The following is a 144,179-nucleotide window of genomic DNA, read 5'->3' as shown; positions in this document are numbered from 1 at the left end:
ACTTTTTGGCAGATAATAACCTCAGTTAGGCCTCTACTGATGCTTGGCTGTCCTTCTATTCACGGGATCACAGAGTCAGAGTTAGAAGGGCCAATAAAGGCCATCATGTTGGATCCTCTCGTTTTGTTGATGAGAAATCCGAGTCTGAGAAGAGGTTAAATGATTTCCTCCAGGTTGCACAATTAGTACTTGTGTAAGGCAGTACTCATCTTCCTGACCCCAAGGTTAGCAGTACCCTTAGCCACTGTACCACCCAGCTGCCCTTTATATTTTCCCAAATTGACTGTGCCAAACCTTTTCCTCCCTCATTACTTTTCCCACTCCCTCCCCTATAGAATCACAGCAGATTACAGAACCTCCTACTGTAATGAGAAAGTTGAGGCCATCTGATAAGAATGCTCTAAAATCTTCTTATTCCCATTCTCTCTGCCTTCCTTGCAGTCTCAGAGGAAAAGGTTTCTGTAAGGCAATCCTTCCACCTATGCTTTTGATCCCATCTCCCCCTACTTCCTCCAATACTTTATTCCATCCCTCATCTCTTTTTTATTTGTTGTTGTCCAGTTGTTTCTCTTGTGTCTGACTCTCTGTGACCCCATGTGGGGTTTTCTTGGCAAAGAGACTGCAGTGATTTGCCATTTCATTTTCCAGATGAGGAACTGAGGCAAACAGGATTAAGTGATTTGCCCAGGGTCAGCTATTAAATGTATGAGGCCAGATCTGAACTCAGGATGAGTCTTCCTGACTCTAGGACCAGCACTCTATGCACTGCACCACCCACCTGCCCCTCTTACCTGGTTAACAAGTGTCTATGGCATGACTGGAACATAGGTCTTCCTAAGTCTAGAATCAGTTCTACCACCATATGCCTTTCTGTACAACCGCTCCAATTCTTTCTTTGTTTGTTTTGGCTAGGCAACGGGGTTAAGTGACTTGCCCAGAGTCGCACAGCTAGTAAGTGTTATGTATCTGAGGCCGGATTTGAACTCAGGTCCTCCTGAATCCAGGGCCGGCGCTCTATCAACTGCGCCACCTAGCTGCCCCTTCCACTCCAATTCTTGATAAATATCATGAAACAATCCATTCTCTGCTTACAATTTAGTACTAGGTAGGAATGATGACCCAGATCTGTGCAAACCTTCAAATGGCCCCATTACCCATGGGACAAAGCCTAATCTCTTAAACTTGGTATGAAAAGCTTTTCACACTGGAACTCAAACTGTTTTGTTTCTATCTTATCTTCCACATCTACCCTACAGGTCTATCCAGGCTGGTCACTCACTTCTGACCATGCCATGTGTATTCCTTTATTTATGCCTGTCCCTGGAAGGCATCTGGCCCCTTACCTATGAAAAATTTCCCCATTCTTTAAGGTTGTAAACCCAGCTCAAATCCCACTTCTCTCATGACCCCATACCTGCCCAATCTCCCCCTTCTTTTTGACTCTGTAGATCTTATTGTCTACACTATTCATCCGTCATTTAATCATTTACAGACAGCCCCTGACCTTAAAAATCGTGTGTCATGGATATCTCTTACAACCTGATTGTTACCCAGCCAAGGCCTTATAGAAGGAATTCTCTCCACACAGTCGCTGGGGATTTCCTTTCCCTTCTCTTTCCCTTTTCCTGTTCTCTTTTCACCCCTTCCTAACCACCTTCACTCATAGAACGCAACAGTCTGTCTCATATTGACCCTACTCCTCCTCACTCCATTTCCTTACTGTTGGCCGCAGAGCCCTGAGTGGGGATGGCTGCAGCAGGAAGAAAGAAAGTCAGGGAGGGATAATGTATTCTGTTTCAGAGACACCTCTCTTAGCTTTTCAGTGCCTTGCCCACCTTCCCCAGCTCTGCCTGCTTGCAGTGAGGGAAAGGACAATTCTCTACTGTTCCTGACACAACAACGGACCTCTGCTGCTCTTTCTCTTCCCCAGCCACCGTCCTTGAGTCTTGCCCTGACCCAGGATCAGATAGGCCACTGTGTGCTTGAACCAGAGGTTAGGAAGACCTGAGTTCAAGGCTTTCTGCTAACACATTGCCTCTAACACTGTGATCATGTGGCAGACCCTTAAAAACCTTCAGTCTCTGCTTCCTCATCTTTAAAATCAGAATAATAATGCCTGTAATACCTGCCTTATGGGGCTATAGAGAAGAAACCATTCTGTTGCTGCTGTCTGATCTTCAAGTCAGGGTGAGTCTTCTCATTGGTCCCTCTAACTTTTGAACTGGCTTCTTAACCAGCCCTAGAATTACCAGGTCAATAGTATTGAGGGGAGATGTGATATAGGAGTGAAGGGAAAACTACATCCTGACTGTTATTTCTCACTACTGTCACTCACTCCTTCTTCCCCAGCTCAGGACACCACTCCTTTACCCCCCACCCCCCTAGCTCCGTAATGCTCCCAATGTCTGTTCTCATTCCTTAGTCCCCGGCATTGGAGCACCTACCCCTTCCCCATACCTATCCCCAATTTGTTCTTCTCCACTGCACCACTTAGCTTCTCTTTGTTGTTTTTCAGTCATCACCCCATTTGGGGGTATTTTTGGCAAAGATACTGGAGTGGTTTGCCATCCTTCTCCAGCTCATTTTATGGATGAGGAAACTGAGGCAAACAGAGTTAAGTGACTCGCCTAGGGTCACACAGCTAGTCAGTGTCTGAGGCCAGATTTTGAACTCAGGAAGATGAGTCTTTCTGAGTCTAGGCCTTGCACTCTATCTACTGCATCACCTAGCTGCTCCACTGTTTTCCTCTATAATTTCTCAAATCCACTATTCCAGACCTTTTCCTCCCTCATCAACCTTCCCTCACTACACAGATCCAATGCTCTATCCACTATACCATACTCTCTCTGTATCACCACCCCTATTGTTGATAGATATCATGAGACAATCTCATTCTCTACTTACATTCAGTACTAGATAGGAATGATGACCCAGATCTCGGATAACCTTCAAAAGGCCCCCATTGCCCATGGAATAAAACCTATCCATGGTGCTTAGGTTTTTCAGTTTGTTTCTCTGTGCTGGTCTTCGAACTTAGTGTACATCATTGTTCCTATGGCCCAGCATGCTCCAAGTTCCTAATAACTGATTCATAAAAATGGAATTTTGGGCCAGAACCCAAGCTGGGTTTGTAAGTTGGGGTCAGCCTGTACTGACTGATGACATCTCTTCGATTTAAGTCTTTAGCCATTTAATCTTCCTCATAATATTCTTTAAAGTCATGAATGAGTAACCCTTCATATGAATGCTGTCCCTAAGAGAACAAAGTTTAGGGTTGTAATCAAATAAGCTTACAATCAACTCAACTTTAGGGGCAGCTAGCTGGCACAATGGATAGAGCTCTGGCCTTGGAGTCAGGAGGATCTGAGTTCAAATCTGTACTCAGACACTTGACACTTATTAGCTGTGTGACTCTGGGCAAGTCACTTAACACCAGAAAGTAAAAAAAATAAACTCGATTTTATACACATTTAGCAAAATGGCCATTATGCTAGGTGGGAGACAATAAAGCACACTTAATATACAGATATAGCATTGCATTTACTCAGTCAAACCAGGAATTTCTGGGATCAGGTAGCAGAAACAGAGAGGGGAAATTGAATAGACTAGGAAGCTGTTCAAGACTTTCTCAAGGGGTAGCTAGGTGGCGCAGAGGATAGGTCACAGGCCCTGGAGTCAGGAGGACCTGAGTTCAAGGCCAGCCTCAGACACTTGACACTAGCTGTGCGACCCTGTGCAAGTCACTTAACCCCGATTGCCTCACCAAATAAAAAAAAAGATCTCAAGACCCCTGAATCCTTAAAACAGGAGGAATCAAATCACCCTGCTTCTTCATCAGAGGACATTTACAGTCTGTTTGTCCCAGGAACTGCTCCAGGCCAGCTACAAGCTCTTGCCCTCCTTGGTGCCAGAACCTCTTCCATATCCAGGTATAAGGATTAGGTGAGAATGAACTTTAACGGAAGGCCAGGTGAGCCCCAGTCAGAATGCCTCTTACCTCAGTGTAAATGTCTGTTGAATTACATTAGTGTAGATGAGTTTAATTAGATTGCTCTCCTAATTCCTAAGGCATCTGATCCCTCCCAAACCCTTCCAGGGATGCTTTGACATTGGTGGGTTTTACCACCTTCTGTCTTCTATAGGAAACTGGTGTCATGTTAATTAGAAAGAGTGAAATGAAGGTTCTGGTTGTTAAATGATAGCTGGCAAAATGCTGAATGAAGTTTGATTTTGGTGTCCTTTCACCTCTCTTTCTGCCTGCTTTTCCTTTATTTGAGGCCTCTTTCCCTCCTCCCCTCCAAACCCAGTGTCTTCTGCCTGTTCAAAGAACTCTCTCTCCCCTGCCCCTCCCCCCCACTTCAGAATACCTTTGGTTTCCTCTTCCCCTCAATAAAAACTTCCAATAATGTAAACTAGACATAGTAAGTTAGTGAAAAGAGCTCTGGACTCCAGTTCAGGAGGCTAGAGTTTGAGTCCCAGCTCTGACACTGAGTTTCCAAATCTATAAAATGAGAATTATAATTCTACTACATATCTCAAAGGGTGATTGTGAACAAAGCTCTATATAAATGTTACATAATGTTGTCAGTTGATGTGTTTGTTAGTTTTACTGAGCTGCATTTTCCTCTTTATCTTTTTTATTTTTATTTTTGTCAAACTGGATGGCTCACTAGGTAGGGGAGGGATGAACTATTAAAACTTAAAACTGCACTTAGAGTTTTGGGACAGTCTATATTCAGGAATGAAGGTAATGAAGGAAAACAAAGGGGACATCAATAAATTGAGGAAAATTAAGAATTATGTATAAATGTAATTCATTATTATTATTGCAGGCTTTCAGTGATCTCAGATATGTTTTAAAAGTCACCTCAATAGATTAATCCCCAATACTGTAGTATGGTATCAGGGAAAACAAAGAGAGGGAGGAACTGGCTTCACATCCTTCTCCTACTTTTCCCAGCAAGAAGACAAAGCTGGAGATCAGGGAAGCTGTAATTGGGAATCTTTCTACTAGAGTTCTGGTATCTCATCAATACCTGCTACTGCCAATGCTACACCACGCGTATTAGAACCGTAGCTATAGAGCTCAAAGGGACTCTGTAAGTCATTTAGTACAACTTTTCCCTTAGGGAAACTGAGGGCTACAGAGACTTAATGACCTATCAGAGTTGAACTGTCAGTCAGGATTCAAATCCAGGTCTTCTGCCTCCAAATTCAGGGCCCTTGCATATAGTAAGTAGTCAATAAATATTTGTTTAAACAAACAGATGGATAGATGGATTATTGCCAAATGTGACCACTGAGACACAGCAAATGAAATCCTTTCTGGGTGTGGTATTATAAATGCCAACTTTTTGACCATATCTTTGGTATTCTCATCTTGGTATCTTTCTCAGTCCCTATGGGGCACACAAGAGCATGTCAGCAGAGTTTCTGATGAAAGCATGTTTGGAATATTGAAAATGCCTCTTCAGTGCCTAGACATAACAACTGGTCCCTGGCATGGCCTGGGAAGTGAGAGTGGCATGTGCCGTCCCCTTGCTTTGCAGAGGAGAACTTAGGAAATGGAGGAGAACCAGCCTCCGTGTATGTGTATTTGCTCCGTGTGTTTGTTTAAATGAATGCCTCCCTGTCTTCTGGATATTATATGTCAAACCTCATCTTCTCACACTGGATGGGAAGAAGGGTGTTCCTTAATTTACTGGAGTTTGGGAGATAAAGGTTATGACTTCTGTTCTGCCCTACTGTAAGAACTGTATGTGTTTGGCTGATAATCCTGGTGTCTCTTTCTGTTGGCTGCCAGTGATTTGTAGGGGCAGAAGCTGATGATTTTGAAGGCCCGTTACTACAGAAGAATGCCTAAGGAATGTCGTGGTTACTCCAACTTCTGAGAAATGCAGGATCAAGGATTCTCACTTAGGTCAATGTAACTGCAAACACACAACTCCCCAGGCTACAATGTTCATGCTGCTGCCAGTAAATTTTAGAACTGGTGTTAACATACAAGCCACTGAATAGCTCTGGAGTCCCTTACATTGATAGCACACACTGTAACGTAAGAATCTAGGATGGTTGGGTTTGGACTGTCTTTTGGTTTCTGTCCATGTCAGCTCAGAACAGAGCAAGCACTTGTTACTATATGTTCTCAACTTTGGTTTTGTTTCTTTGGGCCACAATAGAATGTGACATTCTCTTCTTCCATATGGATTTGATCTTGCTGCTTTTTTCTCATTTCTCCTCCCTGCCCCTGGTCTTTTATTTTTTAACTAGATATTGAGATTTCAAATGCTTACATGTAGTATAGTCAGAGAAGTGTGAATGTTATTGTGTTAGAAAGTAAAAGAACTTTGAAGATTCTGAGATTATTATGCTGTCAGAAGAAACGCAGAGGAGCTGGTTAATGACTGATGTATTTTGAATAACTCTATCCTTGAAGATGGTTATTAATATACCCAAAATTTTCCTTCTATAATAGAATATAAGCTCCTTGAGGACAGAAACTATTTCACTTTCTTACTTTTAGAATTTATATTCCTAGCACCCATCACAGTATCCAGCACATAGCCAGAAATTAATACATCATTGTTGATTGGTTGATTCCTTTTTTAAAAAAATTAAATTTTTAAAATTTATGAAATAGAACAAGTATTTCCATAACACAGTATAATAAAAAAGATGATTGCACACAAAACTGCAAATCTATTAAGTAAAACTTGCTGTTCATTTTAAATATATAATAAAATTATCATTTATGTTTCTTTTTTTTTCCTTTTCTCCTCCCCCCAACCCCCTGACACAGTGGCTACCATTAGAAACAAATATGTTTCTAGGAGGCCTACTCAAGCATCCTGGTGAAGTGAAAGAATTCTAGATTTGTAGTTCAACAAAAGCTGGCTCATATCTTGCCTCTGACGCTTATTAGCTATGTGATCATATGGAAGTCATTTATCCTTTTGGAGTCTCAGTCTTCTCAACTGTAAAATGGGGATAAGAATATCTGTAGCGACTCTTGCATGGAGTTATTGTGAAGATCCCATGCGAATTATCTTGGGGTTGGAATAGAAATAACAAAAGCAGCTCATGGGAAGTTTAAATTCGAGGTAAGGAATTGAGCTCAGAAGAGAACAACTAGCTGGCCTTAATGAGTTTACATCTCTAGTCATGGATGAAATATAACTCAGAGCCTTGGAAGAACTGGCCAATGTGACTGAGTCATTGTTACAATTGTTGCAAGCTCATGGAGAATGGGAGAGGTATCCCAGAATTAGAGATGGGCAAAACCTCTACCAACTTTTTTCTTTTTTAAAATTAAATTTAAAATTTTTTATTATATTTTAAGTTCTGAACTATATCCCTCCTTTCCTCCCCACACTACGCTAGAGAAGGCCATCATTTGACACAGATATATATGTACATATTTATGTATATGTAAAACTTATCTGTGTACATCTATACCTATTTCATGCTATTTATTCTATATGTCAGTTCTTTCTGTGGAGGTGGATAACATCTTCCTTTATAGGTCCTTTGTAGTCAATCTGAGTATTTATAATACTCAGAATAACTTAGTCATTCACAGTTATTCTTCAAAAAATATTGCTGTTACTGTATGTGGGATTCTCTTGGTTCTGTTCATTTCAGTCTCCATTATTTGATGCAATTCTTTCCATGCTTTTCTAAAATCAACCTGCTCATCATTTCTTATATCACAATAGTATTCTGTCACAATCATGTGCCACAACTTGTTTGACCATTCCCCAATTGATGGGCATCCCCTCAATTTCCAGTTCTTTTCACCACTAAGAGAGTGACTCTAAATATTTTGGAACATATAGGTTCTTTTCCGTTTTCCCTGATCACCTTGGGAAACAGACCTAATAGTGGCATTGCTGGATCAAAAGTATATACAGTTTTACAACTCTTTCCAGATTGTTCTTCAGAATGATTGGATCAGTTCACAGTTCTATCAATAGTGTATTAGTGTCCAATTTTTCCACAGTCCCGCCACCATTTGTCATTTTCCTTTTAGCCAATCTGATAGGTAGGAAATTATATCTCAAAGTTTCTTTTATTTTCTTTTTGCTTTTTGGTGAGGCAATCAGGGTTAAGTGACTTGCCCAGGGTCACACAGCTAGTAAGTGTCATGTGTCTGAGGCTGGATTTGAACTCAGGTCTGCCTTACTCCAAGGCCAGAGCTCTATCCACTGTGCCACCTAGCTGCCTCTCAAAGTTGTTTTAATTTGCGTTTCTCTAATCAGTAAAGATTTAGAGCATTTTTAATATGACTAGTTTTGACTTCTTCATCAAAAAACTGCCTGTTCATATCTTTTGACCATTTATCAATTGTGGAAATCTCCTAATTTTCAAAACAGGGAAGAAGGCTGAGTCTGCAAACTATGAGCTAGTGAGTATGATTCTGATTCTTGGAAAAATTGTAGAACATATTATTAAAGTTAGTGAAAATCCAAAAAAGGGAACAGCTACCACAGAGTCAGCACAGCTCCATGAAGAATAAGTCATGACAGACCCTTTACATCCTTTTTCTTTGAGCAGAGTTAGTAGAATGATAGATAGATCAGGGGAACGTATGGATAGTAGGTTAACTACTTTTAGCTAGGTATTTGACAGTCTCTCATGCTATTAGTGAAAAAGATGAAGATGGGAAAAAAAGATGAAGATGGATATGGGCTAGATGATAGCATAATTATATGGATTTGGGACTGATTAAATGACTGGATCCAAAGAGTAGTCATTAAATGTTAGATGTGGTATTTGAAAGTTTTCTAGTTCCAACTCTGGGCTTTTTGGATTTTTGTCAATGACTTGAATAAAGGTATAGATGTTGTACTGAATAGAGCTGTGACTGACATAAAGGCAGAAGGAAATTAGCATGTTGGACAACAGACTCGGAATTCCAAAAAATCCTTGCAAGGCTAAAAGGTTGTGCAAAACCTAACTAGATAAGGAGGTTCTTAAACTGGGATTTATGGACCTTTGTGGTCTATGAATAGATTTTAGAGGGTACATGAATCGGGATTGAAAAAAATTACGTCTTTCTTTTCACTAATCTCTAATTGAAATTTAGAATTTCCTTCAATTGCGATTTTTTAAAAAATGTAATTCTGATGAGTCCATAGTTTTCACTAGTCTTCTATATAGGGGCATGACACAAAGAAGGTTGAGAACTGAATTAGATAATTTTTAAAAATGACACATGTAGGTGGCAAAGTGGATAGAGAGAGCCCTAGCCCTGGAGTCAGGAGAACCTGAATTCAAATCCGGCCTCAGAAACTTGCTAGCTGTGGGACCCTGGGCAAGTCACTTAACTTTGATTGCCTCCCAAAAAATGACATGTGTGATTTCCTTGATCTTGAGCTCTCTCTGAGATATTCTCTCTATCAGTGCATAGGAGCTCCTATTCTAAAATGTACAATCATTGAGAATTGCTGGAATAACTCAGAGGCGAAGTGACTTGCCCAGGATCACACAGCCAGCATACATCAGAGGCAGGATCTGAACTTGCTCTTCCTGACTCTACAGCTGGCTTTCTATTCACAGCAGCATGCTGCCTGAAGACAAAATTTACTATGCATCAATGTAAAGTCTTATATTTAGCTTCAAAAAATAAATTTCTTGAGTAAAAGAACATAAAATATGTTTAGATAAGTGTTTTGTTTCATTTTTAAAGATCTGGGAATTGTAGTGGACCACAGGCTCAATCAATAGGACTGAAACAAGGCATCCACCCCACCTGCCAGTGCTATTTTAGGGTATATTGAAAGATTCATTCTCTGAGATTCAGAGGTTAAATGACTTGCTCATGATCAGAGGCAGCTGGTAGCACAGTGGATAGAATTCCAGTCCTAGAGTCAGGAAGACCTGAGTTCAAATCTGCCTTCAGACACTTACTAGCTGTGACTCTGGGCAAGTCACTTAACTCTGCCTCAGTTTCCTCATCTGTAAAATGAACAGGAGAAGGAAATGACAAACCATTCCAGTATCTTTGCCAAGAAAACCCCAAATGGGGTTGCAAAGAGTTGGACATGACTGAACAGCAACAACAATAAAAAGATTCATGGTACCCAGGAATAGGTAGTTAATAGTTTCATTGTTCTCTGGACAGAACACACCTCCTCTGGAATATGTCATTCCATCCATGTGGGCACCACATCTTAACAAGGACATTGGCTAAATTAGAGAGCATTAAGAGGAGGATGAGGATTAACTAGATGGATGGAATGGGTAGTCCAGAGAAAAGAAGATTTGGGGCAGAGGCATCAGAACTGCCTTCAAGTATTTGAAAGAGGGATTAATTAGATTTAGATCACTAATTGATATAGAGGCAGAAGCAATCTTGGAGGTCATCTAGTCCAGCCCACTCATGTTACAAATGAAGAAACTGAGGCCCATAGAGGTTAAGTGATTTACTCAAAGTAACATGGGTAGTCAGTAGAAGAACTGGACCTCTGACTTTGAATCCAGTGCTCTACCCATTGTAACCATGCTGCTTGGCTTGGTCCCAGAAGCAGAACGAGGAGTAATCTCTGGAACCTGCAGAGAGGAAGGTGTATTTAAGGACAAACGTTGAAACAATTATAGCTATCCAGAAGTAAAATGTTGTGCCCTGAGAGGTAGTGGGTTTCCACTTCTTACAGGTTTTCAAGCAAAGATTGTGTGATCATTTTTTGGCTGTGTTGTAGAGCGGATTCCTGTAAAGGTTTGTGTTGGGTTCTGCTATCCTTCCCAATTCTGACATTTTATGATTTTCTTTCTTTCTTTTCTTTTTTTTTTTTTAAAGGCAATTGGGGTTAAATAACTTGCCCATGGTCACACAGCTAGTAAGTGTCAAGTGTTTGGTCTGAGGCTGGATTTGAACTCAGGTCCTCCTGACTTCAGGGCTGGTGCTCTATCCACTGCACCACCTATCTGCCCCTATGATTTTTACCTTAGCAATTTCATGGGGTCCATAGGGGTTAGACACAATTATCGTAAGGTACTCTGACAATGGATTATGTGGAATAGGGGATCAAGTAGTCACTTGGAGTAAGATAGGCCTGGCTGTCATTTAGTTGTGTAACCTGCTAGGTCAGTTGGATTAGATGATCTCTACAGTCCTTTTGATACTATGATTTCATTGCCTTGGATAAGTCAGTTTCTAAGATTGTTTCCTCATCTATAAAACGGAATAATAATACTTATACCAGCAGTATACTACCTGCCATGAGAAGCAGCGTGTTATAGTGAATAGAATGCTGGATTTGGAGTTAAGAATCCTAAAGTCAAATCACACTTCTGATTCTATCAGTTGTGTGACCATGGAGCAAGTCACTTAACCTCTGACTTTCAATTCTTTAAAACTATAATAAGTTTATATACTAGTTGTGATCTGCTGGTGGGAATCGCTACCACCAAAGATGGCTTTGGATTTTAGGGTTCTTGCAAAGATTAACTGAGGGATGATATTCATGAATGCCCTTTGTAAATTCAAAGAGCTATCTATATATTGTAAAAATAATTGCCAAATGTATCTGCCAATGGGAAGATCTATAAGCATTTTTTACCTGACACAAAATGCTTTAGATAACTGTGCAGTTTTTCTCCAAAGTTCTTTTTTGGTTTCCTTTCAAGTCTTTTAGCTACATCTGAGAAAAAGTCTCAATTAGCTACATAAAATCCCCAAAACCCACTGATCTCCCCTTTAATAAGGAAGTTTCCCCCCAGTCTCAGCAGTGTACAAGCAGCAGGAGAAACTAGGAATAAGAAGTAGGGACAGGGAATCAGGGCTGCAGTTGTACCTAGGAGCAAGAAGCCATTGATGCATTGTCAGGGTTGACAGGGAACAGTAAAGATTTTGCATCCTGAATCTGTTAATCTTTTACAATGTTTATTATGCCAATGATAATAATTCCCAAGTAACGTGTTTGATCTTTTATTTGTTTATGACAGTGATGATACTTTGCTGACTTAAGTTGGATTTTGCCTTGGATTGATCTTTTTCTGCTGTGCTCACTCAGAACTCTCCAGGCTCCATCTTGCAATGAAGGGCCTATTGATTATTCCCCAGATTCCAGAGAATGTAAAGGCATTCTATGCCCAGTGGGCTCCTTTGTTCAGAAAGGACACTGCTTGGGACTCCCAGATGCCTCAGGAGGAGGAAAAGCTATTTGTAAGAATAGGAAATGTTGACAATTGACACATTTCCTTTTGTCTACTTACTCCCCCCCTTCCTCCCCCCCCCCCCACAATGACCCACAAAAAGCCTTTGCAAACCTTAGGCTTTCTCATCAAGGCTACTGTTGCTGATAATCAATGTCTTTCTTTGGAAAAATCTGGGAATAGGAAATGACTTGAAGTAGGCCATAAACATGGAGAATGGGAGTGTAAGAAGTGTTAGGAGCGGTTTTTATCACTCGCCTGAAGTCAGTTCCTATTCCTGACCTTTCCCAAAGAAATTTATTCATTGGAAACATCAGTCATGATAAGGAATGGATTGAGGATTGTTGTAACTTGTTTTAAAGAGAACCACAGTAATTCCAGGAAAACAATTTATCAGGTGACTTGTGTTTTTAGGGATGATGACTGCAAGAGACCTCCCAGTTAGGTGCACGTAGAGACATAGAAAATGGAATGAGGGTGCCAGTGGTCTGGAATTTCTGTGGCTCAAGTAACAGGTAATAATAGCTCTAGGCCCCAGATTTATGATGATAAGAAACTGTGATTGTAAGGCCCTGGAAGGTACCTATAAGATTTGAGAACTGGTTTGAAAGGCTTCAAATTGTAGCTTTTCTCATCTTCAACCTTGTCCTCTTGCTGGGAAGAGTAAGGGAATGAATAAATGAAAAAGCATTTATTAAGTATTTACTATGTGCCAAGTGCTAGGGATACAAATAGGAAAAAAAAATAAGACAGTCCCTGCTCTCAAGGACCTTCCACTCTGACTGGATGAGACAACACACACAAAAGAGTTCGGCTGCAGGCTCTCAAGGGCACAGTGTCATTGGGATGGTGAGGCTTAGCACTCTCTACAATGCATCAGCAGGTCAGATGATGGTGCCAGGGGGTCTAGGAGGCATAGTGGTAGGGAAGGCGTACAAATCACCTCATTTGAAATTCGCAACAACTGAGTGAAGTAAAACCACGGAAGTCAGACCAGGGCAATGGGAAACTCTAAGAATGAAATTTTGAAGAAAAAATAGAAGCAATTCTTATGAGAAGGAAAAGAGGAAGTTGTCTGAAAAGACTGATGTTGGTGCATTGGGAACCTGCCAACTTAGATTTACAAATACCATGCACACAAAATGGAAGCAGGGGCAGATAACACAGGATAAATCACAAAAATGTGGCACTGTGCTCTATGAATAATGTCAGGAGGCTGGAAGTTCAGAGTGAGTCATGACTGGGGGGAAGGCTACGGACAACAAAATGCTTTTCAAAAATAATTATTTGTTTTTAACTGTATTGGGGAAGAGAAGAGGGTGAAAGAACAAAAGGGACCTCTGTTCAGGAGGATGGGATAACCAATAAAAGAGAGAAGGCAGAGCTGCTCATTTATATTTTGATTGTTTCCTGTGCCAGAGAGAATGATATTTTGACTCTAGAGATCAGAATAAAAGAAGCTACTATGGACAAGAAACTGGGCTTGTTGTCAGGAATACAGTGTCAAAAAATGAGCCTCTGTCCTCAATAAGCTGGTGTTCTATTGAAGGGATACAATCTGTGCACACATAAATATGGTACAGGGTGAATTGAGAAGGGAGGGAGTACATAGCTGAGAGGACTATGGAAGACTTTGTGGAACAGGTGAGGCCTGAACTGAGCCTTGAATGAAGAGAAGGATTTGAGAGGTAGAGATAAGGAAAAAGTGCATTCCAGATATGTGGGGTAGCTCATGTAAATGCATGAAGGTAGGAGATGGTACTTTGGATTCAGAGAACAGCTAGTAGGCTAATTTGAATGGACCATGGGCTGTGCCAACAGGAACATGAAGTAAGGCTAGAAAGATGATTGGAACCAGACAGAGATAAGTCCTAAATGTCAGAAGAGTCTGGAGGCAACAGGGAGCAACATAAGGCTTTCAAGCAGGGGAGTGGCTCAGTAAGACCAATGCCTTAGGAAGATTATGTTAGCAGCTGTGTGGGGTATAAATTAGAGGGGGTAAGACTAGAAGAAGAGACACCAATTAGGGGCCTCGTAGAATCATCCAAACAGGAGATCATGAGGTGCTGAACCAGAATTATACCGGAGTCAGCTCTAACTGGCTCATAAGAAGCAATTGTTAAAATTTCAGTGCATTAACACTTCAGAAATCTATAAATTGTACAAATGAGGGCTTGGTTTACTATTTTGTTGATTATCTAGACCTAACAAAGTGTTAATAATGCAGATTAAACCTAAAAGTGTGTCCTGAGAACATTTTTTTTTTTTCCTGGGGTAAGGGGTGAGGGCTGGTGGTTAAACACATACATGGTCTGAACTGAAGGTCATGGTCATCTGAGTGACTAGAAGAGGACAGAAGTAAAAGATAGTGTGGAGGTAGTATCTAATAGATGAGGCAACTGATATATAGGAGAGGTGATGGAGAGCATGAGTCAAGGAAGACAGATATTATAAACTTGATAGTGGAGAAGAACCTTACATATAAGTAGAACCTAGAGGTAATAGGGAGAAATTGAAAATTTCTGAGCAAGTAATTGTGAGGATGAATACCCTCCAAAAAATAAAGTTTGGAAGAGGTGAGTCTTAGATAATGTGGAGTTCATGGAGGGCAAGCCAATGTGGTCTGATATGAATGTGTTGAATTGAAATGCCCAAAAGTTTTCCAGGTAGAGATCTCTGGCACCTAATTGGTGATGCTGGAGTGGGACTTAAGGGAGAGATTAGTAGTTTTGTGTGTAATCTAGTGAGAGATGATAGATGGAGGAGATGAGATCACTAAGGGAGGTAGCGTAAAGAGGGAAAAGAAGGTGGCCCTGGACAAAATCTTTGGACATAGTCACAGTTGGTGGAAGATGGATGATTAGCCAGCAAAGGAAAATGAGAAGGCAAGGTCAGATAGCTAGGAAAACTAGTAGACATTAGTGTGAGGCAATCCAAGGGATGATAGAATATTCAGGAGAAGGGGGTGGGTGGTTCACAGTGTTGATAGCTACATAGGGATCCAAAGGGTTGAGAACTGAGATGAAACTATTAGAATTAGAAGTTAAGAGGCAATTGGTAAACTTGGAGAGAATATCTGGTTTTTGTAGTTTCATGTCATGGAGGGTCTGAAACATAGGCTTTTTTTTGATGACAGGGCAATCGTAGGGCCAAATGGGCTCCTTACATACAGAAAGTGAAGAAGGCACATGACCAAGAAGGATGAGGAACACCAAGGAAAACTCCAATATCAGTGTGATACAATAGCACTTTTAGAATGACTTTAATTGATCAAAAATACCCAATAAATATTAAATAGAGCAATGCTGTATTTTTTTGTTTTAGTAATTAAGCCTTTGGAATTCTGGGTTCCAGATCTCCTAAATATTCATAATGGCCTGTCTTTAGCATCCCCCATCCCCAAAGAATCTTACAGACTTAAGAAGTATTGAGCATGAATTCATTGAGAGTGATCATAGAGTATTCATATGTTTTACCAATAACATTTTTGGATCAGGAGATGTCAAAATGATCTTGAAAGGAGTAGATAAAGGATTCATCAATAACATATCCATGAAAAATATACTGCAGTATATATAGAAGTCCTGGAGAAAATGGAGGCTAGTTTAATATAAAGCATATCCCAAACCTAAATGTCAACAAACAAATATGGATGAATGGAACAGCTACCAATGGAACAATGGAACTATTATTCCATACCCAAGAATGAGAACAACCTCAGGTACACAATTGGATTTCATCTTTCTAGACCAATAGGAATAGAGGTGGCATGTATATATAATCATTGTCTAATTTGGATGACAACACTTCCATACCATTTAACATTTATGTCATGAACAGAGATTCTTGCTTATGACAGGCTTAAAAATAGTGTATTCTAATGCATGATTAAAGTTTCTGAAACATACAATAAATTGGTACAATTCTATATTGGTATTGAATTCTGTAAAGAAACTAAGAAAATTTCAACACCTGATCTGATAATAGGATAATAGTTTTACCTTTGTATCTATTCTGAAAGTACTAATATTTCTGGTGTGTTTGCAAAACAATGGCACCATTGAGTTTAAAACTTCCTCAGTGATTTTGGCAAGAATTCAGCCTATCTTAACTTCATCATTAAATGCAGCAACAAAGGTAACTTTTTATTACAAGTGAAGGGAATAGTTAATGTTTTTTATTATGCCAGTCATAATCTAAATATGTTCCATTATTGGTCATATGATCTTAGTAATGTGATAGTAATAATTGCTCATATTTTATAGATATGAAAATTGATGCTCATGCAGGTTAAATGACATGACAAAGGTCACATGAGTTTAAAATACAAGAGATAGGTTTTGAACTTAGGAATTTCTGCTCATTTCAGGTCTAGCACTCTTTCCACTATAACTTGTTGTCTCTCTCATTCATATATACATATATATAACATTTATATATATACATTATATATACACATGTTTATGTGTCTCTCTATATGTTTCTTTGCTACTATATGCATATTACTGAACAATATTAAACTTTCATTTCATAAAAGTTTTTAAAATTATGCCTCATAAACAACATATAAAGGAGGTGACAGGTATTTTGCTTCATTTTATAATAGAGGAAACTGAGGTATAGTCAGTTTGAATGAATCAATTAATTAGGACTAGATTGGGAAATAAATTCTAGGTTTCTCCCAGTTCTTCTCCCATTGAATGAGATTGTTTCTGTCTTTGTAAGTGAATGAACCACTGCTGAACTCAACAGATACATTTCAAATGTCCATTATGTATTTATGTGCTTATTTACTCTTTCCTCTATAGGCTTCTCTAGACTTCACTAGTTTGCTTGCAACCCTTTTTTTTTTAACTTAATATGGGTTTGAAGTCCAAAAGAGTAAATAAGATACTAAAATGAGGAAGGAGTGCAATTATTGACTGAGTCATCAAATAGTTTTATTTTATGGTGAAGTATACACATCATTTCCAATGTTTGCAGACAATGATTTCTGATGCAAAATGTCCTGTACCTATTGAAATGTCAAGGTTAAGTAGAATCACAAGGTGAGAGAGTATCTCATATTAATCTCCTTTGCACAGTCATTTTATAGATTAAGAAACAGAAGCCTAGATGAATTAAAAGACTTGTCTAAGATCACACAACTAATTAGTAGAACCAGGATCAGGACTGGTTCTTAACGCTTTCAGTCCAGTGCTTTTCTGTGTTGATTCTCTTTGTCTGAAAATACTTTGAAAATGTTCATTTGGAGCTTGAATGATCCAGATACTTGTCTCAATTCTCTAACTCACTTTATATGTGTAGATAAAGCTTTGATCTAATACAAAGGCTTAAGAGATATGTTTTGGATAGAAGACTCTGGGAATGGTTCATGGTGGAAGTATCATTTAAGTTGAGCCTTGAAGATTACATAGGATTTCAACAGTCAAGTGAAAGCCCTCCAGGCCTAGGAATTGACAATAAATGAAGGTGTAGAAGTAGGGAAGCATAGGATGTGTTTGAGGACATGTTTGAGCAGTGACTAATTGTACAATTTGGTTGGAATATAAGGTATATAAAGGAAATAGTGTGAGATAAGGCTGGAAAGGACAGTTGGGCCAATGGAGGGACTAGAATGTGAAGTTGAGTAGTCTGGCCTTGATCTTGTCTCAGATGGTAGAGGCAAAGGCAGAGGCAGAGACAATGGGGAGCTATCAGAAATTTGTGAGCAAGGAGTAACATGATCTCTATGCATTAGGGATATACATCTTGCAGCAATGTATAATGCAATTTGTAGAGCACTGAAACTAGAAGATCCCTTGGTACGAGGCTAATTTCTAGTACTGAACAAATATGAATTTTAGAATTTATTAGCACAGAATGTGGGCTTGGGTATAAGTTTGAGTATGACACCATTACGCAGCTGACATGTTAACTTGGTGGACAACTCATGTTATTGTAGTGCTTTGCAGTTTAAAAAACACATTCCTTGAATAATCCTATGAAGTAATGTTAGTTTGGCTATCCCCATTTTACAGAAGATGAAACCTAGGCTTACATAAATAAAGTGGCTTGTTCATTGCTCACTCAGCACGGAAGAGGCAGAGGCTGGATTTAAATAAACCAAGGTCTCTTGATTCCAGTGGGTCCATGGCTCTTTATGTACGGGCCTGATCGTATAACTCTCCTGTTCGAAAACTTTCAGCATCTCCCCTGTTGCCTCTTAGAAAACACACAACCTCCTTGGTTCTTCATAATTTGCTTCCAATTTTCCTCTTGAGACTTACCTTTTTTTTTTTTTTTGAGGCAATCAGGGTTAAGTGACTTGCCCAGGATGCTGGTACTCTTGAGCCTTATCTTACAACTCACCTTTATGTACTCTTCATATTCCCCAGACTCAATATTCCATTTCCAACTTCCATGAATTTTCATAGTCATTCTTCACACCTGAGTTGTATTCCCTCCTTATCTCTACCTCTCAGAATCCTTATCTTCCTTTGAGGCTCAATTCAGGTACAATCTCCTCCATGAAACCTTCCTTGGTTCCTTCTTCCACATTGTTTTGCTCTCTCCTTTCTCAAATTACTTCTTATTTAGTTCTATACCCCCAGTAGAAAGCAAGTTCCTTGGGAGCAGGAATTGTTTCATTTTTGTCTTTCTATCAATAATTGGGGGAAAATTGGGAAAAGAAATGAGTGATGAGAGAAAATTATGAAAAAAGAATTGTTTGATAAAAGCACAAAAAATCTAAAGAAAATAACACCTTAAAATAATAAGAATTGATCCTATAGTAAAAGAAACATAAAAATTCATTGAAGAAAAGAACTCCTTAAGAAGCAGAATTGACCAAATAGAAAAACAGGTACAAAAGATCACCAAAGAAAATAATTTCTTAAAAATCAGAACTGGGCAAGTGGAAGCTAATGACTCCATACAACAGCAAGAAACAATAACATAAAATTAAAAGAATGAAAAAAAAATAGAAGAAAATGTGAAGTATCTCACCAGGAAAAAAACTTAATTGGAAAATAGATCAAGGAGGAATAATTTAAGAATTATTGGACTGCCTGAAAGCCATGATCAAAAAAAGAACCTTGACGTCATATTTCAAGAAATTATAAAGAAAAAGTGCCCCAGTATCTTAGATCCAGAGGGTGAAATAGAAATAGAAAGAATCCACTCATCTCCTCCTAGTAAAGATCCCAAAATGAAAACTCCCAGGAATAGTTTTGCCAAATTCCAGAGCTCTCAGGTCAAGGAGAAAATATTGCAAGCAGCCAGAAAGAAACCATTGAAACATTGTGGAGACAGTCAGGATCACATAAAATTTAACAGCTTTCATGTTTAAGGAGCAGAGGGCTTGGAATATGGTATTCCAGAGGGCAAGGAGCTAAGATTATAACCAAGAATAACCTACCTAGTAAAACTGAGCATAATCCTTTACAGGAAAAATGGTCATTTAGGGAAATATAGGACTTACAAATATTCCTGATGAAAAGACTACAGCTGAATAGAAAATTTGACATTCAAACTAAAGACTTAAGAGAAGTATAAAGTAAAAAGGTAAACATGAAAGAGAAATCACAAGGGATTATATGTTTACATTCCCATATGTGAAGATGATATATGTAACTCCTAAGAATTTTATCATTATTAGAGCAGTTAAGAGTCTGCATAGGCAGAGGGCATGGGTATGAGTTTTTTTTTGGGGGGGATGATCTAAAAAAAATGAAGGGGTGAGAAAGAGATGTACTGGGAGAAGGGGGAAAAGAGAGGAAGAATTGGGAAAATTATCTCACATAAAAGAGGAGGAGCTTTTATAGTGGAGGGGAAAATGAAGTGTGGGTAATGGGCAACACTTGAATCTCTCATTGCAGTTGGTTCAAAGAGTGAATATTCTCTCTCTCTCTCTCAGGTGGGTACAGAAATCTATTTTACTTAACAGGGAAGTAGGTGGGGAAGAGGATAAGAGAAAGGGGAAAGGTGTTAAAGGGTGGGTGGATTAGCGGAGGCAGTTGTGTGAAGCAAAACAGAGAGTAGTAGAGGGAAAGTCTGGAAGTGGCAATGGGGAGCAAGGAGTATTCTGACCAGTAAGTAGGTGGGTAATGAGAGAAACTACAGGAAAGAATGGCCAGAGATGCAGTGTTAGCTGGAAAGTCTTGGCTGGTGAGGACCAGAAGATGGAAAGAATCAGAGAGGAAGTGGTATAATATGAAAAGAAGTTTGTTAATTAAGGAACTTGATTTCTGAAGGGCACCATGGAAGGAAGGACTAGGATGATCTGGAGTGACACGTTGGAGGAAGGTTTAGAATGGAAATGAAGAAGCCAACAGGTGATATTTGATTTCTTTGACATTCAGGTGTTCAGTATTAACAGAATGGGCAAAGTAAAGGAGAGTGGAGGTGGAGGAAGTGGGGGTGAGGCTTATGCTAACAATTGGGAAGTGTGTCCTGGTAGAGTATCAGTGAAGTCTGATGATGAAGGCAGGTAATTGGAAGAGCCAAGGTTGGCTCTATAGATTCTGCCTGACCCTCAACTGCCTGGAAGCTATGTTTCTTTGTCCTAAGAGATATCTGGAAGTGCACCTTGCATCAGGTGTGAGCAGGAGATGGTGTATTTCTTGACAGAAGGCAGGTACTGCTGTGTCTTGGAAGCAGATTACGGCAAGTACAAGCAGAACCTGGTGGTTTTGTTGTCCAGAAGCTTCATGAGGAAGAAGGGGGTGATGTATTCTATCTTTGTAGACCACTGGGTATTTCTCATAAGGTCTAGAGCTGGAAGGGACCTTACAGACCCATCTAGCTCAGTTTTACAGATGAGGAAACTGAGATCTAGAGGGATTAAGTGGCTTGCCTAAAGTCACACAGGTTGACAGCCTCAGGTGGAATTTGAACATCCCTGGAAAGCAAGAAATGTGGGTATTTTTCTATTTGTTTTAGAAATGAAGAAACAGACTCATATGTAAAGCAGCATGTTAAAGTTAATAAATTGTGTTAGTGATAAAGTTGGGACTAGAACCTAGACCTTTCAGCTCCAGGTTTAGGGCTTTCAGGCACAAAAATATTTCTAAGCTACCTCAATCAAGTTTCTGCTTGTTAAGCTTTCTACTGCCTGGATAAAATGGTATATTCATTGTTTGGTTGTTTTCAGTCGTGTCTGATTTTTCATGACCCCATTTGGGGTTTTCTTGGCAAAAAAAACCCAAAACCTGAGTGGTTTATCATTTCCTACTCCAGCTCACTTGACAGATGAGAAAACTGAGGCAAATAGGGTTAAATGACTTGCCCAGGGTCACACAGCTAGTAAATGTCTGAGGCCAGTTTTGAACTCAGGAAGATGAGTCTTCCTGACTTCAGGCCTAGCTCTTTCATGGCACCATCTCACTGCATAACAGTAATAGAAGAAAAACTAATGGCTGCGAGTGCAGTTGTCCTCCTCCTTTCTTTCTATTTACGTTGGTGGTTTCATAAAATACTTTTAAGTTGTGTGTATAGGGTCTAACTGGTTCTGCTTAAGTCTCAGCAGAATTAGGGGAAAAGTAGAAGTGGCAGAGAGCAGATTTAAGTAGGCTGTGTGTGAGAAATACTCCTCAACCATCAAAGCTATTCAAAAGTGGAATGGGCTGCCTGCCTCTAGCCTCAGGAGGTAGCAAGTTCAGGAAGACTTGAAGTCTTCCTGAAAATGCTGGGTTGTCAATGGCCAGGGAAGTGGAAGTCAATGGATCTGAGGTCAATTCCAATTCTTAGATTAGAGGTTTCTCACAAGGCAAGACAGAGAGGCCACATGGCAACTGGGCCAGATGCTGGCAAATGGGAATGGGCTTGTTAGTTACAGGATAATAGATTTTTTGTTGTTTGTCTTCATTCTGAGAGGACCAATGACATCACAAGGCTGCTGTCTTGACTGGATTTAGGTGAGGCAGACCTGCACAAAGTCATGAGCCTCACTCTCTCCTCCTGAGATGACTGGCAATAGACCAGGGATAATAGATTAGGGCTCCAAGGGACCTTAGGGGTCATCTAGTCCAACCGCCACATTTTCTAGATGAGGAATGAGGCACAGAGAGATAAAGAGACCTGCCTAGGGTGACACAGCTGTAAGTGGCTGAGGCAGGATTCAAACTTGGGTCTTTCAGATTCCACATCCCACTTTCTGTCCTATCTGCTGAGTTTCTTGGCTCGTTTAGGTTAAGCTTCTTGTGTGCTATAACTCAACACTTCTCTCCTCTCTAGGTGTCATTTGTACTTTAATCTTCTCTAACTTATGTGCTACTAATGCCTTTTTTTTTTCTTTTTGGTGAGGCAATTGGGGTTAAGTGACTTGCCCAGGGTCACACAACAAGTAAGTGTCAAGTGTTGGAGGACAGATTTGAACTCCAGTCCTTCTGACTCCAAGGCTGGAGCTCTATCCACTGTGCCACATGGCTACCTTTTTTTTTTTTTTAAAAAAAAAAAAGAAAATTCCAACCTTTGGGGTAAAGCCAAGGGGAAAAAGGGAAAAATTCCTGCAGGCTAGTGGAGAGTTGGGGGCAGTAGTAGTGGTATACTGGAGCTCTACCCACAAACATTTTGGGGTGCCAATAAGTCCCTTTCAGACTGAGGAAGAGCAGAACAAGAAAAGCCCCCAAATCTAAGCTATGGCCTGGGATGACATCATTGGTTGCCTTGTTTCTGTTTCCCTCACACTCTCTCCAGAATTTAAAAATTACACTTTGTCAAGAGTTGAGCCTTGGTGTGTGAGTTCCACTGAAGGGCTCCTGTTCCAAGTGCACAGGAAACAACCCAAGAAGGAACACAAAAGAAATCCTGTGCCCACAGGTGGTGAACGAAGAGAGGATGAGCAATTGGCCCCTCTGCGCCTTCCCCCAGGGCTCCATCCGGCAAGCTACCCTTGATTTTTCTTAAAACCTTTTAGGAAGCCCTTCCTGACCCCTGGCTTCCTTTACTTCCATGGTTCCTTCAAGTACCATTCAAATATCATTCAACTAAAATCCCATATTCTACAAGAAGCCTTTCCCAGACTCTCTTAATTTTAGTGCTTTCCTTCTGTTGTTTATTTCCTACTTACCCTGTATGTAGATTATTTGTATATTTTGTTTGCTTGTTGTCTTCCATTACGTCGTGAGCTCCTTGAGGGCAGGGACTGTCTTTTGCCTCTCTTTGTATCCTCAGAAATTAGCATAGTACCCTGATACATAATAAATGTTTTTGACTATTTCCTCTGAAAGCTCAGCATTCACAGGCATAGACAATAGCTTGATCTTCACCCACCTGTTTTGCACTGCAGTCATCCCATTGACTAATTATAACAGCTGACACATACATATGTATACACACACATATTTTATATATATATATATATATATATATATATATATGTACACACACACACACACACACACACACACACGTACACATAAGTATGTATATCTCACTTCACACACATTATCTCACTGAAGTTTCACAACAACCCAGTGAGCAAAGTACTTGCAGGTATTTTTAGTTCCATTTTTTCAGATGAGGAAACTGAGGTGCAGAGAGATTAGGTAATTGGCCCATCCATGGTCACAGAGTCAGAGATGGGATTTGAATGCATATCTTTCTGACTTCAGGTCTAGCATTATTCACTATGCCATAACATCTCTCATTTAGTACTAGAAGGGAATCTTTAAAGAGCACCCAGTTCACAACAACGTAAATGGAAAGACTAACAACCAGGCACAAAAAACCTGAAACATTATAATAATCGAGCTTGGCCCCAAAGAAAGTAGGAGTAAATACACCCCCCCTACCTTCTCTGAAGGGCTGGTGGTGGAAGGACTGGTGGGAATATGGGTGTGGAACATTAAATGTAGAGTCAGATAGTTGCTATGTTGTTTAGTTTTGTTGAACTGTTTTTTGTTTCTTTTTTGTTATTCGTTATTACAAGGAATGGCTCTCTGGTTAGGGAAGGAGGATGGGATATATTTGGAAATAAGAGTGATGTAAAAACAAAAGATCAATAAAAATAAAAAATTTTAAAACCTTAGAAAGAATCAAGTAAAACATTTTCCCTTTTATAGATGAGGAAACTGTGGGTCAAAAAGTTTCAAGCAACCTTTTCAAGTCCCTTTTTTCCAAAGGGACTCTGTGATATAAATGGAAAATGCCTCTATAGATAATGAAACTTCACACTGTCAGAATAGCCAGCAGGACAGCTTTTATAGGGAAATGACAGTTATGGAATGTTTTTAAAGAAAGTAGTTTTATTGCTTTTGGTAAAATTTAATTTGTTTGTGGAGTTATATATAGTAATTTAGTAAAAAATAATAGAGCCTTTGTAAGTAGAGAGATCTACTTTAAAGAACAGAAGATCAGAATTTTTGAGAGGTATTGTGTAGTGAACAGAACAGGCCATAGTCCAGACCAAAGAACACCACAAATCTTTGTGCTATCTCCCATAGTAATTCTCAGACTTTCCCTTCTCAGGTGACCCATGTAACTATATTATGTGTGTGGTTGTGGTTATTGTGTGATTTGTCCTTTGTCCTCAAAGAGGACCATGACACCAGGGAGATGATGACATGACTTGCAATTGACTTTGATTTGAATGAGGGAGGGCTGTGCAAGGTCACCAGCCTCACTTTCTCCTCCAGAACTATCTGGATCTAGTGGCCAGATATCCATCAGGATGACTGGAGATGGCCCAGGATGCAGTGGGAGACCTTGGTCCTTTTAAACTAAGGTCTTTTCAAGTTTTCACTTTGAATGAGGCAACGCCTATTCAGTGAATAGGCCTCTTTAAGGAGTGAGTCAAGGGATGGCCCCCTTCCCTTCCCAGTTTAATGTATGTAAGTGCTTTAGGATGACCAGCATTTGTCCAATTTGGTATTGACCTCTTTCTTGTAACCTGTTTCTCTGTATGGTTCATATTTTGGGAGGACCTTAGTACTTTAGTTCTTAAAAGGTAAATGAGGAGTAACTTGGTCCTAGTGATGCTCTCAATGATGCCTAATGATGACAACTTGCAGTGAAATTTTGAATAGCATTTTTCATTAATTTCTGATGTATATATACCTTAAATGTGAAAAAGTTAGCAATCTCCACTTCTAAGTCAAATGCAGAGCTTACCCAAAACCTCCTCAGAGAGCTGATTTCCTTCATCTGTTTCATAGCTAAGGGCACAAGTAAGGAGCTACAGAAGGATGTTTTCCTAAAAGCCCCCTTACTTCCTGCCAATCACTAAGCCTTTCCTGATAATAAAGCTTCCTTTAGTCCTTGGTCTCACAGGGAATTAGGCAGGATGGGATGAAAGTTATACGTGCCGAACGATAACACGTCCCTCCGTATTTTCTATGGTTTTTCATCTGTTAACCAGAACACTGAACACACTAGCAGCCTACACAGATGGACAGAGGGAGTTCTGTGTAGGCTTGCAAATGTGGGAATTTGAGAACAGCCTGATAAAAATAAGAGCATTATTAAAGGGTGCATACTTAAAGAAGAATATGGTCAGGCTCAAGAGGAAAGGTCTGTTAGACAAGCTATCTTAAGTTAGTGAGTAACTTGGGCCCAGTAACATCACAGAAAGCATATATTGTCTTCCTTCACATGTCTGTCTCATCGACACCTGGGAGTCAACATTCATTTTTTAGCTTAACCTAATTCATGGCAGTCACAATGATTCAATCTCTAACTCTGGTACCAGTTATGGTCTTGATTGTTTCTTGCTGATTTTTTTTTTCAGACCTGGGATTTCACTGGTGGGGAACTCCAGATGAGGAAGCTCCCTCTACCAATGTAGCTAGATGACTCCTACTCTGCCATTGACTGTCATAGAGAGTTGGCCAGGCATTGAAAGGTTAGATTGCTTGGGATCACACAGCCAGTGTCAGAGGGACTAAACTCTAGGTCTTGTTGATGCCAAGGCCAGCTCTTTATCCATTACAGAATACTGCTTCTGTTGCTAATTACTTGCTTGATAAGTAGGATATTCTGGTGGGGGTGGGGGAGGAATGATGGAAAAGGAATACGGTTTGATAAACTTAGGTTTTCTGTGTCCTGAATCTCCATGTTTACTATGGGGAAAGTGAGGGGAGAGGAGGAGGTGTCATAGAATTCTATAGCTCCCCATTCTCCCTAACTACCATGGCACAGTAGATACAACACTAAACTTGGACTCGGGAAGACTCAGGTTCAAATCCCACCTTAGACAGTTACACTTTGTGACACTTGGTGTGTCATTGGTCCTCCCTCACCCCCAGTTTCCTCCTCTGTAAAAGAGGGATAATAACAGCACCTGCTTCATATGGTTGTTGTGAGAATGAAGCAAAACAATGTATGGAAAATGTTTTGTAAACCTTAAAGCAATACATAAACTTGAATTATTTTTATTATAACCAAACACCCCTTAAGATAGCTAATGAAGTATATTGGTTAAATTTAAAAAGCTTGCTTCTACCTGTTACTTGTTAAGAAAAAGCCCACAAGTTTAGGATGATGCAGAATTTGAAAAGAACCATTCAGCTGTTTATATGGCACCTCAGGAAATAACCTTATTTCTCATCATTCCTGCATCAATCACAGACCTTCAAGCCATCATTAGTGAAATTGTATCCTCAGTTCTTGGAACATCTTTGGACATTGTGCTACCCTGGTGTGCTTTAATTTTCTCATTAGACGTGTTTTCATTTATCCAAAGTTGGAGCCATTTATCTGTTTCATAATCCCTCTGATTAAACACAATGGCTGAGTAAGCCTATTAATACATTTCTCTGTACTAATGCTTATCTTTCTAGGTTGTATACTTATTGGTAATCTGGTTCTTGTCGCTAAGGGTACAAACAATGTGGCAGACCTTTGTCAGACTCATTTCTCATATTACCTAATTGTATCTTTCTATCATGTTTTGGTAACAGACATTAATGTTTATACCTAGTTATATAATGAATGGCCTAGATTCCTGAATATTTCTGAACCAATTATGACAGATGCACCAGTGAGTACATGTACCTTTTAATACACTCTAAGGAACTTTGAAAGCTTTTGTGCTTTGCTTTATGGTGTTTTTTGGTAAACTACCCTGCATTAAAGCTCTGCTAAAATCCAATGCTTTCTCATAACATGGAAGTGTCTCTGGGTTCTTGAAGGCCATCAATTACAGGGAAGTGTAAGCTCTGATAGTTTCTATGCTTCTGGGAGAGCCTATGTGCCTGTCATCTGAGAACCCAGCAGAGATGCTCTTCATCTGAAGTTTGAATAGTCAGTGATTCCATACATACACTCTTTTCCTCTGTCTCTCTGAATACATACTACATTATACTATACGTGTATGTGTGCATGTGTGTATATTATATATAATATACTGTACTATAGATCAGGGGTGGGGAACCTGCTATAGATTGTATATATCTATGTAAGTATAATATATATAGAAACTCTAAAAATGATTTAATAAGTCATGAGAAAGGCTGTGACCTGGATCAATGGAGGGGTCTGACAATGATGACAATTATATTAAAAATACTTTTTACTGATACTTTTTTTCTTTATATCACATTCTCACTATTCATTCTTCTCTCTTCTCTCCCAACCCAGTATGTTCTTTAGCATAGAGCAGGGATGAATAGATTAAAAAAAAAGGGTGAGGGGATACTGTGTTGAAATACCTGCATGTATTCCTTTTTATGTAGCCATTTGGATGGATTATTAATTCAATTTGACATTATTGAAATATGACTGATTTAGAAGGTTGGGGAGGCAGTACTTTATATGCTGACAGACTGGGACTGTAAAGCAGGCCTTCCCATTTCAAGTTCAGAGTGCTTTTCACATATTACGCTAGCTGAAAGTTGCAGACAATCACATTAATGGGTCAGGTCAAGATGAAGAGGTCACATTTGTGATTCGTGGTGAATTATCACAGTGTTAGAGTCTCACTTCATTATAGTAAAAAGAGAGAGCTACTTTTCATCACTGTGTTCATGGGATGAGAGGAGAGGTATGGGAGAAGTGGTAATGAGTAGATTTTTAGGATAAGGAAGCCTATGCCAGGAATATAGTAAGAGTACTTTATTTAACTCATGTGACACAGGGGTTAGAGTGCTGGACTTGAAGTCAGGTAATAATAATAGCTCACATTTATATAGCACTTTAAATTTTACAAAACACTTTACAAATGTTACCTTTTTACCACAATCCTTTTTTATAATCCTCATTTATAGATGAGGTATCTGTGGCAGAGAGAAGTTAAGCAACTTGCCCAGAGTCACAGAACGTAACTATCTGAGTCAGTTTTTGAACTCAGATCTTTCTAATTCCAGGTCCAGCACTCTATCCAATGCACCACTTAAACTACCTCCTAGGCTCAAATCCTACCTGGGACACTTAACTAGCTATGTGACCGTGGGCAAGTCAGTAGTCCAATTTGCTTCACACTACCAGAAATCATTTGCTATAAATGGGGTGTGAGGAATCTTCCAAATTCCCCAAAGTCATGGCGGTGTGTGTATTCTGGCACCTGGCTCAGTGGAGGCCAATTACGACCTGAAATAAAACTGTTATCCTTATCTTTTGGGCCCAGGCTTCCATGGGACTTTATGTTGCCCTCAGTTTCTTCAAGTCCCTTCCTCCACAGTGGTAATCATGTTTTTACCAATAAGCAGTTTGCCCTTCCATACTATGGGTCTTTTCTTCCTTCCATGAAAAGTTAAACCTTTTCTTTTATTTTTTAAAATTAATTAGCCTGCTAAATACCTAAAGATGATCAGCTACTTCACTTAGTTATGATAATGACTCAAACACCTTAATAGGGACCTTTAATCCTTTCACCCAAAGGAGTAACTAATGTGGAAATTATAGGTAGTTATTTTGGAAAAGAAAATGGAAGAGGTATTTGGTGGCAGAAGGACCTTTTAGCTGCTTAGTATGCTTACATGTCAAGTTAATCTTAACTCAGCAACATTCTGGGCTCAAAAGGGAGCTTAAAATTCAAGGAGACTCAGTAACCTGAGAGTTAATGGGCTTCCAAAGGTGTCTAAATTGCCACTTATCAGCTTAGGCACTAGGAGACTATGGTAACATACTAATTTATTCTGGGCATTAAGAAAAGGAGCAAAATAGCTGAATCAACTTTAATTAACTGAAAGGTTATCATGTAGGAGAGAAGTTTATACTAACTTAGAGAGTTCTTTAAATGTAAAAGTAAATTCCCTTGATAAGACAGTAATCCAATTTTTGAAAGTGTTAGATGAAATTTCATATTTAACAATTGAAAAATAATTTTTTTTAAAGGGGAAGGTGGCAGAAATGAAGAAATAAATAATATGATGGGACACTTCTGACATTGGCCTGCTTTGATTCATTTTAATTTCTACTGTTAAATTTCCATTGGCAAAGTCAACAACAAAAAAGTACACACTGTACAAGACTAGTTTAAACACAAAGGAAACCCACCTAAAACTTTATTAATAACCAACTTTTTTATTAGAGCAAATACAGTTGTGAAAACTGTACATTATACATTTTGGGGTCAAGGACTATAAATAAAGGAACTCATAGGTAAAGAGTTCTTTCACAGCAAGAAACTTTAAATAAACAAAGTGACATATTAAGTACATTGGCAGACTTCATGTGCTGTCCAAAATGTAGTGTACAGTATAACAACCCATTATAAATAGCCTTTCATGTAAAATACAGCTTGTGCACATTTTAGAAAAATACCAACAATTTCTGTTTGAGCTTTGTTTTTAAAAAAGCTTAGAAATCATACATATATTTATAAATGGAACCACCATGCTTACTTTATAAACATTTCCTGAAGTTATCTGTTACTCATTATTTCCAAAGCATTAAGTACTTTAAATAAACATTTAATAAGAATTAAATATTTCAGTTAAAAAATCAGGTTTCCCAGTAAGGAGACATGGAGTGCGACAGGAAGGAGCAGTGACCTCTAGTACCAAGGTTTATATAGAGACAAACATTTTTTAATTTAAAAATGTTGCTTCCTAAATGTCAAAGTAAAAGTATGATTTTTTAAAAAAATAAATACACAGGTTGCAATTTTCATTTGCTCTCTTTCTGCTTTCTTCTTGATTCCATACTGGTCACACACAGGATTCTCAACATACTGTACTTCTGCAAAAAACACCACTGGGTTACTACCCTGCAGTTAGCTGGCTCAGGAGACAAAGCATTAAGTCCTCACCTATGTTACTGTAAGTGCTGCCCTGAAAAGACAGCATACAAGGTAGAAATAATTCTTGTTATATCGTGCACAAAATGAAAAGGGTTTACAAAAAGTTTCCCAAACTACAAAGGATGAAATATTTGAAATAAGAGACAGAAGTCTCTTCCTTCCTCCAATTTATTTTTTAAATAAGAAAAATGTTTACTTTGAGGACAAGCATCCTACATACAGTTTCTGCAAGTAAATATGCATGCTTTTAAGTAATAAAAGGATATAGTAATACAGTACAACATCACAAAATAAACGCAGCTCATATAATAAATGCCGCAAAAAAACCCAAATAACCCCAAATGAAAATTTCTAAGGCTTTTAAATTTAAAATAAAATTACATATGGTCTTTAAAAAAAACACAAAAGGCATAAATTTGATAAGCAGCGATTTTAAAAACAAATTTATATGCTCTACCTGAATGTATTCAACACAAAATTAGTTTAACTCTCCCCCCCCCCAAAGTTATTATTAACATCTTAGCTTCATTTTCATTGGAACTGGCCTCTAACAAGATTATTCACTTATAGGACACGTAAGTGATGAAATTGAATCATTTCAACACTTATCACTATTAACACGAAGGCATTAAAAAAAAAGAAAAAACAAATCCCCAAACCATGCAAAGCCTTGATTCTAGTTCTCAGAATCCTTTTGTAGTCTAGCTTTCCATTTAAAAATATCACCCCCAAAGAGCCTCCATGTTCCAGTGTGTTACAGACACAAGCATGTCAAACCTAGTGACTGCTCAGGAAGACATCATGGTGCCTCCAGACTCTGCCCAATCAACATGAAAGAGAAACAGAGTTTTTACCAGTTTAGGAAAATGAATGTCATGAAGAGCTCTGCCTTCCTATCAAAATACACGTGTATACTAGATTTCTGTTTTGCATTTACCTCAAGATGCAACAATTACATTTTCACTAGCCAGGACTTCACACCATTAATTATCATGGCTATACATCAAATTTAAATCAACAACAAAATGAACAGTCATGCACAAGCAAAAGAAAATGTAATCTCCCAGAACACCACAGGAGAAGTTAAAAGCAGCAGGTAATGGCATAAGACTGGTGAGTGATGCTGCTAACTATTTCTTCTAATGAGAAAGGAGTGAATGTTGGAGTCACTTCCACAGCAACAGTATCCTCTGACCGCATTCCTCTGGCAGTCCTTTGCCCAGCTCCCTACTAAAAACGTCAGATGGTAAAACAGTAAGGCAGCTGTTAGCTTCCATCAACAAAAAGTGCAGCTCCATACATTTCCAGTTTAGTCACACTCTGCTAGGATGGAGTAGCCAATGCACTTCACCGGTTGGGGGCTGCAGCAGCAGATTGGGTGTTTTGTTTGGCTTTTGCTTTTTAAATAAAAAAAAATCATTAAGTTTTGCTCTCCAACATAGCTGCTTGCTTCAGCCTTCAGAGGACCCCAAAGCCACAAACCATCCCCAAGGGAACTGAACAGGTCCTCTGGCTGAATTTTCCAAGTCTCAGATCTCTCTCTTGCGATCCCATCCTAATTCCAAGCCTCCTTCCCTGTGTCTGAGCATGACTGGTGTGTTGCCATTTAAAAGGCTGATGACACTACTGCAGAGAACTGTGGGCTAATTCCACTAGTTGTCATGACTTCACTGAAGGGTCAAAACAGTGATATCAGTAAGTAACTACGTTGAATCACATTCAGGCATAGCCAAAATTAAAATAAAGGACATTACAGAGATATTAAAAAACGGAAACAAAAACAAAACAAAAAACAAAAAAATTGTGATTATAGATTTGAATAAGGGAATTGAAACTATTATGTCTTGTGAGTTTACATGAAAATGATACTAGTCTTACCTTTCCTAATTCCAATCAAGTTAGAAAGTGAACAAAAAGAATGGCTAACCCAATATTCAACAGCATGACCAGGACAATCATGACTGAATTAGGACCCTGAAAATAAAACAAAATAAATATTACTTTTTAATGTAAAAAAAAACCTCAAGGATACAGTTAGCCCATTAAGTGAATTAACAATTAATCCAATTCTATAACTTAAAATGTAACCAGTTGTTAAAGTTGTAAAAATGTTAAAAGTGACCATGATGTATCTCAATTGAGCACATTCTAATGTTAGAGATTGTTCTGTAAGTGATAACACAATTTTATTTAGCTAGCTCCTAACATATGAATACTAGTCCTTATAAAGATAGAACCTTTACCTGAGGTGGCATTCACCATCCCTGTGGATTTCAGATACTGGGAATTCAGTTTAGGAAAATTTGTTTTCTCATGAATGCAGTTAAGCAAAACCTTCTACAACAAAGGTTTTTAATATGAGGTCCATAAACTTACTTTAAAAAAATGTTTGTATAATTATTTCAATATTATTGGCCTTCTTTGTAATCCTGTGAATTGTTTTATGCATCTAAAAACATTATTCTGAGAGAGAGTGTACAGGCTTTGCCAGACTGTCAAAGGGGTCCATGACACACAAAAAAGTTAAGAACCCCTGCTCTGTACCAAAGTATTTAAATAACAAGAATTTAGAGAAAGCTAAAATGAAGTTTTGTTCCTCTTACCTTCTTCTGTTTACCTTTTTGGATACCACCCCCTCTTCAAAGTAAATATACATACATATATACATACACACATAGGAAATAATACTTTTTACACACATTTTCTCAAGTCCATATCCCCCAGGCAAGTTTGGCAGGTGGTATACTTAAAAAGTACATGACAGAAAACTAGAAGAACATGGAACACATTACCTATGAGACTTATGGATAGGAGAATTTATGAATAAACAAGAAACAGAGAGCCCTGCAAGATGCAAAATGGATAATTTTTATTACATTAAACTAAAAAAGTTTTTGTGCAAATAAAATTAATATAGCCAAGATTAGAAGAAAAGTAGAAAATTGTGGAAAAAGACTTTTATAGACAGTTTCTCAAATAAAGGTCTCCTCTCAAATATATTTGCAAATACACATTTGTCAAATATATTTGTCATCTATTTGTCAAATAAATATTTATCAAATATGTTTGTCAAATATTTGCCAAATTTATAAGAATGAGTCATTCCCCAATTGATAAATGGTCAAAGGATAAGAACAGGCAGTTTTTAAATGATGCAATCAAAGCTACAGTCACATGAAAAATGCTCTAAATAATTACTGCTTAGAGAAATGCAACTTTGAGATACCATCTTATACCTATCAGATTGCTTAAAATGATAGAAGAGGAAAATGATAAATGCTGGAAGGAATGTTGAAAAATTGGAACATTAATACATTGTTGGTGGAACTGTGAACTGATCCAACTACTTTGGAGAGCAACCTCGAATTATGCCCAAAGAGATATTAAACTGTGTATATTCTTTCACCCAGCAATATCACTATTAGGTCTGTTTCCCAAGGTATTCTAAAATATTTATAGCAGCCCTTTTTGTGGCGGCAAAGAACTGGAAATTGAGGGGATGCCCATCATTTGGGGAATGACTGAACAAGTTGTGGCATATGATTGTGATGGAATACTACTGTGCCATAAGAAATGATGAGCTTAGATGATCTTAGAAAAACATGTAAAGAATTGTGTTAAATAATGAAGAGTGAAATTGAGCAGAACCAAGAGAACACTGTATACATTAACAGCAATATTGTTTGAAGAATAATTGTGAACAATCAAGTTATTCTGAGTACTACAAATACTCAAATCAACTATAAAAGACCTATGAAGGGAGCTGCTATCTACCTCCAGAGAAAGAATTGCTAAATAGAAGTATGCATAATATAATTTTACATATATTTATAAATCTGTGCTAAATGATGGCCTTCTCTAGTGCAGGGTGAGGAGGGAGGGAGACAGTTCAGAACTTAAGATGTAACAAAATAAACAAATTAAACTAAATTTTAAAAAATCCCAGGCAATTTCATAATAGTGGATCAGATTTAAATTACTCACTGTCAGAATTAACTTCATAGCTGCGAATTTTCATTTCCTATACTCATATCCAAAACACACCCTAAAACCCAGTATCAACCTGCTCAATGATGATTTTCAAGGCATACACCCTTACCAGCATCTATTCTCACCTAACAAGGCTATTTACATGGCCTGCCCTAATTACTTTGCTGATTTGATTTTCATTGTTCTTCAGTCCCTTCTGACTCTTTATGACCCCATTTGGAATTTTCTGGGCAAAGATACTGGAGGGGTTTGGCATTTTTTTTTTCCAGGCTCAATTTACAGATGAGCAAAGTGAGCCAATCAGGATTAAATGACTTGCCCAGGGTCACACAGCTAGTAAGTGTCTGGGACCACATTTGAACTCATGAAGATGAATCTTCCTGACTCAGGCCCTGACATTCTATTATTGAGCCACTTATCTGCTCTGCTGATTTGACTACAAGTTCTATACACAAAGTCTCACATAATTAATCTCTTTACCAGACCCAGTTCAGTTAGGAATCAGTCTTTTATATTGGCCATACTTCCAACTCCATTCCTGTTTTCCCCCACATACTTGTCTTAGAAGACTGGTCTGAATACTCCTTGCTTGTCACTGTTATTTCCAAATTCTCCCACCATTACTTAGCTACCTCTCCTCCTTTATATCAAAGCTTTTATTTGTATCAAAATTTTCTACCCTATTCAAATTATGTTATATGTTGTCTACTGGCACCCAGGTCATTTCACTCTCCTTTCTTAAAAAAATTATTGCTTGGTTCACTATCTTCCTCTCCTCTACAACTTCTCTTATGCTAGAGGCTTCTATATCCATGTTGATACCCCCTCAGACTTCCTAACCTCCCAATTCCTCATTTTCAAACTCTACAGACCTTTGAACTCCACCTTAGCCATACACAGTGATAGTCATATCCTGGATTCATCATCACCCACAAGTGTTCCATTTTTGTAATTAAAAACTGACATTCCTTTATTTGACCATAACTTCCTATCATTCCATCTGCCCCACCCAAATCTTTTCCTTGAGCTCACTGTGAATATCAATCCCTCTACTCCTCAGCACTTTCTCAGGCCATTACCACCCCTGCTCTGATTTTACTTTACTTCCTTCCCAATCTTCACCCTATAGTTAAGCAATTCGATTACATACATTGTCATCAATTTGAATCCCTTGACCTCTTGTTCTTGATAAATTCAAACCTCAGATTATTCTCACCATGTCCCTCCTTTGCACCTAACTCATGTGCTGAACAAAGCTGGGGGAAGTCATAAAACCATGCTGACTGGGTATACCATAAATTCATTTCTCCCAAATTAATCCCCTATCTCATTCCTTTCAGAAGCTATTCTAAATCTTCTTTCCTTTCCTCAAGTGTCCCATACCTACCCCCTTTCTCCCACTTTCTCAGTTGAGGAGTTTTCCTCTTACTTGTTTGAGAAAACTGAGGCCATTTAACATGTACTCCCTCTTCTATAATTCTCAACAATTCAGCGGTGTCAAACTCAGATAGAAATGGATCCCTGGAGACTACATAGGAACTACATAGAAAACAACAAATTAACATTATGTTATATTGTATTTTTATTTATTTTGTTAAGCATTTCCCAATTAGATTTTAATCTGGTTTAGGCTGCACTTGATAATTTTACTACAGTTGTGAGTTTGACACCTCTGCCTATACCTCAGAATCCCTTGACTCATCTTTCCTTTTCTCTTCCTTTCTCACTTTATATGAGTCTGATAATAAGATAACTCTTCTCCTTGCCAAGGCAAACCCCTGCACATGCCTTTGATCTCACGCTGTCCTGTCTTCTTCAGCAGATTACAACCCCCTTTAATCTTCAATTTCTCCCAAACCAGTGCATCTTTCCCTATTGCCTTCAACTATGACCAAGTCTGCCCCAACCTTAAAAAAAAACTTCACTAGACTGTTCCCCTCAAGTTGTCATTCAATGTCTTGCCTCCCTTTCTCAGCAGAACTCCTACAAAAAGCTATCTGTGGTTGTTGCTTCCACTTTCTTTCCTCTCCCTCAATTCTTTGCAATCTTACTTCTACTCTCACTCAATAGAAACCACTTTCTCCAAAATTACCAATGATTTCTTAATTTCCAGATCACATGTCCATTTTCCAGTCCTCAACCTAACTGACAATCTTGATCATCCTGTCCTCCTGGATATTCCCTCCTCTTTGTGTACTTGTGACGCTGCTTTCTCTAGATTCCCCTCCTAAATATCTGACTACTCCCTCTTAGTGTCCTTTGCTGGCTCATTATTGATATCACACCCTTTAACACTGGGTGTTCCCTCAGACTGTCCTAGGTCCTCTTCTTTTCTCTGGTCATCTAATCAGTTCCAACTATCTTCTCTATCCAGATGACTTTCATATCTAAATATCCAGTTCCACTATCTCTTGAGATCAAGTTCCACATCATCAACAGCCAGTTAGATATTTCAAACCGGAAGTATAAGAGACATGTCAAATTCGACATATCTCCAAGAAAACTTATTCTCATTTCCCCCAAACCAATCCTTTTCCAAATGTCACTATTGCTACAGAAGGTATCATCATTCTTGTAGCCTCTCAGGCTCATCATGTGCTATCCTCATCTCTTCACTCTGTCTCACCCCTCTGTTTGAAACTCTGTTGCAAACTTTGCTGTTTCTAGGACTACAACTTGTATATGACCCTTTTTCCTCTATTCATGCAGCCACCACCTTAATTCATGACCTCATCATTTTTCACCCGGATAATTGCAAGTTTCCTAATCGTATCCGTACCTCAATTCTCTTCCCACTACAATCCATTTTCCACCCGGCAGCCAAAGTGATTCTCCTTAAACGAGTCTCCCCTGCTCAATCAATCCCAGTGCCTTCTATTGCTTCTAAAATAAAATATAAATTCCTCTGTTGGCTTTTAATGCTCTTCTCAGCCTGGTTCCTGTCTATTTTTCCAGCCGCTGTACATTAATCCCCCTCTCCTACTCTGCAATCTATTCAAACTAGCCTTCTCTTTGTTCCTCTCACATGACACTTCAGCTCTTCTTCATGGATGGAATATCATCCTTTCTTACCTCTGGTTCATAGAATTATTCTTTCTCCAAGACAGCTCAAACATTATCTTCTATGCATATATATTTTTTCAGATTCCTGCCCCACCCCCTAACCACTACTGCCTCCCCTCCCAAATGCCCTTGTCTTTAACCATTTTGTATTTCTTCTTTATATACTTACATATGTACCTAATGCTTACTCATTAGAATGCAATCTCCTTGTGAAGAGGGATTATTCATTCTTTGTATTTCTATTTCTATTGTCTAGCATTGTGCCTGGACTGTAGTGGGTGCTTAATAAATGCCTGTTGATTAAATGGTTAATAATCATACCCTGTATTTATATGGAGCTTTACTTTTAAATTTTGTTTTAAAATGATGTCTTTTGTCTTCATTTCAGTCATTTTCTACCCTTTTCTTAAAGTGAACCCTTCCTTGGGATAAAGAGAAATAATGAAGCAAAAACCTGTGATGTAGAAATATTGTCTGACCATAGGTATGGCATTTTGGAAGCCCTCCACTTTGGCACTGTGAGGGAGGAGGTAGGTTTCATGACTTCTTCTTTGGGATCTTTATTGTTTTTTCTGTTTCTCAAACTTCAACTTCCTTTTCACTTACACTATTGGCATCACTGTGTATATTATTCTCTTGGTACTGCCAATGATGCTTCTCTATCAGTTCATACAAAAATTTTAATGCTTTTTTCAAGGATATTTCATACCCCCTTATCTCAATTTGATCCTCACAGCAGAGTAGACATAATCTTCCTTATTTTACAGACAAGGAAACTAGTTGTAGTAGAACAGTATTTGAATAGAATGTAAATTAATACTAACTAAACAACAGATTTTATCAGGAGAATTTTTCTAAGGTGTCCCCACCCCCTAAGGGAGTATTGAGAAAGAGAAATTCTCTCAGGCTAAGGAGAACAGACAATTATAAGACAGAAAATGGACTTGGCAAAATCAGGAAGAAGAAATGGAAATGGGGCAGATCCTGAGCTGGCATCTAGGAGCAAGAACGAAGATACTTATGGATGATAATACTGTAGGGATAGATCTTAATTTACATAAAATTAGACTGCAACAAAGCAATTTTAGTATGCTGCCAAGTTCTTTAAAATCTGTACTCTATCTGCATAATGTAGTCTCCTTACGACCATGGGAAAAATAAGATGTGTTGATAATAACTAATTAACTCTTCTCACATAGAATTTCAAAGGTGGTTTCCAACTAGTACAAAAGGAGGCCTGACTTGTATTAATGCTAATTATATGTTCCATGTTATTAATAAAGGAACAAATTAAATCTTCAGGTGATCTTGCTTTGGACTCTGCCATCATTCACTATGGAGACTAATTAGATGCTGCATTTCAATTTACTCCAATTAGCAGCCTGTCAATGAGAGTGTTATATTGCAAAATATTTCAGTCCTTTCAGGATATTGGAATTCATGCATTACTTCTGAAGTGAAATACATGACATCTCAGCCTATACCAATAACAGTGGGTAAAACACACCACATCCCATGCCCCACGGTGGCACTAAGGACTGGGCTAGAGTAGGGTAAGTATCCTCTATATAAGAAGAGATGCCATTTCTGTAGCCCTTTAAAGCTTGCAAAGCACTTCACATACAACATTTCATTTGATTTCTCACAATCCCCTTGTGAGGGACTATAGATACTGCCCCTAAGACAAGAAAACTGAGGTTAAATGACATACTTATGATCAAATACCTAATTAAATGGCAGAAGTAGGATTTCAATCCAGGTCCCTCCTTAGTCAAGTCCAGCATATTTCCCACTATACCATGCTGGTTCTATGATGTCTACATTAAAGTCCCAAATCCTTTGTCCCTTCTTTTAATAACCTTGTAGAATTACCCAAGAATTTGTTCAAAATGTATTCACTTCTATAGTCTAGGGTATAAATTATACTTACTAGCTAGTGTGAGGCATCATGGTTTACAGGGGGAGATCAAAGGAAATTAGATATAAGAGATGTAGATTCTGTTGATGTAATGTTAGACAAATCTTTTAATACCCACTGAGCCACAGTGTCTCCCATCTGTAAAATGGGGATAATAATCACTTATCTTGACTGCTCCACATGGCTGTCCTAAGTTCCAATGATAAAACATATACAGAGGCTCTTAATAAAACTCTGAAGTCCTAGAAAAAATGTGAGGTGTTATTACTTTTGGGACATATTATAGCGACATCCTGCTGTTCTAGCTTCCAGATTTAGTGAGCAAGTCTGCAAAACATCTTATAAATCTTTCCTTAAGTTATGAAATATACCACTGTTTAAGCTACTTTTTGGAATATTCTTTGTAACTCTTGTTTAAAGAAGCCTCAGTAAAGTTATGCCTTTAAGCTCAAGTAGCAGCAATATGAAGAAAAAAGGCTATTTTGTCACTTTTAGCTCTAGGCCACAATGTTTTATAGACAGGTGCCAGTGGGTGACCCTTTCATTCTTCAAATATCTATGTTATGTGCAGGGAAAGGCGAAGTCCCAGAAATATGACTGTCATGCCCAGTAGGAGCTTAACATAGCAAAATGAAAAATCAGTCTTTGCTTTTCAAGACTGATCAGGGCAGGTGCAATGAAAGAAGTGGTAGCAGCATGAGGATTCGGTCTTGATTAGAACCAATATAATATTTTATATAACAAAATGTGAACCAGTCAAAATGTGGAATTAAATTTTAACTTTAAGGAAGTATAGTTTTATTCATGGGTATGTTGCTCCTATATCCAATTATGAAGAATTTTCTTTTGGAAAGAAATTCTGAATCTGATGTGACAAGTAAAGATAAGTGAATCAAAGATAATTAGAAATACATCTGGAGAAAACACATATCCAAATTCCTCTTTGATATTCTAGTGTTAGTTAAGTGAGCCTGGTTATTATCCTTCAAGTAAAATGGAATTATTTTGAACCAAAACAAAATGTATAAAACAGTCCCCTTTATTACCTGAAATAAACCTGAAGTCTCTCTCTAAAAATAATTATTAACAGATTATTCCAGGTTCAAGCTTGATTTGATTTAGGGATTATTTAGGGCTTACTTCAATTCAGAAGAAACTCTGTATGACCTGAGGAAGAATTCTATTCAGGGTAATGCTCAAAAGTGTTCTGGAAGAAGATCAGAGTAATGGCTGGAAGAAACCAGGAAAAATCATGGGTAATCTTCAAAGATAATTAGTTAGGATCCTCTACTGGAAAACGTCTCAGCTTGCTCTGAGACAGTATCTTAAATCTGTTTCTACTGGTCCAGGCCAAAGTAATTATGTTGAAAAATCTCATGAAGTTGTGTATCAAATGGAAATGCACAGTTATGGAATAAGGTTACACATGTGTAGTCACATATTCATATAATATACAGTTCTCATGGGTAAACCCCAACCTCTCATCCCTTCCCCAACACATACATTTTCCCTAACAAACTGTGCTAATAGTCAACCTGTGTCCCAGATTTCCTGCGTCTAAGATATGAGAATTAGCTAGGATATTTAGAGAGGACCCTAGGATCATCCTCCAGATGGATCAAGTGTTACTGCAGAACTCAGGTATTCCTTAGGATTTTTTGGTAGAACCAGTACAATCACCAAAAATTATTGCCAAGTTCCACTTCAGTTTGCTTTAGTCTTTCTTATTTCTGGGAGTAGTGTTTTCAGCAGGTCCACTAAAAACACTAATTTCAGGTTTAAAAATTTTGGTTTTTATTCTGTCCATTTTCCCAGTGTCTGGAGAGAGACAGACAATACTGGACTATGCTATGAATTCATATCGCTATAAATTTGAAATCTTTATGTAGAGAGAACTGTAGCAAAACTATATAGAGTTTTTCCTTCTCAAATTTATGGTGAGTATTACTTTGTACAATACTATCCTAAGTCTTCTTTAAATATGCTACATAAATCTCATATCTCAGATACAGAAAATCTGAGAGACAGGTTGATTGTTAGCACAGTTTATTAGGGGGACTGCATGTGTCGGTATTAAAATACACCAAGTTTTAGATACTGGCATTGAGTGGCTATTTAGGAGCAAAAATAGTTACTGAGAATGTGACTAGAAGCTCCAATTTCCAAAGATGACAACATATAGCACTTATTAAAAAAATCTTTATAGATAAAATATACCTCATGAAGGATTATTGCCAATTACTATTGGAATCAAGGAGCCTAATGGTAAGAAGAAGAATTCTGTAACCAAGGATTTGGCATCAGGAATCCAAAACACAACCTACTCATTGAGTAATATAATGAATCAAAGCAAGGAATGTGTTCTAATATTGAGGGATAATCTTTCAAAGTCAACCAGACCTTTTCTTCATCTAAGATGGGTGTGCCTTCACCTTCTACAACTAACAAAGTTATTTTACAGAAAGGATACTATGGACAGCAGGAATATAATTTACTCTAAACTCACAGTAAATTATGGTAACAACATAATTAGAACTTGTCTCCTGAGTCATAGGTTATTAATAATCAACATTATATAAAATTTTTAAGTTTACAAAGAACTGTCAGTCAATAAACATTTATTATGTGCCTGCTATGTGCCAGGCACTGTAAACACATGATATCTCATTTGAGCCTTACACTAGCTCTTTGAGATAAGAACCATAGCTATGATCCATATTTCACAGATGAAATGAGGCTCTAGGAGACTGAAGGATTTGACCATAGGGTAATAGCTCATGAGATTTGAAACCCATCTTCCTTACTCCAAGCCTAGTACCCCATCTGCCACATTATGTTGAATAAAATACATGGTCAGTACTTCTAATCATTTATTCTAGTCCCCTATTTGATATATAAATCCCATCTACAATATTCTCAATAAATGTTCATGCAACTTCTACTTGATTGCGGCCAATGTCTGTAATCTATTTCGTTTTAAGATGGCTATTGTGTTGAAATCTGCCCTCTCTAACCGTTACTCACTTTGATCTTGGTTCTATTAAGCCACATAGCTCAATTAAAGTCTAATGCCACTTTTAAAGAGAGCTAAGGAATAGGAATGACTTTCACCCATGGGTATACAAAGAAAATTTTTTTATGTGTACATTATTTATTACTCATGAGCCCTTGAAGAATAACCAATATATGGATATAAATGCTGAAAAACAAATGATAGGTAAATTATATTTAACAAATCCAATAACATTGTCAATGTATACCATCCTACTGATACATCATTAAACAGTGTTCTAGCACATCATTTACTCTATTGCAGGATGACATTTTTGGAGATGATACAGTTCATCTGGTTAATTTATTTTTGGCAATTTAAAAAAACACTTGTCTAGAGAAAACAAACTAGATTTATAACAATGGTAACTAATATGTCATAAATATTTGTAATACTCTTAAAGATTCAAGGGAATAGACTTCAAATATTTTCATTTCAACTAATGAACTTCAATTATTTTATCATTATATCAAGGTCATAGTCAGACTATCCTTTTTGTCAGTTAAACTATTCCAAATCTGAATAAAAAATGTCATTTTGAAATTGTTAGTCTCTTTCTTAAGCTAAATCTGAAATTCAGTTATTCCACCCACAGGGCATTTGGGCTGCTTTGTAATTGCTGGACAGATTTTGATCAATCACTAACTGCAGCTGCAGAATCTATAAGTACCGCTGAGTCTGGGAACACACTTTCTTCATTGTCAATGTGTACCAGATATCACTATATATTAAAAAGACAGGTTCTACAAGTCATGTAGGAGAATCAGTCACATGTAGATGAGAATTTACAAGGTGCCAGCAACACAATCATAGGGAATAATAACAGATCTTGTGCTGACACATATTAAGTTATAAGAAATAATGATAATAAGGGGCAGCTAGGTGGCGCAGTGGATAGAGCACCGGCCCAGAAGTCAGGAGGACCTGAGTTCAAATCTGACCTCAGACCAAACACTTGACACTTTTGAGCTGTGTGACCCTGGGCAAGTCACTTAACCCCAATTGCCTAAAAAAAAAAAAGAAATAATGATAATACATAAAATGGATAATAGATAATAATAAATTAGATAATAATATAAATAAATAAAATAGAAACAACAGGTGACAAAATAATCCACTAGAAAACTTGGCTGTCTAAGAACATTCTAGGACAACATTTTCCTTGCATGGACAAAGTTCTTTTGTAAAATGCTGGAATTTTTTAGTCACTACTTAGGAAGCTGATAGTGAGGAAAGGTGTTCTGGCTGCAAAGTTTTGTTCATCAAATTGAATTCAAATACACATGAAGGCAACATTATACACAGGATAACATTAGCTATGTAAAATGTGTTCAGTAAAATGCCTGGTTCTAAAAAAAAACCACGTAATATTGAAGCAAAAAACCCCACTACCTCTTCATATTTTGGTTTTGGGGAGTAGGGGTGGGGGATTTGGACTTGTGATTTCATTGGCATGAAGAATTCTTGATGAATTGATGTAGCCCTGATAGCCTCTATAACTTAGAGACTCAGGGACTTGTCTGGGGGCACTGAAGTGAATTGCCTATACTCACACAGCTAATGTTAGATCTTCCTGACTATACGGCTAACCTTCTAGCCAATAGGCTAGGATAACTCTCATTTTAGAGATAGGAAACTGAGGACTAAAGAGGTCCTATGTGTGTTTACTTGTGTAAGGATGCTGACTAGCTGGTACCAAAGGAAGGTCTAGGAGCTTTACTTATCCCTTGGCAATCTGGCTTCTATCCTTGCCATTCTTCTGACAGTGCTGTCTTCAAAGTAATGCCCTCTTTAATGCCAAATCTATGGCTTTCTGTTCTCAATATCCTTGACTGATATCATGCATTTGACACTGTTGATCACCCTCCTCCTTGATACTTTTTTGCTTAATTGATTTTGTGATACGATATTCCCATATAACCCTCCCTACCATTCTTCAACATGGAGGTGGGGAGGTGGGAGGAGGAGGAGCTTCTGTCATAGGTCCTGTTCTCTTCCTAGCTGAGCTCATTAACTTCTAAAGGTTTAAATCATCACATTTATTCATGTGACCCCTAAATCTTTACTTCACTGGCAAGATTTCCTCAGACATCGATATCCATCTTTCCAGCTGCCTGCTGGATATTTCGAAATACTGACATGAATTGATGGCACTGCAAACTCAGTATACCCCAAACTGAATTCTATCTTCTCCCCCAAACCTGCCTTCTTCCAACTTCTATATTTCTCTTGTTATCACCTCCCAGTCATGCATCCTGGTAATCTCATAGTCATCTTTAACTTTTCCTTCTCTCCTTCAGTCTTCATGTCCAACAAATTATCAAGTTCTGTTGATTCTATCACCCCCATCTCTCTCACAATCATCTCTTTATTCCAACTCCCACTGAAATGATCCTAGTTCAGGCAGGGCTTTATCCCTTTTCCACTGCAGAAGTCTCCTAACTGATCTCCAAACTATCCTTCACATCACTTACTTTATAATCTTCCTCATGACTGATCATATCAGTTCTCTAGTTGAAAAAGAAAAAGAAACACATTTAAAAAAAATCCTTCAGTGGCTCCTCATTGCCTAGAGAATAAAGTATAAGCTGATCTTAGAATGTATAGCCCTCTACAACTGACTTCCAGTCTGCCTTTTTAATACTGCCTTTCTTTGTGTACTTTCCAGGAAAACCAGTAAAGGCTCAGGGACTATTCCCATCTTGCTTTCTCTCTTCTCAGCCATTTTTTTTCCACACTGTCCTTTAGAATGAATTCCATATCTATCTGTCTAAAGTTCCCTTTTTTCAAGGTCTAACCTAGACAACATTTCCTTCTTATAGCTTTTCCTGGGAACCCCAGAAGAAAGTCATCTCTCCCTCCTCAAATTTCTCAAAGCACACTGCTCTTTTGTACTTACCAGACTCTCTCTGGTATCAGTGTCTTTGGTGCACATGCCTTTTACTCCCTGCTAGATTTTAAGCCTCTTGAAAGCAGCTTTTGTATGTATCATCATTTCCTTTTCTCTTCTAAGCCTATCACAATGTTTTACAAACAGCGGGTATCAGCAGCAGCCAGGAAGCAAGAGCTACAATTCCTTCCTAGCACTTAAAAAGTTGCTCCTAGTGCTGGAAAACAATAAAGGTTAAAAAAAGGGAGCAGGTGACTGTTAGTTTTCTGGGTTATTTTAATTTGACTAGAAAATTAATAGAAGATTTGAGTTGAAAATCCTAGTTAGTTTCAAAGTAACATACTAAATTTTAGAAGAAATTCTGTGGACATTTATTCCTTGGCTTATGTAATTCAGTGACTTCTTGGTTAATAACCATCCCACATTGCTAGCAGAAAGGAAAATCCCCTAAGAGTATGTACTAGGAAAGAGGGAGAAGTTTCCTATAAAACTCACCGAATTATCTTCTTTTCCCAAAGAAGAACATGAATCATTGTTTGCTGGATTCTTTGGTGTGGCAAGTTCAGACTTCTTCATTTTTGGCTCAGATTTGCTTTCTTTGGCAGCTAGTTTTGTCGTAGACTTAAGGGGACTTGACTTCTGATGTGGTTGCTTGGGCACCAGTGCCAAAGAAGACTGGCTCACACCTCCATCTTCCTCCTTGTCTTCTGGTGGTTGCTGTGGTGCATTCAGTTTCACATAATAGCCATGATACTGTGAATGCAACTCCCCATTACCAGGGTGGAAGGAAGTATTGTGGCGGCCAGAGTACTTGGACTGTGGCAATGCTGTTACCTCCTCCTTTGTGGGTAGCTTTGAAAGTAGGGGCTTGTTGACAACTGCTGTTACATACTCATCAGCTATACCCTTGTTTTCTTGATTAAGTCTTGCCCCTGAGCTGGGGTTTTGCTTTTTCACTGGGGAGGAAGGCTGAGGAGAGTGGCTTGATTTTGGGCTTGGCTCAGGGGACCTGGGGGGAGTCGTGCCTTTCCGATAAAAATGAGGAGATTCCTTTGGTGAAGGTGGCTTTTCTGGAACTTTTTCTTCTGGATTTTCTTTAGTTTCTATGCCTTCCTGAAATCTCTGTTTGATATAATCAGGACCTGCAAGAGATGACAATGGAAAAATGTAACTAAAATAGGATATGATGTCTTATTAATTCTGATGACAGTTTTTGCTGGATTAAATTCATTTATTCTTCCTTTAGATGTGAAACAGAGATATATTTAGACAAGCTACATGTTTTAATCTGAAGGTGGCTATATATTTGGTATCATGGTATAGTAGATAGAAGATTGGCTTTGGAGTTAGGAAGACCTGGGTTTGAGTCCTGCATCTACTATATCTGTGTGGAAGGAAGGAAGGAATCATTAAGCACTTACTATGTGTCAAACACCATGCTAAGAGCTTTACAGATATTATCTCTTTTGATACTCATTTGATCCTGTGAGGTACTATTATCTCTATTATTATTATCAACTATTTTACAGTTGAGGAAATGGAAGCAAAAAGTGGTTAAGTGACTTGCCCAGGTCATATATTTACTAAATGTGAGACTGGATTTGAACTCAGGTCTTTCTGACTCTAGGCCCAGTGTTCTATCCATTGTGTCCCTAGGGGCCTGGGTACCACTTAGTGCTGCAGGCAACTTTCTAAGATTTTAAGTTACTCACAAGTTGCAGACCTGCATCAATGGGAGATGTTTCTATATTCACAATTTCAAGTTCCTTACCTTGATGACAATAGGTCTAGAACCCCTTCTTAATACTTCCCCCATCCTTGTCCTGCATCCAAGGGTAAATACAGAAATAAAAAGCTTGAGAAGACGCTTCTTATATTCAGAAAAGAGCATCAAAGATCATGCCAAGGGACATTGGTAACAACATTGTGATTCACACCAAATTCATCTGTCTAATTCTGATCTACATGATACAATCCAAACTTTATAAAGTATGGAATTCTTTATTTAAACATGGGGCTATGCAAGGCACTCATTGTGTGATTTTAAATAATGATGTCAGATAATCACAAGGATGAAACATTAGAGATGGTTTTTAAAGATACTTGGACAGGGGAGTCTTAAAAATCACTCTAATCAACCCATTTCATTATTTACTATCAGAAAAGCTTTTACCTAGCCAGATGTCCTATGCCAAAATTTACTTCCCCTCCCCCAAATCAACAAACACAATGTGACTAGTTACTCATAGTCTACCACTCTTTCCATTATACCACATTGCTTCAAAAGGAAAATGCTAGTGGTTAGTGTAGACCTTGTGATTTTCTGGAAGATAACGCTTTTACTCCAAAATCAAATGAAGCGATGTTCATGGACCTTTTGTGTCTATCACAATCCTGTTTCAGATACTTACTAGCTGCGTAAGTAATTTAACCTCAGCCTCAGTTTCCTCATCTGTAAAATGAGGGGGCCTAGACTCAATGGCCTCTAAAGTCCCTTCCAGCTCTGAATCTATAGTAGTATGATAACTGTTTTACATCCTCCCTTCTCACCTGTACGTAATTTCCTCCCAGGAACCTCCCCTTCTCATATGTGCACATTCCCTTTGGCTCAATCCAGTGAGAGTAATCAAACATCTGGGCAGGTGGTAATGATTTCCTTTCCTGGGCACAGGAAGGTGACTGTTTCTGTCCAATTTTTCTAACTCACTTTTGTCTCCTCCAGTGATGTGCCCACTGGCACCACTCACCTCCAAATATGTGCACTAAAGGTTTTGCACAGAGGCTTTACAGTGACTGTTTTCATTCCACAGAATCTTGTGCTCGCCATATGCTATCGCAGTGGTAATCAGTGTAGCTGGGCACATGTGTAACCCCAAAACAGCCATGTAACTCTTATAGGCCCTATACAGTATAGGATAGTATTTTATCTCAGAGATTAGATATCTTTAAGATCTGTCATTAGATATCTTTTAAACCTTTCAAAGAACTTTTTCCTTAGATTTGTTGAGTTAGCATCACTAGGCTATCCCACTCTCAATTCTTCTGATTTGAGGACCAGATGGCTCAGCAATTTTCACAACATGCTAGGAACTTATTTTACCATTTAAAGTGTATTGTGAACTGGAATTATTGTCAAAACTTGATGAGCAATGGTTAAAAAAATCCTGGTATTTGTGTCTGAGATCCTTCAGCAAGGAATAGGTATAAATATTCATGAGACAAAAGTGGGGGCACATCAGGATGGAAATTTAACAAGGCAGTAGAAATCATAGAAGACATCAAGCAGTTCTATTTCTAAATTATTCCCACAGGATTGCATCATATAGAAGTGATTCAAAGCACAGAACAAATAAACATTTAACCTACTAATAGAGATTGTGTTCCCCAATGGGTAGGAGTTGAAGGCTGCATCAATAAAGAATATTCCAGAATAATATTCCTCCATAAACACTCTTCTAATATAACTTAATTCATTGATGAACCTTATTCCTTATTCTTTATGAAGAGGCTTGCCATCATCCTGGATTGAGAGGCTAGTTGATTAATGAGCACCTTTATTTTCACACTTATTAAGCTCTTACTATGTTGAAAGCAGAATGTGAGGCATTGGGTAGACTAAGTTAAAAATAAAATAGTCCCTGTATTCAAGGAGTTCTTCCTGTACCACTAGAAGGTTTACAAAGAGCTCTCAAATGTATTATCTTGTTTGAGCCTCATACTGCAGATGAAGAAACTGAGGCTAAGAGAAACTAGGTGACTTGCCCAAGGTCATAAAGACAATATGGGGTATAGTCAAGAATTAAATCTAGTCCTTGATTCCAAGTCCAGCTAGCTATCAACTGGGCCACATCACCTCTTATATTTATTTCAAGAAAACACAATACTGGGAATGGAGAAGAGGGGTATGGAGGAAACAACTGCTTATTCATGTATAGATGCAAATTTATTTACTTCTATTATCTCCATACTCCTGACCCCAATGGCTCAATACCATTTTAAAAAGCACCCATCTAGATATGTAGATGATGTATAAAGCAGACAATCAAATCATGTTCTGTGTCCTCAAGGAGCTTATCATACAGGACAAATAACACTATTCTATATAGCTATATGTAAAAAACAAGAAAACTAAGTATCAAATACATACATTATGAAGCATTTATACTGTGCACAAAGTGTCTAGCTTACAAGATACTGCTATGTAAAAGTGGCCAATGTCTATGTGGGCAAAGAAGCCTTGAGACAACCTGGCTTGTCTTAAGTCGAATTAAGTAAAAACTGACTAACATTTTAAAAATCACACCTTTCCCCACCCCCACCCACAAACAAACAGTATAATAGAGTCACAATTGATTAAATTTAGCAACTAGATTTGTGACAATCTGAATCATCCTGAAAAGAACCAACTGGAAATGAAAAGAAGCCTCTGAGTAGTGAAGGAAAAGCCTATTACAAAGCTTATGCACTTTACTTTGTAAGAGACATATGAAGACTCTCTTAGGCTGTGGTCTACTTATTGACTAAGACTTGTGTAGAAAATTAAAGGTTCTTGACACAATAAACTTTACTATTTAAGGAAAGTGCAGATGAGAAAGTGGTAGAAGATACTTGAAACAGACCAAGTGATTGTAGCAAGTGAGAGAAGATGCAATTAGGAAACCAGGAAACCTCATCAACTAGAAAAATACAGCAAAAATACAGGAAAAATTGTATTACATACTTGATAACCTCTGTCAGCATGTGCCAGAAGATGAGGACCAATTAGGCCCAAAAGAGAAGAAAGACTTAGCTAAGCCTTAGAGGCTTCAAGGGGAGAGAAATCTTGAGGGCTTATTTAAGAGCATCAGGAAATTACCTTAGGGCTAGTGTTTGGTCAAGTGAATAAATAGAGATAGACTTGGGAATAATGAAGGAGTGATTTTGGCTTTTGACCGAATGATAATATTTATGGTGAAAGTTTTGAGCTGTGTTCAGGGAGTGTGAAAAGGAGAATGTTGGAAAGTTGATTCAGTGGGTATATGGGGGACTATTTGTTCATTGGCAGTAAAACATATATTCATAATAGAAACAAGTTAAATATGTGGGGGGAGGGGGGAGCGAATCAGTGTGTGACTGCAGAGAATATCTTTGAGGGTGAGAGTGAATGAGCTTCTATGTACCAGAGCTAGTGCAGAGCTGAGGTTAATAAGATAATATATTTAGTGGTGGAAGGGACCTCAGATTATCTAGTTTAGTCGTTTTCCAGTTGTGTCTGACTCTTTAGGGTGACCCTGTTTGGGGTTTTCTTGGCAAAGATACTGAAGTGGTTTGCCATTTCCTTCTCCAGCTCATTTTATGGTTGATGAAATGGAGGCAAACAGGGTTAAGTGACTTGCCCAGGGTCACACAGCTAGCGTGAGGCCAGATTTGAACTCACAAAGACTCATCTTCAGTAAAGGCTGCTCAATCCCTCATTTTATGGATGAGGAAACTCACCTACAGAGGTGAAGTGTCTTTGCCAAGGTTACATAGGGAATAAATAGTAGGGATAAAAGTTGAACCCAGACTGTGCATTAAGACCTAGGCTGGTACAGACTGCAGCAGGGTGAGGAAGGGGGAGGAATGGGATTGTTGGCCCAGAGGATGACCTAAGACACAGGTTGAACGCAGTGGTATATAACAGTAGCATGACATCATCAGCTAGGTAGGTAGCACAGTGGCCAGAGAGCAAAACCTGAAGTCAGGAAGACCTGGGTTCAAATACTGCCTCAGACGCTTACTAGCTATGTGAGCCTAGGCAACTCACTTAAGCTCTGTCTGCCTCACTTTACTGATCTATAAAATGGGAATGATAATAATAGCTAGTACTTAAGGTTTACAAAGTACTTTAAAAATATTATCTCACTGTATCTTCACATTAACTTTGGAAACAGGTACTATAATAATATAAATATATAAACAAAATATAAATGTTACACTTATATTATATATTAATATATTTATTTTATTAATATTGCACTTTAAAGTTGTAAAGGGTTTTATTTATATCATTTTATTTGGGCCTTAAAGCAATGTTATAAGGTAGGTACTACAGGTATTGTTATCTCCGTTTCAGAGATGAGGCACAGTGGAATTAAGCAATTCACCCGTAGTCATGTATCAGTAAAATCAGTCAGGATTTTGGCCCAGGTCTTCTCTACTCCAAGTCCAGGACTCAGTCAATTATAACATGCTCTTTCTCAAAATACCCACTTAAAGAGTACAGTCATTATGAAGGAAAGGTGTTCCTTCAGAAGACCTCACCTCCTAATGAAATATTAAAACAATATTTGAATAGAACATCAAAACATTTAAACACTAATTCTTTTTAAAATGAATTTTCACTCGAATAGGGAACTATTCAGCAGCACTGGTGATATTAATTTCAAGGTATAACAAAACAGAATTATGGAAGCTGTACTGGAAAGATATTTTGATTCAGATTTTTTTTTTTTAAACTAGGATTGCATATTTTGACGGCCAAGTAATAGAGTTGCTGCTACTTAGTAACTTTTAGCAAGCCTGGTACAATTGGTCCCACACTCTACTAACCTGTCTTCCCAAAATGCCATTTTGATGTCTGGTTTTAAAAGTGACAGCAGAAACAAGGGACGGTTTTAAGTTGAAATGTTTTGAACTGAAAAGACAAGAACCTTCAAGTTCATTACAAACATATGTCACTGTGCTGAATGTCCATAAGCTCTTATATTAACCTAATATAATACTTAAACTGTTAGGATAATTCTCACTTCATTTGTTGAACCATAACAAAAACATTTGTACATACAAAAACATTTAGATGTCCCAAGACAAAAGCTGAATAAAAAGCAAAACTTGTATGTTCGTTTCCAATGAACAATTATTCTTAAATTGTTTTTTACTCTACAATTTCTATAACTTGTTGAACTGGAATCAAAGAAATTAAAAATATTCTACTACCCATTTTTAAGTATGCTGTTGAATATTAAAGCATGCATAAAACATGATGAATAAGACAGTACTTAAAAGATGCCTTGAAAAAATCCCTTTTAACAGAATAGCAACAATGTGATGCCATGACTTTAATCTGATGGGTCATTTAGTTATGAAGTAGCCTTCAAATATGGACTGGTTGACTAATTGGGTATTAATACTTAGAAAGTTACTTGATCAAAGGACTACTGATGTCATTAAATGCTTTATACACACAGACACAGAGGGTAGAGGTATTGTTTCTTGGAACTTTTCCTGTTTCTTCTGCATTTCAAAGATCAGTCATTACTTACTTAGCAATCTATGGTACCATTGATGGTGAAAGCTCTGAGTTAATGATATTAAAGAGTAGCCAGTTATAAAGACTATTAAGAATTTTTCCAGAGATGGAAAGAAATAAATTCTGAGAGTGGTGGTAGTCATCACTTTCATCTTTCCTTTTGAAAGACAGTAGCAGTGTCTATGCATTTGAGGTGATTTTATTAAGTGTTCCAAGTTAAAGAAGGACCTAGGTAGATACCACTTGCCTCACCCAACATGTTATCTTCTGGCAGAACAGGTTCATCAGAAGTCCTACCTAGTGCACAGCTGGTCCAATGACACCGATATGCTGGTTAAAGCTGCCAACCCTATTGGTCTGAAGGGCAAGGTGGATGATAATTCCTAGAAGCTCTTACAGTAGTAAGCCAAAGTATCTTGGTTCCAGGCATACATACTGTCAAAAAAGACCTTAAAAAACAAAAGCTTACTGGTGTGATATAGACATGAACAGTTGGAAGTAACAGCAGCAGCAAAGATTTTCTTATGAGATTACTGTGATGTCCTAAAAAGAAATGGCTCACGATGGGACAAATTTATATATGCACTCAGTATGGAACTCCAGTCTTCTGACTTATTATGTTTATAATTATATAATGACATCTTTATTTTTACAAAGACCTTAGGTCCTAAGGCTGTGTAGTTAGTGAATCAAAGATACCCCAAAACTGGGTAAAGGGTTAATGTATAACATCTTCTCTACACACAGCCCAAATCAAGGGACAAGGAACTTCCCTAAAGTATTGTTCTGGGATTTGTTTCAACCAGACCCATCTTGGGGAACTATTCCTTAAAAACAGGTCTTGAGGTAAACATCTAGGGACTTGGGCAGTTCCCGGGTATTGACCTGAGACATTTTTTACATAACAAAGATTGTTCTTGAGGTCAGAGAGTTTTGGCCAAAACTCTCAGGTCCTTAGGATTAATCACCTATTCCTTGGCTCCCTGCCTTTTTTGTGTAAGGATGATAAAAAAGGTCTTTCTTGGGAAAGTGACTTTGGGAGTCTTCCTTGGAGAGAATGCTCTGCCATAGGGACTTTCCCAACTGAGACCCTGAGGGCTGTGATACAGGACTCCTCCAGCCCCAGTTCAGGAGTTGGTGCTTCCTTGGATTGGTGATGTATTTCTTCTTTATCTCTTTTTCTGTTAATAGTCTTTGTTTCTAAGATTGTATAATCATATGTAATCACATTTATGTACATGTATGTTTATGATTATCATTATTAAATCATTTATAAGCTAGGAAAAGTGTGAACATATCATTGCGGGTACAGATCCGAACCTGTGAAACAAATTATAAGTGCTGTGCAGCCCATAACACCTTACTGTTAACACTGGGGTAGCCTAAACGCACTAAAACCTGCTTTTGGAGGAATCTTATATAAACTAGTATTAAGAAGAAGGGTTAGCTCTTCTAATTTGACTAATTTTTTATTCCTTCAAAGGCTATTGTTGCTATTGGACTGGGTGCAACCCTGTAAACTAAGGTCCCAGAGAATTGAACTTGCATATTCTTGTTGTTAGTTTATTTTTAGTGAAAAGGTTTAAAAATTATTTGCTTCAGTGATTCAGTCTCTTCAGGTCATGAATTTGTGTCTGGGATCTGTATGTGTCTGGGTGCAAGCCTTCTTGTATGGTCTGAAGGATCTGGTGGGATTGACAGCGGGGCCATAGGTTGCCAGGAGAAGGCATAGCAATAGGTGAAGGCTGGGTTGCTCCAAACTTGAGTGGTTTGATGTTGGTCCCTACATGGCAGAGGAATTATGAATTTATAGAACAGATTCCAGGTATGGGATAAATGTGGAGCCTCTGAAGACCCAGAAGGATTGGCCGTCTGGATCATCCAAGAAAGGCAGCCAGAGGATAAAAGCATAGATTTCACTCTTCCCTGGCTATCGCTAACTATAATTGAAAAGCTTGTTGCTGAATTAGTAAAAGTGAAATTAAATGAAATCAAGTTAGTTTGGAGTATGCAGAAGACAGAGAGCCAAATGATGGACTTTCTATGGTTCAGATGAAGGTGGTAGAAGCCCTCTTACCCCTGGGAAGAGCTGAGTGGTTAGGGTGGAGATTGATGTAGATGGGAACCACTTTGAGGCTTCATAGATCCCGGACTCTCAGGAGGTAGAAGGGGCCTCACAGGTCATCCAGTCTAACTTGAACAAATGAACATACCTGCTAAGTGGTGTCTGGTCTTTGTCAACATGTCTTCTACTAATTCTAAATCTACCTCTTTGCAATTCCCACTCACAGTGTATAGTCTGAAAACAGATCAAGTTTACTTCTACATTCATGATAGCCCTTAAAATTCTTTAAGACAAATTGTCTCTGAGGATTGTTATGGCTAAACAGTTTCATTGGTGATGGGCCCTCAATGATGTGCTTAGATTGGTTCTTGGAAGGCAAGCATGTCAGCCACTAGGCCTTATACTTGAAGTCTCTCTCTCTCTCTCTCTTTTTTTTTAGGTAATTGGGGTTAAGTGACTTGCCCAGGGTCACACAGCTAGTTAAGGGAGGTGTTTGGTTTGAGACCAGATTTGAACTCAGGTCCTCCTGACTTCAGGGCCGGTGCAGAAGTCTTTTTGGTTTGGTAGGAAATACAAGAACTAACGCTGTGCTGGCATACCAGACTGAAGCACGAGAGTAGGATTTTTGTGGTGTTCACATGTCCAAAAATATAAATAGTGAAACTTTAACATGGGCATCCTTCCTCCTTCTGTTACCCACCCCTACTTTCCCTTACAATGTAATTCAATACAGTTCATTTTTTTTCATTATTATTTGAATCAAACTTGTGATTTTATTTATATAGTCAACTTCCAGTGAGGTCACTCCATGTACCAATATCAGCGCCTGCTACATTACCTTAAAAGTTGCCTAAGGTGCTATGAAGTTAAGTAACTTGAAAAAAAGCCACCCAGCCAGTGCATGGCAGAGGTGGCTGAGAGATAGGTCTTCTTGGCCTTAAGGTGAGTTTTCAATATACTATACCAAAGCTACTTTTTTTGGGTCACATTTGTCATACTGTGAACACAAATGAGAATTTAAAGAAAAAACTACTATGTTTAGAAGTATTCCATTATGAATTATTTCTCTAATTCGCTGATTGACTTAATGGAATCCCTGACTACAACAAAATATGAAGAAAAAAACCAACCCAACAACCTGAAACCCCAAAACACCCCACGAGATAGTACTGCTTTACAAAATGCTAAGATAACCAAAACACCTGAGAGGGCACTTTTTAGCATTAATTAATAGCTAATTATTTTGTTGGCAAATGGTAATTATGGGTCAAGACACTTTCCCAATATTGTAATAGACTTGATTGTGGTTTTAGAACTTATCCACATCCAAGTTCTAAAAAATTTTTTTTTCCTTTAAAAACTCCAAAGGAGTGTTTCATTCATGAAAAGCCAAAAAAGATAAATACTACAGACATGCTTGGAGATGGGAGTAATCTGGATAAAATTTAGTTAGAGAAAGAGTTTTGGAAGGAGAGTCAAGAAATGTTTGGCAAAGGGGGATGATGGCCATCATTCCAGGAGGCATCTCAGGGAATGACATGTAATGGTTTAGAGGCTGAAAACAATCAACTGAAAGGGGTGGGAATGGGGGTTAATGGGAGTGAAAAAAATAAGTTTTCATGGCTAGAACAAAGACTGTGAACTGGACCTTTTAGAAAGAAAGGTCCTCCCTTAAATAAACATTGGTATTAAGTTTAGAATAATAGGATCACAGGATCATGTAAGGAACTTTAGAGACCACGTACTGTTTCTTCATTTTGCAGATGAAAAAACTGAGGGCCAGGACAGGGGAAGTGATGTGCAAAGTCATGCAGTTAGCAAGTCTATGAGGCAGAATTTGAATCGAGATGTTCTGATTCCAAAGGTAGTGCTCTTTCCACTGCACCACATTGGAAAAATAATTTCTTTTGATGGTATACTTCATCCTTTTGCTTGACAACTGCAAATAAGGGGGGACTTGCTACTTTTTTGGGGGGGGCAGCTCATTCATCTTTTATTAATCTGGAATCACTAGGAATTTTTTAAAAAAACATTAAGTCTGAATCTGCCAGTTCCTTCCAGTGCTTCAAGAAGAGCAAGGTCTGATCCCTCTCCCATGTGACAGCTTTTGACATACTTGATGACAGCTATTGGAGCATCTGAGATTTGGAAGGATTCTTAGCAGTCAACCAGTTCAACTGATACACCAAAGGAAACACCACTAGAACACACCCAAGAAATGGTCATCCAACCTCTGCTTGAAAACCTCCAGGAAGGGAAAATCTACAACCTCTTTAAGCCGCTTATTCTACTTTTGGATAACTGTCAGGAAATTTTTTTTTCTGCTGTCAAGCCTAAATAGGCCCCTTTTCTACTTCTACCCATTGCTCCTTATTCTGGCCTCTGTAACCAAATAGAACAAGCTTCAACTTTCCTCCACATGGCAACCCTTCAAATACCTGAAGATAATTACTATGACCTCCCTGAGACTAAAGACTTATGGCCTTTCACCATTTTGATGGCCACCTGCTGGACACTTCCCAGCTTATCAGTGGAATAAGCTATAATGCCAGAAGTGAACGCAATACTTCAAATGATGCAGAGTTACAGTGGGATCATCACCCTAATATTTCTGGAAGGTATATCCCTCTAAATGCAAGTTTTCTGGCTTCCATATTACATTGCTCACTCGAACTTGTTAGTCCAATAAAATCCTTAGATCTTTTTCAAAATAACTGCTATTTAACCATGCTTCTCACAGCTTGTACTTGGAAAGTTGAATTTTTAAAAATATGCAAAAGATTTTACTAATGAATTAAATCTTATTAGATCAGTCCAGTATTCTAGCCTGTCAAGATCTTTCGGATTCCTAGCATCATCTAGTTACGAATCCTTCTAACTGTATTATGATCTATTCCTCATCTTCCATCTTCTTCACAACAATAACATGAGATATTTTATCAAACACTTTGTTAAAACTTAATTTAATAATAACTAGCATTTATGTAGCACTTTAAGGCTTGCAAAGCAATCTACAAATATTATGTCATTTAATTCTTGTATTTCACAAAGAAACAGAGGTAGAAAGAGATTAAGTGACTTGCTCAGGATGATATAGTGTCAGAGATAAATCATATCCCAAGATTCCTCTCAACTATTAGTTTAGCATGACTTGGTTTTTTTTTTTTGGCAGTTGGAGTTAAATGACTTGCCCAGGGTCACACAACTAGTAAGTGTCAAGTGTTTGGTCTGAGGCCAGATTTGAACTCAATTCCTCCTGATTTCAGGGCTGGTGCTCTATCCACTGCACCACCTAGCTGCCCCATGACTTGTTCTTGATGACATCATGCTGACTCTTTGTAACAGACTCTTCCCTTTCTAGAGCTTCTCTATCTCTTCAATGATCTTTTATGAAATTTTCTAAGAATTGAAGGCAAGCTTGTGGGTTTAGAGTTTGTAGACTGCTCCCCCTTACTTTTTTTTAAAAAATGGGACATTTGCCTTTCTCTGATTTTGTGATACTTTTCCATTTTCCATAATCTTTCAAATATCACTGACAATGCCTCAGCAATCACATCTCCTCCATGAGGGAGATCAGCCTGTACTTGGAACAGTTATGTAGATAACACAGCTGGTGCAGAAATACAAGCACTCACACTCAATGCCAGTCATTGCATAATTTTCCCTACCCTCTTAATTACTTGTGGTGAGGGAATGCCCATCAATTGGGGAACAGCTGAACAAGTTGTGGTACGTGAATGTAATGGAATACTACTATGCTATAAGAAATGATGAGCAGGGAGACTTCAGAAAAACCTGGAAAGACTTGTATGGACTGATGCTGAGAGAAGTGAGCAGAACCAGAAGAATGTTGTACACATTAAAAGCAATGTTGTGTAATGACCAACATTGATAGACTTATCTCTTCTCAGCAATGCAAGGATCTAAGACATCTCCAAATGTCTCATGATGGAAAATGCTATCCACATCCAAAGAAAGAACTATGAAGTTTTAATGCAGGTTGAAGCATACTATTTGCTATTTTTTTCTTGTTTTCTCTTTCTTGTGGCTCCTCCTATTGGTTCTAATTCTTCCTTACAACATAACATCATTAATGTGAAAATATGTTTAATAGGAATTTATATGTATAGCCTACATCAGATTGCATGCTGTCTTGGGGAGGGAGACAGGGAGGGAGGGGGAGAAAAATTTAAAACTCAAAAGTTTATGGAAGTGATTCATAAATTAAAATAAATTAATAAGAAAATTACTTGTAGGTGTTTATAACTCAACTATAAGCATCTAGTTAAAACTTTTACAAAACTTCACTAAGCATCTTTTCCTTAGTCTCCAATTCCGACCTTTTTTTATAGCCTTGTACCAATATCTCACTTTTTTTTTTACCAATTCTTTCCACCTACCAAACAACTCAATCAACTTACCATAATCTCTCTTTCCTTCCTTACCTTACCTTCCCAACTACTTTCTGCTTATCCTTCTTGACTACCCCTTCAAGTTCTACTCCCTAGTCTCCCTTTATTCTCCTTAAATCTCTTATATTCCTCTTAATTGTCCTCCTGTTTGTTTTCAACTTGGAAGCAGAATTTGGACCAGCCCCTGGGACTGGAGATTGTTTTTCAAAATTTCCTCAGTATTTCCCAAATGTCTCCTTCCAAAACCATTTAAGTCTCTTACATGATTTCCTTCTACTTTTTATTTACTATTTATCCTTCTCTCCTCTGACACAGAAGCCAGAATAGAAAATCTGATACTTCCATTTCATTTAAGGTATAATACTTCCCTTGGAAAAAGAAAGCTGAACTTGGGGATCACAGTACTAGAGTTCAAATCCTAAGCTCTACCTCTTATTAACTGGGACACCTTGAGTAAGTCACTAAACATCTCTGGGCCATCTATAAAATGAGGGGGTTGGACAACATGAACTGTGAGGTCATTTCCTGCTCTAGGTCTATGATCTCATGTCATTCATTGCTCAACTCTACCTCTGGACTTAAGTATATAACCTAAGATGCTTCCTCTTTTCTTCAGCTGCAAGAAAACTTAAAACAAAATACACTGTATGATTGTTATAACAAGAAGTTCAATTCAGGTCCCTGAAAATATAATTTCATTTCTAATACAGTCTAGATAATCCCTGTTCAGTTTCAGTTTTATTCTTTAAAATGTCATACCTTACACTACACTTTAACCTGTAAGATGCCCCAAGTCCTTTAAGAGGTGGAAAGACTACAAAACATACCCAATTTATAATTTATAAAAACCTAATTATAAGTACGTACATGTACATATGCCCAAGATATTTTCAAAGAATGTATGACAGCTTGAAAAGAAAGGTGGTCATATAGTGAGAGTGAGCGATAGACAACCTGCATACTCTATTGGTATCTCCCAGTAGAATTTAGCTTCTTTAAGGCACCCATTCTATCATTTCTGTCTTTGTATCACTCGTGCCTAGCATAGTGCCTGGCACAGTAGGTATTAAATAAATGTTTGCTGAGTAAATGTGTGAATCCTCATGAAATCAAGAGAAAGAGAGGAAGGGCCTTAACACATCAATCCCCACTCCCCCCACCATGGTGAAATTATTGGGAAGACATGATGGGCTGAAATGGATGGACTGTGATTTGTACTGTAGGGAACACCCACATTGAAGAGATATATGCATTTGAGATCATAGATTCATTTGAGTATTTGAATCTTGAATATAGTAAACTTCAAAATTTTTAATGCTGAGACATGGCATTCTTTTTTTTGTGTCATACTCAGCTTTAGACTCAAGGTCAAAATATATAATTCATAAGCAGACATGACTTGTTATAAGTTTGCCAGTGTGTGTCAACTGTTTGATGATATGGGTACCGGATGAGTGAAGTGCTACATGCATGTGTGCGTGTGTATATGTGTGTGTAGGCATAGGCTATATCTTTCCTTGGCTTCTCCTGAAACAGAATTAATTCAATCATTCCCTTTAAATTGCCATCATCATTGAAAATATATAAATGTTGGCAGCCTTTGCAACAACCAACCAACCCATTGTAATGGTGTAGAACTGAGTGTTCTTTATGACGTTCTTTGTAATTATACAACAATTATTCTCCCAGAGCAAAATACAATCATCCTGTTGTCTACCTAGGTAAAACTAATGTGCTTAGACAAAATATATGAAAGAAAATAGTCCAAATAAAGAATTTAGTTATTCTAATTTTGAAAGCTGTGACAGATAAAATAAGCTATGAGTGAAGTCCCTCCTTTTCTCTGCCCAGGGTTAACAACTGTTTTATGAAAGATAATATTCACTTGAAATAACAGAGCTTTACATCTGAAATACAGAAATCAGCTCAGCAGTGTAACTTAGAAATAACTATTCAAAGTGTCTTTAGAAAATGCCTATCTTGTTTGATCATCCTGTAAATGAAGGGTAGAAAGCATGAGCTATTCCCTCAGGGACACCAATAATACCTCAGCAAACGAAAAGCCTGCTATACAGTTTTTTGAAAGAAGTGTTGGCTGTGGGTCAAATGGGATTGTGGTCTCCACCCTTACTTCTTTTCTTAATAGCCCTGTTGTCATTTCATGCTTCTGTGATGTATTCATTACAAGAAAGACAGTTTACTTATATGTGTTTTTTTTAGCTAAGAAAAGGGTGGAATTACATTTTCCCACAATATTTTTTTTCCAACACTTTTTGCACTATAAAGGGCCTTTTAAAAGCCTAGTCAGGGAAACTGAGATGACTCTACATATCATTTACTTCTCAGTAGCACCTACTAGAAATCTATAGGGACACTATACACCAATAGACTGTAAAAACAGAAATGGTAAAGTAAGATTAAGAGACAATAGTAAGTTTGTTTCCTTTCAAATGTGGCAGAAACCAAGGGCTGTTTTGCAACAATACATTGTTTCATGGTTGAAGAGATTCTCTACAGTGGCCTGTTCCTCTGGTGAGCCAACCCTGGAAGGAAGGAATAGAAGAGTCACTGGGGAAAGTAAAACTTCTTCAGAAGATCCAGGTTGCACTTGGTATGATGGGATAGGTAGTGTGGCAACTGAACTTTGCTACTGCAGAAGAATTAATGAGTTGATTTATTTTGAATGTATGAACATAACTTATGAGGGGCTTCATTAAAAATGGAAATTTTAGGTTTCAAAAGCAGACTGTTCTACATTTTCCACGAGAAGTGAGAAACAAGGAATACAGGTGAAAAACATCACCTCTTTATCACTGGTTGAATCCTGAAATGAAGACACTAGAAAAAAATGTCGTATACTAACAGTTTAGCTTTCATATCCAGCCCCCTTACCCTAACCACTATTTCTCTCAGCAAGGTCTAGTCTTCTACAGCACAGTCTTTCATTTCTCATTTTGTTTCTGGGCAAATAGAAAACACACAGAGGTATTCACCTCCTATCTATTTAATCTTTATGACGGCCAACTCTCCCATTTTTAGGTTTGATCCTTCCATTATTTCAACTGTGATTTGTTTGTCTTCCTTCTTTCAGCCTTGATGGTTAAGTCTTATGTGTTCTAAATTTATACTCTCACAGCAATATGAAACATGAGACAAAACAAAAAAAGAAAAGAGGGTGATTGAAGAATCTTTTAAAAAATTAAAAGAAAAAACAGAAGGAAGGTAGAAAGAAGTACAAATAAACAGGATAGATTTGAAAGCTACAGGTTGTGCTTATTTAAAAAGAAAAGTAACTTATAAGAAACTTAAGAGCTTCATGTACTTTATTTTTCTTCTACTATGTATATAGAAGAGCTTATTTTATTGGTATTTATGTTCAGAGTTTAAAAAAAAATCATCATGCTCATCAACCACAAACATTTATTGAAGTTGTGAATCCTATCAGGCAACTCAAAATGCATAAAACTCAGACCTATCAATGCAGCAAAATCATTGTTCAAAAGGTTTTCTCTGAGCTCCCTTTAAATGTTAAGAGTTAGGAGAATTTGATTTAATGTATCCTCTCACCTACACACCTACTGAAAATTTATGACACTGCACAAAGCAGCTTTATGTCAACAAATGGGAAAAGCTATGGAGGTGGTCATATACGACATAGAAAAAAAATGAAAAGATAACCAAGCTATAGAGATGGAAACACATTTCTTCATCGGGGAAATAGACTGTTTATCCTGCTACATATTTTAATCTATTGCTTTATGACGTCTGAAGTGCTGTCTACAGGTAAACCTATGATACTTCTCCTACAAAGTCAGATAAGTTGTTCAGCCTTACAAATAGATTAGTAAATATATCAGGTACATAATTTTTACTGGCTTTTCCCACAGAGCTAGAGTATTCATAGAGATATAGTGTTGAACTTGAGTCAGGAAGATTTAAGTTCACGTAATAGCCGTGTGACTTAGGGCAAATAATTTATTTTCATTATCTCAGTTTCCTCATCTGTAAAGTGAAGATAATATTGTTGTGAAGATTGAATGATATGCTATTTGTAAAGCACTTTTCAAACTTTCAAGCACTATACAAATGTTGGCTGCTATTATTATTATTACTCACTGATATCATTTTGACAGACATTTATAAGCAACTGAGGGGCATCATCATCTTCTCAATTTTTACTTAAATTTACTAGCATAACTATCCCAATTTCTTTTAGATTCTGGTCCATTACCAGTTTGAGTTGCTTAGTACTAAAGTTTGATGGTTATTTGTTGCCAAGGCAAAAATGAAAAAAAACCCCCAAAAAACAAAACCCACAATGGAAAGAAATCTCAAATCCCTGAAGGCAATACTCAGACAATTCTGTTCCTGTTCTCTCTCACTTGTTTTGGGTTATTGCTGAGATTCAAAAGGCAGGAATATTTAATTTAACAAAGAACACTCTCTATGGAAAGTAAAATGAAATCAAATAAACTGAAAGGCCAATGTCTGTTTCCCATACTTCTTTCATGAAAGGAGAACAAATGGCTTTTACCTGGTTGATAGAAATTTGGTGAAAGCTCTCTTGCGACAGCCCTTGCAATGTCACATTCTTGGCGGGCAGACAGGGCAGCCTGGTCAGCAGCATCTGCTTTAGCTCTTGCATGTGCAGTCCTAAGCAGGGCATAAAAGTCAGGAGTCAGCAAAGGTGCCATCTTATTAACTCACTCAGTTTGAATGAACAAATCCTTTATAATCCTATGAAAAGGAACATCTAGCATTATACAAAACACCCACAGAGCCTGTCCTTACATTCTCCCATTTTCCTTCTCTAGTCCTGTTAAGGAAGTGAAACAAGAATAGGGCATGCAAAGAGATTGTAGACCCACTTTTTTAGTCCTTTCTTGGTCAAAATTTAAGATTATTTTTGCTATTAACATTTCTGTGCAAGGGAAGATGGAATCTGACCCAAGTGGAAGGGGCTGCCTTGGAAGGTAGTGGGTTACTCCTTACTACAGGTCATTAAGTAAAGCTAGATGACCGCTCATCATTACCCACTGAAAGATCATTTTTAAAAAACCTTCTATCAGGGGGCAGCTAGGTGGCGCAGAGGATAGAGCACCGGCCCTGAAGTCAGGAGTACCTGAGTTCAAATCCGGCCTCAGACCAAACACTTGACACTTACTAGCTGTGTGACCTTGGGCAAGTCACTTAACCCCAATTGCCTAAAAAAAAAAACCCTTCTATGTACCAAGCAATGTACTAGGCACTGGGGATACAATTTTTTATTCAAAAATGAAACTGCCTTTTCCTCAAGGTTCCTACATTCTATTTGGGAGAAACAACATATACACAGATCAATACACAGAAAATAAATACAAAGTAAATACAAAATAATTTCCCCGTGGCTGGGTTCCTAACAGCTTAGGGCATTAGGATAGGCCTGATGTAGAAAGTGACACTTGAATTAAACCTTGAAGCAAGCTAAGGCTTTTACAAGGAAAATATGGAGGAAGTGTGTTCCAAGCATGAAAGACAGCCTGTGTAAAAGGGCTGGAGATAAGACAGCAAGTCAGCTTTTTTTGGCTGGTATATAAAGAGGGAATTGTGGATAATCAGTCAAGAAAAATAGGCTAGCCTTTGAGCCTTTAAAATTATGAATGGCTTTAAATGCCAAACAGTGTAGTTTGTATTTTATCCTAGGTCAGTCAACAAGTATAAGCTTACTATGTGTCAGGCACTGTGTTAAGTACTAGGCATAAAAAGAAAGACAACAGAACCCCAAATTAAACAAACAAAAAACTCCCAATTATACCTTTCATGTTCACACACAATGTAACGGGGAGATGGTATGCAAGCAGCTACATATAAACAAGCTATACACAGGATAAGTTGGAGATAATTTTAGAGAGGAGGCACTAAATAAATATGGGGGCAGCTAGGTGCCACAGTGGATAGAGCACTGGCCCTGGAGTCAGGAGGACCTGAGTTCAAATCTGGACTCAGACCAGACACTTGACATTTACTAGCTGTGTGACCACTTAACCCCAATTGCTGGGGTGGGGGGGGGAGAAGAATAAATATGACTGGGAAAGGCTTCTTGCAGTAGGAGGAAGCCACTGGAATTTCTTAAGTGGGAAAGTAAAATTCTCAGATTCATGCTTTAGGAAAATCAATCTGGCAACTATATGGAAGATGGATTGGAGAGGGTGGAAGTGGAGACTATTGCATAGTCCATGAGAAAGATGATGAGGGTCTTATCTGTGATGGTGGCTGTGTGTGTATAAATAAAAGGAGAGACTTGAGAACGATTTTATATTCATGTAGAGGTAGGAACAAGAAGAGTTGGCAACTGATTGCACAAGTATAATAAGGGAAAGGAAGGAGTGGAAGGAAGACTTTGTGGTCATGAACTTAAATGAGTAGAAGGGTAGTGGTGCCCTCAAAAGAAATAAGAAAGTTGGGAGGAGTGGTGGAAAAATGAATTTTGTTTTAAACATGTTGATTTTGAAATACCTAAGGGACATTCAGTTGGAAACACCCAATTTCCAAGTCCAAAATGTCCATTTCAGTTGGTGATGCCTGACAAGAGTTCAGGAGAGAGCCTAGAGATAGATATATAGGTCTGGGAGGTATCTGAATGCAGATGATAGCTGAAGGCATGAGAGGTGTAAGAATGTTAGTGAAAGAAGAGAAGCTGGCCTAAGCCAAAGCCCTGGTATCCACCCATATGAAGGGGATGATGATCCATCCAGTAAAGGAGACTGAAGAGAAATGGCCAGTCAGGTGGAAGAATCATTGATTTAGAGATGGATGGGACCTTATAGATTATTTAGTCCAATCTCCTGATTTTGTGGCTGAGGAAACAGGCTCAGAGAATATAAGTAACCTATACAAAGTCACCCAGGCAGTAAATGAGAAGTAGGAGAGAGTAGTGACATGAAAACCAAGGAGAGACCAGGAGATAAACAGAATCAAACCAAACAGACAGGTCAAAGAGTAAGAATGAGAAAAGCATGATGGAATAGGGATTCCTGTTTAGGTATGGGTTGGATTAGAAGGCCACTAAAATCCCTTCTAACTCATCAGAAATTCTCTGATTCTATGACCCAGAAGGAATCTATCCATAATTTTTATTCCTTATGTGAGAATTTCTAAGTATTTATGCGAAACCTTATTTGAGGCAGTTATTGAGATATAGATTCTCTTCTGTGTTCTTCACCCTTCTTTTCGGTGCTTTCTAATTTCTTTTTGGTGGCTTATCCACAATTAGTGCCCTTACGTTATCCCCTCCCAGAACAGATTTTGCATTCTGATGCCTCTACCCAGCCTAGACAGAGTGATTTCTCCCTCATCAATATTTATGTCCTTTCCCAGGGACTTCATTATAGCAGGTTAAATCAGTTCTTTTATGACTATGACTGCTGCTGGTGGCAACTTGTGATCAGATGTTCAGATACAAAGATGTCAGTTATAGACAAGCTCTCTAATGATCAAGAGATCAGATGCTTAACCCTTAGGTTCTGGATCTCAGGCTCTGGGGAGCATGTCTTACAAAACTAGGAGGTAAAAAGTTAATGTTAAACTGTAGCAACATACTAAGTGAGCAAACAGAAGGTAGACAATGAAGCAGAGAACAACTGGGACTCCAAAACAGATCAAATGTGCTAAAATTTGCATGGACATGAGGAAAGCAGACAAGTTGATACACAAAAGTATGTGCTTCAAATGTGGCTTATTTTTAATCTGAGTAGAAAACACTTGAGTAAAAAATCTGAGTAGAAAATCTCTTTTTAGCTCACTTGCTGAAATTCAGTTACTGCATACTTGGTGGCTCTGGACAAGGAAACTATGACCTGAACAGTTCACAGTAAAATCATAACGTAGACTGGTGCCCAGAATGTTTGGATTTCCCCTGGATTGGTTAACCTTATGATATGTGTAGTTCATGTGAATTAAAATGAGTTTTCAACTTGGATATGAATGAATTGGCCTTATTCTATTCCTATCCATGACCATGTGATAGAATTATAATTAGTCAACTTGCAAATGTTGCTATTGGTAACAACTGGGGCCAACAGAAAAACAGGATGGATCAATATAAATCCATCACCACTAGTGGAAAACCTCTTAAGGTCAATGTCCTACTTACTTACCAATGATGAATCAAATAGTCACCTCTGAAGGTCTGTAAGGTCATGCCACAGGGAGCCAGATTTTCTATATTTAAGAATTAAAATACTTCACATTTTTCCTAAATTATTGAAATTTTATAAGGTGTGAGGAAAATTATTTGTGGCTGAAATGCCAACTCACAAGCCAATCACTGAGGCTTCTCATTCCATAGCAAATTGCCTGATGTCAGCTACTGTGCATAATGTATGATCTTGCATTTCTAGTTTTGTAAATGAATAGGGAATGTTCTTACTAACATTTTAATGAATGTAAGGTGACATGTAATTAGAGATAAACTCTAATCAAAATTCACTGTAGTTTCATTGTCTCATAGATTTAGAGATCATTTCCTCATTTAGGGACTTGCCCACAAGATACAGGTAATAAACTGACAGAACTGAGAAGGTTCTTTTTCTTCAAGCCTACAGTTCTTCTCCACTGTTCACACTCAAGATTAAGTGCTCCTTTTTAAATTTAATATACCCTTCAATTCAAAGATACTTTGAAACATGCTGTTTCAAACCACCATTTGCATTTCAATACTCTTGTTTGTTATCTTTTGGATTTTTTTTAAGAGTGTAAAACACAGTCTACTATGTAATATAGGTAAAGCTGTTACAGTACAATGCCTGATACATAAGAGGTACTATATAAATGTTTATTCCCTTCCCCCTCTCCAATGCCTTCATTGAAGGTTACAATTTGGCTGATCTAGCTATAAAAACCTAGTTAACTGAGTTTGCCATGAAATCCTTTTTTGTTTCAATCCTAATTCAAATCTTCCTAAAAATTTTAAGTATACTCTTCCACACAAAATAAACAAATCTTTCTCTGATGATGCAGGATCTTGCTGTGACATGGTGTCATCATTTGAACAAACACTGTGATTGTGCAGTCCGCTAGATTTAAATGCAAAAGCTGTAGACGATTCCATTTAACACAGATACATATACAATGAAGGAATTGAATTAGATGTCTTCCAATACCCCTTCAGGCTCATTCATCCATATATATGTATATATGTCTATCTATATCCACCTATCTATCTACCTACCTACCTATCTATCTATATCTATATATATATCTACACACACACACAGACACACACACACACACACACACATACATATTATCAAAAGAAGTGTGGGAATGAGAGGGGCATAGAATGAATCTTTTGACTCCAAAGTCATTCTTCTTTCACACTATTACTTAATTACCTAATTACACTTTAAAAACAATTCTGCTGTAAAATTCACTCATCATTATCCTCTTACTTTTAGGGTACATGCATGTTCTTTCTGCCAAGTAAAATTCTCTTTAATGTCAAAAGTGGTTTTTTTTCTTCCTGTGGTCTCAAAGTATTATTTTCTTATGCATCCTCTACCTTCATGCACATTTTCTTTTCATGGACTTTTTTTTCTGACTGCTCTATAATTCTACAGTTTTCATTCACCTATTGCTTACATATTTTTACATTAATTTTTGGCTGCATATGGCAGCTTTGAAATGTCACAGAATAATATCACTCCTCACGATGGAAAAAAGGTGGTCATTTTAAAGTTGTTTTGAACTCCTATTGATTTGAGCTGAAATCACAACTAACTCTGCCATCTTTAACTGCAAATATCAAATGATCATTGTTTTTTTATGTTTTCTAAATTCACAAAATTGTCTCTGAAAATTTCTAAATTATTTTTCATTTCTGAGATTCTTAACATTCTCTGTCTTGATTCTGCCAGGTTTTAGAATATCTTCTAATGAGGAAGGAGAAATGGAGGTAAAGACACAAAGCGGTTTAACAGTTTGTTCAACTACATCAAGTCAATCAAGGCAGAGCTATTAACACAGGACATCCCAAAAAAACCTTCCATGACCAGTTTGACTGATACTTTTCATTACTGCCTAAACTGATTGGCTCCCCATGTAAGAATACAAACCCAGCTTCAGACACTAATTGGTTGTGTGACCCTGGGCAAGTCACTTAAACTTCTGCCTGCCTTAGTTTCTTTAACTGTAAAATTGGGATAATTAATAGCACCTATCTCACAGGCTTGTGAAGATCAAATGAGATATTTGTAAAGCACTTTGCATAATGTTTGGCACATAGTAGGTGTGTAATAAATGCTGGTCCCCTCAATTCTTCCCCTCCCCCCATGCCCACTAAATCCAACCTATGGGGGCTTCTCTGTTATACAGATATTTCAATACTTCAAGAATCTACAGTCTCTTTGATGTGATATGTTTCCTCTATCATAACTTTTGCAACTTCTCTATACCTTCTCAGAGGACAGTCTTCATGAGCTGCTATGACCAAAGAATTCATTACTCTGTGGCCAATTTACTGATGAACTTCTGTGAACTTGGTTAGGGTGGTCCCTGGGCAAAAGACATGCAGCCCTTCATTAAGCATATTGTATTATCTCTAGCCACCCCTTTATGGCTTAACACACAGGAATAGGAGAATGGGCATAAGGACACAGAGTCTTAGAATTATACTGAACCTGGTACAGTGGATTCAAACGCTACCGAAATAACAATTAGCTTGATCAATATAGACTGTTGGACTTAAAAGTCAGAAAGGGCAGGGCTCAAATCCTACTTTAGATAGTTAAGGTATATAAGCTTAAGTAATTCATTTAACTTTTCTTAGCTTCAGTTTCCTTACCTTTAAAAAAGGAGAATAATAGTAGGATGAGTAACATGCTTTGCAAATCTTAAGCACTATATAAATGAGCCGTTATTATTGTTACTGTTGCTGTTATTTCTTATTCCTGCAGCTGCTAGAGAAAAGTCTTTCTGTGATGAAGTTCAGAGACCCTTAACTGAAAGGGTACATGTCACCTGGAGGTAGCATGCATTTTTACGCAAGTACTACTGTAGAATGTGAAATGCAAAAAGAAGCAATAGTTGATACTATGAGACTATAACTTTGTCTCAAGATTGCAAGTTCCTTCAGAGCAGAGACTGAGATATCTTCAAGCCTCAGCACAATACCTCAGACAAAATAAAATCTTAACAAAATGCTTGTTGACTTCAGTTAGATTCTACCTCCTTTTCCTCTATTAGTAACATGAGGAAAACATGTCTAGGGAAAAAAAGAAAATCTAACCTGCCAGTACTGCATCAACATCCAGGACTGGCCATATACCTTGATATTTCTGCTTTGATTTTAAGAAAATTGCTCATTTTATTATTAAGAATTCTTCTGTACAAGAGTTCTTATTGCTAAAGATTTTACTTGCCCTTTCTTTGACATGTTAATCTATGATGATTTCCTAAGTAAGACCAATCTATGGCTGTATTTGTCGTGTAAACACCATTATTTACCTATGTAGTTCCCCTGATTTCACATATTTCCCCTTCCTGTGCCATACCCCTCTTCTAGTTTTCCTGATGAAATAAAAAGGTGTTTTTTATTCCCCTTGTAATTTCCACCTGGCCTGCTGCCATGGTCAGCAACTAACAAAAATAAATCTGAAGTTATTCTTTTATGTTTTTCTGAGACTAGACCAGAACAGGGGCAACAAATGTTCTTGCCTGGCAGAATAAATATCTGAAAAATGACTTAGCTCTTTCATGCATTTTATCCTAGAAGTGAGGAGGGAACCATTGAAGATCCTTATGCATGGGGAGTGCGATTCAATTGTTTATTCAATATACAAGAATCAAAATGGTGTTTGAGGAAGATTAGTATGGGCAATGTAGGCTGCTGGAGGCAAAGAGAGAGGAAGCTGTTAAAACAGTCTATCTAGGTAAGAGGTCAAAGGGCCACAAGTAGGATAGTGACCATGGAATCAGAAAGGAAAAGAACAAAAGTCAGAGACACTGCCAAGAAAGGATCAAAAAAGCAATGAAAGATATTTGATGTTGGGTGGAGGCCCGCACATTTTAGAGGAAAGGGGGGAGGAAGAATATATTGATATGGTAAATTATAATGAAGACATGCAGATTATAGGATTCACTCCTAGATGAGAGGCTAAACAGGGACATTAACACATTTTCCCATAGTTGGAAGTTGAGTAGATGCTTACCTAAAGATAGAAAAAGGTGTCCAGTTTCTATCGCTCCTTTGGTTGTCAACTAGGCTTGGTTATTACTAAAGAACTAATAATGAGAGGGCAGCTAGGTGTGCAGTGGCCCGGCCCTGAAGTCAGAAGTACCTGAGTTCAAATCGGGCCTCAGACCAAACACTTGACACTAGCTGTGTGACCCTGGGCAAGTCACTTAACCCCAATTGCCAAAAAAAAAAAGAGCTAATAATGGGCCTACCTGGAAGCACAGGTGAGAAGGAAAAGGTGAAGATGAAAGAGACTTTTTATTTTCCTCTATCAATAAATGAACTGGTCAAAAGTTCTGGATGGTAGATTGTATTTTAGAGTAGTAACCAAAAGAGAGAGAGAGGGCATGAGTCAATAAAACAAATAAGAGACATCATGGTACTATGAAAAGAGCACTGGATTCAAATCCAATTTGAGTGGCTCTGCCACTCAGCACCTCAGTGGCCCTGGGCAAATCTGAGTTGGCTCATCTGAGGATATTGAAGCAGATGACTATGGTGGTCCTTTCCACCTCTAAACCTGTGACTGATTCTAGGATTCAAAGAAATGAGAATATTTTGGAAAAATTCACACAGAAGACTTTCTGGGGAGTTAGGCTGAAAGAAATGGTAGGTATATTTTGAGCTGTGGGTAAGTGGAATAAGTACTACCTTTCATAATAATTAGCTCTCCTTTCATGGTAGAGTTTTTCCACGGGAGAGGGAGAAGCAATGGCCAGAATTTTCTAGTACAACTTCTTCATAAATAAATTCACTTTTTCCCCAATAAAAAAGTTCAAATCAAAGTCTAACAAAAGTGAAACTCATATAGTGAAATCATTCCAAATACCAGTAAATGAATGCAGTGAGGCAATTAATTAATATAGTATCACTAAATGAGGTCAAATGAATTGGCACTAGTCAACAGCAGAGCAATATGCCACCCTCACCATAAGATTCATGACACAGCTGCCTGCTGCATTTGAATGTGAAGTGTGTAAACTTGAAGTTAAAAACAATTTTTGTGTTGGAAGTACCAAAATAGTAATTTTTCATTATGGTTCATTTTGTTAAGTATAGTATAATGAGCTGGTTTCCAAAAGCCTTCCCAAAGCTTGGAAGCTACTGCTTAATTTGTGGACTGTCTTTTTCCTTTTATTTCAGCAGACTTCTGGGGAACAGCAAGCTACTTTTATTTAACACTTCAAAGTCTAATGCTGCAGTGCACATTTCCTGTGATATTTTGAAAGCATGAATGAGAAGGACTGACTAAAGATTGAGAAATGTGCTTTAGAATCTTATCTCTTATTTTACACAGACATTATCCTAGGACCTAGGTGATAAAGTCCCTTTTGCCATTCAAAAAATATTTGTAGAATGCTCATTCTTTTGATTTTAGTCTTAAGGTGAATATTTGTGAGACTTTATATAAATATTCACGTACTCATAAATTGTAATTGCTATTTGGAATTTGTTATTTCCCAAATCTGACACATACTGACCCCTGCAAGTCACTCAGGAGCTAACATTTAATAACAGCTAGCTAGCATTTACATTGGGGTAGCTAGGTGGCACAGTGGATAGAGTGCTGGGCCTGGAGTCAGGAAAACCAGAGTTCAAATCTAACCTCAGACACTAGCTGTGTGACTCTGGGCAAGTCATTTAACTCTGTTTGCCTCAGTTTCTCATCTATAAAAGGAGCTACAGAAGGAAATGGCAAACCACTCTGGTATCTCTGCCAAGAAAACCCCAAACGGGGTCATGAAGAGTCAGACGCTATGGAAATGACTGAACAACAAGCATTAACACAGAACTTTAAAGCTTGTAAAATATCTTACAAATGTCTCATTTGAGCCTCATAACAACTTTGGGAGTTAGGTGCTATTCTTATCCTTATTTTACAGGTAAGAAAGCTGAAGCAGACAGAGGCTGAGTGACTTGCCCAGGGTGCCCAGCTAGTAAACATCTGAATCTGGACTCAGGTCTTCCTTACTCTAGGTTTTAACCCCTCTGTGTCCCAGGAAATTTTCTGAGACTCTTAAACTACCTTGTTAGAAGGGATTTCTCTACTGAGAATTACCTGAACAGGTGAAACTACAGGTTTGGACAATTAGCATTCCTAGATTTCTGAAATTTAGAAGACTGAACTATTATTCCTTTTTGGTAAAGCTGGGTCCTATTGAAGATGATACATACTACTAGCGTTAGAGGATTTGTTCTGTGAAGATGGATTCAGTCAAAGGGCCGCACTTGAGGAGCTAGAGGGCTGGCCACACGTGGCCTTGAGACTGCAGGTGTCCCACCCCTGTAAACAAACCTAAAAAAAAAAACCTTGGTGAAAAAAGTCCTTCAGGAATTAATGGTTTAACTGGGACTCGAGGCCAAAATCTCAAAGTTTCTTTGGGAAAATTTGTCAAAAATCTAGCCGCATTTTAAAAAAAGCTTTATGGCAGAACTACATTATTCTATGAAGCACTTCACCAATCCATGGATTGTTATACTTCTCTCCCACATCCCTATTAATATATATTAAGATATAATGCTATTGATAGATAATGATTCTTCCAACACAACAAAGCCATCTCTAATAAATGTGTATTCTTGATTTTTGATGTCAGGATAACATTTGAATGAATTGTAACCCAATTTCCCTTAGTACCTTCACAAAGGCTGTCTGCATACCTGAAATTCACTCTCTCCTTTCCTCCCTCTTCCTTCCTTAGAGACTCAACTCAGATACTACCTCCTACATAAAACTTTTCCCAATTCTCTTGTTTTCTCTCAATTGTCAAACTGTTTTGCATTTCCTTGTCGGTTTACATTTTTTTAAACTCCCTCCAACAGAATATAAACTCCTTGAGGACCTGATCTGCTTTTCCTTTTTCTTTTTTTACTTCTTTTGTATCACTAGAACCTAGTTCAGTGCCTGGTGCGTAGTAGATGCTGACTAAATGATTGTCGAATTTAACTTAAAAAACCCCACCAATTTATCTAGATTCTGGCTACTAATTCTTGACTAATGTCTCCATTCTTCTCTTTCTCATGCTCTGGGACTTTATGTCAATTTACAAATTTTACTATGTGGCAAGAACCCAGGATGTCCTACCTACTATCATTTTTTTCCAGCCTTTAACATCTACCTCAAAGCTATCTTTTCCCATCTGTTAGCTGTCCTTTGGCAATGAGTCCCTCTCTGCCACTGCCATTTGTTGTAACTTCATTCTCAGCTATTTTTATTCTGGGCAAGTTGTGGTAGTAGGCTATATTTACACTGGACTGCTCTGTGAAGAGAAACATGGCAAATGGAGGTGGCACCTTTTTTACATAATCCAATTGTACTTTGGCCTAAGAGCAAACTTTGTGTATATTTATACCATATTTACTGGCATAATGATCCTGCTGCCCTTCCCCTCCTTGCACTTATTTTACTACTGAAATGGGAGAGGTAGGATCACCTTCATGAATTCTGTCCCTGTAGAATCATACAGTGATTAACCACTGCTCTGGTGGCACTAAGCTGGCAAGGATAAATCTAAGCAGAACTTGCTCCTGTGGACTATTAGCAACAGTGGTATTCTGTCATTATGAGCCTATAAGAGCAGCCAGAGAGTCATGAACTTTGGGAAAAGAAAACCGCTAAGTCTCCTGTGGTTTCTAACTCTAGGTTCTAGGAACATGTGTAGAGCACTAGACTCGTAGTTCAATAATACATGTGGGATAATTCATGTCCTTCAATTTTCATAATATCCAACAGCTCCTTTATGAGATGTCTCAAAAACATAAAAAAGTCATCTCTCAGATACTGGAAGCAGATGTTTTCAGAAATAATTTTCTTTCCTCAATACTACTTTTATTGTGAATTTTTGTATTTCCTTTTTCAAAAACTTTCTTCTTCCTGGTTTCAACACTTAGAGCATTTTTCTGTTTTCTTAGCCTGAGAAGTAATATGGCTGAAGAGACAGGCTGGGAGAGGGAGGGAGGGAAGGAAGATGGGCTAAATCAATGATGTAATTAAATCATTAAAGTTAAAATACTAATTTCCAGATGAGATTCCATTAACTCTCATAGCATAGCAATTATAAATATTAACACATTATAAATAAGATTGAATATGTACTAAATTTTGAATTTTAGCAAAGTGCATTAAAAAAATAGTACTTTCATATAAAGACCTCAAGTTGCCTTATAGATAATTATCTCAGTTGATGTTGGTGATGGGCATTAGGCTCCTTATTTTGCCTGTGGGAAGATTAAAGTATGGACATACTTGCTCAGTCATTTGGGAGACCGACTTTGGCAGCTGGAATTGAACAAAACTGGAATTTCTTGCTTTTTTTGTGACCCAAATTATTCACTCTTATTATTTATGTTGTCTGAATTCATGCCAGGGTTGCCCAGTCTCTATTTTATTTATTCACATAGACTTGACCTCTTAGTATCCAAATAACATGCAACTGTTTGTATTTTCAGAATTAGTAGAGAAAAGTTATATAGAATTTGATCATGAAAACTTATCAAGATATTATAATTTTTCTCCTTAACTAATGAGATTGTTATTAAAAATGCTTGAAAAATCTTCCTTTTACAAGGTAAAGAACATTTTTTTAGTAGACAGAGCCCCTAACAGAGAATTGGTAAAACAGAAAAGAATGTGTGTTTCCTTCAAATCTGATCAGATTGGGTTACAAGTGATACCATCTGTTCTTATTAATAGTTATACCAGTATTGTTCAGATACTAATTCTAATTTGACTACATGCTATGATATGTTCATACTTGAGATATAATGGCAAATTCACTTCCGGTGTGCCAGATTTTGTCTTTTGAATTTATTTAGCTCACCTGGATATAGATTAAATGAAGAAACAGAGGCTAACAACTAGTTATAGAAAGTCAATTTCCTATATTTTTTTTTTTTAATCAGTAAGGTGCCAGATTCTTGACTGAATGAACTATTTGGGCTCCTTGCATTATTCAAAGGATCACAGAATTTTAGAGTTGGAAAGGACCTCAGTGGTCATCTTTTCTAAATCACACACAAAAGGAATCACTACTATAATACATCTCTTAAGTAATCAGTGATTCAATCTCTGCTTGAAGATCTCCAAGGAGGGGGCATTCACTGCTTCTTTAAATTCCACTTTTGGACAGCTAACATTAAGCTTAAATTCTACCTCTGGGGCCAAACAGAGCAAGTCTGATAGTCCAAATTCCCACCGAGTCAGCCACTCCAATACTTGGAGATAGCCACCATGTTGCCCCTTAGCCTCCTCCAGACTAAACACCCTTGTTCCTTCAACTGATCCTATGACGTGGACGCTAGGCCATTTCACTATTCTCTGGACATTTTCCAGAACTTAGTAATGTCCTTCTTTAAATGTTGCACCCATAACTGAACACCACATTCTAGGTGAGGTCTAGTGAGGGCAGAGTACAGTAGGATTGTCTCTTATATTTCCATTCCTGGATCTCTGTGCAGCCCAAAATCTCAGTAGCTTTTTAGTTTACTGACAAATTTACTTTCAGGTAAGAAAATTATTAGTGTTCTTAATCCATCTTTAAGATTTATTCAGTCTAATTTGCAAAGTCACAACTCATTGGGAAATGTCTTCCTCTCAATGATAGCTTATCTTTAGCAGAATTGGTTAAACATTTACAAATATGGGTCAAGAAATTGTCATGGGACTAATGCCAGTGTGAGAATATCTGATGGATTACATGGGGTAAACATGCTAAGAGTACTTGGTAAGGATAATTCCAAGTATTCAGCAAGGAGCTCAAAATGTTTTATGGAAATGAATTCTCAAAAAGAAAAAAAACTTCATTAAAAAAAAGACATATAATGGCCTCTTTCTCCTTCCTCAAGCTGTGCTGGCTATAGCAATTCAATTAATATATCCTAGGCATCTGTGGCCTTTCCTTAAAATTAAGAGGCCAAGAACTGTGGTTTTGGTTCCAGAATTCAATCCACAATAACAGTGTAAAGCCAATGGTAGTGCCATGCTATTGCTGCACCCTACCCTCTCCCTAGGCTGTGCCCTGAAATGCCACTGAAATTTCCACTCTGCTAAGATGGATAACATCCCAACAAATTCTGTCTGGTTATGTCTGGACCTTTGAGGGTCCCCTCCTGCCTCAGAAGTGGCATCTAATCCATAAGAGGATCCTAGTAATCTTCTGACTGGTCTCCTTGCCTCAAGTCCCTCCCCTCTCCTCTGTGGAGGTGATTTTTCTAAAACCCAAGTCTGACCACATCAATCACCTCACCTCTCTTGCTCCCCCTGCCTTCTCAAAGAGCTCCAGTGGCTTCCTATTCCCTCCCAGGACCAAATACATACTCCCTTATTTGGCATTTAAAGTCCTTCATAATCTGATCCCTCCAGATGTTTCTTGCATAAGACATTCACTCTCCCAATGAGACATTTTCACTGGCTGTCCCTTTCCCTTATACCCCCATAGACGTAGATAGCTCCCAGGAGCTATTTTCCCATTAGCTCTGAATCTACAGACATCCCACTGACCTCATTGATCTCACCCGCTGCTGTTGGGTGTAGACTTGGGGGGGGGCTTTATTCCAAGGCAACTTGAATTCCTGGATATGGATGTTTAGGTCACGTAGCATCCCTTTTCTGCAACTACCTGACCTGAGTGCTTCTGAGTGAGGTGCTTTTAAGTCCCACCCAGGAAGTGTTTAATAAATATTTGTTAAATTGATTTGGCTGGTGCCCATGTGTAATAGCATTATTGTGTAAATGAGTAAAACAAATAGTCCTTACACTATTAGTGTTTACAATCTGACTAGCTTGGAGATAGAGAAACCGGGGTATATGGTCAGCATTAAGTAAGCTAAATGAGTAAAACTCCCAGATAGGAATGCATTGAGGTAAAGAAGCATATTCATATTTTAAGGCCCCTGTTTTTTATTTTTATACACATACATATGCATATATACACACACACATATATAAATGTGTATGTGTGTATATATCTATATATGTATTCAACTATGAATGGTTAATACCTTTATAAAATCTAGACATTTCTGAATTAAATGTGGCTTAAATGAGTAGCCAAGGGGTTCATATTAATGTCCAGAGAAGGCCTGATATTCCCAATACACTAATCTTTAGCCCACATTTCTTCTGTGGTTTTAACATGTTATGGATTACTAGCTAGCTATGTTTTCAACTCCAAATAACTAAAATGCTTCCAAACTGTGTTTCACATAACCCATTGAAACAAAATATTTGCCTGCTAGGTACTGCTTTAATGTGTTGCTGAGAAGGGAATTTTTTTTTTAACTATCAACTCTGAGTTGTCTTTAAATATTTTTATTTTAAATATATTCAAATAGGGCTGGGAGTAGCGATTAGGGAACTCCTAAATTAGTGCAAGCAATGGGACTGGCTTTCATTATGCCACTTGTGAATAGGTGGCAGCAAGGGCAAGTCAAGGGAATAAAGTAGAGAGAAAGTGAGGAGCTCCAGAAGGGGAGGGAATGGAAAGGACTCTCAGGAGGGAGCCAAACGAGACTTTGGGTTAGCTGGCCAGAAAGGAGTAGGATGGTTTTATGTGCACACTCTGGCATGTATACCAAGGGTTGCTAACCTCCCTATATGGAAATTTTGGTGTCTGCCACCTACCTAAGCTTTTAATGAAAGAGAACAACAAGCAAAATGTCCATGTTCTATGATAGGAGAAACAAAAAGTGATTCCCTTTAAATTCTTCATGTCAGAGAGACAAACACTTTGATATGATCAATGCGGCAAATGCAGTCTTTTATGTTAATGTGTTACTACATTTCTTCTAAGCACTCTTGCATTAATCTCTAAAAGACTACATGTAAAAAATAGCTTAAAATGAGAATGTGTATGAGCATTATAAAGAAATAAATAAGAATAAAATTCAGACCATGTTTTTCTTAGAGCAATACAACTGGTGGGAAAAACGAGATTATAGTTCATAAATGGGAAATATCACCATAGCAACAATCTACCATTTAACTCTAAAGGGGAAGGGCATGCCATTCTTCCACCTTTATTATTTACCCATTAAGCAATTCAGTCATAAAGCCACAGTGTTTAGAAATTGACCAGGGAGATAACATTCGAATAGGCTGTCTTCTGTATTTCTTTACCTTCTAAGAAGCAATCCTCTAAAGGGGATGTGGTGGACACAATAGGGCAAAGGGAGGGCAGAGACAGAACCAGAAGTCACTGGAACAAAGAAGCAATGGCAACAAGCTGAGTAGAGAGCTTTCAGTCATTGTGACCGCTGGTTTCTGCTCATGAAAACATGGCAGTGAATGTAAGGGGTTTGCCAGTGCCCTATCTGCTTGAGGTGAAGGCAGGAGGAAGCTACTAGCATATTTAAATATGTGCTGAGAATTTAAAGGTGGAGGGTGGTAACTTCAGGCCAGGCCATTCTGGAGACTGAAAACAGACCAGAGTGTAGTGAAAGCAGGTTATGTTGTGGTTTGACGATGGCATCAGGGAGGTGATGACGTGACTTGCAATTGAATTGGCTTTGAGCGAGGGAGGGCTGTGTCACCAGCCTTACTTTCTCCTCCAGAGCCACTGAGTCCAGTGGCCAGATATTCAGCAGGACCACTGGAGATGGCCCAGGATGCAGTGGGAGACCTCAGCTTTTTTAAGCTAAGGTCTTTTTAAGTTCTCACTTTGAGTGAGGCAACACCCATTTAGTGAATAGGCCTCTTTAAGAAGTGAGTCAAGGGATGGCCCCTTTAATATAAAAAAAAAATCAAATCAGGCGGGCAGTCAAACTCTCAGGGTTGCTGGCCAAAAGAGAAAGTAGGAACTTAGATAGAAATCTTAGGTGAAAGGGCAGCACTGTGTAGTAAAATGAATGAGTACTAGAGTTCAGAAAACCTGAGTTGAAATTTCACTTATTTGTCTGAGCTTAGATAAGCCATTTTTACCTCTCCAGGCTTCAGTTTCCTCGTCTCTAAAACGAGAGGGAGGAAGCTAGACTAGATGGTTTCTAATATTCTTATAAACCTATGATTTGGAAAGGACTTTGGAGGTCACCTAGCTCAATCAATCAATATGAATTCATTCTACAATATCCCTGATAGATGGTTACTCAGCATCAGTGATGGGAAGCTTGTTACCTCATTAGATACCCAATTCTATTTCTAAGCAGTTCTAATAAGAATATTCTAACAAATTGAAATCTGCCTTCCTGTAACTGGTTCTCAGTGCTACAAAGCATCAATCTTTTTCCTCTTCTACATGGTAGTTTTAAAAATATTTAAAGACAATAACAATAAACCCTCCTAAATTTTTTCTTTCCCAGTCTTAACAGCACCCCCTTCAACTTTTTGTATGATTTAGTTTTCTGACCTACATCATCCTACTCAATCTCCCTTACGTATGCACCAGTTAATCAATGCTCCTTTTAAACTGTAACATCAATAAGATAACAAAAGATAGAGTCAATGTTGGAGGGACTGCAAGAAGAGAGGCACCCCATGATATCATAAGCAAATTAAGAGAGCATGGAATCGTTTATCTGTCAGATTTATGGATAAGGGAAAAATTTAGGACCAAAGAAACTAAAGAGAGCATTACAAAATGTAAAACAGATAATTTTGCTTATATAAAATCGAAGTTTTACACAAACAAAACCAACCAAAATTATAAGGAAAGAAAATTGGGAAATATGTTTTGCAACAAGTATCTTTGATAAAGGCCTTATTCCTCAAATGTATAGAGAACTGAGTCAAATCTACAAAAATACAAGTAATTTCCCAGTTGATAAATGGTCAAAGGATATGAACAGTTTTCAGACAAAGAAATCAAAGGCATCTATAGTCATATGAAAAAATGCTCTAACTCACTATTGATCAGAGAAAATGCAAATTAATTCTGAGGTACCACCTCACATCTATCAGAGTGACTAATGACAAAAAAAGGAAAATGTTGAATGTTGGAGGGAATGTGGGAAAACTGGGACATTAATGCACTTTTGGTGGAGTTGGGAACTGATCCAACCATTCTGGAGAACAAGTTGCAACTATGCCCAAAGGGCTATAAAACTGTGCATACCCTTCGATCCAGTAATACCATTGCTAGTTCTACATCTATATCATCTATATCTATATTCAAAAAAAAGGGAAAAGGACCCATTTGTATAAAAATATTTATAGCAGCTCTTTTTGTGGTGACTGAGAATTGGAAATCGAAGGGATACTCTTCAATTAGGGAATGGCTAAATGATATATGATTGTAATGGAATATTATTGTGCTATAAGAAATGACAAGCAAAACAATTTCAGAAAAACCTGGAAAGACTTACATAAACTGATGCATAGTGAAGTGAACAGAGCCAGGAGAACTTTGTACACAGTGAAAGCAAGAGTATTTGATGAAGATCTGTGAGTGACATAGCTATTCTCAGCAATACAATGATCCAAGACAGTACCAAAGGCCTAATGATGAAGCATACTATCTACTTCCAGAGAAAGAACTGATATTGTTTGAATGCAGACTGAAGTATGCTATTTTTCATTTTCTTTCATTTTTTTTTGATCAAGTCTTCTTGTACAAAATGACTAATGAGGAAATGTTTTATGTAATTGCACATGTACAACCTATATGTGATTGTTTACCATCTCAGGGAAGAGAGAAAGGGAGGGGAGGGATAGAATTTAGAACTCAATACTTTAAATAAAAATGTTTACAAATTGAAAAAAAAAAGAGAGGCACTCCAATAAACTGTTGGTGGAGCTGTCAAATAGTCCAGAGGCTCTGGAAAATAATCTGGAAATATGCAAGAAATGTCACTAAACTGTTCATAATGTCTAATGTAGTGGTCCCACTACTGGGTATATATCCTAAGGAGATCAAAGATAAAAAGATTGTGCATATACCACAATATTAACAGGGCACTGTTTTGGGTGTGTGGCCCAAAACCTGGAAACATGAATGTTTATCAATTATAGAATAGCTGAAGAAATATGTGAACATAATGGAATAATGTAAGAAACAATGAATGAGAAATTCAGAGATATGTGAGAAAACTTCTGTGAACAAATGTAGACCAAGAAAGTAGAACCAGGAGAATGATACACAAAGACTACAATAATAAAGCTTATAACACCTGAATTCAGATTAAATGCAGTGACCATTCTTGGTCTTGAACTACAGGTGATGAGACTCAGTTCCCTCCCCTACCTAGAAATGTTGGGGATTTCAGGTGTGGAATATTGTTCACTATAAGATTTGGTTGCCGGATCATCTTTGTTTAACTACTTTTTTTCCTGCAAAAAGAATTTTTAGAATTATCACATATCAGAAAATGAATGTGATGTAAAAATAGGAATCAATAAAACACACCCCATATGTATATATGAGAGAGAAAGAGAGAGCAAGAGAGTGAGAGTGAGAGAGTGAGAGAGAGAGAGAGAGAGAGAGAGAGAGAGAGAGAGAGAGAGAGAGAGAGAGAGAGAGAGAGAGAGGAGGAGGAGGAGGAGGACATATTTAAGTAAAAAGGTAATGAATTCAGTTTTGGAAATGCTAAGATGCTTTAGGGACAGTCAGGTGGAGATGCAGGTCAAGTTCAAAAAAGATAACAGCTTTACAGAAATGAATGTGATTGTCAAGGAAAAGAGCAAAAAGAGCATAGCAAGAAAAAAGGGTCAAATACAGATCAATGGAGGAAATCTACATTAAGAGGTTAAAAAGAAAATGAAGAGTAAGGAAAATAACATTATGTGTAATGTGTGTATCATGTTATTTAGGCTTAATTCTGGCTCATATGAATCTCATCACTGTAGAGAAATTATTTCATGAAAGTAAGAACTATGAGGATTACAAACTAGATAACTTAATAGGCATTTATTAAATGTCTACTATAACCATGCTAGGTGCAGGGTATACACCTTTGTTCAGGGAGCTTGCAACTAGTAGGTGAAATACCCCATTTTCATAGATAAGTAAATGAAGGGCAAGGACATAAGTACACTTTTTCTCAGGGGAAGATTTCATCTGTATAGAAATGCCCCTCTCCCTAGCAACACAGATCAGCACTTATTCTACAATCTATAATCATAAATTTGCTTGGGACCCTGAGAGGCTGCGGCTGAATACATAGTAATGGGGGTAAGGTAGGTAGGGGAGGAAAGCACTAAGACTGTTTAATTAAAAGTAGTTAGGTCCATAAATAAATGTGTAACCTACCTTACCCACATTTATTTGTGGACCTGACTACTTTTAAGTTTTAATGTACTCAATATTTAATAATGTATCTATCATAGAAAACCTTACCCTCAGTTAGAACCAACTAATGAGCATTTTTTTTTGGGGGTGAGGCAATTGGGGTTAAGTGACTTGCCCAGGGTCACACAGCTAGTTAGTTTCAAGTGTATGAGACCAGATCTGAACTCAGGTCCTCCTGACTGCAAGGCCAGAGCTCTATCTACTGCACCACCTAGCTGCCCCCTAATGAGCATTTCTAAAGTGAACAAATCCATTTAAAGATACATCTACACAAGGCAAATGTTCCCTAATTGTACTTTGTGGTCCAGAACAATTTTTTTTCCTGCTCAGCACTGCTTATCTTTACAGAATCAGGAAGGGTTAAAGACAAGGTTGTGTCATCACTCAACCAATTGTGACTTAATGATAATATCAGGAAGATCCTTTAAGAAAGGGTTCTCTCAATATAGCAGAAAGTCAAATTGATTAAGAGAACAGAAAATATAAGAAAGGGATGGAAGGGGAGAGAAGAAAAGGGGAAAGTGGGAGGGAGATGAAGAGGGAGAGAAGGGAAGAGAAAAGGAAAGAGAGGAGAGAGGGGTATAAAGGAGGGAAGCAAGTGTCTGGGGGTAACTTTGTGGACTTAGTCTGATGGGGCTATCCTATTTTTACAAGAGTCTGTAAAAGATGCTAAATGTTTTAGTCATATCCACACTAACCAGATGTGGAGGGGTTGTTTGTGACTTCATCAGTGTAAGTAGTACCTGTAATGATAAAAGCAGAGTCATTTTGGAGTCCTGAAGAAGGGTCCAGAGAAAGGGTAGCAGAAACGTCCCATTATACTCAGCATGAGCCAGAATACATCTGGAGTTAGATGCTCAATTCTCTATATTACATTTTAGAAGAGATATTGATAAGCTGGAACTCATCCAAGGGAAGATAATTAGGATGGTGAGAGAGACTGGAAGCTATAACATGAGGATAGGTTGAAAGAAATAAAGATATTTCCCTTGGAGGAGACAAGATTTAGGGGAGATCAAACACTGTCTTCAAATAGCTGCAAGGCTGCAACACAGAAGACACACTTGTTTCCCTTAGAACCACAGGGAAGAACTAGGACTAATATATGCCAACTTACAAAGAGGCAGATTTCAACTCAACAGAAAGAAAGATTATCCAGCAATTATAAGTGCACAAAAATGGAATGGCCTGTGTTAGATAAAGAGAGCTCCCTGCCTTGGGAAGTCTTTAAATAGGAAGTGGATGAATAAATTCTTGATGCCTCTGTCATTGAGTTGTGCTTTGGGCCTTTAAATTCCCTCCAACTCTTCAGTTCTATAAGAATATGTTATTTTTAATAGTACCAATTTCATTTTTAAAATCTGTTGTTTCCACCCTTGTATCATCCCATCGTGTTCTCTTTATTTCTTTCCTAAAATTTCCTGCATCCTACCCCATTTTTGCCTGTCCCATCCACTAAGTCTTTTTATAGAGTCAATTCATGGTTCTTACTTTTTCTAGTACTAGTCTCTTGAAACTATTCTACTATGCCACTGGTTCATGGGAAAAAACGAAACCAAAACAACACATACACAGACAAATAAGCCAAAAACCGAAACAACAAAACCCCTCTAAACTGATCATTCTAAGGTATGTTCTAATTTTATCCCTAACTCTAATTTGCTGATTGATCAACCTCATGACTAGTGTTTTTCCATTCTTTTAGACAAACATACAATAAATTCCTACGATGTAGAAGGCATTGTATCAGACACTAACTAGGGATATGAATGAAACAATTCTTGCTCTCAAGGAGCTTACTTTAATACGTAACTCATCTCAATACTAGGGAATTGACTGAGATCTAGAGGTTAAGTGATTTGTCCAGAAACTTACAACCAGTAATTGTTACAGACAGGGTTTGGACATAGGTCTACCCTGACTCCAAGCCCACGACCCTATCCACTATGCTATGTTTTCTCTGATAGTAGTATTTTACAGTTTTTGAAATTATCATCTCCCCCTTTTTTTTTCTAAGAAGAGAATAAAAAAAGAACAGTAACAATAATCCTTCACCAATCTCCTACTTTATCCTGAGCATGTACTAGGCGTATGGCACAATATTAAAATACTCTCTGTATCGATAGTAAAAAGGAGCTAGGTCTTCCACAAGGACTTAATGGTTTAAATTTTCCTCCCACTATTGTTTTGGTATCAAAGACATGACACATCATTAGGGGAGAAGTGAGAGTTTAATTTTAAAATGGTACACTAAACTTGCTGCAGTCATGACGACTGGTACCAGAGAGCTTGCCCAATAATGTCTCTCTAGCAAGATAAGGCATTCTTTATCAGTCATTTCATTTCCCCCAATGTTTTTCTATGCTGTTAGTCTAGAGGATAAGAGAATAGGGATGGTCTCATGGAAATCATCAACACTGTAAATGGCTTCAGCTGTGTTGAGGAAAATATAATAAAAATGACATTTAAAACTTTGTGAAATCTATCAAGAACGTGTGAACAAAATCAGTTGCTTTTTAATTAAGTGAATCTTAGTATTTTAAAACCTCTTAAGATTAAAGTGAATAAATTCAAGTTCAGATTAAAGCTTTTTTTTTTGTTCCTGAGATCTCATTTTAATTCTTTGATCTGATCTAGTACAAGTACTAGAGTAGTAAACTAGCAATGAAAGTGCCAAGTTTTTTTTTTAAGTTGTAGAATAGAAGTCTCTGTAAAAAGAGGTCAATTCTAATCTGACCAATAAATGACAGTTGGTGCTATATTCATTTTGAGAATCAAACTCTTGGATTTCCTTCCTTTTAAACACCTCTCTCATTAAAGGATTAAGCTGATATTTCTAGAAAGCAAAATAATTTCCTTACATATGGAACAGTAACAATGTATGCATAGAGTGGCCAAGGAACTGGCAGGAAAAAGAGTTAGGCATGTGGATCTCTGAATTCTGAATTCAGCTTTCCCTTTCATCACCCTGCACACAGAACTGAAGGAGAGAACCACTGGAGAGTAACTCCATCTGTTATTGCCAGGACTTTGAACCAGGGGCCTCTGGCAATCAGTTCCTTGGTCAGTCAGTCTGAGGCAGAGCCATTGGTAAATCGGAAAAAGGAAAAGAAATAATGAGATGGTAGTACTGAATCAATGCTCAACTTTCTCCTGAAAAGTATAGCTATATTACTTTAGGAGTGGTAAGATAAGCCCTTTATATCATCCCCACTGAATCTAGTAATTTATTTTAATTGGGGTTTTACAAATAAGTGAGATACATGGATAAAATAAAAACCTAGAAAGTTCAAATAAATGATAGATATGAAATGATAAATTGATCTGTGAGGAAACTGATGATAATACAGAAAAGATGGGCTTCTGTGTATCAGCTGTTAGACTATATTCCTGTCAAATGTTGATAAGGCCAACTTGTGTGTTGCCTTATTTAGTCAGATTCCTCTTCTGAAACACCAGCCACAGTAACATGTGCATATGTTGTCTTAAGCCCGTCTCCTTTTCTCAGTAGTATGTGTACGCATTAAATTAAAATTTATCTATGTCCATTTAAGTGGCCTTATTGCTTTTACTGTCAAATTCTCTGTGAAGCATGGTAACTTAGTAAAAGTATTACTTATAAGAACAAAATAAATAGTATAGCCAACTACTTTCTGTTACTTTTTTTTTAACCTTGACAATAGAAGATCATAGTTTATATATTTATATATTTAGAGCTAGAAGTCTCAGGTTATGTAATTCAATACCTTCACTGTACAGATAAGAGTGGGACTCAGAGATGAAATGATTTGCCCAAGATCACATAGATAGTAAGTGGGAGAACTGAGATTTGAACCCAGGACATCTGCTCCAGATCCAGTGTCTTTCCCAATGTGTTACCTTGCTTTGCATTTGTTGGATTAGTGATTTATTAATTCAGCTATTCTCAGTATTTGCCATAGGCTAATATTTTTTCTAAATATTCCTATCCAGTGAAGATATCTATTGATTTCTAACAAAAGACAGTATGATCAAATTGAAAGAGCACTGGGAAGTCTAGAAATCTGGATTCTAGACTGTTTTATCATAAAGGTGCTGAGTTAGTCACAATCTCTTTATGGATTGGACTATTAGAAATATTAAGGTGAAGTCAAAATAAAATAAATACAAATGTAGTGAGTACCTAGTATATGTAAGGCACTGTACTAGAATTCTCTAAACTTCTGCAAAAATATGCAACACAATTCAACTCCATCACAATGACATATAGGAATACATATGAATCATGAATTCTTTTTGGTTTCTCCCCAATGTCTAGTTCTTGCACTAATCTTATTTGAAAAAGAATGTACTACTTACAGAGCATATTTTAAAATAGATTTTTAAAAAAGATGTCTTCAATCTGCAACATTTCATACCTACTTTCAAAGGAATAACTGAAGAGAGCTAAAAAGAACTGCTATGGTCTATCACTAAAGAATATTTTATCTATCTATAGGAATTTTTACCATTTTCTACTTTTCTACCAGCAAAAACTTCTTACATCCCTCTTTGCCTTTTGTTTTTAAATGTCTCCAAGTACCCTAATCTTGTCCTTCTTTCTCACACTGGTTACAAAATTCACCTTCTCTAAACCCTTCTGGCACCAGCCACCTCCCAATATCCTCAGAACTGATGCACACAGATGTAATTAGAGTCGTAAGTTTAGATCTGGAAGGGACTTTAGAGCTTAAAGCTGGAGAGAGACAAACTTATTTTCATATTTCTGTTACTATATTTAATACAGTCATTTGTATCTGTCCCATTTCCTCCATTTGACTTGAAACTCCCTGAGAGCTGGGACAGGGTCTTTTACTTCCTTAGCAGCACCTCATAGTTCTCTGAGCACTGTGGCTACATAATAAATGGTGACTGAATGGCATGAGCCTGACACTGCATGAGTGTGAGCTTATGAAAGCTATTTCTATGGGCAAAGGTCTTATTTTTTTTTAATATTAATGACTTTTTCATTCTCATTGGTAAGAAGCCCCAAGTTTTGTGGATTTTATGTACAGAGGGAAAACGAGTAATTGGAGATACATTCTAGCACTGAAAATTGACAAGAAGAAGCATCTATTAAACTCATTATATAGAAGGCACTGAGCTAGATGCTGGAAACATAAAGATAAAAAAAGAGATAGCTGCACTACTCTCAAAAAGCTTATCATCCACTGAAGAAATACAATGAATAGAGAAGTAAATATAAGATAGATTGAGGATAGAGAGAGGGTAACAATTGCCTTGTAGTTATTTATGCAAGTTAAAGTATATCATGTTTTGTTTCTATTATGACTACAACCTTCTTTATGGGCTATCATACTTTTGAGTCTTTGCCAGTGTCTACTCTAGCACAATTCCTACATATAGAACAGATGTTAATCAATGCAAACTTGTGGATTATTATCATTACGTAGGTTGTCATTGTCAACTTGCTCAATTTCCTGACTTTTAGCTTAAAGGTCACAAAAGTTACTTTTCAACCATGTCTACAGTATTTAAAGTAAAACAGAAAATAATTATCTAGATAAGGCAGGATTAAAAAAAAACCTTTGATTTCAGACGAAAATGAACTTTCTTTTGAGAGAAGAATGTAGGGGTATTTGAATCATAGCATTATTGAACTTTAAGGATGAAAAAAACCCTTAATAACATAGTTTAACTCTTTTTATTTTATAGATGAGGAAACTGAGACCCAAGGAGATTAAATGATTTATACTATAGCATTAGAACCCAGATCTCCTGACTGCTATGTTAGCATTTTCTCCACATTCATTGAACAAATATTTAACATCTGCCATAGGTCACTGTGCTAGGCACTATGGTAGAATAAAATTTGGATAAACATCATCCCTGATCTTACGCATATATTCTAACAGTTACTTCTACGTTAAAAAAAAACAAACAACTGTAACATAAAATAATGCGTAAGTGCAAATCAAGTCCTAACAGATCTAGGGTGAAAGGTCATAATACCTTTATGTAGAAGCTGAATTTTATTTGGTCTTTAAGGGATGAATAGCAATTATTGAATTGCTATATGGGGAACAGGGTGGTGAAAGGAGAAGGGCATTCTAGGCAGATAGACCAGGATAAGAAAAGGCATGACAGTAAGAGACCATCAGTTGTACATTAGAAACTCTGATCGAATTTGGTTGGAACAGAGTATGCTGAGGGGGTGGGTAGCATGAAACAAGGCAGAGTGGAAAGGCTGGAATATCAACTAAAGAGAAACCTAAATAAATAAACAATAGCTAACATTTATCCAGTGCTTTAAGGTTTGCAAAGTGTTATAGGTAAGTGGTTTCATTTAATCTTCCCAACAACCCTGTAAAGTAAGTACTATTATTATATTCCATAGGAATGATATGACCTGATCTATTCTTAAGATATATCTAAAAGTAGTATGAAGAATGGATGTGAGAATATAGTAGAGGCAAGACTGTCTGTTAGAAAGCTGTTGCAAAAAAGAAGAAAGGCAATTTTAATATTAATATTAGTTAATATTAGGCAGTAATAAGGGCCTGAACTAGCCTTGTGTAATAGCTTTGAAATCCAAAGATATACAGTTAGAACTGATGGGTAGAATTTGGAAACTAAATGAGACATGAGAGTTGAGTGAAGAATGGGGAAAAAAACCATCTAAGTGGTGAATGTTGGAAACTCAATAATGGTATCACAGAATGGTGACAGAAACACTGATGTCAAAAGGAAGAAAGAACAGATTCTTCAAAGAAAGAGAAGCTTGGTTTTAAATATACTGAATTTGAAGTGCTTATAGGAATTCCAGGTAGAGGTATCCTTTAGACAAATGGAATGTGAATGAAAATGTATGACTAAAGGTAGTAAGAGGTCAGAGTTAGAAATAGAAATTTGGGAGTTATCTACATAAAAGTGATTGGTAAAGTTATAGGAGTGTTGAGAAGGAAAGGCAAAAGGCAGCAAAAAAACCCCCCAAAAACAAAACCAAAAATACAAAAACCCCAGAGAAACCTCACTCTCTGTTTAGAAGTCAGAAAAAAGAAAAGTCACTAAGGAAGATGGAGATTGTGAAAGAGTAGTTGTTCTCAGAAGTCAGAAAAAAGAAAAGTCACTAAGGGAGATGGAGATTGTGATAGAGTAGTTGTTCTCAGAAGAACCAGGAGAGTATAGTGTCTCAGGGAAGATCGAGGGTCCAAAAGAAGGCTATTGATGGATTTACTCTTAAAGCCTGGGCCTTGAGTTCTCTCTGTTTATGATCTCCCCTTTCCCATTCCAAACTTATCCTATATAGCCTGTGGGGGGCTCAGAATATGTGGAAAAATGTAATGAGATTGAATCTGATCAATGACTTCATTATTGCTACTTTAGATTCATAAAGCTTTGTGGGAGGACCCTAAGTTTTCATATGCAATCTTTTGAGTTTCCTTCCACATACTGTAATGTGGAACATTATTTTGCCATTTAGGTAGTAGGGCCCTTTAAGCCATGGAAAGCAAAAGTTGGTGCTTAATCTTGCCCCAGATCTCTTTCCTCCTAAATCTAAACAATAGTGAAATGTACTTTTGCATAGCTCAGCACAGCCTGTACCTCCAACGCATATGGATAAGAAAGCTTGCAATATAATTGCTTTAGATAATTATGTTTATACCAGAGACCAGGACACCTGGTCTAGTTTGTGTGATCTCTGACCTGTAATGATGGGGTGCTCGGGTGCTTGTGCTTGTACTTGTGCCCCAATTTCTCCCTAGTCTCAGAAACACTGTCTCTAACAACCACTCCCCAGCCCAAGGACACGTTGCCTAGCAGTTATTCATGCATGGGCCTCAGCATGACCCTTATCTCTCTCCCTGATACAGCTACACACAGAGCTGGGCTGCTCAGGCCCCAGCCCTCAGATCATGTCTCTGGAAGCCTCCCAATTCCTTAGTAAGTTCCTGTGTTGTGAGAAAACTTTCCCTTGTTGCAGAGCATTTTTTCATCAAGACAGAGGGAGAGGGGTGTCCTTGGCCAGCCCAAGAACTCTTCCTCCTGCCAGACTCCAAAGATCCATCCCCCTCCCTGTCCGGTATACTCTCTGTACTTTCCCATCCATAGCCCCCAGAGACACCTGCACCTTTGGATTACCTCATCAATGTTCCTGGCATTTCTTTCCCATGCTCTTTTCCATATAAACCCTAGCTTGACCCCTGATGGGGGCTGCTTGATTTGGATGTGCATACCACTTGCAGCCATGCACTAATAAATCCACATTTTAAATTATGTCTGGGTCTCACTCGCTGATTTCTTGGTACAACAATACAAGGCATTCCTGTGTGAACACTGGCTCTAGGATTTACTCTTTGAGGTTCTGCAGGTCAAATCTCTCACCTTTACTCTAGACTTCATTTATTCATTTCTAGTTTACTTTAGATTCTCCTGATAAACTTGGGTGTATACTGTACCTAAGGATTTACCTTAAAGCTTCCTAAGTTGAGGTGGGGTAGAGCTAGGGGAAATAATTAGTAGTTTCTGGGCAGCTTTCTGAGGATGATCTCTAGCCACAGACATTTAAAAAAAAACTACACACAATTTACAATCAGCAATAATCTTTTTAAAAAATCCTCACAAACAGAACTTGCTCTTTCTTAAGCAGGGTATACCATGTAGTAAATGGAATACAACTGGCACAATTTTCTACCTTTCTAGAACAAATTGTTTCTTGACCCTAATTGAGTGGCTGTTTTCAAGGATGAATTTATATGTGTATAACAAAAGAGAATTTGCATCATTTTTAAAGAGAATAAACTATTTGTACCTTTGAATTCTTAATTCTAAATTCTCTTTTAAAGTTCCTCAAAGTGTTCTCATTCTCCACTGACTCTATAACCAGAATGGGATGCAAATTAGAACTTATCCACAAAAAAGAGATTTAGATACTTCAGTTCTTACTGAAAGCTACAGTTTTACTCATTTCACTCACTGTAGATTTTTTTGAATAACAAATTATTTGGAAAATGATTTATAATTTTTTCCTTTAAATTAACTTAGTTTGATAAAAACAAGAATATGATGCCTTAAGAAATTCCAGTTATATATAACCTATATTGAGTTGCTTGCCTTTTCAATGAAGGGTGGGTGGGGGAGGGAGGAAGGGAGAAAATTTGGAACCCAAAGTTTTAAAAACACATATTTAAAAAAAATGTTTTCACATGCAACTGGGAAATAAGAAATACAGGAAATGGGGTACAGAAATCTATCCTGCCCTACAGGAAAATAGAAGGGGAAGGAGATAAGAGAAGAGGGGAGAGAGACAGAAGAGAAGGAAGACTAGAGGAAGGGGTATTCAGAACGCATGCCATCTTGGGGTGGGGGGAAGGGGCGAGATGGGGTAAAAATTTGTAACTCAAAATCTTGTGGAAGTAAATGTTGAAAACTAAAAAATAAATAAATTTATATTAAAAAATTCTAGTTATAAATCATCCCTATCCCTCACAATCCTGTCCGCAAACCCTTAGATATGTACTTTTTCCCATTAAAGTTCCATTCCAATGCTGCAGACCATGGCACAGACCCTATAAGGTTGGAAGGACTTTAAGTGTACATGTGTATATGGGTCATGGGACCAGCCTCGCTAGGTTACACGCATGCACACTCACACACTCATTAAACAGTCTAACTTTTGCCCCAATGTGGACAAAAGCAAGGATCCTTTAAAAAAACCTGAATCACATATTTGTATATTCCACTGGGCTGTTCTATTTCCTGATTTCAGTTTACCAACTTTGTTAAAAAATTTTTTTTGGATGATTCTTTTCCAAAGGTAAACTCAGTAATATACTAAACATGATGGAGAATATGGTTTATTCAGGAAAGTGAGGGATTTTGTAAAACAGAGATAGATATTTTATCCATAAGAGCAAAACTGTACCAGTTGTCAAAGTTCTCATTTAGTAGTCAAAGCTGGTTTTTCTTTACAAGTAGAAATTAAAGTGAGTGACCTAGTTACAATGAGGTAGCTAGCTTCTACAATGGATAAAGTTTGGGCCCTGGAGTCAGGAAGATCTAAGTTCAAATTCTGCATCATACATTTATTGGCTGTATGGCTTTGGACAAGTCACTTAACCTCTGTCTACCTTAGTTTTCTCATCTGTAAAATGGGAGTAATAATAGCACCTCCTTCACAGAGCATGGTGAGGATCAAATGATTTAACATATGAAAAGAATTTTGCAAATGTTAGCTATTATTATAATCACATCCCATATAATTAAAGGAACATGGGAAGAGAAGTAAAGAAACAGGGGAGGTAGAAGATGGGCAGAGATAAGGACTGAACCAGAAAGAGGTTAAGTATAAGGAAGCGAACATTTGGAAAAGTATCACCAACTAAATCACATTTCCCTTAACACAACTTTTTCCTGACTCAATATCTACTAGTGGTGGGGACCCTGTGGCCTTGAGGGACATGTGGCCTTCTAGGTCCTTGGGTGTGGCCTTTTGACCGAGTCTAAGTTTTATAGCGCAAATCATTTCATTAAGGGAATTTGTTCTGTGAAGTTTGGATTCAGTCAAAGGGCTGCACTTGAGGACCTAGAGGGCCACAAGTGGCCTTAAGGCCACAGGTTCCACACTCCTAAGTAAATTTTTTTCTTTCATCATCTTCTTTGATTCCTCCTCTACTCAAGAAACTTCCATTTGTTTAAAATCCTAGGTTTGAAAGTTGCTGAATTAGAGCTCAGGAGGGAGTTATTGAAGCTCGTGAAGCATCTAAGCTAATGGATCTAGTAATAAGAACAGCCCTGGCCATCAATCAAATATTTATTAAGCAGTAACTTTGCCACTGTGCTAGGCACTGGGATACATATACAAAAAACAGTCTCCACTTTTAAGGCACTTACATTTTATCAGGGAAGGTAATATGTGTATCCTGTAATACTTCATAGTTTTTCAGAATATTTCATAAAAGCATTGTTAGTAGATTTTATAATTTGATCAATCTTGTATAGGAAGGCAATGGATAAATAAACAGAAATGAATGTATAAATTCCAATAGCTGGTTGAAATGTAAAAAATGCAACCAATACAAGTCTTTTAATAAAATCTTAAAATACATGTATTTAAGCAGTATTAAATTACGAGGGAAACGTTTCTCTTTGTGAAAGCACAGCAATAATCCACTTAATACAGGTATTCAATTCTTTGAAGAAAGAAAATGAAAGGATTGCAATTGGCTTTAAAGTTAGTTACAAGTTAGTCAGTCAACAAGCATTTGATTAAGTGCTTATTATGAATCTGGCACCATTTAATGCATATCCACTATCTACAGACAGCACCGTGCTATAAAATGGTTCTTTTCAGGGGAGAGAGAACACATCTGATTAACCAAAAGTTCTAGTATCCTAACGTGTTTAGTAATAAAATAACACCATGCTCTTGTATAGCATTTTACAATTTTAAAGGCATTTTCCATAAGAATTATTTGATTTTCACAACAATTTTGTGAATTAGGCAAGGCAGATAACTTCTCACTTTTCAGATAAGGAATTCAAAGCACAACATTTAGGAACTTGCTCAAGGCTCCCTGGCTAGTAAGTAGAAACATTGTTTTAGAGCAGGAAGGGACCTCAGAGGCCACCTAGAGCAGCGTCCTCATTTTACAGATGAGGAAGATGAGGCCCAGGGAGGGTGACTTGCCTAAGATCACACAGGTAGTATGTTTCAGAAGTGGGATTTGAACTGATTCCAGAACCAGTGGGGACTACTAGAATCCTGGCCTTTTTTCACTATACCACAAAGTCTCTTTGTTTCTATTAATCATATTTTTCACTAAAATGAAAATTCAAGTATACATTACAACAAAAATTTTTGAAGGGAATTATTTTATTCTTTCTATTATTATGCTGGTTTTCAAACAACTCTTATAGTAGTTGTTGACTTGTTCTGCAAAAATTGCTATCTATATTCTACGCCAACAAAATAATGATCCTGCTGCCACCACACCAGGAAAAATGAAGGAAGCCTTGAAAGATAGATTAAGGAAGCCCAGAAAGCTGTGTGTGGGTAGTGAAAGAAACCCTAACATAAAGCAACCTTGTATGTTCCATACTCATCAGATTATTTCCTTTTGGCCTTCAACTGTTATTTGCTTTTTTTAATTTTTAAAAAATTTGTTCTTTTTCACAACAGTATAATGAGAAATTTGTTTTTAGTTATTTCCCCCTAAGTGAATTTTGGGAGAAAAAAGTAGAACAAAGATATAAATACTTCTGAGTCACCAAGGAACCTCTCATTTTGGTTTTCATAGTATTGTATCAGGAAAAAAGCAGCAGAAAAAGAATTTCCTACCTTTCTATTTTTTTTTCCAGTATTTTAAGTGGACTAGTTTCATTGGAACAGATTAACTGAGGCAAAATGAGGCATAGAAAGCCTGAGAGGCAAAATGAGGTGGGAAACTGCTGAAAAGGGAAGCATAATCAGGTTCTATTCATTAATTTGCGGACTTTGACAAAGAAACAGATGTTTTAGTATAAAGCTATTTAAACTTCCACAGCAGACCATGTATATCAAGTTATTCTCACCACCTAAAGGAAGATAACATGAGTTATAAAAATCTGAACAGAAAAGTACCCCCAATTTAATTGTCTTTGTCTATACCCACAGTATACTAGAATGCTGGAGAAATTTGGGGGAACTATAGGCAGAAGTGTTAATTTATCCACCATAAATTCAGTTTTTCCAAAATATGATTGATGAAATGTACTCATCTGAAATTCTGTATCCTATCCCACTTGCAGCATGGACTGGTATTTCCAGATATCTTAAGATTCAAGAAATAATTAATTGCTACAGGTACTTCACGGACTCAGAATTTCTGAAGTAGAATGGATTCCTTGATGGAATGTTAGTCACCATATCAATATCATATAACATTAGAAAGCCCTAAATGTATGAGAGATATGTAATATCAGTTACCAAGAATTTGTTAAGCTTGTAACATATGCTACATACTGTGGTGGAAGGTGCTGGGGATAGAAAGATAAAAAACAGTTTACACCCTTAAGAAACTTATTCTACCAGAAGGGACACACGGACACACGGACACACACACACACACACACACACACACACAAAATAAATGCAAGGTGTTCTTGCAGAGGGTGTTACTAGCAGCTACAGGGATTAGGAAAAGCCTTACATAGACAGAACCTTGAAGGAAGCCAGGAATTCTAAGAGGCAGAGGAGAGGAGAGGCTACACTCCCAGAATGGGGGACAGCCTGTGCAAAGGACCTCCACAGGAGATGAAGTGTTATGTGTGAGGAACAGTAAGAAGGCCAGTCTGACTGGATAAGTCAGGATGAAGGGGATTAAAAGTTAGAAAGGTAGGTTGGAGCTAGGATGGGAAGGGTTTTAAAGGTCAAATGGAGGAGTTTCATTTGATCCTGGAGTTAAAAGGAACCAATGGCGTTTGCTAAGCAGAAGTGACATGGTGAAATCTGTACTTTAGAAATATCACTCTGGCAGATTTGGGGCTGGACTTGAGACAGAAAGTAGGGTGGCCAAATTAGGATATTAGTGTAACAGTCTAGGTGAAAGGCAATGAAGAGTTGATATAGGGTGGTGGTCATATAAATGGATGCCCTGCTACCTCTCAAGGCAATGGGTAGACTCACTCTTTGTGACTTCACCTTTCTGAACTTCAGGTATATCATCCTCAAACAAGGAGGTTGCACTCTAATAGATGATCTCTATGGTTCCTTCTAGTTCTAAATCCTACAATCACTACATGAGACCCAGAGAAATGAACTGTTCAAGATCACCCAGGAAGTCAATGACTAAGATAGGATTAAAGTTCTGGCCTTCTGACTCCAAACCCAGTACTCTTTCCAAAGTAGATGCTTAATAAATGCTTATTTCCTTACTATTAGGTTTTAATATATGAGCAGATTTTCAATATGCACTAGACATATAGCAATTACATTTTATATAGTTGCACTAATATTTTGCACTATGTTTTCTATATCAGTAAAAAAAAGAGCTAGAGAACTTTGTCTAAATAAGAAATAAATATGTACTGAACACTTACTCTTTGCTTAACACTGGCAAAATGTGACAAGGAGTGGGGGAAATAAACCACTTACTGCTCACAAGTGAGCATTTTCTTCTTAAGTGTTGGTCTTCTGAATTCTAGGAATAATTCTAGTTTTTAATCTGTGCTTTCAGTGAATCTCAATCTTTTACATAGTTGACAGGTACAGTATTTTAAAAAACGATTTGTCGACCTTGATATGCAGGCAAAAACTAGTTAAGCTTAGAAATTGCAAAGGCTGGGGGAAGGGGGAAAAAAGCAAAATAGAAAAATCCAAAAAAAAGTTCTCTTCAAAATTTTACATTTGCTTTCCTTTGCACCTTCAACTCTGAAATATAGCAGACCCGTTAATCCTGTGAGCAAAACAAATTACATAATACCTCTTGCAGATTAACAAACCATAACAAGCTTTAAATTTACAAAGGGTAATGAAAAATAAACACTGTCAATTTCATTTAACCCCAAATTTCCAGCTTCCTCCAAAAAAGAAAGTTTTCATATGGCTTTGGAACGTCTGGAAGTTTTACTTCTCTAGTGCATACCAAATACATATGCGGACATACATAATTACTAAGAATTACATAATGAAAGCTACAAGATTTTGTAGTGCTGCCAGAATAATGAAAAGTTTTTGAAGAAAACGTTCCTATATTTTTCATTACATTTGATTTAACATCCAGTGCAATATATATATATATATATATATATATATAAATTTTAAAAAAGATTAAACACAAAGCTGAAAAATTCACCTACAGAAAGAACAGAGAAGAAGATGGTGTATGTATTATTTTTCCAACAAGAAAGTTGGTCTGTCCAGCATGACACTTCATTCACTGTACTGTCAGAATTAAGTTTGTTCACTAGCAGGAAAAGGAGATTTCCAAAGATGATTCATTATTCTCAGATGCTAGAGATCCTGAAAATCAGGGAAACTCAACTGTTTCTGACATGCAACCAAAGGCTTGTCTCTGGTTCCTCTGTAAACACAGTTTTTTCAGTTCATAAAGATGCTCTCTTGGAGCAAGAGGTAATCATGAAAAGATTATTTCAAAGGACTGAATGAACTCAAAAAGTATCAGAATAGAATGCAGAAAGGAAGACCACAGAAAGCACTGAAAATAATCATCACAATGAATCATTTTGCCAGGATCCTCCATTATTTTTGGTATCCCTTTTCCTTTGAGGAACAAGATACTGTACCCAATGTCTTACACATTTATTCTTCTCCATTTTGGATATCACATTCACTTTTTGACCAGAAAATTACAGTTCAGAATTTTCAAGTGCATTACTTAACTTTATTACGATAAAGTTATATGAACGCTCAGTTTAATCTGCAAGCAAGCATTCCTGTCTTAGAAGCCTGCTGTCTGGACACCATGCCATAGTGTCTCAAATGGTATATCGTAAACTTGATAAATGCTTTTTTATATAATTTACATATTAGGTTCCTCTAATGTCCTCTAAGGAAAACTGGGGCATTTTCCTGGTATTTATAATCTTTAAAATCTTAACTGGGACATTTTTTTCTGAACTAACAATTCATCTCATTAGTGATCAATTTCCTCAAGTGATCTTTACATCCTTCTGTTTCTCATGATTGACATTTCTTGATGCTCTTTGATGTCATTCTAACTTCAATTTCAGGGAATACTTCACTGGTTTTCCTCACACCTCTGGTCATACTTTCCTCTTTTCTTCTCCCACACCCTCTACACTCACTTTGTCCAACATTAATTGTTGGCAAGGAGAAGGAAAAGGGAAAATTTCTATAGAAAATAATCTGAAGCTTCTCATCTTTTTATTCCTCTTGGACACTCAGATGTGTAAGTGCCTTTAATTACCACCTGAACAAAATTAATTTCTTAGCAATATCCTGCTTGGTGCTCAAAATTTCAGCTTGGATGCCCAGTCACCTAAAACTGATGTATCCAAGATAGGTCTGCTAGGCTTAGAACCCTGAAATTATCATTCCACAAATCCTCTCCCCTTCCCCCAAATGATCACTACATCTTCATTGTTCTTCTTCTCTTTTTGGCTTTGCATGGCCACAAGTCAGGCCTTATTATCTAACACTGATTAGTTAGGTAGTCTCCTCAACAACTTCTCAGATTACATGTTACTCTTTCTCCAAGTGCTCTATTGATTGTGACTAACATTTTTGCAGCACTTTTCTTACTCTCTCTCATTTGACCCACTAACTTTGTGGACTTAGTTCTATAAATTGTATTATCCCCATTTTACAGATGAGGAAACTGAGGATTAGAGAGGTTTAGTGACTTATCCATGGCTGAACAACCAACAAAGGTCAGAGGCTGGATTCAGACTAAGGAATCTCCTGGTTTCCAAACCCAGTACTTTCCATGAACACAAACTACCATGTTAGAAAAGAGTGCCTTCCAGCTAGGTGGCACAGTAGATAGAGCACTGGTCCTGGAGTCAGAAGGACCTGAGTTCAAATCTGGTCACAAACCAGACACTTGACATTTACTGGCTGTGTGACCATGGGCAAGTCAGTTAACCCCAGTTGCCTAGCCCTCCCAAAAAATTTTTAAAAAAAGTATCCTCAAATTTTTGATCATATTAACTCAACTTCTCAGAACCTAAAATTATTTCCTTTAATAAGATCATGGATTTTGAGCTGGAAGGTATATTAGAGATAAATTGGTCCAATCCGTTACTGTATAGATGAGGAAACCAAGGCCCAGAGAAGTCAAGTCACTTGGCAAATGGTCACCTCGATAGTAAGAGGCAGCATTTGAACCTGTCAGAGGAAAGATTTTAATTTTGTATCATTCCTTATCGGACCTCTTTCCCTGAAGCAGCTCTTACGCTATACTACAGTAAATGAACAAGCAAACAAAACAAAAACCATAACTGTTGACTAAACATTCTAATGGAAAGGTGCAGATAATCTTGAATGACAGATAATCCAAAAGTCATAGTTTGTTTTTAGAATTCAGTTTTTTGTACATCCATTTCAATATAGCTATATGTGACATTTTTGAAGTAGATACTAGTTGAAAGTGTTGCCTGTTTAACTACAGGTCGGTTTAAATTTTACAATTTTGAGTTTTGGTGATTCTATAATTAAGCCATGTTATCAAAAACCGACAGGAACTGTCCAATCTCCTGTAATTATCCTATCTGCCTAACTCTTCCACCTGTATGATATGAATGAGTAGCATTTCCTTTCAGCCCAATACAAAACACAGACCCAAGTAGAGCCACCATCTCCTTTCACAAATTATGTTGTCCTTTCTGGGGGAAGGAAGAGGAAAAGTACATTCTTTTTAAGTGTTTTCCAGTTTCTGTTAGTTTGCAAGAATAAGAGTAAACAAGATGATAATAGGATTATGCTAGTAAAAGAGATGATATCAAACTAAAAGTAAATCTATACATACACATACATATTTTTCCCTCTGTTAGTAACTGTTTCTTTTACTTTTGGGGGGTAATATTTCCAAAATTACTCAAGCACTTTGCACACAGGATACTAAGTAAACAATGTGAATAGAAAGACTTCAACATAGACAGCTTTTATACAAATTTGCAGAGGTTTAACAAAACCCAGGCAGTAAAATACAATTGAGGATTAAAAGAAATTATATATATATATATATATATATATATATATATATATATATATATGTGTGTGTGTGTGTGTGTGTATGTATGTATGTATGTATGTATGTATGTATGTATATCACTTTGTAAACCATAAAGCTCTCTATAAATGTCAGTTATTGTCAATTCAGAAAAGTTATTGAAAGAAACAAAAGCCTCAAATGTTTTCCTCTTTCCTCCATTAAAAAAATAGGTTAGTAAACATACATTTAAATTTAAAATGATAACATTTCTCATTTAAATTACAGCAAATTCTCAAATCTGGCCATTTGGGAGAGGATATTCTGGATTAGTGAGAACTCTGAATTATAGGTATCTTTAAATCTATTTAATTGTATTAAGCTCATCAAATATTATGAATTAACCAGGGATGGGGAACCTGTGGCCTTGAGTCCACCAGCAGCCTTCTAGGTCCTTGGGTGCAGCCTTTTAACTGAATTCAAGTTTTACTGAACAATCCTTTTATTAAGGAGATTTGTTCTGTGAAGTTTGGATTCAGTCAAAGGGCCGCAGGAGGACCTAGACAGCCGTGTGTGGCCTCTAGTCTTGCAGGTTCCCCACCCAATAAAGTGTAACCAGGATAATTTCTATGTAGAGTTCCTTGGAACTTCTTAACTCATGTAGCCCTTATTCTCTGTGCCATTCATTCTGGCATTTAATCACCACCTGCCTTATGCAGTTACCTAACTTCAAACTAGATTGTAAGCTTCTAGATGGGAGAGGTGGGCTGCTAGGTGGTGCAGGGGAATTAGGAGCACCTGAGTTCAAATATGGCCTCAGACATTTACTAGCTGTGTGATCCTGGGCAAGTGACTTACCCTGCTTGCCTCCATTTCCTCACCTGTAAAATGAGCTGGAGGAGGAAATGGCAAACCACTCTAGTAACTTTGTGAACCCATTTGGGGTTTTCTTGGCAAAGAGTTGGACACAACTAAAATGGCTCAACAACAACAACAGATGGGAGTGGCAATGTTTCCTTTTAATTACTCTTATTGCCTCTGTAAGATTTTACTGCATTTTCTAATAGAATACTTCCTTGAAGAAACATTGGTGATGATTTTCTAAGAATGAAGGCATAAAAGCAGTTATTGACATGTTAGGGGGAATGTATATACAACTACTTTCTATAAAGAAGAGATGTTAACATTTTTTCTTCTTGTATTCTTACAACATTATGACATTGGAATAGTGAAGTGTTCAATAATAGCTTCTGCTTCACAAGACCATTGTATAGTTTAAATGAAAATTATTTATGTAAAGCATTTTGCCTACCTTAAGAGATATATAGACATGAGCAATCATTATTAAATATTACTACTAAAAACTGCACCTTCTAGCCTTCTGAGAGGGAGTAAACCTAACTAAATTCTCTAAACATATATGACTAACATGATACAATGCAGAAAGTGTTTGCATTAACACATTATAATTTTATTTCATCACTATTTACACATTGGCTTACACATGGTTTAGTGGAAAGAACACTAGATTAGTAGTCAGAAGAACTCTTCTGTTTGGCATTTAAAAGTCTTTACAGCCTGGCCCCTTCTCTGCCTTTCCAGTCTTCTTTTCATATTACACCCCTCTCATAACACTCTATGCTAGAGCCATATTGACTCTGCTGTTCTTCACACACACAATGATCCATGTCTTCTCTCTGTGTCTTTGTACAGACTGTCCTTCATGTCTGGAAGGCTATTTGTTTTCACTTCTACCTCTTGGAACCCTACCTTTCTTCAAGATTCAGCTCAAGTGCTACCTTCTGCATGAAGCATCTTCCTTGTCCCTCTAGCTGCAACTGCCTTCCTAGCCAAGATAACCTTGTGTCTGTTATGTGAGGGTCTTAAAAATACCTATATCAGTGACTGATTCACTTTTGTCTTTGTACGCCTATGACTAAGCACAGTGCCTAGGCATAGTAAGTGTTTAATAAATGCTTAATTATTGGTTTATTCCAGGTCTACTACTGCCAGCTCCTTTGGACTTAAAAATATATATATATATAAAATGAAGATATTGTACCAGATGATCTCTAAGCTTCTTAGTTGCCCTAAATCTTATTTGCTGATGAAAATCCTAGAGATTTGAACAAACAGGTGGCAGCTTTGATGGCTATAAAGCCAAGTATGCTCATATCGCTGGTAGTATGTGATAATTCTTATCACTAATGCACAAATCACACTGTGTTTTTTAAAAATCCTCAAAATTTTAAATTTGTATAAATGGATTGTTCCATAATTTTTTGTAGGTTATTTGAAAATTTTCTGAAGATTTTGGACTAATTTTCACATTGACACCATAAAAACACTCAATTTTACTTAGGTCTTCAAAATGGAATAAAAGTGTTCTGCCAATGTCTATCTAGAAAAAAAAAGATAAAAGCTAAGACAAAGACATAAGATAAAAAGAGTTAAATTATGTTCATATAGGTGATATTTTAAGAATGAATAGATAAAAGAACAAACTAAATTTGTAGCCATGTGGTAAGGGAAGGTGGTCAATGTGGAAGGTATCATATGTTCTCCAATGAATACTTGTTAGATATTTTTCAGTAATTTTAGTGAAGAATTAAAACAGAAAGCAGTGAAACCCTTGTTTGATGCACATAAAACATGAAATAAATTTCCTCAGCACTGTATTTTATGCTACTTTCTCACTGACTCAGACACATACAAAAATAATGTTTGGTATATCAATGCATTTTCCTGATTTTTTTCCCCACTCAAATTATGAACAATTCTGAAATAAATGAGATATAATCCTCTGTTTAAAAGCTAAAGAGGAAAAGTGATGAAACTCCTACAATTCAAATAATGAGCATTTATTACAGATCTACTTTGTAATGATGAGTTGTGCTTGGTGCTAAGAAGTATGAAGATGAATATGAAATATTGTCTGCTTTCAGTACACAAATCCAGTGTTGTGAGAGATTTGAGGAGGGGAGAGATCACCTTCAGCTGGCAAAGCATAGAAAACATCATGAAGAAAGTGACATGGAGTAGATTTTAACTTAACTTAAATAGCAGTCCAAGTCATTCCAATACAGAAGTTAATCTGAAGGGTCGGTAGAAAAGTAAGAGCTAGAAGGGAGACCTGTCCCTCAATGCAGTAAATGTGTAATAAATGCTTCTTGCCTAGATTGGGCAATCTAATTAAATTCCTATATATAGAGATAAGAAAAGTGAAGTAAAGGGTACAGAGTTATTGCTATAGTTACAGTTTACCTGGATTTTTAGCAGTGTTTGACAGTCTGACATGATATTCTCTTGTACAAGATGGAGGAAATAGAGCTAGGCAATAGGAAAGTTAGGTGAAGTAAGTATTAGTTGAATGTGTAGACCCAAGGAATATTAATTAATGGGGAAGGCAGAATGTGATTTCAGTCTTTCAATATCTGAAAGACTGATATGTGAAAGAAGGAATGGAGTTATTCTGTTTGGCCTCAGAGAGTAGAACCATGAATATTGGATGGATATTGAGGCATGGCAAACTTCATAACAAGTCCAAAAGTCCAGGCTGCTTCTGGAGTTTACTTTTCATTGGAGGTCTTTAATCAGAGGCTGGGTGAATAACTGTCATATATACTATAGGGGACATTCCTTTTAAGTATGAGACAGATTAGAAGGCTGAGTTCTCTTTCAGCTATAAAATTCTGTGATTCTGCATAAAGGATGCCTATCAAATTTTCAGATGACACAAGGCCAGGAGGGAATAGCTTATTTACTGAATGTAAAAGGACACCATAAGATCTCATGAGAAGACTTCAGTACTAGGCACAATCTAATAAACTTGAATAGAGATAATGGTAGCATCTTCAAAAAATCAACTTTACAAAATTGGAGAGTCATGGTTAGATAGAAGTTCATATGAAAAGTGATCTGAGAGTTTAATAGTCTAAGTTCAATAGGAGTTCACAGATTGATATCAAACGCACACATGCACATGTACACACACATACACATAAAGGCTTACTAATGTAATGTTAGGTTATATGAAATGAAACATGTATCCAGGACTGGAGTGAGAGGAGGAAGGATGAGTAACAGTCTTGCTAACTCTGCTAGAAAGCATAGGGAGTAGTACTCTGTTCAGTTTTGAGCGCATTTTAGGAACGACATCGATAAGCTAGAAAGTATGACCAGGACAATGAAAGACATTCAGATCATGCCACATGTGGGTCAATTGAAGGAACTGATAATTAACCTGGAACTTCTGGGTCATGTGAGCAACAAGATACAGGATTAAGCATTTTCTGTGATCCCCATGAACTCTCAAACCTCTCTGAAAAACAGAAATTATATGCTGAAGAGAAGACTTAGGAGAGATAGCTGTGTTCACTACTGAGGGATTAGTCTAAAATCTTCCAGAAGTTTTCAAATAGCCTATAAAAATATTTATTCTATATTTTTTCTATAGCCTATTAAAAATATTTATTCTATTTTAAAAAAAGTTTGGTTTGTGTATTAGCTCATGAGAGTACCATGTGGAAGGGGGATTGATTATACTTGTTCTATTTGGCTTAGGGGGCAGAATTAGGTACAACACATGGAATTTATAAAGAGGCAGATTTTAGCTTGCTATAGGGGAAAACTTCCCTACAATTAGAGCTATTAAAAAATGGAATGGGCTTGCTCTGGAAGTGGTGAATTCTTCCTTTCAAGAGATCTTCAAGCTAAAGCTATCAGATACATTATAGAAGGGGTTATCATTCAAGGACGGATTGGACTAGATGACTTCTGGGATCTCTACCAACACTCTGTGATTCATGGTCCTAGCACATTCCACTTTTTCCATATTATCTCAGCTAGAATCCAAATTCTATGTGTCTTCCCCAATAAACATAAGCTCTTTTGAGAGCAGGAACTGGTTTATTTCTGTCATTGTATCCTCAGTGCCTACCAGACAATAAGCCTTAAAATATTCTTGACTGGGGGCAGCTAGGTGGCGCAGTGGACAGAGCACTAGCCCTGAAGTCAGGAGTACCTGAGTTCAAATGCGGCCTCAGACCAAACACTGGACACTTACTAGCTGTGTGACCCTGGGCAAGTCACTTAACCCCAATTGCCTAAAAAACAAAAACAAAAAATTCTTGACTGAGTAATTGGCGAACCATGGCACCTATGTCATCACTGAACCAAGGTTCATGGAAAGGTGTGTACAAGTCATGGGGTAGATGTAGGTAAATTTGTAAAGGCAAAGTCTTTAGTTTCCTCCCACTTCCTTTTTTAGTATCCCTATTGAGAACAATGCTGAATCAAAGTGGGGTGGATGTGCCCTATTCCTGGACATCATTGAAGCAGTCAATATGGAAAGTTTATAATAGAGTTCCAAGGAAATGCTGGTCTGTCTCCATTGTGGCTTTGGGGTAGTGATTAAAGGTAATAGAAAAAGGCATGTCAGTCTCATTGGGGATGACCATGTTAGGCTGACCTTATTGTTCCGGAATAGCCAGAATTCTGTCTCTTCTTTAAGTTTATGTCATTCTTTGTGGCTTCTTCCAAATGGAATAGAACCACATGAGGTCAGCTCTGTCTCTATGAATTCTGAAAAAGTAAAGCTTTCTAGGGAAATTTCATCAGTTTCATTTCTCTGTAGGTAATAAAAGTGAACTGGAAATTGGATCTGGAATCGGATCATGATAACTAGATCCCTTTGAAAACTGCCTATCATCTATGCATCCAGGCTTCACTGATGAGCACTTGACTACCTTAATCTTTCTGAATCAACTTCTTCCTTCCCATTTAGGTAACAGTAGTAGGGAGAAACAGTAGTAGTGCAGTCATCTTTCCTTCGGTTATCCTCTTCCTCTTGTGTCACATACCTTCCTTGCCAAAAGTAACTGATAACAAAGGTTAGAGCTGACAAAAGATATAACCTCTAGAATCACAAGGCTGAGAAGCTATGATATAGTGCAGGAGTTATTGACCTGGGGTCTGTGAATTTGTTTTTAAAAAAATGAGATAGATAATATATGTAAAGCACTTTGCACACTTTAAAGTGATATAAAAATGCTCCCGTTTATTATTATCTCAAACAAAACATGAACTCTTATCTTTTCCCACAAGCCTTTCCCTATTCTGAATTTTCCTATTATTGCTGAGAGCACCACCATTTCCCTAGTTACATAAGCTCACAGGCTTGGTGTCATTCTCCTTATTCTCATCCCACATATACAATCCATTGTCCTTTTTATCTTCACAAAATCTCTTTCATATGTTGCCTACTCTCTACTCATATAGCTGCTACCCTGAAAAAGCTTTCTAGTTGGTCTCTCTGCCACAAGTTTCTTCTGACTCCAACAATCCTCCATTTTAAAACCTGGCCTTTTTCCACTTTTCCAATTTTCTTAGATTTTATTTCCCTTCATACAATCTATGATCCAATTATATTATATTATATTATATAATATAATACTTGTTCAGTTATTTTCCAGTCATGTCTGACTCTTCATAACCCCATTTGGAGTTTTCTTGGCAAAGATACTGGAGTGGTTTGCCATTTCCTTCTCCAGCTCATTTTACAGATGAGGACATTGAGGCAAACAGGGTTAAATGACTTGCCCAGGGTCGCACAGCTAGTAAGAGTCTGAGGCCAGATTTGAACTCAGGAGGATGAGTGCTTTCTGACTCCAGGCCCAGCATTGTAGCCACCAGGCCACCTATTTGCAATTTTAAATGTCATTCCATTTCCCATTTCTATGTCTTTGTACTGATTGTTCCCCATGCCTGGAATGCATCTCTTCCTCACTCTCTACCTCTTAATTTTCCTGGCTTGTTTCAAGACTGAGCTCAAGCCCCACCTTCTGCAAGAAGTAATTCCAGATTCCCCCCCCCCAGCTAATGCAGATTATTAATCTTCATTGATTATTAAATAATTATTACCTTTAATTTTAATTTAATAATGAAATAACTGACAAAATATTAATTTTAATTAGTTAATAATTAATATCTCTATGATTATTTTCTGTCTCTATGTAATCTTATTTGTAACTTAGTTACTTTACAATCTCCCAATCAAAATGCATCCTTCTTAAAGGTAGGTACAATTTTTGCCTTTCTTTGCATTCTCTTCACTTATCACAGTACCCAACACACAGTAAATGCTTAATAAATGCTTGTGGACTGACTAATAGTGCCTCTGCCAACAAGTTCAGGCTCCCCAAACACTTGCTCCACCCCTCCCCCCAAACAGTCATAGAGAAGTGATTAAATTAAGACCTGGCATGGCACTTCAGAAAATTGGCCAACCACTAATGTAGAAGAACAAACAAACAGTTAACTAAGAAAACAAAATCAGTTTGAACCAAATCTGGCATGCAGAAATTGCTAGCAAATATTGCAAAAATGCATTTTAATAAGGAAAACTTTCCCATTTAAACTATTAAATACAATATTTTAAAAAGGTAAATATTTACTTAGCTCTAGGATAGTCTGGAGTGTCATAAAAGGGACTAAATTATAAAATTTAATTGGTTAAACAAGTTTACTTCTTTTATTACATACACAGAAAAGATAAGGGAAATTAGTTTCAATATTAATTGTGCTCTTTTTAGCATAATTTTTATTCCTTTACAACTAAAAGTCTGAATTAAATATTTATTGTGAATTTAAGATATACATAAAACATTGCGACAACTAAGATCAAAGAGCAAAATGATTAAAAATCTGGTTTGGTTTTATACTTAAGTCTTTGTACTAAAGCTGAACGACTTACATAAATACCTTTGGCATTTGTAGGATCCTATTCCTAAACACAATGTTCATATTTCATCTATAATAAGAAAAGCATCTCAAAGATTTGCAAGGCACTAGTCTTGCAAGTGTCCAGTTTGGTGTCTTGAGTAAAGTGAGATTGGTAGAGTCAGCTTAATCCATAATGGAAAGTTGTGCGCAGAGCACATAATTCAGCATAGTTTGGCTGACCAGCAGCTGCTCTGTTGAGAAGAGTACAAGCTCTGTGAATATGCACACTAAATTCTCCCACTCACAGGGAACCACAGTCACTATAGGCCAAAGCTAAATTGTAAATGGATGGCACTATAAGTATTTTGATTAAGTATTAGTACCATCACACAAAAAACACTCCACGCAGACTTTTTTGTTTTATATTACAAACATAGTGAAGGCTCCATGCAAAAAAACCTCACAATATATTTTAATTACTCATATTTATAATCCTTGAAATATTACCTATGAGTTAATATCTTTGATAAACACTATTTATTACCAACCACAATTCCGTAGGACTCATGAAACATGATACATACCTTGTAAAAGACAGGTAATGGACATGAGGTACAGATTTAGACTTTTTTTTTACATGCCCAATGAAGGTATTTATTTTGCTTGACTATGTATGTATTATCAGAGTTTTACTTTTCATTCTTTTTCAGTGGGGGGAGGTGGTAGGTGAAAGGGAGAGAAAACAGCTTTGTCAATTGAAACAAATTTAAAGTAAAACAAAATGAAATACCAGCTACCTTTCATACCTTTTAGACACAATGAGATATGTTTTGCTGAAAGATGCATTGTTTAAACAAATCTGTGTCTCAATGGCTGAACCAGTCCAATGTGTAACAATTTTACAATCAGGCCCTTTCCTCCAGTTTTCTCAACCAGCATTTCTAAATTCAAGACTGGTTTAACTATTGTCAAGTTACAGTCTTCATATCATGCAGGGCATTTTTTTGGTGCTTTCGGAGGAAAGGCATATACATTGTTTAAATGAAGTGAAAATTTGTGCCTAGATAATTAAGCTAAATCTTTTTTAAAATGTCCTAAATATGTGGATAACTGCATAATCCTCTGAAGTACTCTAATCCAAAACTGTCATTATATGCTCTCAGAATATACTGGTCTTCCCTTCTCAACTGGGGTAAATGGCCACGTTAGTGCCTGCATTTGTGAATAAGCTGGGAGTTGTATGATTATCAATAAATTGGGTCTGATAGGAATGTCTTCATGGCAGATTTGCGATACAGGGCATAAGATAATTCTGATGCTGATACACATACATACATACACATATAATATTAAAGTAGGTAATATAATGGTTCTTGCATATTCACCAACCTGACTTGGAAAACAGGCTCTAGCAAATTTATGCTAAGGAGATGAGGGTTAGGATGATAGTATCAACCCCTCCCCTGTGGTCCTAAACCACATAATTGTATACAAATTGTTAAATCACAGCATTATATACAAGAATAATTCCCTCTAAGGGGAATGAATGGTTAAGGATGAAGCCTTTTCTATGGGACAAAGCATAAATACACAGATAGAAAAATGAATTTCTCCTAAAGTGCAATACCGCATTTCAACCGCAAGAGATACTTGGAGGGACCTAGAGTAGTCTTTTCTTTACCTTCCTTGGGAAATGGATAGCCTCTGTCCATTTCCTCTGATGAGGAGTGGAGAATTAAGTTCAATAACATTATCTTTATATGCAAAGCTTATAGTACATACGAACGTTGATATAGCAACCTCTAACACAATGCCTGCTGTGTTTAATATAGTATCCCTTCATTCCATCATGGGCTCAAAGCTATTTATCTGTCCACAGTTTGCTTTTAAAGGCTCAAATTAATGCATACTTAATATATAATATCTTCAGTCTAGTTTTTCTTCCTCTCATTTTCTTTTCCCTGTGTCTAGAAAAAATATTATTGGGGACTTACTATGTATATTCAGAAATGACTTCACGTACACTTGATGGTGGAATGGGGTAGGGCTAAAATTCTACATTCTTGAGATATATTCATACCCACAGATAGTTCTTTGGCCCTGTCAGTGTGACTTAATTGCCTCTACTTGAATTATCTATCATTCTGTTTTCCAGTTCCTTTCATTATTTGTTCTTTTCTCTTTGTCTCCTATCAGTCATAATTTCTTGATTTTTCTTCTATACTTAAACCTTGAAAGATGAAGGAAAAGATGACAGAGATGGCAAAGATACTGCAAACAACATAGCCATCTCACCTTTGCTTGAAGACTTCCACTGAGGGAGAATCTACTACATCTTGAAGCAGAACTTTCCATTTGTATATAGCTCTAATTGTTATGAAGTATTTCTATACCTTTTACCTCAGTTATTGCTACTAGTTCTGCTCTCTGGGGCCTCTTCCACAAGACAGCTATCATATTCTCCTGGAGTCTTCTTGTTTAGGCTATACATCCTCAGTTACTTTAACCATTTCTCATATGGCATGACTTGAAATCCTTAACCTTCCTAGTCACCCTCTTTTGAGCATTCTCTACCTCACCAATATTCTTCTCTCTACCCACCCTCCCACTAGTCCTCCACACCTGTTCTTTTAAACTGGGTCTGGCTATCTTGCTCAGGCTGGATGTAGAGTAGCCACTCATGGGCTTGTTCCTATGCTGATCAGAACAGAGGCCTTGACAAGCTCAATTAATGACCTTGCCCATTACGTCTCTCCCCAGGCAGCTCAGTGGTTCCCATCTCCTACTCCTGGGGGCTAGTTCCCCATATTGGAGTCAAACTTAGTGCAAGCATGTGATTGGCTTTAGCCTACTACAGCTCCAAACTCCTGAGCTCAAGCAATTCACCAGCCTTGACTTCCTCAGCAGGGATTATAGGCATGCTCCACCACACCTAGGGCTCAATGTCCTTCATAAAATGTTGTGCCAGAAATAAACACAATACTTCAGATATGGTCTGATCAGAGCAGAGTTCAGCCAGACTAACCGTCCTCTAATCCCAGACAGTAAACTTCTCTTAACATATCCTACAATCACATCATCTTTTTTGACTACCATATTCACATTGTTACCTCATATTGAGCTTATGGCCCACTAAAGCCTCAGGTCTTTTCAGATTAACTGTTATCTAACAGAAATTTTAAAGAAAAATCTTTGCCTATGTTCATGAAAGGAGTACTAGCATTGACACCTCTTTTCACACTCAACTATATACAAAATCAACTGTCATCAACAGAATATATTTAAAACACATGCCTGTGTACAAAACTCACTATGAACCTGAGCATCACCAGGAATTTCAGACATAACGAAGGAATAACAAATCAGTTCTCAACTATCCCTTACCTGAGTTTTCACCTCGCTTATGAGGCAAACAATCCAATCTGTCTGAAGGGCTATCACTGGCAATGTCTTAAATACTTTGTCTAGTAATAGGGTCATCTCTGTCTGCTGATACAATCACTTGTAGTTTGCTCAAACTATTCTGATTCCCTTTCTGGTTCTGGTGGGAACGTGGTGGGAATGGTCCAACAGATAATGGTCACTAACATTTTAAAATACTGCTCCAGCAAAATAACTTGGCAAGAAACCATTAATAACATTACAAAAGGCAGCTCTAAATTACTAATAATAAAAGAAATAAATCAATATTCTAAAATTTCACTTCACACTCAACACATTAGCAAAGATGACAAAACAAAGAAGTGGTGAATATTGAAGAATTGCAGGGAGACAGGCACATGAAATCTACCTTTGGTAGAGCTGTGAATTAACCCAATCATTCTGGAAAGAATTATGCTACAAAAATAGTGACCAAAATATATATTCCCTTGACCCAGAGATTACACTGACAGGCATATATCCTGAGGTTAGAGACAGAAAGAAAGATACCACATAGACCAATATGTTCATTGCAGTACTTTTTGTGCTACCCAAGAACAGATGCTGATGTCCATTGACTGGGAATTGGGTAAACAATTTGTGGTACATGGATGTCATGGAATATTATCATACCATAAGAAATTATGAATATGAAAAACTCAGCAGAAAAAAATATACACAATTACTAAACACTGAAATGGAAAGAACAACAAAAAATAAAACTGAATTCTGTATAATCAAAATAACTAAGCTTAACCCTGGTAGTGCAGTAGATAGAGTACTGGGCCTGGAAGCAGGAAGACTCATCTTCCTGACTTCAAATCTGGCTGCAGACACTTACTAGCTGTGTGACTCTGAACAAGTCCCTTAACCCTCTTTGTCTCAATTTCCTCATCTTTAAAGTGAACTAGAGAAGGAAATGTCAAACCACCCCAGTATCTTTGTCAAGAAAACCCCAAATGCGGTCATGAAGAATCAGACATGACTGATTTTGAAAAATGACTGAACAAAAGCCCTGGAGAAGAGTCAAGAATGGCTCCCTCCCTTATTGGCAGAAGGGGAGACCATGTGGAATGTGTAGTGCTATATACAATGACACAATTGACGTATTCCTTAGTTTGGTTAAGCTGTCCCTCTTCTTTTTAAATTAATTACAAGGGATAGTTCTTTGGGTAGGGAAGGGGGGGGAAATATTTGGAAATGAAAATGGTATAAAAACAAAACATGTCAATAAAAACAAGGTTCATACCCAGCAAAACTGAGTATAATCCTTCAGGGGAAAAAATGGTTATTCAGTGAAATAGAGGACTTTCAAGCATTCTTGATGAAAAGACCAGAGCTGAATAAAAAATTTGACTGTGAAGTACAAGACTCAAGTGGAACATGAAGAGGTAAACAGGAAAGAGAAATTACAAGAGACTTATTAAGGCTGAACTGTTTACATTCCTGCATGGAAAGATGATATTTATAACTCATGAGACCTTTGTCAGTATTAGGGTAGTGTGAGGGGAAAAAATTATATGTATGTATAGACAGATAGATAGATAGATAGACAGATAGATAGATAGATAGATAGATAGAGGACACAGGGTAAGTTGAAGATGAAGGGGTGATATCTGGAGAATAAAATTAAGGGGTGAGAGAGGATTATACTAGGAGAAGGAGAAAGGGAGAGGTAAAATGGGGTACATTATCTCGCACAAAACGGACAAGAAAAGGTTCTTACAGTGGAGGGGAAACGGGAAGGTGAGAGCAAATGAGTGAATCTTATTCTCATAGGATTTGGCTTAATGAGGGAATAACATACATACTCAATTGGGTATGGAAATCTGTCTTACCCTACAGGAAAATAGAGGAAGGGGACAAGAGAACAGGGTGGTGATAGAGAGAAGGGTAGAATGGGAAAGGGGTAATCAGAAGGAAGTACTTCTGAGGAGGGACAGGGTCAAAAGAAAGAATAGAATAAACGGGGGGGGGGCAGGATAGGATTAAGGGAGATAGAGTTAGTTTTCCACAACATGTCTACTATGGAATTGTTTTGCATAACTGCACATGTATGGCCTGTACTGAGCTGCTTGCCTTTTCAATGAGGGTGGGTGGGGTGGGAGGAAGGGAGAAAATTTGGAACCCAAAGTTTTAAAAACAAGTTTCCACATGCAACTGGGAAATAAGAAATACAGGAAATGAGGTACAGAAATCTCTCCTGCCCTACAGGAAAATAGAAGGGGAAGGGGATAAGAGAAGGGGGGGGAGAGAGATAGAAGGGAGGGCAGACTAGGGGAAGGGGTATTCAGAATGCATGCCATCTTGGGGTGGGAGGAGGGGCAAGATGGGGTGAAAATTTGGAATTCAAAATCTTGTGGAAGTAAATGTTGAAAACTAAAATAAATAAATTTATATTAAAAGATAAAAAAAATAAAACTAAAAAAACCCCACAAGGTTCACAAAGAAAACAAAATAACTTGGCAAGACTTGGTCCCCTGCCTCATAGAAGAAGCAAGTTCAATTTGGATCCATAATGTATGCTGACTCAGTAAGGGCTTTGAATGTTAGAAAGCCTGAATGATGAATAATAAATGAAAAAAATAAATTTAGCATATTAATCTTGCCAGGGATTTCTATTTACCTTTCCAAATTGCCTCCACATGTTAAAATTATAATTATCAGCATAGATTTTTTTTTAAATGAAGGCATTACAACACAAAATGGCCTTTCAAAAAGATTAAAAAAATGTTCATCATGTTCTAGCTTAGGTTTTTTTTAAAAAAGACCATAAGATTTGATCTTTTGTATAAGTTCTAGCTTGACATATTTTCCTCCAGACTATTCCTTAATATAAAAATGACATTCTGAGGCCAAAAATGTTGAATGAATTAAAGTCATCATAGCTTGTATAAGTAATTAAAGGAAAAAGATTCCTTTAGCTTACAAATCTATAAGAGAGTCACTCATGTAAATTGTAACCTGTAGGGATTGCATAGTTATTAAAGAAAACAGATGCTGGCTGACTAAATCTTGAGCCACTGCTTCCTTAGATATGTTGCCATTATGATAATCAATGCTAACAAGGTTGACTTAATTAAGGAAAATTGTACCTTTTAACATTCATTTATATGTTTTCTATTCATGATGAATACCAGATTTCATGGCAAAATGAATTATTACAACCAAAGAGTCAGCCTTAAAATAGTGGTTTACATGTCCGACACAACACAAATTAGAAGCACCCACAAGATTAAACCTAGTGAGAGCACAAGGTCTGTAGTCAAAGAAACAGTTTAATTGGTTTTAATTGTAATTTCCTGTTGGCCACAATATATAATTGTTTATTTAAATTAATTCTAAGGTTATTTTCAGTTAAAAAGTGAGTTATGAAATTTCTTTTAAAAGAATTTTTAAAAATCCTCCCCCCCCAAAAAAATGTTGCACTATTTACACTTTAGTGTACAATGATTAAAGTTTAATTCATGTGATTAATTCCAAGGAAATCTGTAAATGGATTGGTAATTTTAAAAGTTTAGCCACAGGACAAACCACTATGATGGAAAGGCAGTTCATTTTATCTTAACCCTTTACCGTCCCTTCTTTCTGTTCTTCAGACACTGTTGCCAACTGCAACAGGAATGGAGGGAGGTGGCAGCAGCAATATGAATTCTCATTATTTTTCTGAATACAGCTGATGGCACATAACATCAGTCCCTCCATCACTGTCACGGATAGGTCAATGTTAACAGCCACTGAAAGGGCCAGCCCAGCTATAATTATTGATAGATTTTAATGCTACATGTGCATTATTCAACTCTACTGACTTTGACTGTTTAGGCTACATCTGTAGAGACAATGAAATAAAAAAGCAGTCCTGTTTAGATAGGCAGGGTGGCTCAGTTGGGAAAGAAATTCTGAATGGATTAGCTATTTAGACTCTTGAATACACTGATTAATCCTGTAGCCTTCCACTTTGCTTTAATTATGTAGAACTAAATGTGGAAATCCCAATGTCTTTTCTTAGCAATCTCCAAGCTGTACTTATGGTATTGCAACATTTCAGCAGCCCTTTCCATTTAGTTTTTTTATATCTGACTTGTTTTTTTCAATTCTCCACCCAGATTCTTTATCTTATTGTCTACTGCAGGTATTTTTTTTTAAATGTAGACTATTATGGTTTCACTCACTTTTTTTATACAGTGTCTCTATCTTTAGATTTGTTGTTTTATTAAGTATTTTTTTTTAATTTGAAAAGGTAGGGGAAAAAAAAGGTCCAGCTAGGGTTTCTGAAGATATTGTGACAGAATCAGAGTAACAAATCAGGCCTCCACCAGCCACTACTCTACATTACATTCCATAGGATGCTTTTTCTCCTATAACCAACTGCTCCATTATTGCAAGGAAAGAACTATAGCATAGGAAGAAACAAAAGTCATATTTTAATCAACATACACATGGTCCAAGGAAGACACACTGGATATAATTCTTTTTCTTTCTCCCTTTAAATAACAAGTTTACTGCTAAAAACGAACATGAGATTCATCTCTTTTTAGCTGGAAAATGTCTTTTTCTTCACCAATAATGGCCATGTGCTTATTTTTCAACATTAGTTTCTCTAGATCAACCAAGACACTACCACCAAAATCAAGAAGCTCTTAAGTTACTTGATGATAATCCCTCTCCTTAAGTCCTTTTATTATATAACCCTCTGTTTCTACCTTGCAAGGATTTTTTTCGCCTAATATTCAGAACATATAAAGCTCAGGTTATACTACTATCATTTCATTAATTTTCTTTTGTTACTTTTTTTTAAACTGGACCTGTAATTTTATCAGTACCAATTAAGTAAGCAACACTCTTGCTAACTCTTTTGTGGTTTTACTTGCAAATAGTTTTTACTTATTAGTTAGCAGACCCATACCTATTGTCCAACTTATTTCTAAGAATTGCTTGGAGGCAATGAGAAGTTAGTTGACTTGGCCAGGGTCACACAGCTGTTATGTGTCAGATGGGAGACTTGAATCTGGGTATTCCTGACTCCAGTGCCAGCTCTATCCACAACACCAAGTGAGACAGAATGAAAAGAGAAGGTCAAGAATAGAGTTTAGTGGGACACCTTTGGTTAGTGAGCATGTCATGGGTGAAGAACCAATAGAGAAGACAGAGAAGTTGAACAGATAGGAGCAGAACTAGGTAAGAAGAGTATCATGAAAATGATGGGGTTGAACTAGGTTCCATGTAGCTTGAGATTCTGTGATTATCCTTGCTTCCAAACCACATTAACCACCAATCAATTTATTTCCTAAGGCATCTGAGTTAATAAATTTGGCACATTACAAGGCAGCAGCATTGTGACAGTACACCAAAGAACACTCCAGGGATGCAAATGAGCTCTGGATTTTCTCTCTAATTTATTAACAGAGAGTAGGAATTGAGAGAGTTAAGTTCAATATTTTTTGCACAGTCCAAGGATATTTCTTCTCTCTCTTGGATTGTTATGACCTCTGAAATCCCTTCTAATTGAGATTGTGACTATCTCAAAATTGGTCCTTTTTCAACCAAGGCTGTTAATTGTGAGGTTATGACAACTCCAAAGAGACAAGGCAGAGTACCATGGGAAAAACAGGTTATTGCACTGGGGTCTTATTAATATAAATGCTACCTTTTGAATGAACAAAGAAACCTACAAAACAGGTAAAAGCTTCGTGGGACTGCTAGCTACCTGACTCTTTTGTGGTTTTACTTGAAAATAGTTTTTACTTATTAGTTAGCAATTAATGGTAACTAACATTAAGTGTGAAGGGAATAAAGGAAAGGAATAAGCATAATTAAACTGTGCTAGACATTTTTACAAATATTCTCTTTTGATCCTCTCAACAACCCTGTTGAATAGGTAATTATTATTATCTGCATTTTACAATTGAGGAAATTGAAGCAGAATGAGGTTAAGTGACTCTCTAGTAAGTCAGACTGCTAGCATGTATTTGAAGCAGGAATTGAACTTCCTGACTGCAGGCCTAGTGCTCTAACCACCTAGATACCTCTAAGCTAAGTAACTTCCTTTCATGGATCAGAGAGCATGTTTTCATAAATCCTCAGAGGAAAATTTCTGTGTATAGCACAAACACAGATTAGCTTTCCATGTTGATTCATTACTTCAGAATCCACAGGTTGCTTACATTCTCAGAATAGCCTCTTAATACAGTATGTCACTCCTATGTACATCTTTCAGATAAATATCATTGACTGATAATTCAGAGAAGAGTGATTTTTCCTAAGAGTCAAACATAGGTTTGACTCTAAGGCAAAATATGGATGGAAGTAATGAAGAGGCTCTTCTCTGAATTTATGAACTATAAAATCCTTGGAGTGCAGGGGAGATAAAGGCTAAAATATATTGTAGATACAACCACTAGGTGAACTTCAGAATACAAATTAATCAATAGCTGCTAATTGATTTCCCTCTCTGTTACTGAGAGAATGACCTAGTAGATTAATTAGTGGGAAAATGGATAGAAGAGTCTGGTTTCTAACTTTGATTCTGTCACTATGTCACCTGAAGTCCTTAATCTTTCTGTACTTTCAAGAATAAACTAATAGCCATTAAAGGAGTGGGGAAAGAATTAGAAATTCTGACTCTATAACTAACTAGCGCATTATGACAATAATGTACATAGCATCTTTCCCCCCAAGCAATATTTTCAGAAAATCTAGCAAGACTTTTTTTTTTGCTTTCTCTTTTTGTATTAAGAAAGTCTTATGAAAAACATAGAAATATAAAGACTGGGACACTGCAAAGAGAAAATGAATAGAAATCATAATAGGGAAAAGAATACCAATGGAAATGAAGAAAATGAGTCAAATACAACAGGATAAATAAAGTTTTTAAATGTCTGTATTTAATCTTCAAAAAGTGTGTTAATGGACAAAAGTATAAGGACTTATACCAGCAGTATCAAAGAAATAGAAATGGATCCCTGTGGTCTGCATGTCAACTTAGAATACTACAAATTAACATTATCTATGTTGCATTTTATTTTTTATTAATTTTGTCAAACATTTCCCAATTATATTTTAATCTAGTTCAGGCAGCACCAGGGAGTTTCATGGGTTTGATACTTTTGCCTTCCCTGGCACCATAGGTGAGCATAAAGTGTGGGCTGAATGTGTGAACACTAGTACAAGAGCATTTCAATTGACTCTTTCCTTTCCCCTCAGTCAATTATATACTTAGCTTAATCATGAGGTGGAAAATGTATGAAACCACATTCTTCCATTACAAAAAAATTTTACGTGGTAAGACATTCTGTTTTGTTTTTTAAAGGTAGAGCCAATGGGAATGTTTCACAAGAAGCACTGGTACACCTAGTATACACCTTACGTCTGACACCAAAGATCATCTAATAGTACAAAACACAGTTCTGTGCCCATCACTTAAAAAAAAAAAGCATCACTAAAGGCAATACTGCCAAGAGCCCAGGTTATAATTTCATGACATTTAGGAAAGCTGAAATAAGTATCTAAATACCATGGATCATGGATCTAATCTGACACAAGCTTTCATTATTTTCTAACCTATTCTCCTCATTGAGTTTAATTTCCACAAATTTAAGTTAATCTTTTAAAGAAAGTAAATAGGATAAGGATATAAAAATCTGTTAGCTAAATTCCTATCCACATATATCTTTTCCATATGCCCAATACTCACTGCTTCTAATATACCATTAGGGCCATGAGCTAAGAATCAGATGAAGGATATCTAGATGTGAAATTAAAAGTAAAACTAGAGATTAGGTTTAAAAAGAGGTGCAGTGCTAACAAAACCCAAAGATTAATGTCATTGGTAATTAATAATTATTGCTTAAATGCTAAAAGCAATATGATATAGTAAAACTAGGAAGCATCCATGGGGGAATTAAGGAAGTGAAATTTAACATATGAAATCAATATAAAACCTTATGATTGCACAGAAAATTAAATGGCAAGGAAAGATAAAAATAAAAAGATGAGGAATTTGAGAAGCTCTGAAGAAATGTCCTTAAGATCCAGGGAATAGGGAATAAACTCACTTCCATCGAGGACTATGGCTGCTGCCCTAAAATGTTTCATTTCCTCCACAAGTGCCAAATGCTAAGAAACACTGACCAGTCAGTCCCTCTTTAAACTGACTTGGGATAAGATAATGTAAACTTATGATAATTACACTGGGAAAATGAGAGAATTTCCCAAATACTCTCTAGATTTGTTCATTCTCTTAACCCTCTTAAAGTAGGCTCTTAGAGATGACTCTTTTTTCTTTTTTTTTGCTTTTTGGTGAGGCAATCGGGGTGGTTAAGTGACTTGCCCAGGGTCACACTGCTAGTAAGTTTCAAATGTCTGAGGTTGAATTTGAACTCAGGTCCTCCTGACTCCAAGGCCGGAGCTCTATCTACTGCACCATCTAGCTGCCCCAAGATGACATTCTTATGGACTCATATACATTCTACCTAGTAATATCAGAGATCTCTCCAGATCCGAAGTTTCCAATATTTCACCCTGCCACATTCTTTCAAACTTCCTCCCTTTGAATATAACCTGAATGTCTCCTAAGCTATTACATTCTTTCCAACCATTTCCAATGGTGCCCATTTCTTCTTTAACTTCCCCAGACCAGGAGTATCTGGAAAAGGGATAGACTTACCCCCAAGCTCCCCATTACTATTTCCAGACCATTCCTCTAGTACAAACTCTCAGTAACCTTTCCTCTTGAGGTCCATGCTGTTATTAACAATAATGAAATTTATACACCACATTAAAGTTTTTAAAGCACGTTATATGCATTTTCTCATTTAGAGTCTCAACAGTTCTATGAGGTAAGTGTCTGTCCCATTTCACATCAGTGCCAGATTCAGTCTCTCTCCAACTCCATCTCTTGCTATGTCTTGTGGGGACTTAAATATTCATGTTGATGACCCCTTCATGATTTGAATACAAAATTCCTCAGTGCTCATGATTTCTATATAAACTATATACACATAGAAGGGTATACTGACATCTTAGACCTTACCATTTCCCAGAACTACAAAACCGCTAAGATCCAGAACTTTGAAATTTTTTATTCTCACACAATCTTCTATTCTTTTACCTCTCTCACTCTTTGACTTACACTAAATGTATCCTTTAACACTACATGTATCTGTCTTTTTTCTTTGGCTCATCCTTATTTTCCCATCCCATCTTACTTATACTTCTTTTGTCCCTAAATTCAGTTGTGCCCCAGTGATCTTCTACTTTACTTCTCTTCTGTAGAGTCCCCTGCTCCTCTCTCCTACTTCTGACCTTCAGATCCTTATCCCTTCAATCATATTTTTTCAGTTCCTTCTTGGGTTTTTAGAATATCATAGAAAAAGAGAAAATCATGAAATACAGCTGATGTCATCTGCCATAAATTTATGGCTCAAAGCTTCAAGTGAACCCTTGCTGCTACTCAACAACAATCCTTCTAACCTCACCAAATGCCATCTCTAATTTTCCACTGTCAATGTCTTAAATTTTTTTTCCACTTTTCTCCAACTCTACTTTTATGCTTATAGCAGATGGCTTAGCCTTATATTTCACTGTGAAGACTGCCAGCCAACCTGGGTTTCCATCTTCTATTTGCCAAAACTCAATATCGCCAACCATTTTCTTTTCTGTAAATGAAAGAGAGGTATCCTGCTTCTTCATTAGAGTTACATGAATACTCTACAGAAGTAATTTGTTCAAGCTCCATCCATGAAAATGTATGTTTGTATTTGGTACCTTCCTAAATAGGTCAATATCGTGTTCCTAAAACATATAATACTTGCTCCCTAGTGTAGTGTTTCAAATGTTCTGTGTTTGGTAGTGTTCCAAAGGTATAGAAAGATAACTTTTTGGTGGCAGAATTAAAAGTGGAACCTAATTAATCACTACATTAATTGGTAATTTGGCAATTTAAAGAGAATTTTTATAATGTATACCTCTTTGACAACAGAAACCTAATTTCCTAAAAGTGAAGGACATAATTTTCCCATTACTTTAGAATATTTATTTTTCTGTTTTCTACCTATACTTAGTATTTCTAGAAACTTCAAGATATTCTTAGCAGAATCACAAATAAAGCATATTCTTTTGGCTTATACAACCTGGTAAAATATTTATTTTGCTATTACATACCTTGAAGTTGCTATTTCCACTTTAGTTCTTGCCATAGCAGCTGCCCTTTGTGCACCCTCTATGGCTCGGTCCACCTTCTCCCTAGTTTTTGTGTTTCTTATTGGTATAAGTTGCTTCCTTATTCCACGGACCAGAACATTATTTTTATATTTTCCCTCTTCTTTTGAGCCATCAGGGAACACTGTACATCCATATCCATGCCTCTTGTTATTTAGCCATTCTCCTTCATACTTCATTCCATTTGAGCGCTCACTAATGCCAAAACCATTTCGTTTGTCATTTTTCCATTCTCCCATGTAAGCTTCTGTTGTTGTAGCATCAACGTGGTCTTCCATTGGGTAATAATCACAATCACCATCTCCAAAACTAATCGTTGAGTTGGCATCACTGGAGCTAATTCTGCTCATAGCTGCATCACTGCGGACAGAGCTTCGCTTACTTGAGATTGATGACTTGGATTCAGATTTCCTAAGTTTCATACTACCAAGGAGGGATCCTCTTCTAAATAAGCCTCCTTTTTTCTTACTAGTCATTAATTCAGCATCAGTATGGAAATTCAAGACAAACCCACCTCTCGTTCCAGCTGGGCTATCAGAGGTGATGTCATGGAGTACACTGCCATTGCTCTGCTCACTGCGTAGAGAAGCCAGAGATGTTCGGAGGGGTGAGCGGATCACAGTAGCCATGCCATAGGGCACACTTTGGCGCACACCATATCCATGGCGCATCCCTCCAGTCCACTGTCCCTGATAAGTACCTTTGAAAGACCAAGGCAAATAAACAAAGCACAGAATGAGTTAATCTGGAAAAAGGAAATGAAAATAAATTATCTATGACCAAAATAAATTTTGTTAGATTTAGCAGTAAAAAGAGACAACAATATAAATCTGTAATATACACATGGGAGAAAAAAAGCAAATGGGTATAATCAGGCCTGGGAATATTTTTTAAAATTTCATGTTAAACTATAATATCTACCGTACTTTCTGGTCTACTTTGTAAAATGTGATATAAAATTTCAGTTTTAGTGCTTTAATTTTTGTATTTATTTTCAAAAACCTAGTAATTGCCTTTTAATACATAACTTTAAACATGAGAGATGGCATAGCACAATGGACCCAAAATTGGCTAGTAGTCAGGAACGTTTGAGATCAAATTCTCCCTTTAATAAATACCAGCTGTGTGACTACTGGCAAATCACATGTCTCATTACCCCAGAGAAATCTCTAATCCTGTAAATTACAGATGTGATGGATGGAGTTTCCATACTAGAAGATCTCTATACTGAGGACTGCCTTAGGTGTCTTAAAACATTTATAGGGAAATCACCAGCTACAGAACAAAAACTGCTTTCAAATGATAAAGCTTTAAATTTGAGAGACCAAAATTCCTCCAGAGAAGCAAGTAGAATGACAAGATAGGAAATGTGTATTGTCTGTGAATTGCATTAATAATTCAATTAGAAGCAATCCCTTTATTAAGATTAAATATGGACAACTGGATTAGAATTTCCCAGTAACTATAATGCTTTTGGGGTAGTTAGGTGGTGTACTGGGTGGAGAGCTGGGCCAGGAGTCAGGAAGACTCATCTTCCTGAGTTCAAATCTAGCCTCAGACACTTACTAGCTGTGTGACTCTGGGCAAGTTACTAAACCCTGTTTGCCTCAGTTTTCTCATTGGTAAAATGGCAAATCACTCCAGTATCTTTGCCAAGAAAACCCAAAAAGGGGTCATGAAGAGATAGACAAGACTGAACAACAACAAAACCAAGGTGTGTGTGTGTTTGTTTGTTTTTTGTAGGGAGGGGGATGAATTAGAAAGGTGAAACTTTATATTCATTATGTTACTGAGGCATAGACGTAAGGGCTCCCTTTCACTTTTGCTACATTATTTATGTAAAATATATCTGGGAAACTCTGGGATTATTTTGCTCCAGTGTGAGAAAGTTAAATATTCAGCCTAGCTTAAGTTATAAAGAATTTCCCTTTCTCTTTAATACACTCTTTGGTTTGAGCTTCTCCAACACGGACTTTCTAGACTTCATCTTGATTCTCATACTTTTAGGGTTTCCTTTGCTGAGTCTTCCTTTTTCCTCTAGTCTTTCTTACTCAAAATTCAACAGTAGGCTTCTTAAACTTTTCCTTCTTTCAAATATTTCATCTGTTCATTCTGATGGCTTCAAATAAACTAGTACATACAACTCCCAGAAAATACCTCCCACCCTGACCGCACCCTTTACTATCTATAGAGTATCCCCATGTGAAAAGTTACTGACAAAATCATCTTCTTTTATTATTTTACTTTTCAAAGTTAACAGATTGTCCTCTTCACCAAGCTTTGGTATCACTAGATAGAACACTTTCCCCACTTCATTCAAACATCTACTAAATTATATTATTCTCTTATCCGCTTACAGTCTAACCCTTCTCTCTACCCATATAATGCTTTATCCTCATTTTGACTACTGCAATGGCCTCCTCATTGATCTCCCTCCTTCTAACATCTCTTTAGTCCAAAGTGATATTCCTAAAGCACAGATATGACCATGTCATTCCCCTGCTAAATAAACTAGAGTGGTTCCTTATTACCTCTAGGAGCAAATACAAATTCTTCTGTTTGGCATTTAAAGTACTTTGAAATCTAGATCTTTCCAGATTTATTGCACATCACTTCCTTTCTCAGTTTACATTTCAGCCAGACAGGCCTTCTGGCTATTCCCTGTACCAGATCCTACATTTCCAATCCCAATGCCCTTAAACAGTCTCTTAAACCTATATTAGATAGGTTTAAATAGAATACCAATTCTTTTCCACCTCTGCCGCCTAGCATGTCAATCATCTTCCTTCGAAGCTTAAGCTAGCTCAACACCACAAGGTTGTCTTGAATCTCACAATTGGTAGGGCCCATTCCCTTGGAAATTACTATGTATATATTTTGTATTTAGTTACATTGGTACATGTTTCTCTCCTCCACAAGCAAGAACTGTTTCATTTTTTCATTTGTCTAGTGAGAACCCAGTACCTGATGCATAGAAAGCATTTAATACATATTTGTTGAATGCATGACATTATTCACTAATATGCTCCAAACCTCTTATAGCTTTGTCATAAGCAGCAATTAAATAAATTTTCCCCTTAAATCATACCCTTATTCAAATCTATTCAAAACCAACTATTAAATTATCACACTTCCTAGTTCTCATCTCCAGCCTGTTATTGTCTTCCAAACAGGCACACTTGTTTTCTTCCTGCGCCTAAGTTTTTTCTTCTTTCCTTTCCCTCATAATTCTGATACAAGTCTATTTAATAACCCATTACTCAGTTATATATCCTATATCCTTCCAATACCTATTCCAATTCCATCTCTTTGTGAGGCATTCCCAAATGATGTAAATAACATCTATTCATGCATATATGTGTATATTTATAGATTTAGATGTACTCATCATGCACATGTTAATTAGTTTGCACCTGACTTAATCATTTCATCTTACTCCCCATCTTGAGGATAGGGATCACTTCTTTTCAATATAACACAAAATTTTTAGTTGGGTGTCATGTTACCTACAGGTATCGAGTAAATATGTAATATCTTATCATTTGCAATCTTCTAAATAAATTTCTTCTGTAAACCAATAGAAAATAGATTATCCAAAATATAATTTACCTTAATTCCCTAAAAGAGGCTCAATTCACGATATGCATATTCAAACTCAATATTTAATCACTGAAAATGCTCATTTCTACTTTTTCACCTGATTTAAAATAAAATAAAATCATACATGTATATACTTCCAACCACTTAGATAACAAAGTAGTGAACCAATTTGTTTAAAGAAAAAAAATGTACTATCACCATTACAAAACACAATACAGGGAGGCATCAAAGAGAGATACTCAAGGCTTTAGCAATTTTAAAGCACTTTTGATGAGTTTTTTTTACTTTTTCAATATTGAGCTGTTATCCGAAATACTTTAAATTCTATATTGTTAATTTATAACCAAGGCCTTCTATTTATGAAAATCAGTAAGGGAGATCAAAATTATAACCTAATTGTGACATATATTTTTTGGTTCTTAGAAGGAAACAGATACCCATGAGAATGTAAAAACCAGGGCAATTACTCTATTATCTTTGTGTGTTGATCACAATCTTTTTTTTTTAGTAGGATGATGAAATCAAAGCCAGTTCTTTTAAATAGGACAGAGAGAGCCTATACATGGAATACACTATTTCTTAAATTCTAGGGCCTCACCCAACCACTCCCAAATAAAAATTAAGGAATATTTTAGCTATTTTTAAAAAGACAATTCCAACCATATTACTCATCATAGCTCATAAATACATTATATTTGTAGTCTTATATGAAGAAAGTTTACTTTTCTTTAGCTTTGTAATCATAACATTAGAAATCCTCATTCTTAAATATTTAGACTCTTGGAATCCTAAATGTAAAAAACATTTCTTCTGTCACTGTTCTTGATAGTTAACCTATACAACTCCAAGATGCCATACATAGTGTCTACTTCTCAATTACTGAATTTTTCATCTCTCATACAGGAATTTGTGTCACACATACACAATAACATTATGAAAATGATGTGCTAAGTGAGCATTTATATTATGGGTAATATATTATAATATAATATTATAGTAATTTAGAAACCACCATTTCACGCTAGAATTTTCTTAGAATGAGGGGCAAAATTATCTAGAAATTTTAACTCATCATTTTCCTTTGCTTTTGTACACAGTCTAAGACATCTAGGATGATAGTAAAACCTGAGCTAGTGATTAAAAATATAACATCCAGTTTGTGGTTCTTGAACGAGATGCACTGGAAACATGTATTTCCTATTCTACTTTTAACTCAAGAAAAGCAAGTTAATTTTTACTGGAATAATTTCCAAAATGGTGATAGATGTAAATGATGAATTTTTAAAACAAATATTCAAAAGACTTTATTTCAGTGTTTTCAAACTCAAGGCCAAAATTACAATATATATAGTTTGTTATTCAACTAAATTGGAGTAAATATACCTTACCAAAAATTTTTAAATAACCTGGGCATACTTCAAGAAAGAAGAGAGAGACAACTTAAATATGGAAATGCCTTGAATCAACAACAGTTATTACAAGAGGTAGGTTGTACTGAACTACTAGCTAACTCTACTAGCACACTTCACATCCTATGCAATTATATGTACAGAACATAGAAAAGCTGAGATACAGAACTGATTTTAAAAAGTTCTTTAGTGATACTTTGTGATGCATTTGATCTTTATAATAGATTTACATATGATATATAAAACTAGAGAAAATAAAGGGCTTCTCTGTTACTACTTTAGAAACAATTTTACAAGTGTGGAAACATTTTCAGAAAAAATAATGATACTACAAATTATCTATAATACTATTAGTTTAGCCATTTCACTAAATCCTGTTTTCTAGTTTAAAGCATTCCAAACTGTATTTGGCTCAAAGCAACCTGCAATCACAGTGAGATTCTGACCTTTCTCTGTTACATATTTGTATGCTACACATTAATAGAAATAGCTTCTTCCAAGTTTTTCTCAACAGTAATGTTTTATAATGGGTAGAAACCCAATGAAAAGACAATAAAATGTGCACAGGAAGCATTTGGCAATTGAGCAGTGTGGTGCAATGGAAGGAGCACTGGCTCTGGAGTCAGAGGACCTGGATTCATGTCCCACCTCTGACCTGACTACCTCTGGGACTTTCGGCAAGTCAGTTTCCTCATATGTAAAATGAGGGGGATGGACTACATCCTAGGGGGTCCCTTTCAGCTCTTAATCTATGATCCCTGATAGGTCAAAAGTCAGTAAAAGGACCTCTAAGAAAAGGGGTGTTTTAAAACTAAGTAATTGATTAGTGAAGTTTTATTCTATTTTCAATTATCATGTTGAGTTTTTAGAGAACATTTCCTACTTTAGATAAAATGGCTAGGCTCAACAGTACTCAAATATGTTGCTGATTTCTAAGAAAAATCATGAGATAATTCTTGTGGAACTATTATAACATACAGCACAGATCAGTGGAAAGGGCCCTGAATTTGGAAATCAAAGATCTTCCTTTAAATCCAGGTTCTGCTAGTTACCACCTGTATAACCAAAAACAAATCACTTAATCCCTCTGATTTTCAGTTTCCTAATTTGTAGGAAAAAGATGTTGGTGATAGTACTTATACTCTTTCTACTATACCATAATGTCCCTTACTTTAAAAAAAAATCACAGAACTTAATGGAATTTATTGAGTGCTTACATGGTTGAAGGCACAAATGGAAGCATGTGCAAAGACAAAAGAAAGCAAATATAGATCTCCCATCTGATTCTGTTTATTATAAATCACATTTCAAAGGATCTGAAAGGCTTTGAAAAATATTTTCAAAGTTAATTATATGATTTACCTTGAGAACCTTTACAAAAAGTATGTCGATATTCTTTAATTCAAACACACCAGCAGTGTTTGTACACAGCAATAGTGGTTGCAGCAGATAATGTTGTTGCTGATAAATCATCTATCAGTTCTCATTATGTCTCTCTTTCTCTGTCTCTCAAAGATCTCTTCACCATGGTGAAGTTGTTTCAAGATATTGTGATATCTAAATATAACAATTCCAAAATTAACATTAAAACAGTAAATAGTTCCAATGTACAGGGGGAGACTTTTAATAAAAAGATACACTGGATACCTGCTTGGGCTTCAATATTATGTATATTAAAATTTCCCTTTATTATTTGTACTGTGCTTACTAGAAGATGAGACATATTTGGGTATCACAAATGGCCTAAACTTATGAATTATGTAATGCACCTTGGTATCAGCATAAATTCACCAAGAGTAATTCACAGTTCATACTGTGATTAAGCTATGGTAACTACATACTTCCCCTCCTCCTCTCTCAAATTACCAAACTTTTTTCAACTGCCTCCTAAGAATTTTAATTATTAGGAAAAAAAAATACAAGAAATAACTCACAGCAAATTTTAGCAATGTATGAGAATGTTGGAGCAATGAAATTACCTATTACATTTAGCAAATAAATTTCACATTCTATTCTGGGAGCTTTGAATAGAAAACTAACTCGTAATTGCTTAATTGGTGCTAGAACATCTGACCTTAAGCCTCTAATAAAGGCAACTAATAATAATAGCTAATATTTATATAGCACTTTCTGTGTACCAGCCTAAGCACTTTACGATTATCATCTCATTTGATCCTTACAACCACCTGGGCAGGTAGGTGCTACTATTATGCCCATTTTACAGGTGAGGAAACTGAAACAAACAGAAATTAGGTGACTTGCCTAGAGTCACACAGCTTAGGAAATATCTGAAACTGGATTTGAACTCCAGCCTACCTGACTCTAGGCCCAGAGTTTTCTCCATTTGCCTATTTGCCTACCAAATAATAATGCCATTTAATAGAACCACCGCACCCTTCTTTCACACATCCTTCTCTTATTTCTGCCCTCAATGCACTGAAATAATTTAATAATTACTATAACCTAAAATGTAAAGGTTGGGCATTTTATATATGGAACATGCAAACTATTTGTACTTCCAATTTTAACAATACTCATATTCTCTTAAGACAAGTGGCAACTGGATAAGCTTCTACATAAGTAAGTATGAATGATACTGTAGTTTGAGGTGCATTCATTTAAGAATCTGACAACTCTTAAGAGCTCTACAAGTCTTAGCATAAACTCTTAGATCTGACTTGGCCTCAAAACAATAATTGTTTGAAACTACTAATTTATATTATTATCCAGACTATATTATTTTGTTAAAGTATATGGGAGACATCTTTATCTAAACTTTCTAATACAGACCAATTGACTTGTATCTTAATGATTTAAATTTTTCTTAACTCGAATGATAATAAAAGAATAATTTGCCTTATTAGCAGTTTTGCCTGGAAGGTTGTTTATATGCACATTAACATAGGGTAAGTTTGTTCATTGCCTTCTATGGTGTTTAGGTTGCAACAACTAGAAAGAATATTAGTGATTTCACTGTTGGCATTGAGAATGAGTAATCTGAATTCTTTCTAACTCAATCATGACAATGTAACCCTGGACTAGGGACAGGGATATACATTTCTCTACTTCTGAAATTGTATGTGTTTCACTAGTTGACAAAGGCTTGCCTTTTTTTTTTTTAAATAACGAGGTAATTCCTACTTGGAGCTGCAGTCCAGCAATAAATTATGCTAGTTTACAGACTAATCTGAGAACTAAGTTCAAGTGATATTTGGGACGCCCTCCTTCCCTCTACTAAACTGTGCTGGAGTTCATTTCTTCTCCCTGCTGCCTACAATAAGGCACAATGTACTCAACAAGGCATAATTGTCCTAAGCTCCTTCCCCCATTACTGGGTTCTGTTTCCCACTTCGAAGAATCAACCAGGTTGGAAGTAAAATACTGTGAAGCCTGATCAGTTTGGGGAAGGCTACAAGTCTCCACAGCAATACGCTGGGCCTAGGAGCCGCCAAGCCCCAGGGCTTTTAAGTGCGCTCGCTCAATCTCTCTCCAGGAGGAGTGCTTGGAAGAGGGTTTTGGGACAGATCGGGAACGTAATGTGACAATCTCAAGTGACAGTCCCCTTCCATATCTGCTCTCTGGGGCCAGAGCTCTGAGCGGGGGTGGAGGCTGGCCCTCCCGCCTTCCCCTTGGCAGTGAGGACCTGACGTTATGTCAGGTACATTCAAGCCACGTAACCCCAAGGAGTGGACACACCGCCTCCTCCGGGACCGAGGGAAGGAAAGAAAGGTATACAGACCATGACCCCTAGTGCACCAGTCCCAAACAAAAGCAACTTTTTCCTTCCTTTTTTCTTGGAGGACGAGGTGGGGGTAGTAGGGGATTGTTGAGCAAGGAGCTCCAGGTGTTTTGGACAGCTTTCCTGACGTGTGTGTGTGTGTGCGCGCGCGCGGAGCTCTCCCCACTTCCAGCCGCCTTAGTTGGCGCCGAGACTAGGAAGGGAAGTGCCAGTTGGGCTTACACCATAGCACCTTTTGGGGGCACACACGTACATATGGACACAGAAACATACACAGTTCGCGCTTGCCCGCGCGCAACTCACCTCCGTCGCCGTAGGTCTCCACGCCGTACCCGTCCTGCAGCCCGTTACTCCAAGTGCCCTCGTAGCGGGCGGGGGTGCAAAGGCTCTGCCGGACCCCATACCGCCCCTTGAAGCCGTGCGACCACTCCCCCCGGTACATCCATTTGCCTTTCGTCTCCACGCCCAGCCCGTGGCGCTTGCCCTGTGCCCAATAGCCCTGGTACGTGTTGCCGCTGGGCCAGGTGTAGCCACCTACCACCTCGAAGCCGTGCGACCAGGAGCCCGAGTACTCGCCCTGCCCCTTGGGCCCCGTGCAGATTCCGTGCCCGTGCGCTTTGCCCTCTTCCCAGCCGCCGCAGTAGGTGCCGCCATCGTCGAAGTCGAACCTTCCGCCCGTCATTCAGGGGGCTGCCCGGGCGCGCTCCGCGCTGGGGCACGAGGAGCTGCAGGGCGTACGCAGAGGCCGGGCGAGCGGGCGCGGGCGGGTGGGCGAGCCGACAACACCGCCCCGGGCAGCTCGCGCCTCTTCAGTCCCCAGCCCGACGCTGCCCTCGTCCTCCCTGGTCTTCCCTCCTTTCCCCGCCGCCGCCACCTCCTCCTCCAACTGCCTCCGGCACCGCGGGCGTAGCCACCGCCACCGTCTCCGCCACCTCTTCTTCTTCTTCTTCTTCTTCTTCTTCCTCCTCCTCCTCCTCCTCTTCCCAAGCCACCTCCTCAGCCAGCACTCAGCCCAAGAGGACAGCCAAGCCCCAAGCACGGACCTTCAGCTGCTCTCCGCCCACGTGAGCCAGGGCGCCGCCCCTTGTCCCCTCCCCGAGTTTCCCAGGCCTGGCCCTTCTGCGCCCCCACCCCTCAGTCCTCTTCTTCTTCCAACCCCAACCCCTCCCGTGGCTGTCGCCTCCCTGGCGGGAGTGGTCGAACTGGTTCTTGCTTGCAAGCGTTTGCGTTCACCTCTCCTGTAGCCTCAGTGGGAATGAGAGTGTGTCTAGCGTAGTCACGAGTGAGAATCGGTGTTTGTGCTTGTAGGTGTGCACGTGTGTCTCTATGTGTAGGGGCGGGAGGTGGAGGAAGCTCCTGTGTGTACGGGTTTGGGCGTTTTGGCCAGGTTAATCTCTCGAAGAACGTTGATTAAAAACCTACTGTGTGAAGGGTGCTATGTAAGGCAGTGGTCTCTGAATGAAACTCTTCTGTGTAAGCCTTTAGTTACGTCGTTTTGGTTTTAGTTCGTTTAGGACTGCAGTTGTTTCAGTTTGCCATCAGTTGCATATACGGCAATAAATTCATTATTTTGTTTGTTCAACAAATATTTATGAAGCGCAACCAGGTAACCAGGACTGCTAGGTGGCGCAGTGGTTAGAGCGGCGGGCCTGGAGTTTTGAAGACTTCTCTTAATGAATTCAAATCTGGCCTCAGACACTTAATAGCTGTGCGATCCTAGGCAACTCACTTAACCCTGTTTGACTCCATTTCCTCATCCGTAAAATGAAGTGGAGAAGGAAATGGCCAACCACTTCGGTATCTTTGCCAAGAAAACCTCAAATGGGGTCACAAAGGGTCGGACATGACTGAAAAACAACAACCACCAGGTAACCTGGGAAAGATTCAAAGTTGAAATGTCAGATTACTTGCCCCCAAGGAATTTGCAGTCTAGCATATGTAACTGCCATTAGAATAGTAATATATAACTATGCCAGGATTTCAGAGGTCGTCAAATCAAACCCTTGACTGAAATCTCCTTTAGAACTCCCCCTCTCATCCACACCTTCCACCTGGGGCTGTCCAGCTTGTACCTGATAACTCTTAGGATCTTAGAAAATTATAGATCTAGAACTGATCCAATTAGCCCTCACACACACCCCTCATTAATACCCTCTGCCCCTCTGTTTGAAGGGTGGAGCAATGAACTGCAAATCCTCTGCTTTAAGGAGAGTTCCCATGCCAGCAATCTCTTCATTTTTCACCCAGATTCTGCATTCTTTTGGACTTCTTTGTTGTTCTGTCTTTCAGTCCTGTCCATCTCTTGGTGACCCCATGGACCATAGTGCACCAGGCCCTTTTATTTTCCATTATTTCCTGAAGTTTGTTCAAATTCATGTTCAGTGTTTCCATGGTACTATTTATCCATCTCATCCTCTGCCACCCCATTTTCCTTTTGCCCTGAATCTTTCCCAACTTCAGAGCCTTTTCCAATAGGTTTTTGTCTTTGTATTTAAGCTTCAGCTTCCGTATTTGACCTTCTAGTAAATAGCCTAAATTAATTTCTTTAAGTATTGAATGATTGATATTGACTCCTTGCTGTCCAAAGGACTCTCAAAAGTCATCCCCAGTGCCACAATTTGAAAGCATAAATTCTGTGACACTCAGCTTTCCTTTATAATCCAATTCTCACAGCCATACATTACTATTGGAAAAACCATAGCTTTGACTATATGGACCTTTGTTGGGCAAGGTGAAGTCTCTGCTTTTTACTATGCTGTCCAGATTTGCCATAGCTTTCCTTCCAAGGAGCATACTCTTTTAATTTCATGGCTGCGTCACTGTCTGCAGTGATTTTTGAGCCCAAGAATACGAAATCTGACACTACTTCCATTTCGTCTCCCTCTATTTGCTAGGAGGGGACCATCTCCAGTTCTCCTGATCTATATCTTGCCACTGGACCCAGATGGCTCTGGAGGAGAGAGTGAAGCTAGTGACTTGGCACAGCCATCCTTTAATTCCAATTCACTTGTAAGTCATGGTATCACCTTCCTGATGTTATGGTCCTTTTAGGGAACTCAGGGCAAAGCCCAGCAAGACCATTTGCCAGGAAGTAAGGGACCACTTGCTAAGATCTTAGTTTTTTTACTTTAAGCTTCAAGCTCCTCTATTACCCTCATCAAGAGGTGTCTTAATTCCTCTTCACTTTCATTGGACTTCTTTGCTCTTTCCCATTATGCCCCCAGGAACCTCAGCATTGGGAAAATCTCATCATGCTGATAGATCTAATCAGCCTTGGTACTTATACTTCAAAAGTTGCTCCTTCCCTTGTGATTTGAGGGTGGAGCCATGAACTCCAGATCCTCCACTTGAGGTGGGGGACCAGGCCAGCCATTTCTTTTCATCTCCCATTCATCTCTGTGCACTTCTGGACTTCTTTGGAGTTCTCCATTATCCCCATATCCCCTTTACCTTTCTCCGTACCATTCCCCTTTTAGCTTCCTTTTGTGTGTGTGGTCTTCCCATTAGAATGTAAGCTCCTTGAGGGAAACTATCTTTTTCTTAATTGTATCCCCAGTGCTTGTCACAAGTACAGTGTTTGACACATTTTAATTGTGTTCAACTCCTCATGACCCCATTTTTGGTTTTCTTGGTAAAGATACTGGAGTGATTTGTTATTTCCTTCTCCAACTCATTTTACAGATGAGGAAACTGAGGCAAACAGGGTAAAGTGACTTGCCTAGGAGCACACTGCTAGTAGGTATCTGAAGCCAGATTTGAACTCAGGGAGATGAGTCTTCTTGACTCCAGGCATCACCCAGCTGCCCTATGTGAGTGTCACATAGGTATTTAATATATGTTTAATGAATGACTGACATGAGGAAAGAGAGGCTCAGGAAAATCAAATAACTTGTCCAAAGTCACAAAGGCAATAAACATTGGAGATGGAATATTTGAACCCAGATCTTTGAACTCCGGAATCAGTTCCCTTTCTACTTCATCAACTTGAGGAAGTCCATTCCAGATCAGCTGTTAGAAAGTTTTTTACATAAATCTGCCTCTACAACCCCACATGCTGCTCCTAGTTCTATCCTTTATACTTACTTATTTCAAAATATATATGGCTGAATGTATTTATTGGTGCATTAGATAAAAATGATTAAACACAGAAAAATTCTGTGGACTTAACTTTTTAGTAATTAGTAATAACAGTACTTTTTGAGTATAGACTTTTTATTCCTTTTCAAAGGCTGTTAACATCCGTTAAACTGTGTACAACCTTACAAACCTTTTTTTTATTGAATGTAAGTACCAAAAAAACTGCCAGTGCCAAATAACTAAATTCTATAACTCTAGAATTTTTATTTGTTACTTTTCCACATTCATTCAAAGTAGAAGAAATAAAATAGAAGCTTCCAAAGTGGAAGAAAATGCTGATGTTGACTTAATAAAGAAGAATCATAATCGACAAAACTTGTCTTTAGTATATGGGTTCTATTTACAAGTAGCCTATTGCTTTATTGAATTGACTTTGGACAAATCACTTAATTACTTTAAACTTTTATTTCCCTATCTCTAAAATGGAGAAAATTATACTTACTTCCTAATAGTAGCTAGCTAACAATTATGTAGCACTGATTTGAAAAGTATTACAAAGAATCAACATGGGTCTATCAAGAACAGGTCATCCTGTACTAAATTTAAAGTTTAAACTTCATTTCCATTTTTGACAGGTTAAAGAAACTACTAGGATAAAGAGGGATTTATTGTGGATGGTAAGATCTACCTTATTTGAGGATGATATTGTAATGAATGCATCAAGCCCCAGAACATTTCAGAGTCTTCTGGAAAAGAGCTTGCATTACTCAAAGGAATTTGATCCAAAGAAAGCATTAAATGCATGAAGACTGTCTGTTGCCCAAATTTCTACATATGTTTGAAGGAAATCCGTAGAGAGCTTGAACTTTAGAATGCAAGACATAAGGTACAGAAGAACAATGAGTTGGGGACAGAGTTGGACAGCATGAGGAAAATTGGATGTGTTGCCTTTGAGAAATTGTGAAGCTCCTTTATGGATCTCAAGTTTCCCTGAAAACGAAAGTCCAACTTTTTAATATAAATATTCTACTATTGCTATTATATGGCAATGAGCTATGGATTACAACTGCCTGCAAAGAAATAAAAGTAAATTATTACTTTGAACTTGATGGAGAAGCACGTGGTAGATGTGAACAGTGTGCAACATATACCCAAAGAGGAACATTAAATAAGAACAGGAATAAAAGATATCATCAAAGAATTATATGCTAGAAGGAGAAGGTAAGTTGCTCTCACAGCAAAAATGATGATAGAGAACCAGACAGCTTCATGGGTATCCTCAAAATGTTAGGAGAAAGGAAAACCTCCAGCACACTGAGTGGATTCACTGTGGCAAACTTATGGGAGCATAAGGATGAGTAGGATAGGATAGAAGGGCTATACTTGATCTCCTGCCTCGTCTCCTGTTTTTGAAGAAAGAGGAGAAATGTCATTTCTTCAGCTTTCCCCCCCGACAACGAGTCCCCTCATCTGAGCTGCCCAAGGCCTTGAGAGATTCCACTCTCAGGCCAGACACCCTAGGGACATTGCTCACCTGTCTGAACTTATTCCTCAATGATTAACAAACTCCTACCAAGTTTTACCCTCCCCATCACAGTGATTTTGGACTCCTATGGGTCATCATCCAAATCCCATTTTCTGTCCTCGGCTGCCTGATTCCTTATTCCTATTCCCCTCAACACAACACTTCTACCTTCCAAGTTTCACTCAAAGTCCACCATCCTTTCCATTGTTCTCTCTGAAAATAACTCTTCTATAGGCAATACTTTCATCTTAATCTACTTTCATCTTAAATCGTTTTCTTTGCCACTCCTATTTTTCTGGCTCTCATTGAAACTTGGCTGCCTCCTAATGACACAGTCTTCCTGGACACACTTTCTCTACTGGATACACTTTCACTCAAACCCCAGCACTCACTAGTTGAGGTGAGAGAGTTGGAATACCTTGCAGTTCCTCCTTGCCACTTCTAGGTTCTCCCTCTACTAGCAGCATAACCTCTCCTTTGTGGTTCATTCCATTCATTTCTACTACCCAATCAAAATTCCCATAGTTGTTTTTCTGCTGACCTCTAGGATTATCTCCTCTCCCTTCTTTCCTTAATGAATTCAGTGCCTAGCTAATAGTCTTTCTCTTCTCTCCAACTCTTGCTCTCGTACCAGTGGACTTCAGCATACGTATTAATACACAGATACCTTAGTTCCCCAGTTCTTTCACTTACTCATTTCAGATGACCTATTTCTCTACCTCACTTCAGCTGTATGGAAAGATCTTGGCATCATCCACAAATGTACCCCTTCCATGTTGATGAACTCTGCATAATCTATTGTCTGATCATAATCTATTGTCATTACCCCTCCTTTTCTGCCTTGCAACTACAAACCCTGTTCTTCATCCTCACAGGGACTTCCAATCTCTTGATCCTTCAGTTCTTTCCCAGGCCATTACTCCTATACTAGTTATACTTTCTTTACTTCTCCATCTTGACCTCTTAGTGAACCAATTCAGCTTTCTTCTTCTCTCTTCTCTAGTCCCTTCTCTCTTTCTCTTGTCAAAGATCTTGTTTGGTCTACCAAGCGTCATCCTTGTATTCCCACAGTCTGCTGCCTTCGCTCCCACTAATGTGCTACTGAATGATCCTGGAGAAAATTATGAAACTATAATGACTGAGCCTACTACAGATTTATGTTCCTTTAATACTTCCATAATCACCTCACTCAGGCAGCTAGGTGGTGCAGTGGATAGAGTGCCAGCCCTCAAGAGGAATAAGTTCAAATACAGCCTCAGTCACTTATGAGCTGTGTGATCCTGGGAAAGTCACTTGACCCTATTTGCCTCAGTTTCCTTATCTGTAAAATGAGCTGGAGAAGGAAATGGCAAACAACTCTAGTATCTTTGCCAAGAAAACTCCAAATGGGATCGCAAAGAATTGGACACGACTGAACAACAAAAATTACTTCACTATCTCAGTTGCCACAGTGACATTTCCAAATCTTTTCATTCTTCTTCAAATCTCCCATAAGTACCCCTCCTACCTATACATATTTCACTGAAAAAATTGAGGCAATTCAGAGAATTCCCTCTTTCCCCCTCTTCCACATCTTTGTTCATCCAGATGCCTTCTGCAATTATCTCCTTTTTCTCTTTCTCATGTGAAGATGTTACTCTTCTGCTTGTTAGGGCTAACCCCTCTTTATACACAAGTGATCCCATTCTGTCTCATCTTTTTCTTCTTTTTAAGCAGATTTCCTTCCTCACTAATTTCTCCCAGTCTACTAGCTGCTTCCCTACAGCTTGCAAATATGTCCATGTCTCCCCTAAAACAACAAAATACCTCACTTTATCCATCCATCTTCACTAACTGTCATCCAATTTCTCCCTTCCTTTTTTGTTGCTAAACTCCTCCAATAATTCAATAACTATGTGTCAGGCACTATACTAAGAGCTGGGGATAGAAATAAGAAAAATAAAGACAATCCCTGCCCCCAAGGAACTTACACTCTAATGGGGAAAGACAACACACAAAAGGAAGTTTGGAAAGGGGAAGGGTTTCAGGGAGTACCCAAGTTGAAGCCAAACGGAGTTCCAGTTAATGGAGTGGGCTGAAAATCCAGTTTGTGCCCTCTATGAAGGAAAGCTGTGGGAAGAGTTAAGTTTTCCACCTCCCACCATTCAAGTCAAAGGGAGAGGAGGCTGAGGAAGTATCTGAGTACCCAGGATTGAGTTAGCAGCATGAATGGGATTAGAAGAGATGAGCTTATCCTGGAAGGAGCATCTTGTTACATGAAGTTGAAATCAAACTGACCTGAAGATGGAGAGTAGAGTGACAGTTATCTACAATACTACCTCAACAAATATTCTTTTCACTTTCTCCTTAACCCTCTACAGCCTGGCTTCCGACCTCATTATTCCACCAAAGCATCTCTCTCCAAAAATTACCAATGATCTTTGAGTTGCCAGATGTAGTGGCCTTTTTTCACTCTTCATCCTTCTTGATCTCTGTAGCCTTTGACAGATGTCAATTACTCTATTATCCTTGATACTTTCTTCTCTTTAGGTTTTGGGGACACTGCTCCAATCCTTTGCTAGATCTTTGTGTAGATCATGCATGCTAAACATGAATGTCCCCAGGACTCTATCCTGGGACTTCCCCCCTCCCTTTTATGGTATTTCACTGGATAATCTCAACAGCTTCTATGGATTCAATGATCATATCTATGTTGATGATTCTCAGATTTACTTATCCAGATTTAACTTCACATCTCCAGCTGCCTAGTAGATATTTCAAATTGTATGTCCATCAGAAATCTTTAACTTAATATATTCAAATTTGGATTAATTATCTTTCCCCCTAAGCCCTCTCTCCTTCCCAAATTTCCTATCATTGTCAAGGTCATTGCAATTCTCCCAGGCACTCAGGGTGGTACTCAAGATGTCATGTTTAGCTCTTTACTCTCTCTACCCCTCTCCTATATCCTCAGTTGTCAAGTCCTGTCATTTCTGCCTTTGTGATATTTCTCATGATCAGCGTGCTGGAGCTCACCCATACAGACTCAAGACAACTGATTGTTAAATTTTCAGTGTCAGCACTTCTTAGAAATCAGCAAATGCTTCAAATTAGGGCTTGATTTATTGTTTTGTTGATTTTCTAGGCTTAAGAAAATGGTTGAAAAACATTAATAAATTAAGAAGAAATTAAAACTGTATCCTGAATGCTTTTTTTTTTTCCTGGAGGGCTGTTAAACATTTACCAGCACATTCCTGTTCGTATACTTCTGAGCCCTTCTCTTCTCTGATACAGCAACCACCCTGGTGCAAACCCTTATCACCTCATATCTGGGCTATTATAGTAGCCTGTTGGTTGGTCTCTGTCCCTTAAGTCTTTCTCCACTCCAGTCTGTCCTACACTTAGTTATCAAATTAATCTTTCTATAGATCTGACAATGGCCCCCCTCCACCTCCAATCAATAAACCCCAGGGGCTTCTTATCACCTCTATAATCGAATATAAAATACTCTTTTATTCAAAGTACTGAAAAACTCCCCTCCCTCCTGTCTTTCCAATATTCTTACACCTTGCTTCCTTCCCTGCCCCACAATCTGGTAACACTGGCCTGTTTTGTTGTTCCTAGCACAAGACACTCCTTTTCTATAATTCTGCATTTTCACTGGCTATCCCCCATCTCTAGACTGCACATCTGCCTCCTAGCTTCCCTGGCTTTCTTAGTGTCCAAACTACAGTCTCCAATTTATCCTGAGAACGGCTTGTTTGTCTATAGCTGTTTTCATGTTATCTCTTCCTTTAGACTATAAGCTTCTTGAAAGCAGGGACTGTGGGCCTTTCTTTGTATCACTAGAATCTAGCACAGTACCTGGCACATAGTAGGTGCTTAATAAATGTTTGTTTGTTGGCTGATGGCAGGCATGGAGAGTTATGATGTACATAGCCAAAGTAAATTTCCCAACTGGTATGATTACAGGTTTATTAGAATATCCAAATACTATTAAAAAAACAGTTTCCAGACTGATGGGAGAGAGAAATTCTACATGTAAGTATATATAGTTATATCTATCTATCTATCTATCTATCTATCTATCTATCTATCTATCTATCTGTATGTATGTATATACACACAACATGTTTATATATATAAGTTTTATATATACACACACACACACACACACACACACACACACACACACATATACACACATACATACACATGCACACATATATCCTAGATCTAAGCAGAGCATTTGGCAAAGTCTCTCATGCTAGTCTTGTGGACAAGATGGAGAAATTTTTGTTAGTAGATTGTACAGTTAATTGAATTAAGAATTCAAAGAGTTATTAATGGTTCCATGTCAACTTAGAAAGTTTCTATTGGAGTATACTACGAAGTTGTGCTTGACTCTGTTAACATTTTTATGACTGAACCAGAATAAGGCATATATTGAATCTGAAAAGATCTCAACAGGCTAGAATGTTGGACCAAATATCGTAAGATGAAGTTTAATAGAAATAAATGCAAATTCCTGCACAATTAAAAAAATCCATTTGTGAATTGCTTCCATATTAAAGGTGGGATTCTGTTTTGACAAGAACATTTGATGGACAGATGGCCCAGAATGAGAATTCAATCTAGATTGCATTAAAAAAAAAAGCATAATGTCTAGGGCTATGTTACTGATAATTGTGCTGTATTTTGCCCTGGTCTGAATATATTTAGAATATTGTATTCAGTTTTGGGCTCTACATTTTAGAAAGGACATTGATAAACTGGAAGGGCATCCAAAAATGGTGAGGGGGTGGCAGGGTAGCTATCTCCAATTATGTGTTGCCATTAAGCCTGGAGGATTTATTTTCATTGGTTCTATGGCCCAACTGGAAACAATATTTAGAATTTCAGAGAGGTAGTTTTAGGCTTGATGTAAGGAGAAACTTACTTGTGTGGTTTCTTAAGTCTGCAATGTCCCCATTTAACCAATATCCCATTTCTACCAGTTGAAATTCTATTCATCCTTCAAGGTGCAGTTTAAATTCCTGCTCTTCCATGACACTTTCCTGTTTCCAATCCTCCCATGATAAAAGGGATGATTTACTTATTGTACCTCTCATATGTACTTGTATTTTCATTGTATTTATTTGTGAACTTTACCCTTGGTAGGTGCTGGATAAATATTTGTTGAATGAATGATGCAATGTAGAGCCAAAAATCCATTATTACTTTGAAGGTCTATAAACAGTTAATCTGTACTATGAGTAGGATATCAGGTGCAAAAAAGATGTTATTCTGGTCCTCACTATCAAAGAACAGCAGGATCCTAATTCTCTATGTGTAGTAATAAGCACTAGAATATCTGATATGAATCTCTGAGTTATGCAAGAAAAGTGTATAGGAAGAGGTTGATGTGTCATGTTGGGCTTAAGCAGGCAGACTTTCAAGGACACTGCTTTGCAGGGTATTCATGTTATTCCTTCAGCTCTGTGGCCTTTGGATGACTGGATGAACATTAATGCTGCCAAGTGTTCCCTCACCAGACATTTGATAATCAGATAAAAATATAAGGGCAGGTGTCAGCGAAGGCAGCAGGGAAGAAGTAGACTAAACCTACCAGAAAAGGAACTGGATATTGGCCCTGGTAAACTTCAGCTCAACTAGCTGGCTATTTCTGTTCGATTTGCTGAAATATTTAAAGAAAACCTTAATGTGCAAAGAAGCAAACAACCAAGGGGAGTTTGTAACTTTCATCAGAACACAACCTACAGGGGTTGAAAAAACAACTGTGGATTCACTAATTATGGTAGTGGTAGTAGTATTCCTGTGGATTAAATCAGTTAATGCATCCCTACTAAGGATCCTGAACAGAACTAGAGATTGGTTTAGGCCTGGGGAAAATGAAGCTTAATAATTTGAAGTGAAGCTATAATTCCATTTCTATTGGTGTGGGATGGACTAGAAACCAGATCTAGATCAGAAACATTCCTATCTATTTTGGTGTTCTGTTTGATCTGAGAAACAGTACAGCAAGGAGAATGCAGAAGCCAACTTTTCCCTCTTTTTTTGAAACTGGTTTCCTCCCTAAATAGAGCAGTTCTTGCCCCCTTTAATATTTTTTGGTACCTATTAGTCTTAGAACCATTCTGCCATTTATAGCTTAATATTTATTTGCAAGCAGAAGAGTTAGAAATACACTTTTTAAAAAAGCAATAGCAAAGCATTTATTTCCATTTACAGAACTGACGTCTTAAAGAATGCTTTGGTTTAATTTTTTTTCTTCTATTGTGCTGTGATCTGTATGACAGCCAAAAAGAAGTGCCTGTATTTGGACCTGATCTGTGTAGTTTCAATCTAGTTTTTTTAAAAAATGATCATATTTTCTTGGTATTTTTTGTTTTATATCACATCTCTTTCCAAATATATCCTTTCCTAAAATTTCCATTTAAAAATCATTTTGGCTTGTTTATTTTTAAACTTATCTTAATTATATCTTGAAAATCAGCAATGGGTTTAATATGATATAAAGCAGAGAGCAGGTTGCTGTCAGCTAACAGAATTATATTTTATTACATTACATGTTATTTAGCACATATGAAAACATTTGGTGAGGAAGTAGAGAATCTGAAAAATTTTGGGTTACTGTATTGACTCTTTTAGTCATTGTAATTACCTGCTTTATCCCTGATAATAATATTGATAGAAAGGCAATCAACAAGTATTTATTGAATACCTGGTATTTGTGAAATTTTTATAAAAAACCTGATTCCTGGCACTGCCATTAAAGGGCTCCATTGATTATTTGTTGAATTGGAAAAAGTCTTAGTGTGCCAGAATAACTGTTTCCCAACAATAGTCAGTCATTGTCTCTTTTTACCTTTAGCTATCGTAGTTGATTGTTTTAGTGATGAAAATGATTCCTTCTATGTATTAGCCACTTTCAATGCCCAGGATTCATACTTTCATTCAGAAAACATTTATAGATTTCTTATTAAGGTATCCTCTTCTCCTACTCTATCATCTTGTCCTATTCAAGAAGCTGCTGCTCTTATTATATCTAGCCAAATTCTTGAGAAAGCAAGTTGCCGAGGGTTGTTACTCAATTCACCTATTCCAGCATCCTATTCTCTTTCCCACAACCCCAAGCTGCTACTTTTCTTCTCACCAGATCCAGGTCAACTACTGGGGAGGAAAATTTGTAGAAGCCCATATTAGCTCAAACTATATGTAATGAGGGCTGCCCTCAGTATATAGCATATCATTGTGTAGCTTAAAGAAAGGAAAAATAGATATACATAGCCTCTCCTCCCTCCCTGACCCATCCCATTCTCCAAGCAAGAATTTAGTTCCTGCCAGGAGGGGAAGCAGGAAGTTGGGGCTGGAGGCCATTGCTTTGCTTTCCTCAGGGAGAAGGAGTAATGGGCTAGAGTCATATCTGTCTGT

General features: G+C 37.5%; 1 protein-coding gene across 3 annotated transcripts; it reads right to left on the bottom strand.

The window, feature by feature from the left end:
- Positions 1-29,574: 29,574 nt before the first annotated feature.
- JPH1 (junctophilin 1) lies at positions 29,575-132,247 on the bottom strand. Of its 3 annotated transcripts, none has more exons than XM_020971031.2 (6): positions 131,468-132,247; positions 122,360-123,116; positions 63,511-63,629; positions 45,725-46,371; positions 32,195-32,290; positions 29,575-31,986 (listed from the first exon to the last, which is right to left on the bottom strand). In XM_020971031.2, exons 1-5 carry the CDS (start codon positions 131,844-131,846, stop codon positions 32,210-32,212), a joined length of 1,983 nt encoding a protein of 660 aa, XP_020826690.1. In that variant the 5' UTR covers positions 131,847-132,247; the 3' UTR covers positions 29,575-31,986; positions 32,195-32,209. The 3 variants fall into 3 exon arrangements, with proteins under 3 accessions (XP_020826690.1, XP_020826692.1, XP_020826693.1); XM_020971033.2 differs by having other exon boundaries at positions 29,575-31,713; XM_020971034.2 differs by having other exon boundaries at positions 29,575-30,255; positions 131,468-132,246.
- Positions 132,248-144,179: the final 11,932 nt, after the last annotated feature.

The sequence above is a fragment of the Phascolarctos cinereus genome, unplaced genomic scaffold (genome assembly GCF_003287225.1).
Source record: "Phascolarctos cinereus isolate Bilbo 61053 unplaced genomic scaffold, phaCin_HiC Scaffold_4;HRSCAF=312, whole genome shotgun sequence".
NCBI lineage: Eukaryota > Metazoa > Chordata > Mammalia > Diprotodontia > Phascolarctidae > Phascolarctos > Phascolarctos cinereus.
This window is presented reverse-complemented; position numbering and strand designations above follow the sequence as displayed.

Coding starts and splice junctions, on each gene's coding strand:
- JPH1 (XM_020971031.2), bottom strand. CDS start 131,846: ATGACGGGCGGAAGGTTCGACTTCGACGATGGCGGCACCTACTGCGGC. Junction 46,372..63,510: donor ACCAAATTTCTATCAACCAG/GTAAAAGCCATT, acceptor CATCTCTTGCAG/GTCCTGATTATATCAAACAG. Junction 32,291..45,724: donor TGGGAAAAGAAGATAATTCG/GTGAGTTTTATA, acceptor TTTTATTTTCAG/GGTCCTAATTCAGTCATGAT.